Source organism: Arvicola amphibius, chromosome 3, assembly GCF_903992535.2.
Source record: "Arvicola amphibius chromosome 3, mArvAmp1.2, whole genome shotgun sequence".
Taxonomy (NCBI): Eukaryota; Metazoa; Chordata; class Mammalia; order Rodentia; family Cricetidae; genus Arvicola; species Arvicola amphibius.
The window spans coordinates 169,192,951-169,321,371 of NC_052049.1; the positions used below are offsets into that span (position 1 = coordinate 169,192,951).

Below are 128,421 nucleotides of genomic sequence, written 5' to 3' on the forward strand. Positions count from 1 at the left end.
GACGATACACATTAATGATGATGGGTTAAACTAATATGTAAGAGTTAGCCAATAAGAAGTTAGAGCTAATGATCCAGGCAGTGTTTAAATGAATACAGTTTCTATGTGATTATTGTGGGTGTAAGCTGGCGGGGCGGCTGGAACAAGGAGCCCCGTTCTTCAACAGTCCAGAGGTCCTGTGTGGACACAGGGGGTTGCTAGGGTTGGGACCTGTGTCTCCATGAAGTGCTGCATCCTGAGCCAAGGACTCCCATGTCAATCACAGGAGAGAGAGCAGGGCTTCGGTTGGCTGCCAGGTCTGTCCTGGCTTCTCTACTCAGTAGCCTTTGCCTGCTGGGGCGGCTCATCTGGATACCTTCTGTCCTGATCTAGATTTTGACTTAGTCGTGAAAGGTCACAGTGTCCTCTTACCAGGACTACCCTATCCCCCATTCTGGCCACGAGACCTCTTTCAATTGCTATAGTCAACAATACAGGCCAAAGGCCAAAGGAATGAGCTCAATATGTCGCTATTGTGAACATTAATGAAATCCTTTTGGAAGAATGTCCAAGTCAAAGGGTGGGGCAGAAACTGTGTGCGACCTGGTGGAAAGGATCTTACTTTCTCTTAGAGGCAAGGAGAAAACTAGAAAGTAAACAAGACCACCCACATATATTCTCCTCAAAAACCTAGGCCTGCCAGGAGCAGCTATGGGTTTGGGTCACTGTCATGCAACTGTCACTCTGCAGCCCATGGTCTGTGGCCATCTCCTTAGTTGACTCATTCTTGATTTAGGAAGAAGGAGCTGCCAGGACCCAGCCTGTCAGCTCCACAGTCTCCACCCTTCACCCCAGCTCTTCTGCTTTCTCTGTGTATCTGTGACCCACCAAAGAGTCTGTGGGAAGAGAGAATAAAATCTCAGCCCTACTGCCTAGCTGCCACATCTTTCCTGAGTCTAAGAACCCTCAGGTCAGATGAACTGGTTGGTGTCCAAATAGCTGCTGTCCTTGGGTAGTGTGCAGAGTCCCTGGGAGTTCTGGCCGTTGGAGGAACGGGGCTCGGTATTCCCACTTGGGCTCTGAGATGGACACCCAGTTCGCTCACTGGATACGTTTGTGATGTTTTTTCACTTTTTCCCATGTCAGGTCCCACCAGCTCTAAACGTGGATGCAGAAGGGGAACAATGCTCCGATGTCAAGGTCTGTGGAATCTAGTCTGTTTGTACAAAAGGTCAGACTGAAATGGGTCTTGCCTGGCAGTTCCGAGACTGGATTAGCAGCCTCTGTTTGCAGGTCTTATGCCTGGAGTGACCTGGGCAATCCTTCTTCCATCTTTCTGTCACTGTGGATTGATCCCAGGAAGGAGGGATGATGGAGGACTTGGGCTCAGTCTCCAAATGTCTGAGAACTCTCTCGAGGTCCTCCGTGAAGATGGCCATTTTAGCAGCCCGTGCTGAAAATGCCAAAGAGAAGCAGGCACATAATCTCTGGACCTGCCTGTATTTGCTGCGGGTGCCATGGCACCCAACTTCTCTAGAACCCATTGCCAGGGACTTTTTCTCCTCAAGTTGTCTCAATAGACAAGGGAGGAATGAACCAAGCAGGAATGCATGTGTCAAAGATGTTGAGGGAGTTTCCTGGCTGTCACTACACACTAACTCATTTCCTACTTTCACAGCGTGGTCTAGTTGGCATTCAGAATCCCATCCTGGGAATCCTAAACTTCTGACTAATTTTGTAAAGCGTTGAGTTATGCTGACTAGAGGAATCTTCCAGAGTCAGGAAGATGAGAAATGCGTTGAACAAAGAGTTCCTACGATGGTCCAGAGGCTTGGGTAACAGACCTGACCCCAGCTCAGGTCCCACTGGCTGGTGAGACCGAGGGTCTCAGTCTCCTAGGCTCCTCTGGGCAAGTGTTCTACTTTCTTTGCTTCTGAGTGGCTCCAAGTTGGCTGGAGTCTAACTGGTCCAAATGATCCTCCTTCTGGGAGTTTCCAGTCGGGGCTGTCTTAGTTACTTTTCTATCTCTGTGAAAAACACTGCAACCAGGGCAACTTATAGAAGAATGCATTTTGACTGGGCTTATGGTTTCAGAGGATTTATGATGGCAAAACAAGGGCAAGGTCCTAGGAACAGCTGTGAGCTCACATCTGGATCTGAAAGCAGGAGGCAGAGAGAACACACTGGGAAAAGCCTGCCTCCTTTCAAAAAGGCCATACCTCTTAATCCTTCCTAAATAGTTCTACCAGTTGGGGACCAAATGAGGCCAATCTCATTCAAAACACCACAGGAACATACAGAAGGGAAAGCAGAGGATATGGGGGATGTAGAGGGAGAGATGAAAGAGATGCAAAGGTCTAAGGAAGTTGTGTCCCGAGAGTGGCAGATCCATCAAAACTGAAGTCACAGATACTGGCTTCTGGGGAGCAATGAAATGAGGATTCATCTCCTGGTGATAGGTGAAGCTTGAACATACTCATTCCAGCCTTGAACATACTCATCCTGAGATTTGGGGGTAAGTCATAAAGCTCCCTAAGTCTCAACATGCTCCTAATAGGGGTGATGGGTGTGGTCTGTTTCTTCAGCTGTGAGAATGTGAAAGATGAATCTCACTGAGTCTCTGGTGCCCTGCCTGAAACCCAGGAAGAGGAAGTACTTGTCGAGCGAAAGCTATCATCATTACCAACCCGGCCCTAGGATCAACCTCCAAACCCAAGTCCCGGCTACTGGGCCCTGCTGATGTCCTGTTCATCTACCCATGTAAACATCCATCCATTCATCTATTTGTCCAGCCACCCGACTATCTATCCACCCTTCCTTCTTCTACAATAAAGAGCCTTCATGTCAAGTAACTGGCATGTTTGTGTTTCTTGCATCTGGACGAGCCTGTTCAGAATGGAAATAAGAAGAGCCTTCTGGGTGCGTTGAACCAGAGTTATCCTATCATTTCTCCCATATGACCCGTAAAGGACCTGGGCTTCAAAAGGTCTTCCGTCCAGTACAAACAGGATAGAACATGATTTTGGGAGCAATACTCTGGTGGCCAGAGTAGGGTACATTTCAAAATAAGCATCTAGGGTCTTGGTCTTTCTGGAGGACTTCCAGAAGCAGTGGACATGTGAGGAACTGGAACAGTAGATATGTAATGTGAATATCCTGTGTGTCCATGGATATCTGTTTGTGCCGGGATGAATGGGTATGTGGATGTCTTTTGGAGGCAAGGGGGGGTATGTAGTTTTATATCTGGGGAGGGGTGTGTGTGCAGTTACGGAGCTAAGGATGGGGGTTCTCCTTTGTGCATATACACCTGAGAATGAGCACAGGGACACTTGTGATCCTGACCACGGAGAGTGTGACCCTGACCATCCCATTGTGCGTGTGATTTCTGTGCATGGCTGGTGTGGGGAAAAGCTCTCTTTTGCCTTTAGGAGCTCATCCTGCCGCAGTGCAGGATGGGGTGGGCCAGGCTGCCTGGTCACAGTCTACAGGGCTATAATAGCAGACTTTACAGAGCCTATTGAACCCCAGGAACCACAACCATTCAGAAACCTGTGTCAAAGTCCGGAAAGGGGGGAAGTCCCAAGGATTCTTCTGGGTTTTTGTCTCAAGGGGCACAAAGTAACCTTTGCCTCTTCCACCTGGCCAAGTTCCTGGTCCCCCACCCACCATGAGGGCGGAGGGGCCAGGTTCCTGGTCCCTCCCCACAGCCAGGAAGGAGAGGAGGTTTCACTTTTCTTCTTGTGGTTTTCGCTTTCAGACTCCCTGGCTGAAGCTCTGAGAAAGGGAGACAGTAGGTAGCACCTTCGTGATGGCCCAGGGCCACGGTGATCAATGCTGGGTGGAGATGTCCTGGCCTCAGGACCTGGCCCTGTGATCAGCTTGATCCAGCTGCCCTGGTAAGACAGGTCGTCATGTCCTCACTAGCAGCTTCCAGGAAGAGGCTGTCTGTCTAGGGAAACACAGTGTGAGCATTATGGCCAAGGGCAGGGCAGCGGTCAGACCTAGCGGTGGGTAAAGGAAGCTTCTGGTGTCCAACCTCACACCTAAACATTAGTCTGTGTCAAGCATCGTGGCTCCCAGAAAACCTGGCTACCCAGAGATGGCCCCCTGGCCCTCAGTGGTCATGTCATAACCACCTTCACTGTGTTCTCAAGCCTGGCCAGGTGCTAGGCAGGTCCTGGATACTCTCTCAGAGCATCTTATCAGATGGTTCCCAACCATTCTCTGATAAATCCACCTTGTGGGATAGACTATGAGAAGCAGAGCCAGCCTTCCCAGCTGCCCACAACTAGTCTCACTGGAGTCTGTACACACACACACACACACACACACACACACACACAGAGGTACACTCACACAGGCACAGACAGACATACACACACACATAGGCACACACATACAGGCACAGACAGACACAGATACACACATACACAGGCACAGATACACACACACACTCGTAGGCACAGACACAGACAAGCACAGACACAGACATTCACACATGCACATAGGCACACATGCATAGGCACAGACAGACATACACACAGACACATGCACACACACACATACACACACAGGCACACATACACACAAACATCATAGGTATTTCATATCCTAAGACACCCCCACTCCCATGCAGCCACATAAACTGTTCCTCTCTATACCCTCTGCCTGAAGTTAGCTTGCCTATCTCCCACCCTCTGTTAAGAGCATCTTTGTTGCCTGTGCCAACAAAATGTGTCCTGGTAGACTCTTGCTATTCCTTCAGCACATCTCAGAGAAAATAAGAAGAGGTTTAGCTCAGGAGAAATTAAGTGCATTAGCAAGATCTGTGTTTCCTCCCATCAAGAACTTGACATTGACCTTAAAGGCAGAGATAATCACAAATTTTTTTTTGTATAGCATCTAGACACAGTTTATCAACTTCAGTCCCCACTCAATTCGCTGTTAACTTTCTTCCTACAGAAATGCTTCATGTGCCTGAGACAAAAATCCCAGAACCATGACATCTGACCCCTGGGATGAATTAAATAGACCAGTTCCCTTAGAGGCCACTTAAGAATAGCTTTACTTCCCCCTTACTATCCAAAGATTCTTAAGCAGAGTGGATGCTAGTCACTAGCATCTTGAGGAGGCTCAAAACAGCCTCTAACCACTGAGAGAAGGGTTGTCAGGTCTAGCATTTTGTTGTAAGGACATTTGAAATTTTAGATCAATGTGTGAGTTTTTAGTGAAAGCATGCCCCCAGTATGGAATAACTTTAATGGTCTGCTGTGCAGACCACAGAACATGTGGTTTATCTGGCATCCAGTGTCCCATCCACTGACCCTAAGCAGATGACTACACCCAATGTCTGTGCTGTCGGGCCTCAGAGGCGCAGCAAGGGAACCTGTTGCCATAGCAACCTCTAAGCTTGTCAGTGATTTTCACTGAGGACAGAGCCAGGCTCTTCCCAGCAGTCATATCCTCTTAAGCATTCTAGGAATTAGGCTCGGCCAATACCATGGTTGCCTGGTCCTGAGGTCACTTTGGTGTCTTATGTAGCAATTGCAAGCTGGGTAGTGCCTTAAGTTCATACTTCCATGGTTCTTCCTATTTTTCTTTCTCCCCATAAACATGTTTTCCAAGAGGAAGAAGGCAAGCTTCGTAAAGAGTGTGTCAACCACCTGGTGACCTTGCATCTGAGTAAGGATAACCCTTGTGAACATGTGGGACACAGCTCCCACATGAGGCCAGGGTTGGGTTTCGGGACAACACCATTCAGATTAATGCTTATCTGTGGGTTAAATTACAAAGTCTTATTTGGTCTTCATCTTCAGCAAGGCTTCTTAAGGCTATTGATGACATCAGTGAAGGTATGTAGCCAGATCGATACTCACTGATCAGTATTTGAGAGCTTGGGTTGATGCTGCTCATTTATCCTGTAAAACATGACATTTTAGGCTGGTTTGTTTACTCATATAATTGTGAAATGCTTTGGCGCATGCGTTGCTTCCAAATTCCACAGCTGTGGCAAACTCTGCTTTGCTTCCCTACATACACAGTGTCTTTGAGACACGCTGACAGCCGAGGCGGACCTGTGAGGGACTCAGGGACAGGTGCTGCTGAGATCTGTCCTTTGCACGGCTAGGAGAGCTTCAGCAGTCAGATTTCCTTCAGCAGCAGTCTTTGTTAACCCCACAGGCCGGCTGATGCAGAAACCTGCTACCTGGGAACTTTCTATTTCTTCTCGTAGTGGTTTTCCTTGAGCTAGGGCCACTGCTGGGAGATTTTGGGGGGAGGTGGAACAGTTTTCTTGTCATCTACTTGGGCTGACAAGAGGTCCAGGTAGAAAGGCAAAGGACAGACTCTGCCTCGGGGAGGGTTGGAGGGTATACCCCATGTTCACTGTCCTCCATGTTTCTGAGGCACTTGGGGATCTTATCACAGAGAGGCAACTTGGGCTGTCACTTTGGAGCAGACAGTCCAAATCTAACTCTTGTTCCTCCTAGGTGGACTTGAAGAACAACAGTCATTGGATACAGCTTTATAGGGGAAGTCTTCCCTGGCCAGAGCCTTGTGGTAATACCTCTCAAAGAAAGCCACTCACTCCACTGTATCATTAGATATTTAGGTCTACAGACTTTCGTGTTTCTGTAGAGGATGATGAGTTGAGGAAAACTGGAGAAGTGAGGGCTCCACTCCAGCACACTCATGTCCCACATCATGGCATGCTGCAGAGTGACCTGCAGACTGTACTGCTGCAGATGCAGACTGCACTGCTGCAGGCCACACCGCTGCAGACCACACCGCTCCCTAGCTGTTCTAAGGAAGATGGCTTCATCTCCCTGTCTATGGGCCGTGAGGACCATCTGGCTGCCATATCTGTCACTCCATTTGATTGACAGGGTGAATTTGACTGATCTGACTTGCTTAGGTGGGTGTTGCCTTCCTCCCTCGTTGCTCCATGTGTGTTCATCCTAAAGCTATGTGCTTGGTTGAAGAAGATGACCTTCTCTGAAGGGAGGAAGATTGGTCTCTGGTTAAGGGTATCCGAGTAGGAGCAATCCCCTGCTAGAACCCCAAACAAACTCTCAAGAAAGAACTCATGTCCGGCTTGGGTGGTACCCCTTGGGTCCAGCACAGAATGCCTAAAAACTAAGGGCAATCAAGAATGAAAAGAGATATCGCTCTGAGTGACTCTTCCCCACCTTGGTCTCTAGGCAAGGCAGCTTGAGTAGTACGTACTGATGATCAAATCAACCCTTTAAAAACATACGTGTCTCTTTCTATTGACTCCTTCAATCCCTCACATTTTGAAGCCAGGGGAAATAAGAGGCACTACTCTTGGACTGGAGAATTTACAAGAGGTGACTTTATTAGGTGACCTCTGACCTTCACAGTAGTTAGAGCACAGGCATTCCCTTGCAGACAGCTTCCTGAGCCTAAGTGTAAAGAGAAGGAGGAGGGGCCCTGGATGCTTGCATCTCACTGGGACCCATCAGAAGCACCAGTAGGAAAGATTGCTTCCATTCCAGATGCTCCCGAGGCCCAGAAGGGAGGAATTTTAATTTGTGTATTGCAGAGTGACACCCTCTACTGATTCCAAGTGACCCATCCTTTGTTCCCTGGCAGCCAGGTTGCAGGATAAAAGAGAATTTGTTTTATGTCCAGTGTGGTCCCATATGAAAGGGAAGGATGAAAAGAAGCAGAAAACCCCCCACTGAGATGAGAGCTGCCAGGATCCCTTGGATCTGCTGGGATGGACAGACGACCCTGGAATGAGACTGTGCGTTCATTTGCCCCACAAGTATTTATTGGGAACCTTCAGACAGTCAGGCGAGAGTGACCCAGGCCCTGGTGCTCAGGCATTAAAGTATGACTGTTTAGAATGATTAAACCAGAACTGGCTCTTTGGAAGGAAGCAAGGACCATTTTATTATAGTATTTACCAAAGAAAATATCAAATACTTTTAGGCTTCCTCCAGGGAAACCTGATTCCTGCCCCCGCACTTCACAAAATGTTAGTCCCCATGGCTTCCTCGGTCCTCTGGGACTCAGCCGCCTTCTGCCTGCGTAGATAGCATCAGCCTCCGGCTGTGGAAAACAGGGTAGACATTTGGCACAGCTCTCAGGGTAAAGCCGCATGTAGAGGAGGGCAAAGAGAAAGGAGCCTAGTGGCTCTGGGGTTGTGGCCCTGGGGAGCTCTGCTGACCTCAGCCTGAGACTGCCTGTGCACACGTGGGTGGCTACCTCAACAAATAAATGCCTTTACCCTTTTCCTCTCCAGGGCTGGCATTTTTCAGGGTGAGTGGTCTTTCTAGGCTTCAGCACAGAATCTGGGGGCTTGGCAGAGGGAACTCAGAGGTACTAAAGGAAAGTAAGAGCCTAAGCTGAGTGCAGTTTGTAACATTGAGGGCCTCAGTGGAAGTGTGGCTTTATGTCTTCTTAAAACACACGGGAACAGGCCTAGAAAAAATGAACATGAGAGGCCAGCAAGATGGCTCAGTGGGCAAGGGTATCTGCTGCCAAGTCTGGCAACTTGAGCTTGATCCCTGTGACCCACTTGGTAGAAGGGAGAACCAACAAGTTTTCCTCTGACCTATACATACACACATTCTCTCTCTCAGTCTCTCTCTCTCTCTCTCTCTCTCTCTCTCTCTCTCTCTCTCTCTCACACACACACACACACACACACACACACACACACACACACACACAGTTGCTTTTTGTTTGTTTGCTTGCTTGCTTTTGTTTTTGTTTGAGACATGATTTCTTTATGTAGCCCTGGCCATCCTGGAACTACCTCTGTAGACCAGAGCGGGCCTTGAACTCAGAGATCACCCTACCTCTGTTTCCTGAGACCTAGGATTAAAGGCATGCACCACCACCACCCAGATTTACACACTACGTTTTAAAAACGTAGTGTATAAGGACTGTAGCCCTGGGGCTGGGGACAGGCAGAGCGCCCTTCTGGTGGCTGTCATCACTACTCAGCATTGTCCCTCGCATGACTCATCCCGTTCTCTGCTCTCGAGTCACAGAAAGAGTGACCCTGGGTGAACTGGGAAATGAGGCCTGAGTGAGTCCCGCCAGTCACTGAAGCAAGTCGATGACGAGGGACTCACCTTTGTCAGTTAAGCTAACACAGAGGATGAACTGTCATTCTGTCCTGCACAGGAACCCACCGTACTCACGGACAATAGCCCAAATCATGTGCTTTGGTCTAAAATAAGGGTTCTGCAAGTGTGCTTTTTGGGTCTGAAGCAATCACAACAGCACCTGCTAACTTGTCAGAGATGCAGTTTTGACCTTCTGAGTCCGGGGCTCCAGGCAGGACCCAGAGACCTTGTTTGAATAATCTCTGGGAGCTTCCGGAGCACACTTAAACATGAAAGCCCCTGCTCTGTGCACACCACCTCCCTCCTTGGGTTCCACAGCCACCTGTGCCAGGCCACACAAACACTACTGCATAGGGAGAATTTAAGGGATGGTGCTCCTGGGAGTCCCTGCTGCTATGTCTAGACTTTCTTCTACCTTTCATTGCAGTGCCGTGGTGTGTGGAAGATGCACAGAGATGAGCAGAGCCTGGGTCTTTTAGAGACCTGAGGCATGGGCCATCTTCCCTAGGATCCATGACTCTTCCTCTCAGGAGCAGGGGAGAAGGAGAGCTCAGAAAGCTATACCAAGGTCAGAGAAGCGGAAGGTGGTGGATTTTCATCATAAGACCAAAGTTAGACCTGTTGAGGGGGACAGGCCTCATGTTATCAACAAGGGACTGCCTTTGGCACAGGCTGCATCTAATATATATCGGGTCGCCAGACACATAAAAAGAGAGAAGCAATTTGACTGGGGGTGGGGATTTGCACGACTGTCCACTCTCTTTCACTATTAGGAGTCTGACTCCCACACTATGCACAGTGGTGCACGCCTTTAACCCCAGCACTAGAGAGGCAGAGGCAGGTGGATCTCTGAGTTCGAGGCCAGTCTAGTCTACAGAACTAGTTCCAGGACAGCCAGGGCTACACAGAAAAACCCTGACTTGAAAAACAAAACAAACATCAAAAGAGTCTGACTCTCTGCCCTGTAGTGACACTTCTTATAAAGAAGGAAGTCCCAAGACTTGCGGAGAAGCCTGTGGATGCTCACGTGGAGCAGCTGAGCGTGGTCTTGCAGTTATCTTGGGCCGGGAGCTCCATGGACTGAGTTTGAAGAAGGCAGAAAAGGAATGCAATCAGAGGTAACATGGAGTCCAAAGGAGGGAGGAGGGAGGTCAGAGTGGGCCACCTCCTCTGAGTCCTGATGATCTTGAGGAATGTCTCTTGAGGAATGTCACAGTCTGTCAAGAGTCCCTTGTACTCCTGACGCCCAGTTAAGTTCCAGCTTTATCGCGGGTACATAAGCCTCCATATCTGCAGGGGTTACCTCTAAGATCCCTTATTGATCCCTGAGATGGCAGACAGTACCTAGCTCTATTGGTACACTAGACATAAACATGTATAGCCATGATAAACTTTGAGTACTATATTAGGTACAGGCAACTAACAACGATGACTATAAAATGGAGCAATTACAACAAATAGGTTGTAATAAATGTCACAAGAGCCAGGCCTGGTAACACACACCTTTAATCCCAGCACTCAGGAAGCAGAGGCAGGCAGATCTCTGTGAGCTTGAGGCCAGCCTAGCCTGGTCTACAAAGTGAGTTCCAGGACAGCCAGAATTGTCACAAAGAAACCCTGTCTCAAAAAAAAAAAAAGTCACCAGAGTATTCCCGGTCCAGAGATCCCTGGTCGATTAGTTACTGTTATTATTTCTATGATTAAATGTCTGACTAAAGCAACGTAACGTTACATGAATGTTCTCTATCTCCCCCTTCTTGTGAGGTTGTAGGATGTATCCATCTTCATGAAGAGATGGAATAAAGGGAGAGATAGAGGCACTGTACAAAGAGGAACCGTTAGGCCACGATAAGGCTGATCAAAAGCAACGTAAGGGAGAAAGGATTCTTGTTTTGTTTTGTATTTGCTCATATTTCAAGGTGATGGCGTATCCTGAGAGAGAGGTTCCAGCGTCAGGAACATACACAGCCAGGAAACAGAGAGCAGTGGATGCTGGTTGGTGCTAAGCTTTCTTTCTCTGGTAGGCAGTTCAGGACCCCAGCCTGGAGACTGGTGCCTTCCTGTGTGTGCTTCTTTTCATTTCAGTTACTCCAATCAGCATGATTCCTCACAGGCACACCCAGAGGCTGTGCCCTAAGCTTTACCTCCTAGGCCAATGTAGGTTCTGTTGAGTCAGCAAACAATATTAACCATCATAGGGAGTAAGGTTTGTCAGTAGTCTGAGAGTCACTTAGCAGCTGAGTTTGTAGGCTATGGGATGAGAAAGGATAATAAGATTGATCAGACATTTTTTAAATTATTTTATTTTATGCTCATTGGTGGTTTTTATCTGTGTGAGGTTACATCAGTGTGTGGATGTTGGATCCCCTGGAACTGGAGTTAGGGACAGTTGGGAGATGCCATGTGGGTGCTGGGAATCGAACCTGGGTCCTCTGGAAGAGCAGACAGGGCTCTCAAACACTGAGCCACCTCTCCAGCCCCTAGACGTGTTTTATGTAGAGTTAATATGATACTAAGTTGTATGCTGTAAAGTTTATGAGAAGTAGAAATGAACCATTATGGCACTGGCAGAGCTATAAAGAGAAAGTACGCTATATTCTGCATACCGCCTGTGTGATGGTCCCGTGTCCCCAGCAGGGGACATGCATTTCTCCTTGTCTGTTGAGAACTGACAGGGTAGTCTCAGAGTTCCTCCCCATCTCCTACGCAAACAAGAACCATGTTATGTGCATAGCTGGTGCTCAGCAAATATTTGTGAAAGGAACAAATAAACATGTCACCCAGGAATGTTCTAGAAGAGAGGCAATGTCACAGTGTGGCCAGTGGCCTGGACTTTGGAATAGGCCAGATTGCAGCTTGAGTTCCATGCCAGTCTCTTCCACCGGTCTAGTGAGGCAGGTCCCTTAATTAGCTTCTTCCCGCCTCAGTGTTAGCTTGGAGGTTACCCGTGTGACTTCCCATTGTGTACAGAAGTCACAGCGAGGAGCTGTGGCTCGTCCAAAACCACAAAGGGGAGATTAAGGCAGGACAGGACCCAAGGTTCGACCCCACTTGCATGTGGGATTCTTGGCGATGGATTTCCATTTCCAAACTGAGTGTACAGAAAACTGTTGCATGCTCAGGTGGTCCCCCCCTCTCCTCCCTCTTTGTAACTTCTCTCCCTGCTTCATTATAAAGCAATACTTCTAAAATTCAGGAGATATAGAAAAATGAAATGATACAACAGCACATGTCCACTAAGTATAATGATAATCTGCATTGATATTTCACTGCATGTTCTGGTCTTATAGTTTATGTAAATAGCATGCTGTGGTTTGAGTACATATGCGTTTGTGTGCACATGTGGAGGCCGGAGACCAACGTTGGGTGTCTCCTACAATCACTTTCTACCTTAGTTTTTGAGATAGATTCTCTTAATGAAACTGGGGCTCATGGATTCAGCGAGGCTGGCTGGCCAGTGTGCCCCAGGGCTCTGTTTGTTTCTTTCTACTGCTGAGCTCACAGACACACACTGCTGTATCCACCTCTGCCAGCATTTATTTATTTATTTATGTTTTTTTTTATTTATTTATTTATTTTGATTTTTCAAGACAGGGTTTCTCTGTGTAACAGCCCTATCTATCCTGGAACTAGCTCCGTAGATTAGGCTGGCCTTGAACTCACAGAGATTTGCCTGTCTCTGCTTCCTGAATGCTGGGATTAAAGGTGTGTGCCACCACCACCTGGTTCTACCTGTATTTTAAAACCATGATAGCATCTATTATATATGGAATATATAAATTAGTTTAAAATTTTAAATTGTGTTTATTTATTTATTTATTTAGTTAGTTAGTGTGTGTGTGTGTGTGTGTGTGTGTGTGTGTGTGTGTGTGTGTGTGTAGTTTGGAGGACAGTTTGGGGGAGTTGGCTCTCTCCTTCCACCATGTGTTTCCCAGGGATTGAACTCAGATCCTCAGGCTTGGTAGCAAACCTCTTTACACACTGAGCCATCTTGCCCACCCAAATTAGCTTAACTTTTTATTTGACATTATGATACAGATGTTTTCCTTATCCTTACAACTTAGATAGTCCATGGGAGCTATATCTGCACACTTTGGGATCCCTTTTCCCCAGGGACTGGGAAGTCTTGCCTCTGATGGGCTTGAGCCCAGCAGGGTCTAGTGGCTCTACCATGTATGAGATTAAGAGGGGACGATGTCTTCACTCAGAAGACCTGAGAGCCAGGTCACACCGACCTCCACACGGGACCAGCCAGCCATTGGACTTCAGCCTTCATTTCACGTCTTTGAAATGGGATTAACCACCTGCCTCCCAGGGTAGCTACCTGGCAAGTGAGCTGCCAGCTCAGTCCAGATCTTGCTTTACTGGATTCACCAGAACCTTTAGAAGCCAGCTACAGGAAATCCAGTCCAACAAACTTAAACCATAAAGAGAATATATTAGCTCACAGAATTGTCAAGTTCGGATCCTGTGACCCAAGAGGGGCACAGGACCTGAAGGATATGACCACCTGCCTACAGTTCTGATCACCCCTTCCCAGGGAACATTCTCTGCATTATTTTCCGGACCTTCACACTGAGGACAGTACTCCTACTGCTGGCAGCCCCAAGAGAAAAAACACTGGCCTGATTGCTCCAGTGGAGGCCCAAGTGGCTGGGCTAGGCCTGGCCCACACCCTCCTGCCTCAATGGGCATCTACCCACCTACACCTCCTATGCTGTGAGGGGTTGTCCCAAGAAGAGTCAGGGATGCTTTCATCAAGAGAGGCCAGCTTGGGGAGGGGGTGAATAGCAGTTATGTCCTTCATACAACACTGATCCCACTGTGGCTAGAGGAAGAAGTTCTCAGAGCAGGAAGCCCAGCGATCCCTGTGGCTTGATAGTCACAACCAATCACGATGAGGCCAGAATCTTCCCCATCACCCTCTTCTCCTGTTGGCCATGCACTAATGCGGTGGACATTTTCTTTCAAATCCACATGCAGTGAACCACACCCTCAGGCACTCAATCCTGGTGACCATGAACTGGGAGGAGGCTGGCCTTCAGTGACCTCATCAGGTGACTCATCTCGCCTTCAGAGATATGGTTCAAGGTGTATTACAGTCTCAGGCCCAATTGAAGGGTCTATAGTGGGTGGGAGACCCAGTGGCAGGGGAGGGAAGGATCTGGAACAGGGAGAGGCTGACTGTGACAGCTCTGGAGTGGGGCTGGAAACCCCTACCCCGTCTCAACACCCAGGGCCCTATCTGTGTTCAGCAGGGAACAAAGATGTGCAGTAAGTATGTCTCCCATCAGCCCTGGTACTAGAGCAGCCAAGAGGGGCAGGTGCCCATTGGAGCCACCCAGTTGTGTGTCCTACAGTGACATCCTGCTTTCTGCTCTTGTGTTTGCACTTGGTCGTTGTCCTGAAGGCTTACAGGCCTCCAGGCAGGAAATCAATGCAAGCAGGGCAGTGAAAGTGTATCAATGGCAAGGCAGGACTCTGATCCCCTTTAGAGGTGAGGAAATCGGGGCTCGGTGCTATGGAGACAGTGGTAAGGGTGCTGAAGTGGGGGGACAAGGAGCCTGAGGAATGGAGGTCACTACAGATCTAGACAAATAAAGGGAAGAGACTGGACACTAAGAGGAAAGACGCCTGAGGAGAGAGGGCCCCAGACCTAGATCTGGAGCCAGGGTACAGGACACCTGCTGCAGAGAGGTCAGAGGTTGATCTAAGTGTTTGCGGGAAATCCAGGAACTGGGCAGGCATCCTCAGGCCTGCTCGTGAGGTCTTCCAGGGGTTGTTATGGATAAAGTACAAAGACACAGGACAGGAGGGGAAGGCAGGGATACTGAGAGGGCTATGTGGAAGCCTGTTGTCATCCTCACCCTTGTATGCATCTGTCTGTCTGTCTGTCTGTGTATACACTGCAGGCAAGACAGGCTCCCTGCAAGAGAAATGGTATTTGAGGCTGGTGCAGAGCCCCCCCTCCCACCACCAGGCTCTCCACATGAACCTGGAGGGAGATTATGCTGGCTGTGGAGAGGACCTGGGCCCAGACAAGGCAGAACCTCAAAAAAAAAAAAAAAAAAAAAAACAAAAAAACAAAAAAACAAAAAAACAAAAAAAAAAAACAAGTTGGGTGCATCCAGGGAGGGACCAAGAAAAAGGAAGTCAGAAGCTGAACACACAAGAAAGCCACCTCTCTGGTGATGGTGACCTATAAATCCTGCCACATGAGGACACACAGGATAGAGGCAATAAGGTAACCCCACTTTGTATAGTGCAGGAGAGTAACCCAATCATGTACAGTCCTGGGGGCAGAGTTCTCCAGAGCTAGGTCAAGGCAGCCGTATCCATGGCAACCTTGGTCAGTTTCAAGATGGATCTGTGTGACCTTGTGAGGAGTTGCAGAGCTTTCTGTGTAATGCTGGGGACAAGGGAGACCAGAGGACTACCTGGGGGACCTTCCACAGAGGGTTTAGTCATTCACCATGCTGGACCAGAAAGGTGCACCAGGAAGAAGTGACCTACATCATAGAAATGGAGCAGGAAAGGAGATGTTAAATATTAGAGAAAAAGATCTCTAGGTGAGTTCCTAGCCAGTGAGCTTGGTCACTCACTGCCTGCCCTCAGTCCTAAGACAGGCTGTTAGAGGAAAAGAAATTACTATTTATCCAAGGAGCACATTAAAGACATTTGCATCGTTCAACCCCAGCAGATGGTCAAATAACTCCTGTTTGCCCCTCAGTCCTTTCTGAGATGGAGAAGAAAAGCCCCTTACACATGTACCAACTACCAGTTGCAAATAAGGCAGGCTTTATTATTAAAATACAATTGAAAAGCCACTACATTTCCCTCTTTTGTCTAAAATGGCAGTTGTCAACATGATACACCTCAAACTGTTGTTGGTGCTGCTTTTAGGTGACAATCATGCTTATTGGGAAAGAATTAGGGGAAGGAGAAAATTCCACAAAATTTAAATAGTGATATGGAATGATGGGAATTGAACAAAAATATAACTTTGCCAGTAGAGTTAAAACACAGTAAATCGTAGAAACAAGCACCATGTCAGAGAGCCCACCTATGGTTCTCAATCCACTCCACAACCTTGAGACAGCAAGACCCATGGGTCCCCAGGTCCCCCTGTGCAGGACTGAGAGCATTAGAAGCAGGCTGAATGTGTGCCTGCAGAGTTGACCCCTCTACTCTTAGGAGTGACAATGAGCCCCTCTCAGCATGGGTTGGGGCTATGACCTGAGTCTGAATAGGTAAGGTGCAGTCAAGGCAGGCTGGACCCATGTCCCCAAGGAAGAGGCTGCCGAGGGAGCGGACATGGGAGATGTGTGGGAGAGGCCTGTGGGAGTTTCTTCTTTGCTTGCCAGATGACCTGCACTGGGTAAGACCAGGAGCTAGCCCAGATGAGCCAGATCCTGAAGACGTCATCATGAAAGACAACTGAAACGATCATGGGTGTGGGCCAGGTCCTGGCACATCCCGGAGAAAATGGAGAGCAGCAGGAAGCATAGCACTCTGGTGCTGTAATACGGTCCAATTGTCACGTTGCATTTTCTTGGCTGGGGCAGGGTGGGGGCTGGGAGGTAGTGGTGGTAGTGGTTTGTGTCTGAGTATTGAGAGGGAGAGACTGGCTGAGAGAAACAATGGCATGAAGAAGGGCCGGAGAAAAACACATGCCGGAGGGCCGGAAGTGTGGAACAGTAAAGAGGAAAACAGTGTCCTTATAACTGGCCAGACAGAGCCCACCGGTGGTCACAGCTTGGCTTGGGTCTTTGCTTAGGAGGAACTCGCCAGGCTGGTTGTGGTGGCGGCAGGGGTTGCAGTTTTCAGAAGGGAAGGACAGAGATGGATGAGGCATCCCACCATGGGCTCTGGATGTGACTTGCCTGTAGCTGTGGCTTGCAGACTGCGTGCAAGAGCCCCCGGCTGCAGGTGCCTAGACTGTACCTGACTGCGGTTTCTATTCTGGCTCTGCTACTTACCAGCTCTGTGACTGACCAAGTTATTGTACCTCTCTATGCCTCAGGTTCTTTTCCTCTTCTTCTTCTTCTTCTTCTTCTTCTTCTTCTTCTTCTTCTTCTTCTTCTTCTTCTTCTTCTTCTTCTTCTTCTTCTTCTTCTTCTTCTTTTTCTTCTTTTTCTTCCTCTCCCTCTCTCTCTCTCTCTCTCTCTCTCTCTCTCTCTCTCTCTCTCTCTCTCTCTCTCTTGCTTTTTGTTTGTTTTTCGAGATAGGGTTTCTCTATGTAACAGCCCTAGCTGTCCTGGAACTCATTCCTGTAGATCAGTCTGGCCTTGAACTTGCAAAGATCCACCTGTCTCTGCCTCCCAAGTGCTGGGATTAAAGGTATGCTCCACCACCACTCGCCCCCCCCCCCCTTTTAAGAAAAATTTGTTGTTCATTATGTGTATGCATGTCTATGTCAGAGTATGTACCTGTGAGTGCAGTTGCCCATGGGGGCCAGAAAAGGGTGGCAGATTCCCTGGAGCTGTAGTTACAGGCAATTGTGGGCCATCCGACGTGGGTGCTGGGAACTGAACTACATACCTTTGCTGTAAAAGCTGTACTCACCCTTAAACACCTAACCATCTCTCTAGTCCTCTAGCCTCAGTTTCTTCCAATGTAAATCAGAACTAATAAAAAGCATCATCTTTTCTTGGGTTGTTTAGAGGATTGAATGAATTGCTGTTGTTTTAAGCACTGACTTCGAAACATGTTAAATAATAAAAATATATAGAAATATCTCCTCATAAGTTGTTGGTGAGGGAAGACCCAAGGGTCCCCCAAACCATACAGACTATTGCCATTGATCTCAATTGCCCACTAGAACTAGATGATAAGATCATATTGCAGAATATACCACCTGCTTTTGTTGTGGGGCATAGAGAAATCAAATCCAGTTACTCCTCATAGTGCTGTGCAAGCAGCTATGGGTGGAAAGACAATAGTCTCACCTAGCTGTGAACCCTGAGAGTTAAACCACCAACCAGTAGCCGCATGGTTATTGTGGGGGTAACTGGACTGTTGTGGAATATTAGTTAAAGATGAGTCACATTCTTTTATGCGGCGGAATATTTGTTTAATGATGCAAAGAAGTGTTGCATTCTTTTATGTTGTATTTGTTTAACTCTGCAAAGTTCGTTACTTTGCCCGCTGAAAACACCTGACTGACTAATAAAGAGCTGAACAGTCAATAGCTAGGTAGGAGAGAGGCATAGGCAGGGCTGCCAGGAAGAGAAAAAAATAGAAGGAAAGAATGAGAAGAGGAGGAGTGAAAGAGGGAAGAGAGGAGGATGCTAGCGGTCAGCCACCCAGCCAAACAGCCAGACATGAAATAGGAAGAAAAGAAAAGATATAACGAAATAGAAAAAATGTAAAAACCCAGAGGCAAAAGGAAGATAATTTAAGTTAAGAAAGGCTGGTTAGAAATAAGCCAAGCTAAGGCTGGGCATTCGTAAGAAAGAATAAATCTCCATGTGTTTATTTGGGAGCTGGGTGGTAGGCCCCTAAAAGAGCAAAGAATAAAAACAACCAACCACTTTCTTATTGGCTTTTAGTCCTGCTCCAGAAGAGGAATTCAAACCAGGTACTATAAACCTGGTCAAAAACCCATGGCTAGGGAGCCCATAGGCCCTAGAGAGGAACCGGCAACTCTTATTTTGCTAGATGGGCATAGTATCGAAGTGCTTTCTAAATATTTGCTTCTACCATAAATCAGTGCTATTCTCAGCCTTTGTCAGAGAAGCTTCTGTTTGCAGTGGGTGATGGGTAATATAGACACTCAAATGGTCAAAGCCCTGAGAATAGGTGACTCTTGAATGCTAAACAGGACATCTGTATCACCCTCTCCAAGGCTCTAAGGACATTACAGAAGAGGGGAGGGAAGGATAGGAGAGGCCAAGGGTGGGAAGGAGTACCATGAAATCATCCCATCATGGACAAGGGAGGGGCTCAGAAGGCCCCACCCCTCCCTGAGGAGCCGTAGGCAGTTAATGGTCGCTGGGGCAGAGAGTCATGTTCCTCAGTGGTCTAGCCACTGGTAAGTTGTTCTTGCTCAAGTAAATAATTCCCCACCCAGGCTCATGCAGGCAACCCTAATTAAATACAATGGGTCACCAAAAGCCAAAACTGAATGGCAATACCAGAAATAAAGGTTTAAAAGTAGGAGGGAACTTGCTGGGAACAAAAGGGGATTAGTGAGAGGGAGAAGGGAATGAGATGATAGAGGGAGAAGGGAATGAGAGATATGGCCAGAATGTGTGTGTGTGTATGTGTGTGTGTGTGTGTGTGTGTGTGTGTCCCTGTTCATGTGGTAGCCAGAGGTTGACTCCAAGTTTTTCCCTCAGTTGTACCCTACCTTCTGTTTTGAGACAGGCTCTTTCATGGAACCCAAAGCTTACCAATTTGACTAGACTGTCTGGCCAGCAAGCCCCAGGATTCTCTTGTCTTTGCCTTCCAATGTTGTGATTCCAGTTGTACACTGCCGTGAGAAGCCTTTTTAAACTATACTATTTTAATTGATTCTTTAAGGATTTCATAGATGCATACAGTATATGTGTCCAGCTTTCTTACCTTGTTCCTGGGGATTGAACAGATGTCCTCGTGCTTGCATGTGCGTCACCAACTGAGCCACCTTCCAGTCCCTCAGTAAACACTTTTCAAGTAATTAGGCATTCTGGCCAAGTGGGATGTACAAAGAGAATTGGCACAAACCTGTGCTCTCAAGGAGCCCGCAGCTGAGTTGGAGGAATAGATACTAACATCACCTGGAGAAAGAAAAAGAGACTTGCATCCATGTCACCAGGCTCCACAGCAATGTCCCAGTTGTCTGTCACCTTGTGCACACTTTACAACAGCCCCATGTGGATCGTAAGGGTTAAGAGAGCTATTGAAGTAACATGGCTGGTATGAAGTTCGAGAGTTTGACGGAAAGACTTGTGCCCTTAGTCATCACACATATTGTGCCAACTGTGACCTGTGATAAAAAAAAAAAAAAAGGTCAGGAACACTGTGTGTTTACACTCTCTCCTTCTGGGTCCTCCTGGACCCATAGAACTCGTACTTTGACCCATATTCCCCTCTGGAAACCCTCAGAGCAAGACCTGACTGGCTCATTACTATCCCCAGGTCACACCTTGTCCACAGCACGGGCAGGCTCCAGTCGTCCTCTTTGAAGATGAGCTCTGATCTCTCCACTCCACTCGCATCCCTCCTTCCCCTCTTTCCATCCCTTGTTTCTGCAGTCTTTTCTGGACACCCCCCTCCACACATGCTTAGCGGGAGACTTCATCCTTTCTGGAGGGCTAGCATTGCCTCCACACACCCATCTCTTGACTTCAGTGTCTATCCTGGACACTGAGTCTGTGTAGCCACCTCCCAGCTGCCCACCTTAAAAAAAGATTCTTTATTTTAATTTAAAAAAACTAAAATATAATTATATCATTTCTTCCTACCCTTTAAACTCCTCCCACATCATCCTCAGCTCCCTCTCAAATTCATGGCCTCTTTTTCTTTAATTGTTGCTATACACACACACACCTAAATCCAATCTGCTCAGTCTATTTGGTGGTACTTGAGTGTATATGATTTCAGGACTGGCCATTTCTCCCACTCTCCGCATTCCTTAGTTGTATATAGTTCTTTGTCTGTGGGTGGGGCCCTGTGAGATTTCCTCCATCTGTGTTAGCATGTCTCCTGGTGTCCTTGTTCAGGTCTTGTTTAGGCAGCCATATTGTCGGGTGTCAAGAGTGAAGCTTCCCTTTCATTTCTAGGAGACAGCTTCACAGTAGATTTCCTGGTCCTCCAACTCTTAGAATCAATCTCTCCATCTGGTCTTCTTGAATCTTCCCTGAGCCTTCAGGGCAAGAGTTGTGTTGCAGGTTTATCAAGCAGGACTGAACAAGGCATGATCATGCGTTCTCCGCATTTGGACCGGTTGCAGTTTGCCACAATGGTGTCGTCTGTTACAGAGATGAGTTTCTTTGATGAGACAAGAGAACTACAATTATCTGTGGGTAGAAGAATAAATTCTTAGAATTCAGCTGCCTATCTTTACTTGCATGTAGCTCAGACTGGGTAAACTCAACATGAATCCATGCTGACTTCCTCCCTAGCTGCTCGTCTTTCTGGGTCCCCTCTACCAGGGATGAGCATGGCAAATGCTGTGTGCACAAGTTGAATCCTAGGACTCACCACTGGTCTACCCACCACTGGCACACAAGTGCTGTCCCCTTGTAGTATTTCCTGAGTTTTTCTCCCCGCCCCTTTTGCAAGCTAAGCCTGCATCCCTGCTTCTGAAACCTTTTCCATACTTTGCCCCCTTTCCTCTCTCATCTGGCTGCCATAGAGGCCCAGAGGAAATGCAAATCAATTCAGAGCCCCTGCTACACAGAAGCCTTCAATAGTTATCCCTGGGTTCTGAGTTAAAGACCTCCATTCTTAGCACACAACTCGGTTTTCCAGCCTGGCTCTCTAGCCTCACCTATTCCTGCTGTTCCTTGCTTTGGACTCCAGCCAGAACGACACCAGGAAGCAGATGTAGCCTCTTTCCCTCTATCTGTTCCTCCTAATCCTCTTTATTCTTAGGGTTTTGCAGAGCAGAGATAGTCACCTCTTCAGACAGGCGCTCCTGCTGTCCCATGTGAACTGGGACCCCTCTCCTGCCCATTCACAGCCCCTAGGCACAGTCACTCAGTGACATGTTTCTCTCCACTGTCTCCACAGAGATGGAAAACACTTCCTGAAGTCAAGGGTTGGGGAGTCCAGCAGGCAAATCCTGGTGTTGCTGGTTTAAGGACATGGACGTGGAGACCCTGAATTGATGGGGGAGCTGACCAATCCCTTTGTCTGAGGGGCGTGACCCCTCCGGGGCCCCAGATACCCTTAAAAGATCCCTGTGCTTTTGTTTGCTCTCTTTGTTTTCCCCTGGGCTCCTCGCTGGAACCTTGGCTTTTGTAAGTTCCCTTTTCTTTCCTTTATTAAAGCTGAATATTATATATTAAAGCTAGTCTGGTTAATCATAATTGCCGATCGACCACGCCCCTTCACTGAATGTTGGTGATAGGACATCCTTTCTTTTCTTTTCCCCACCAGAAGCTCAATTTTACCTCAGGGACAACTTGTGTGTGAAGCTCATTTTTTTTTTGTGTGTGTGTGTGTGTTCCTTTGCAGGGGGTTACTTTGTGGTCCAGCCAACAATAAGATTTAAGGCAAAGTCTCTCTCTTTCTCTCCCTCTCCCTCCCTCTCTCTCTCTCTCTCTCTCTCTCTCTCTCTCTCTCTCTCTCTCTCTCTCTCTCTGTATGTGTGTGTGAAGTCTGCTTCTCTGCTGTGAGCCTGGCTCCTTCCTGTTTTCCATCTTCCACTTCTTTTCCGAAATAAAGAGAGAGAAAGCTGGAGGAGGAGCTAGAGGAGCTAGTGACCATGGGCTAGCCTTAGTCATGGAAGTCACATACTAAGGAACCCTGAGGGAGTCTAGTCATGACCCTCTGACTACCTATCAGCAAAACTCATGCAATAGGTCCAAAGGAAACTCCATTTCCCCAAATCCTGGCGGGTAAACAGAAGTCAGCTATTCATTTCCCTTATAACCCTGCTGCTTTGGCTATGCTCCCTCTTTTTTGCTCCTCTACCCCTTCTCATCCACCCCGCTCTGGACTCTTCCAGATGTCTCTGGCTGTTCTCTCTCTTCTCATATCTACAACAAAATCCTTCCCCCTAATCATACCATGGAGCAGCCACGTCATCAGCTCGCACACAGACAAGTCTCACTGAAGTCACTGTGGTTGGATCTCCAAGGCATTTAGTCAAACCCTACTGATAACATTTCTGAATATGCATTTCCTTTGGAGCTGACACACTGGCCCTGATACCAGGCCGAGGGCAAAGTTAAAGGAGCAGGACAACATAAACACAGGAGAGGTGGATTCTCCCTGAGTGTCTACCAGACCAGCGCGGGGAAGGCCAGGTGCTGAGGAAGACTTTCTAACCACTAAGAGGCCCCCCCATGAAGGGAGATTGCTGTACTAGAGAGATAACTTTATAAGTGTGTGGGTCTAGAGAGATAGCTATCAATAAAACGCATGCCTTGCAAGCAGGAGGACCGGAGTTCAATCCCAGGCAGTCAAAGAAAATTTATAATCTCAGGGCTGGGGAGACAGAGACAGGTGGACCCCTGGGGCTTTCTGCCAAGCCCCCTCCCACAACTCCAGGCCACTGAGTCCCCCTTTCAAAAACAAGATGGATGATACGTGAGGAACAACACCTGTGACTGTCCTTTGGCCTCTACACCCCCTCCACTCCCACACAAAAATGCTTCGTGGCTGGGCTTTGGCATCAGGCAAAGCTGAGTTCAGGTTCTATCATATCCTAGCTGTATGGCCTTTGGTCCCTTTCTATTTGATCCCACTAGCATCCTTGCCTGTAAAGTCCAGACAGTCGGAACACCTTTCACTTAGATTTAAGAATGGGAGTGGTCCATGAAATCTGCAGGGCACCAGACACAACCCACCATGGGTGTGGCCACCTGGGCTCAGTACACCACTGGGTGTCACCTCCGTCTCCCGGCAGCACCTCTCTCTGCGGGTGAACAAAACAACCAGAAGCTGTCCACTGTCCAACGGTCTCTGCGTATTGCTGTGTCCTTGACCTGTAGGTACATAGGGAGAAGTTCCCAGAGCGCCAGGCCAGACAGGAATTGGAAAGGCATGCGGCCTTGGGCAGAAACGAGACAGCGTGCACCCATCCTTCACCCAGCCTGTGTCCCTGGTATTGAGGGGCGTCTTTTCCTGGGCTGGGCTGCGCTGGAAGTGGTGGCTCTGCAGGGAACAATGGAATAGGGGGGCTGGAAAGATGCCTCCTCCTCCGAACTGCCTCAAGTGCTTTTGTTGGATCCTTTTTGGTTTTTCCCGGAAAAGGATCACCTTCTTTCTCTAAGATTCCAGTCCAGGAAGGGGAAAAACCTTGTTCACTCAGCCTACAGAGGAGGTCAGTGCGGGGGCAATTCCGTCAGACCAGCGCTTCCCTTTGTCCCAGCCCCCAGCACTTCAGGCCAGACCCGCTGACACTCGACAGCGCCTGCAGTTTACCTTGGCTCGGTTCCAGTGAGTTCGAGCCCAGCCCTGGGGCGGCCCCCACCTCTCCACCTTGTTACGCCTTCCCACCCTCCTCTGCAGCGCAAAGAGCAGTTTAAATATAAATCAGTCCTCAGCACAAACAGAGCTTGGGCGGCGAGTCTCAGAGCCATCACCGGAACCGAGGGCCCAGGTTTGCGGAGCGAGTGCAGACACGCAGAGCCCGGCTCTGGACAATCCCAAGAGCCGCGGAGACTCTTTGCTCCCTTCCTCCAAGTGGAGACCAGCGCCCCTCGGGTCCCTTTCAACTCTCCACCCCTTCCTTAGTTCCGTGCCCACCCTCTATCCCACCAAGTCCCCAGGTCTCTCCACTGGCCTGCAGCCTCCTGTCTCTTCCATCTGCGGTGACCCCTTCCTTGGGGGCCCGCCATCTCCCCGCGTGCCACCTCCCTGCCTGCGGGACCTCCTAGGCAGTTGGGGCTCACCAGGTCGAGTCCTAGAGACTCTGGGCTTCCGCAGCAGCGACGTCAGGGCCCAAGACACCTGCCCGGGGAAACGCAGCGGCTGGGCGGGGGCTTGCAGCACCTCTGACACCCGAGGAAGAGAGGGAGGAGAGAGAGAGAGTGCGTTTCATCATCGCCGCCACTTATAAAAACTTCTGAGAGTTCACTCTCTTGCTCAGTTGCCGCGTCGCGCTCCCCATTGCCTGGCTACCACCGCCGCAGCTCGAAGGTCCCAAGTCCCGCAGAACCTGTCCCCGGCCTGTCGCCACCGCCTGGGCCCGGCCAGGGGACTTTGCCTCCGTCACGATGGGGCTCCTGCCCAAACTCGGAGCACGCCAGGGCAGCGGCACCTCCTCTGTCCCAGCCAGACGCTGCTCCCGCTCGGTCTTCAGCAACATTAAGGTGAGTAGAGTTCGGGGGAGGGGAGGAAGAGAACCAACCTAGGGCATCGATGTGTCCAGTCCCTGAGCTCTGAGTGCACCGGCCCTCTTCTCTGTGCCCGGTGCCACATCCTTGGGGCATGCCAGGGAGTATGAAGGGGCGACTGCAGGGCGTTCGCTTGCTCTCTCTTTGTTTCCCCCCTCCCCCGCCCCGTGTGCGTGATGGGGTGTGTATCGCGCCTGTAAGCTCACAGGCTCTGCTGGGGATAATAACCAGAAGAATAGACGTGCCTTCACACAGAGGGAGCTGTACTGTTGTTCTTCCACGGAAAAAGAACACCTCCAGGGAAGTCTTTGGGGTCTCAGCTGTGGGCATGTTCTTCCTTAATGGGTGGATCCAGAGGACCCCTGTGGGCAACAACAGGCTGTAGGCACGCTGAGATGCCGCAAGTCAGAGCGCACTCACATTGTCCGGGTGGACGACAGAAGTCAGCATGCCTTGGCTGGGCTGCCATGCTTGCGGTTTTCGCGGACCAGCTTGCTACCTGGCTACAAAGCCTCCAGCAGTTTTGAGAAATCCCCAAACTCTTCTGGTTTGGAAATGGCCTCAAGCAAACAGCAGGCGCTCCAGGTTTATTAAGAAAGGTCACAGGAGGTGCCTGTGGCCTGAAAGTTATGGGAAATTAGGAAAGGAAAAAAAAAACGGGGTGTTGGAAACTGTTAGGATGAGAATGCCTTCTTTGATAAGGGTCAGAAGTGAGGTCCACTTTCTTACAGGTCTAGAAGGACCTAGAAAGGTTGAATCCTCACTCATAGTATTTAGGGGAGAGGTTCCTGAAAAGGCACCTCCTGGGAGCGCTAACCACCGGTGGAAAGAAGCCACAGAACCTACATCTCGGTACTTTGGGATCAGGCAAGAGTATGGTGCTGAGAGATTATTTCCCACAATCCTACTTTAGATGCAAGGAACACTCCAAGTATGGGATGCCCAGACCTCACATGGAAGGATTGGGGCACTGTGTGCAGTCTATGTGTGTCTAAGAGAGGGAGACTGGGAGTTCAGAGTGGATGCCACCTGCAGGCTTCAGCGCAGGCTGTTACTGGTAGAACAGGGCTTCGTTGTGGCGAGTCCTGCCTTGATTCTTTTCTCCACCACAGTTTTAAAAAGTTGCATAGATTTCCCCCCTTGGAATATTAATAACATGGAAAGTGGGAGATAACTGTAAACAATCCTCAGATCTCCTCCCCTTGAGCCAGACCTGGATGGGAACAACATGTATTATTTTGGTTTTGCCAGTTTGGAGGGACTTGGGGAATTGTGGAGATTTTTTTCATATTTTTAACTGAGGAATTAACAGGAAAAGGCATGCGCCAGGGTTGGGTGGTCTCTAAGGAATGAGACTGTGGCAGGTCGGGGAGGGAGGACTCTGAGTTTCCCCGAGAAGGGTAGGAGAGGTGGCTGTGCCAGGCTTCCTGACAGTGATGGTGACAAGGATGAGTGGTAGAGTTTGAGAATAACTCTGCAGTTACCCCTAATTCCTAAAATAGTTGGCTGGCAGCTTTTTCTTTGAAAAAAATATATAAAAAGAAGATTAAAAAAACACCAAAACATGTTCACACGCCCGAGATTCATGTCAGGGACCTGGACCCAGGCCAGTTGGCCTCCCAAGGGAGTTAAGTGTTCTTATCTATCAGTTGAGAGTTTTTCTTGATTCTGTTAAAACATCTCCTTCCTTGATGGATAATGAGCAATGGATGGCAGGCAGGTGGGAGAGAGCCCACCTTGGCGTCCCCAAACTGAAGCCCCGTTACTCCAGGAGACACCAGGCACACCTGGAATGGAGAATGCCACCAGCTGAGCTTTTCCTTCTTGAGGAAGCTATGCCTGGGGCTTCGCTATTTGAAGGGAGATTTCTTCCTCTTAATGACAGGTTGGATGACTGCCCTGTACCTTCCCAGTAGGGAAAAGGTGACACAATGACATGAGGGACCGTGACAAGGGACATCCAGCTCACACGCTGGTTTTGCTAGAATCGTTGTCACTGGGATGGATGATCAAGAGTCATGTTGTTGTAAACCCCACGTTCCACATGGTTCAGAAGTCGGGGTGAAGTCTGAGGACAAGATCTATGGCCCATCCCAGCCACTCACATGCAGGAAACATGGTTCACCTTTCTTGGGCCTCTGCAGCCCCCTCTGGAAAATATGGGTGCCATGAACAGTTCCCACCCTCGCAACTCAGTAAGAATTACGTGGGGTAAGAGGAGAAAGGCTCTCCCCAGGGTGAGCGCCAAGTGAGATAAGTTTATAGACAAAGTCCATGAACAAGACTGTGCATTCCAGTGTTATCTAGGAGTTCTTGTCTCAATGCTAGCCCAGCATACACGAAGCCTTGGGTTCCAGCCTCAGCACCACACTGTGAACCTGTGCAGGTTCAAGCCAGATGGGGGTCCCAGCGCTGAGAATGGAGAGTGGGCCCCACCTCTAGCCAAGATGCTATTTACAATTGATACATGCCAGCAAAGGGAGAACCAGTGTTCTTCAGTGGAACATCACTGGGAACACCAGCCACACTTCTGGGCAGACCCGTGTCCAGGAGTAGCTGGCCAAGACAAAGTGGACTCCATGATTTTTTTGTTTGTTTATTTTTGTGGGTTTTTTGTTTAGTTTGGGCATTTGTTTTGGTTTATTGGTTTTTGTTTGTTTTGATTTTTGTTTTTGAGTGTGTGTGTGCGTGTGTGTGTTTAAAGATAGAGAGGCAGAAAGAATATAAAGTTGGATGGGTAGGAAGGTGGGGAGGAACTGAGAGGGGTGGAGAGGAAACATGATCAAAAGATACTGTACAAAAATATAACATAAAATAAATCTTTAATACTGTTTAAAAGTTAAATAAAAACAAAACACGTAGTAAAAGTAAGAAAACACTGGGCACAGTGGTCCTGAAATCCCAGCATTCCGGAGATAAAAGCAGGGGGATTAGAAACTCAAGGTCTTCATTGACTACATAATGAGTCATGTAGCCTGGGCTACATGAGACCTGTGTCCAAAGAAGGAAACCATTATCCCACTTATTTCATGATGCACAGTTATTAGTTAACAACTGCAGTTAATATTAATCATAGTACCCATAATAATATCAACTATTAATAGTTAACAGTAATTGAGTTCTATAAATGGACAGACTTTGAGAATTGTGTGCTCACATTCCATCTGTTTACAATTCTATCAGGTGGATAGTATTATCAATCTCATTGATGAGGAAATCAGGGCTTCACAGAACCAGGAAGGGTGGCAGGGAGAGAAACGATGCAGGAGAAGCTGTAGAGCAGAAAATTGTTCTATCAAGCCCCTCATCAGCATCACCCCTTCCACTCCAGATCTGAAAGTGCCAACAGCACAGCCATCAGCTAACGGTACTTTCTCCAGGTCTGGGAGATCCAGGAGGAGGTACAGTGGCTACTCAGACAGACACCCTCAATACCGATCAGCTCCTACCTCTTCACCCTTGATAATGCTCAGTGAAAGAGACTTGCAGCTCTTAGGGGAATGTTTGTATTGTGTGTGTGTGTGTGTGTGTGTGTACGCATGCTCATGCACACGTGGGGGGATGTGTGTGCGCGTGCATGTATACAAAAGTGAACACATGTGCACAGATATATAGAGGTCAGAGAACAAACTACAGTATCATCCTCAGGACCATCTATCTCCTTTGAGAAAGGGTCTTAACTATCCTGAAGCTCACTGCTTAGGTTTGGTTGGCTGGATCCCCAAAGCACCTCTGGTCTCTACCTAGTATTAGGATCAAAGGCACCCTGACCTTGGGCAATGACATTTATACCTAGGTGCTAAGTATGGAACTGGGTTCCTTCCTCTCACAAGGCAAGAGGCTTATAGGTTGGGCTGTGGTCTTATCCCTTGGGAAGTGTTCTGTTTCTGTTTGTTTGTTTGTTTTGTGGTGCTGTGGGTTAAATCCAGAGCCAAGTACAAAAAAGCATTCTCCCACTGAGCTACCTTCCAAACCCTTCCTGGTGAATTTTCACAGCTCCTCCTACAGGAGGCATCTCCTGAGATCTTGTTTGCAAGATTCTTAGGAAGCTGGGAGCCACTCAAACAAGGCTGTCAACTGCCTTAGTACAACCCTAGGACTCGAAATTAAAAGCAGGCTCCCTCAGAGATCTTGGGGTAGGAGAACTCCGTGCAGACAGAACTCTCTAAAGTGAAACACCCTTTTGGAGCTAAGTCAAGGTTATCTTATAGGGGAAGCGGTCTGCTGGTGATGGCTGCCAATCTTGAGGAAAAGCAACACCTATTAGGGGATGGAGGGGCACCCAGTGGAAGAACAGTTGGAAGAGAGGATAAAAGGGCCAACCTTATGGCTTGCTTTGAGTGGACTGGGAGACTTGTCTGGGGAAACTATCTTGTTCTTGTCTGAGTCTGTAACTTCTGAGGCCTTGGACCCCCAGATGGTGGGGAGGCATCTTGAACATCGCTTCCTGGTTTTCAGAATCTAGGACAGCATGCCAGTAATCTAGTCCATCCCCAGGAAAACACTCCCAAAGGACTCCCTGCACCAAAGAACAGAAAAAGACAGGAAGATGCACCCACTTCCCTCCAGGGGGCGCATTTCTCTAGCATTCAAAGAAATGTTCCATCTTGGCACGTTTAGAAGGCAAGGGTAGGGAGAAGGAAGGATGGGGATTGGTGGCTTCCTGAGTAATAGGACACTGGGATCCTCTCTGGGACGATACTCAAAGCCCTCCATAGCTTTTCTCTTCTCAACACAGAACAAATTAGAACAAGTTATATTTCTGCAGGTAGAGAACCTCTTTAATCTTTCCTGACTTTGTGACATGGCTATCCTTTTCCCATGCTAGGAGACCCAGCCTGGGCTGTTGGGATGAGAGGCAGGCTTCTCCTCACCTTCTCTTGTCTCACGGTGTAATCAGTTACGGTGTTTATAGGGGACGGTCAGAGGCCTCTGACCTCCATATCCCATTACCCCTCTTCCTTCCCTTGCTTGCTTTATTTCACACCATGGTTTTAATCGCATCCAGACAGCCTCTCTATCTGTAGAGGCACTGGCTGTACATGTCTGTTATGTGCCCAGTCCCCAGGGCAGGGATGGAGAGGAACACGGAAGACTCAGGCTAGGAAAATTCCTGGGCCCTCAGTGAGACCCTAGGAGGTTGTTCTCCGCTATTCTTAGTCTATCCGGAGATTCTACCCTTGTTTTCTCAAGAAATGCTGCAAAGAAACAGTGTTGTGAATTTGCCTTTGTTCGTGTCCACAGGACCTACGCAGGGAGCTGTCACTAGGGGACCAGGGCTCTCTCACAGTGGCTCCGTGAGAAATTCACCTGTGTTGCTAGTACCAGACACGACCTGATTTGTTTTAGAGTCTTTTAGAAAATTGTATTCGGTTTAAAACGATGAAGGATTCCTAGCAAAGCTAATCTTAGAGGTCCCGTGTCTCCTTCACCCACTTCCTCTCAGGGTTCCATGCAGCATAACAATGGTAATTCCAAAGGCTATCAAAAGCAGAAAATTGACATTGCTATCTCATGCACGTACAGCACAGTCCTGTACTGTTATCATGTGCAGGTTCGTGCAGACGCCGCCCACTCGAGGATACAGGAGTGTTTCACCACCCACCACACACACCTCGCCGTGCCAGCTTGTTGGCCGTCTCATCCTCTCACCGCTTGCCCCTAACCCCTAGCATCGACCCAGTCTCCATCTCTAGGAATGCGTTATTTCAAGGATCTTACATGAATGGGATCGTGTAACAACAGGTGACCTTTGGAAACCCAACTGTTTGAGTTCAGGATAATGTACTTGAGTTCCATTCCATCCACAGAGCTGCATGTCTCAAGAGTTGGTTCTTTTCTACTGCCGGAGTATGCCAGGTGTGGATGTACTATACAACGCTGGCACACTGTTCACTTACCGACGGGCTTCCGGCTTGTTTCCCATTTGGGACTAGTTCAGATAAATCTGCGAGAGTGATTGGGCACAGGCTTTTGTGTGGACATAGCTCATAATTTCTCTAGGGCGAATGCCACGGCGTGTTGCTGGGTGGTGTGGGTGTTGTGCAGGGATACTTTTTAAAAAAGGAACTTCCCGGCCATTTCCTGGAATGGACATCTCACTTTACACTTGTTTTGGCTGCCTGACCGCGTTTGAGATTGTCACTCGCTTTTGTAAAAATTCTAATAGATGTGCAGGGGCATCTCACTGTGTCCTAATTTGTGTTTTCCTCATCGCTGGCGGGATCGAGACTAAACTGCTCTTCTTGTGTTTGTTGCCCATACATGTTATTGTTTTCCTTTACTGTTATGTAGTTTTAAGAGTTCTTCATGTACGCCAGCTACAAACTGTTTGTTGGGTATTTGGTTTGCAAATTTTGTCTTTGAATCTGTAGGTTTGCTTTTTAAAAAATCATTTGGAATTATCTTATTGAGAAAATCTTTAATTGTGATGAATTCCAGTTATCCATCTCTCTGTATGTTTATGTGTATACGCCTGCTCAACTGTGGGCATTGGCCCTCATCTTCCACAGTATTTGAGACAGGATTTCTTGCTCACTGCTGTAGACAATCCCAGCCTTTGTTTGCTTCTGTTAGTCTTATGTAGACCAGGTGCCCTCAACTCACTGTGTAGCCAAGGCTGGCCTGGAACTCCCCATCGTCTTGATTCCATCTCCAAGTTGCTTAGGTAACAAGTGTGTGTTGCCATGTCTGGCTTACAGTGTTCTGGATGCTTCTTTGTGTGCTATATACAAGAACCCTTCATCGAATTATCATTTCTGGGCGTTTTTCTCCCCTATATCTTCTTGTAAAAGTCTTTAAAAAGCTTTTTTTTGTTTTGTTTTGTTTCTTACTTTTAAATTTTTGCATTTAAATATAATCCATTTTGAGTTAAGCTCTCTGTAGATCCGAGGATTGAGTCTAGGTCTTGTTTTCCTTACCTCTCTCTCGCTGTCCTTGTACCATGTCTCTCCTCTCCTAAACGGTCTCTGTCCGAAGCCAGTTGTCTGTTGTCCTCATGTGGGCCCTACTGGCTCTTCATCCAGTGTCACTGTGCTGTATGTCTCTGCCGCTCTCTCACCGTGCCAGCCACTGCCTGGTCGTGGTGGCTGTAGAGTGAGGTTTGAGGTGGGAAGGGCTTGCTGTCATCCTGTGATGGTGTAGTTATCAAACTTGATGACTTTTGGAGTCTCCCTTGCCCTTTGTCTTTTAGGATGATTTCAGGGCAGGTGTCAAGCTCGCTGTTGGTAATGGGGATGAGATCTTGTACACTTCTGCCTCCATTTTGCCTTCTGACTTCAGCTGATTGATGTCTTGGACTTTAAGATCTGTGCTTCTAAATTCTTTTCTGTGGGAGCGGGAGATGGCTCAGTCTGCCATGCAAGCATATCCCCAAAACCCGTGTAAAAATCTTGGAGCAGTGGCACAGACTTGTAATTTCACTGCGGAGAGAGCAGAGACAGAAGGATTTCTGAGGCTCACTGGCCAGCCAACCCAGCTGAATCCCTAAGTTCCAGGTTCGGTGAGAGTCCCTGTCTAAAATCTAAGGCGGAGAGAGACTGAAGAGACACAACCTCTGGCCTCCACATCTACATGTATGTGCGCTTGCACACGTGTACACAGACACGTACCCACACAATAAATAAAAATTCCTTTAGAATCCTAATGATATCCCTGAAGAGAGGTGTCAACACCTCCTTCTCACAGCCGAGGAAAAGGAGAACCATGCAGGGCTGTATGCCAAATAACTGGCAAAACAGAAATTCCCACCAGCATCTCCCTCCCAGCCCACTTCTTCCTGTGGCCATGGAAGGATTCTGACTTCTAGATTCTTTTATCTGGGACCATGAGGCTGGGGCTCAGTGGTCTTAGGGTTTCTTCCCCAGTCACAGATTCTCATCCCATGCTGGCAGTTGCTGATTGAGATGAGACTGGAAGTGGGACCGGTTAGATCTGCGCTGTGCTTGGAGACCTGCTAGGAAACCTGTGGAAACAACCGGATTCTTCCATCCTTCCCTGCTCACTTGGCTCTGAGGACCTTGGGTCTGCCTTACTATTGGAAGTTGATTAGATCTATTTAGGAATGGAGAGTGAAACCTAGGCAGAACTGTGGGGGTGAGGGATGGGCTGATACTGTGGGGGTGTGGGAAGTCCCCTTCCTGAGCTAGCCTTCCCAGACTCTTTGTATTCTGGGTAGTGAAGCTCAGCAGAATTTCCAAGAGGCTCAGCCACACCCAAGGGTGAAATGAAGAGAGGGAGCCGGAGGGCTTGTGAGGAGTCCATGGGACACTCAATATGATCAGTATTGGGTGCCCACTGCCTTCTACTATGAGGGATGTGGCAGACTCTTCCGTCCTTAGAAGCTTAATGAGTGTTGGGGTCCTAGAGGAGCCTGGAAAGTTGCTTATATCCAGAGGACCATTGCACCTGATTTCTCGGGGATATGGCCTAGCCTAGAGCACCAAGAGTCTTGGTTAGGACAAAGAGGTCCTCAGAAGGGACCAACACAGAGCTCCTGTTAGTCAGATGCCCCATCTCAAGGTTCTACACAGAGTAAATGGGTTTCCACATCTGGGAAGGACAAGAGGACAATGTAGCTGAGGATATGGCTAGCCCAGAGAGTTACATTTCTTTGATACATATCATTTTCCCCTTAAAATCAAGCAAATTTTATATTTTGTTTCCCAATCATCTATTTCTGCAAGTTTGTTCTCGTTCTCCAAATCTTGCAGTAACATCAACAGCTCAGGGAGTTGCTTTGTGTCGCAAATGCAGGAAACAAGACAAAGCCCACCACATTTGAGAAACACGACCCAGATAGACCTCAGGTGAGAGCTACTTTGTCCGGTTAGCTCACCCCGTCAGCTTCTTGGGTGCTGAGATAAGGATTCTAGACCATTTAAAGGGAATAGGGATGTGGGATGTGGGTCAGAAAACTCTTAAACTGAGCCCTGTGGGACACTCCAAAAGAGGAGTCAGTTACAGAATCTGTTAGAACCCTGGGTTTGGGGATAGGGACATATTGGTAGGCTGCTACCAATATCTATCAGCAGGGATAGCAGGTTTTCCTGGGGTCTTTGGTTGCCAAACAGATCCCTAGACAAATTTTAACCAACCACCTTCTCACTCAGCTTTGTAAGTCATTCTTCCCTTGGGCCTTGGGACCTCCTCTTTTTCTTAAATTTCCTGTTTTTCTTTGGTTCACAGTGTAGGTTGAGGTAACAGTTAGGAGGTGAGCGAGGAGTCTGTAGTTGATTGATTGTGGGTGAGACCCTTTCTAGCTAGGTATTGCTATTCTGTCTGCCTCTCCAAGAGGCTCCCAAGTTTCTGAGACGAATGCCCTGGTTCCCAGGCTGAACCACTGCTTCCGTTTGCCCTAGGACACAGGATTTTCAGTTTTAAACCTGGAAATGTTATAGGGAAGTTGAAATGAGTAAGTTGACTCACTGGCTCCCATGCTAGGATAGTTTACAAAATCAAGTTTCTACCCTCTGTCTTTGGGGTACTATATGTAGTGAAGAGGGCACAGATTATGTTCCTGGATAGAAATGAACTTTGGGTGTTCATGGAAGCTTCCAGAGAGCAGCTTACTGATGGACCAGCTTGCACAGTGGCAAGGCTCATTTATAGGTGAAAGCCCTTCTCCCCACCTCCCACATCCACTGTGGATCATGGCTGGTTCATTGTATAGAATCTGTACAAATTAGATGGGATGAGCTAAGGAAAGACGAGGTTCCTGGTCTGGGGGTTATAGAATTTTAGAATTGACTGTGCAAAGATGAAGAAATCCACTGATGTCATTGTCCATGTAGTTTCAAAAATGAGGACCTCACTGTATCACCAGGCGAGCCCTGCGGATGTTAGCACCCCAGCCTTATTTGGTCCATGCTGAGCTAAACTCGACCCCTGCTCTTCTGTGTCTCTGCTCTACAGAAGCCCCTCCACCCCTGTTCATTCACCTCGTAGGAAATCAGGACCTCATTTAGCCTGTTCTAGCTTGCTTTCCTGATAAAGCACTTTGACCAAAAGCAACTTAGGGAGGAAATGGTTTATGTCATCTTATACTTTCAGGTCCCAATCCTTCTCTAAGGGAAGTCGAGCAGCAACTACAGGCAGGAATCATAGAGGAACATTGCTTGTTAGTTTGCTTCCTGGCTCACGCACAGGCTAGCTTTCTTCTACAATCCAGGCCTACCTGCCTTGGGATGGCACCACTCACAGTAGGTGAGGCCTTTCCATGTCAATCATCAGTTAAGACAATCCCTCTCAGACGTGCCCACAGGCCAATCTGATTTGGGTAATCCCTCAATGAAGACTGCTTCAGATGACTCTAGGCTCTTAAGTTGATAGCTGAAGCTAACAAGGACATAATACACACACACACACACACACACACACACACACACACATATATTTAATGCATAAGTATGTAAAATTTATAGGGAGTGGGGTGGAATTATTCATACCTGTTTGGCTGTCTTATTTGTATTATAGTTCAGTTTAATTTATTTTCACTTTTGCTTTTTTGGGGGGGTGGGGGACAAAATCTTGCCCTGTGGCCCAGAGTTGAATAATAAAGCTCGCCTGTGAGCAAGGCAGAGAACAAACAAGCAAGATTTGATTCCTGTCTTTAGTTCCTGCCCTGACTTCCCTTAATGTTAGCTTATGACCTGAAGATATAAGATGAAACAAAACCAGAGAAAGATTCACTCATTAAATCAGGTGTACCTTGAGCTTGCAATAATGCTCCTGCCTCTGCCCCCTAAGTGTGGTTATTACATACATGAGTCACTCTGCCTGGCATTGATTATCTTTAAATCAGTTGCCTTTAATTCCAACACATTCTTAGTAGCAATAACAAAATTCCTTCACACAATCACACACGAAAGCATATTCATGTTATTAGGACCATGTGTATGGCGAGCCATCTCATATAAAAATGGACAGCTGTGATGATAATTATTAATATACTTGAGGCTTCCTGTATGGGAACACACCCACTGTGTACAAGTTTAGTGAGAGTATGTGGACGAGACTAGGTCCTTCCAGAACTTTGCTGTGAAGTGCAAACCAGGACTTCACATTTAACCATGGAGGAAATTGGGAGGTGGCCTGTAGGGACTGTCACTTACACAGGTTTGGAGCTGGAACTAGGGCTCTCTGGGGGACGCTGTCTGGAGATTTTTCTTCCCCTCCACAGCTGCTCTGTACTTCATGTATCTCCCGTAGTTTACCCCAGAGCTGTGCTACATCATGGCTTCCTACCAGAGGTGCAGAGATGTTGCTGTTTTCTAAGCTGGGTTTGCCAAATGTCCTGGAACTCTTAACTTCTGCATGTTCTTCTTTGGATGTATGTTTCTTCTTCTTTCATCATGAACGGAGACCCACACTCCAGGGGTACAGTACCGTTAGATCTGGTGTGGACAAAGGGTTATATCATGGCTTTAAAGAAAAACAAAACTCACTTGATTTCTAAATGAAAGAATTAATGGAAACCTAGTCCATCCCACAGTGTCTTAGCATACAGCTCATCCACTTAGAAACTCCAACTGAGGGAAGGGCCAATCAAGTCCCTGGAGCGTCCACAACTAAACCACAAGATGTCTGTGGAATCTTTGCAAATCTTTTGTGTATGTGTGATGTTGGGAATTGAACTACAAATCAATTTTAAAGTTTTAAAAATAAATTAACCATCGCGAGGAGCTTGTTCTCCGATGTTAAGTAAAACGAGGTAGGATGGACAACTGTATTAGAAGGGATGGATGTTTCTGAGAGAAAACAGAGCAAGGCAGCTCTGAGAAAGGCACACTTTAGGCACCAATGGTTCTTGGGGAGGGCGGCTATCAACAGTTTCACTTTGTTCTTTGTGGCTTTCTGTGTTCTCGATTGTTCTATGACAAACATGTCCTATGTTTATGCTTAGATGAAACTACCGACTCCGAACCCTAAAGAGTGTAGTGGCGTCCCACCGTCCCTTGCCAGGTGCACCAAGACATTGCACCAGTGGTATGTGGGGGAAAAAGCAATGGAGGACAGAGTGTTGCTTTTCCAGGGCTCTGAGAATGGACCAAGGATGCAGCAGGGCTGCAGTGAGAGGGATGGGGAGGTCCTGTAGGGTGGCTGTAACTCCCATTGCATCTTTACGCCTAGGACTGCATTCCAGTCTCGCTGTTTTCCCAGAGACAAAGTCAGATGGATAACAATACTTGAAACCTTAAAGAGTGGCAAGAATGTGGAACATTCTCCTTTCTGGGAAGACGGGAGGCAGGTCTATCCAGGAAGCCCTCCCTGCTCTTCTGGTGCCCCCCACCCCCACCAGGGGCTGGCTCAGAGTTTAGGAATCTGGCCCCAAGGGTTGACGGAACTTCCTACAGACATGAGTGTGTGTGATCAGCAGCTGCCCTGTAGGAGGAGCAGTCCAAGGGTGAGACAGCTAGAACAGAAGCCGCCCTGGATCTGATGAATACTAATTGGAGGAATGATCCTGCTTCTGGGGTTTGATATCTGGGAAGATGTGGAAATCATCTCTGAGCGGACTTGCCCAGAGTCACTTTGGTGAGCCTGGATTGCTGCCCTGCCCCACATTGTCTGCAGGGCTGGACCCTGTTCAAGCAGCAGTGACCTCTGACCCTCTGAGGCCAAAAGTGGCGAGGTTCATTTATTCATTCATATTTAGGTGTGTGTGTGTGTGTGTGTGTGTGTGTGTGTGTGGTGTGGTGTGTGTGTGTGTGTGTGTGTATGTGTGTGTGTGAGAGAGAGAGAGAGAGAGAGAGAGAGAGAGAGAGAGAGAGAGAGAGAGAGGAGAGAGAAGACAATGGTTTGGTTGGGTTTTTTGTTTGGTTTTTAGACAGGGTCTCTCACCTTGAACTCATTAAGCAGGCTACCTTGGATAGGATACTTTGGGTCAGATAGCCCCAAAGGTCTGCTTCCTCGGTGACAGGATTGCAAGGGCACAACAACCTGCCCAGCTTCTTTTTACATGGGTTTTGGGGGTCAAACCAAGGTCCTCACACTCGCAAGGCAAGCAGTTTGCTGAGTCATCCCCCCATCTTCATCATCTTCATCACTTACCATCAACCATGAGTGATCCAGTGAAGGACAAAAGCAGAAGGGAGCGCCTGTCCTCCAGGCAGACAGACAGACAGACAGACAGACAGACAGACAGACTGTGCACAGTTATGCGAAGAATTGCAAAGTCTCACTGTCACGCGCCATATAAGTGGGGGAGAAAGCTGACTGTTACCAAGGAGAATAAGGTGATAAATGAGGTGGAGCCTGCTCTACATACCTGGGTCACAGACCATGAACTTTAATGTCATCCTCACCGCCCTTCCATGGAATGACTGAATGTCAAACACTGCTAGGAATGAGACAAACAAGGTCTCTGCCTCCCAAAGGGTGGATAGAAGGCATAAGATGGACCATAATGAGCTCTGGTGAAAAGTGGCTTCTGTCGACAATGCAGGTCCATGGAGCACGGAATCCCTCTTACTGCAAGTACGTAGAGGTGCTTTGTAAAAGATGCAGAAGAACCAGAACTCTTAGGCTGTTGATGGGACTGTGAGCTGGTCCAGCCATCATAGAACACAGTGGGATGATCCCTCAAAGAGTTAAAAATAGAATCACCACATGATTTAGTGATTCTGTCTCTGGGTAGATATGATGGTTTGTTTTAAATGTCAGCTTGCCACAAGCTAGAATGACCGGAGGAAGGTTTCAGCTGGGGAATTATCTAGATCAGGCTTGTCTGTGGGGGATTGTCTTAATGGATAATTAATATGGAAGGGCCTAGCCTCCTTTGAGTAGCACCAGGTAGTCCTAGGTAGCACGTGGCAGCTAGTCCTAAACTGTCTAAGAAAGCTAGCTGAGCACCAAGCCTACCTGTGAGCCATCAAGCAGCATCCCCCATTGTCCTTCCATGTTTCTGTGACTGTCAAGTGGGATCCTCAGTCAGAAGCAATGTTGTATAGAATAGCAACCAGGTCTGCCTCGACTTACCTTGATGCTGGGCTGCGGCCTGGAACTGTAAGCTGAATAAACCCTTTGCTCTCTTTGCTTTAGGTCCAGGTATTTTATCCTAGCAACAAAAATGAAGCTAGGACAGTACACAGGCAAAAGAACAGAAAGTAGAGTCTCAACATGATATTTAAGCATCCATGATCAGAGCAGCGTTAGGTAGAAGCAGCCCAGGTCTTGACCAATGAATAAGTGAAGAAGCAAAACAAGGCATAGCCACAGGCTGGAGCCCTTGGCCTTCCAAAAGGAGGTCATTCTCCCGCATACTACAAAACAGATGGGCCTGGAGGGCATTCTGCTCAGTGAAATATGCCAGTCGCAAAGTGACAAAGATACAATTTCGTTTAAATGAGGTCTCTACCATGGTTGAAGTCATAAATACAGACTGTAGAATGGCAGCTTCCTGGGGCTGGAGTGGTGGAGGGGAGTGGGGAGCTACTATACAATGGGTATTCACTTCAGCATTGCGGGATGAAGTGTCTTGTTGGGTTTCTTGTGCTATGTTCTGTGTATATTCTAGACGTGAGTCCCAGTCACCTCTAGATATTGCAAACACATTGCAGCCTGACGTGCTTTTTGCTTTAGGCATGTTTATTCATTACTAACACGGATAACTCTTCTTTATGTCTCAGTCTCCTGGTAACCTCCTGTCCCTTGACTGTCAACCTTTCTGGATCCTGTTGTTTCCATCCTTAAGTGTCTTGGTTTTGTTGTTACTTAGTTGGTTCATTGGTTGGTTTTTGAGTCAGGGTCTGATGTAGCCTAGGCTAACCTCCAACTATCTCTGTAGCTAAGACTGATCTTGAACTCCTGGTCCTCCTGTCACCACCTCCCAAGTGCTGGAGTTACAGGTGTAACCTTTGAATATATTAGCTTACACAGTAAGAAGGAAATCTGAAGGTGTGATTAGGATGTTAAATTGGGAGCTTATCCAAGATCTCTGTGTGTAATCACAAGAGTCTTTATGAGAGAGTGGGAGGGGGCAGAGCTGCGGACTTCAAGATGCTAAACCACCATCTTTAAGGATGGAGGAAGGGACAGGACAGGAAGGGACATGGTTGACCCTCACATCCAATTGTTGTAGATGTCTCTTTTCAAAAACACTTTGACTGTATATTTTAATCCAACCTGAGACTCTCTGGCATGGAAATGGTGAGGGTAGGTCATTCGCAAGGGTTGTGATTTTCTTCTATCTGGTTGGCACATCATTCTCCACTTTCTAATGAGAGAGGTTTGTTTTCGTTTTTTTTTTTGTTTGTTTGTTTTTTTTTTTTGCTCCCCTCCTACATTTCCATCCTTCCATCCTTTGATTACATTTTGTTTTGTTACCATTTTTCTTTATTCTCTTCTCCTTTGGGAGACATGTGTCCAGCGCCTTTTCACCAACTACCCACAGACTTGAGCATCTCTTTGAATGCCACTGTTATTCTGTCCAATCACAAACAGGCACCTAGGAATTACTGGCTTGGACCAAAGCTTCTGTCTATAGCGTGTGTGTACACGCATGTGTGTGTGTGTGTGTGTGTGTGTGTTTCCACACGCACACTTGTCAATTCTCTTAAAATTTTGCAATTGATTGCATTGGGCCCACTCAGATTATAGAAGATTATCATCCTTGCTTAAAGCCGGGTGATTCTGCATTTTAATTACATCTGCAGGAGGCTTCTATAGCAACACCTGGATTGTGTTTGATTGAATGGGTGGAGGCAAGCCTAGCCATGCTGATGCGTTCAACTCACTGTTATAGGACCTGTGCAGGCTGGACTGTGACCGCTCCAGGAGTTGGGGGTACCATGGGACCATGGGGTATCCGTGAAATGTGGGCCCTCTTGAAACTGTTACTGGGAGGCATGAGTGCTTGGGTGAGCGCCTGTAAGAAGCCTAGGAAGGGGTGTGGTCTGCCCCTTTCCTGTTCGGGAAAAGCTATGATGGGAGTCTGCTTCCTTCTACAACAACTTTGCCAGGCCACAGGATGAGTGGCTCACCAGCGTCTAGATGCCCCTTCCGTACGGTGCTTTCCTGCTGCTAGGTCACAGGCCCCTGGGGTGCAGACGTGAATGGGCGGGTGGTGGAAGGTAGGTGAGCTCATGTCTGCTGCTCCTGGAACGGCAGCTGTAGGCGTCGCGTGTTTGCTTGACTTATCTTTCCCATCTGAGGATGCTCACTGATGACGGCATTCAGGAATCTTGAGGTCTGCAGGGAGAAAGCCCAGCCCAAAGTGGCCAGGTGCAAATAAGGAGCTGACATTCCCCTCTTTTCCTGTACTTGCCTTCAGTATTCTAAGTGAAGAAGGAAAGGAATCAGGATGGGGGGCTCCCCCATGCACACTGTGCAGCCAGACCCCCACACCTGGCCATGGGGGGTGGGGAGGAGTCTCATAGATTCTCACTCCACAGAAAGTTTGCTTTTCAGCGTCCCTGTTTTTTACAGGATGTGTATGACCAGAGGTTGAGCTTCCTCACTGGACAGAAAAATGTTAGGAAGGGAGGACTTAGGCTCAGGGGACTTCCTTTGACTCTACAGCAGTGACTGACAAAGTGGAACATTTCCTTGTGCCCCACCCCAGACTACTGAATAACAAACTGGAGACACTGGATCCACTGTGTTTTGGTAAACCTCTTGATAGTTCTGATGTGCCCCAAAGTTCCTGGACCTCTCCTCTGAGCCAAGCACATCTCGAGGCCCTGACAAGTAGTGCAAGTAGAGTGTTCATCCTGTGGTTGCTGTTATGTGTGTGGCCAAGGCTGTTATGAGTATGCAAGTGATTGGCAGGAATTAATTCATATTCGGCTCCCCTGGTTGCCAGGCAACTTGATCTTCTGATGTAAGCTTTTGTAATGGATGGAGGAAATTTGCCTGGCCTCATAGACTAACCAGTGAAAGCCTCCCAGAATTTTCTGGTGTGGCTCAGGTAAAAGTCAAGGACTGAACTGCCGACCTTGAGACCTCTCTGAGCCAGGAGACGAGAGTAGCCTTCTTAGCCAGGAGGAGCAGCCATGGTGGAATCCACAGGCTCTCTAGAGACACTCAACACACACAGGCTGGGTTCCGTAGCAATGACCACAGACCACCACGAGGACAGCTTGGCTCTCTGCCCTCCTGGGACAGCCATCAGGAAAAAGCTACAACTTCCAGATAGGACCACATGTGTGGACTTCCATCTATCCAAGGCTAGACCAGAGACTCAGCTTCAACCAGATCGTAAATACTGTTAGAGTTTAGAGTTCAAGTGGCCCTTGTCTTGCTGCAGATCCGTGACCTCAGAAAATCAGAGTTTAGTTGTGTTAGGGTGTCTGTCAAGGGCCTGGGGCTTTGTCCTGGTCTGGTGTCAGTTTAGTATCTCAGCTGTCAGGAGGTGTCCATGGGGCTGTATGTCAAGGAAGCCTTCCACCTCATTAGTGGGGACAATGTGGAGTCTGGCAAGGAGGCCCTTGCTGGTGACAAAGGCAGAAAAAGGCCGTAAAGATGATGGGATCAGTCTTGAGTGGGGAGATAGCTTAACCTAGCCTTCATAGGCCCCAGAGTCTTACTCCCAGAACTACCAGGAAAAAAAAAGCCAATGGAAAGGAGGGAGTGAAATAAAGAAAGGAAAAAGAAACTGGTACTGGTGTTTGTGTTCCATACGCTCTCCTCCAGAACGTGAAGTTGAATAATGGGCAGAAAAGAGGCCACTCCTAATGCCACTACCAGTCAGCCTCTGAACTGCCTTCTCTGGGTATGTGACTAAATTGTCACCAACCGTTTATATGACCAGAGAGAACTGGTCTTGTCCTTAGTAGGCAGACAAGAGGTGCCCTGCCTGCTTTCCCCCATAGTAGGCCTGTAACTGATCTTTTTGTTTGTTTATTTTTGTTTTTGCTTTTCCAAGACAGAGTTTCTCTGTGTTGCTTTGGAGCCGGTCTTGGAACTAGCTCTTGTAGACCAGGCTGGCCTCAAACTCACTGAGCTCCACCTGCCTCTGCCTCCCGAGTGCTGGGATTAAAGGTGTGCGCCACCACGTCCGGCTAACTGATCCTTTTTTCCTTGTTGTCACTGTCCCCTGTCTGTCCTTCCGGGACCTCTTCTGATGGACGACATGGTCAGACTTGCCTTCCCCAGCTTCTCCACTTGCTCCCGCACGCTCTCCTCCAGCCCTGTGGCCTGTGCCTCTCAGCACCTGCTCTGTCTGCCTCACCATCTGAGCCCCTTGTTTCCCTCACACCACTCTGTCCTCTCTTGGCTCTCAGATGTCCCTTGCCACCTTAGATGTCCCTGGGCTACCTTAGTTCTCAGCCCTTTCCTTGCCAGAAATCCTCTCCCTTGGCTGCTGCCCAGCCAAGGCCACTGTCCAACCAGAGACTTCCTGCCTTGTCTAGCAGCCTGCCCTCTCCTAGTCTGTCGGCTTTCTTTCCTGTTGCAGGTCAACCCATGTGAAAGGTCCAGCAGGTGCCATCCCTGCTTAGCAGTCTCCAGTGATGGCCAGAAGGAGATGAACTCCTATGGCCCCTCTACGGAGCCAATTCTCCTTTAGGATTTAATTTCTTCCCGACAGTGCCCGAAGCTTTCCCTAGCCAAGCAGACCTTCCTCTGGAAGAACACACCATTTTCCTGGAGATGGCCCTGCTTTTCTCTCCACTACCTAAAATCTACTTATCCTCAAAAACCTATTTCTGGCTCACTTCTCCAGGGACCTGGGCTTCACCCGTCCACAGTCCTTGTCATGGTAGGGCACCTGGGCCACTTCTCTATTGTCTGATCAATTCTCCTCAAGAGATTTTGCTGCAATTATACTCAGGGATCTTATCAATAAGCTATTCCCAAAGGGAATCCAGCCCTGTTTGCTTCTTAATCTCTCATGGAATGTACCTGACCTAGGGAGCTAGTCAATAACTATCTTCTTATGGTCTCGAATGTTCTTTTCCAGGAAGAATCAGCAATCATACACTGTCCCTCTCCCCATAGCCATGATTAAGAAAAACCAAGCCTTTCAGAACCGATAGACCAAGGCAATTACAAAGTGTTCACTGTTGCCACCATCTTGGCTCTCAAAGAGTGAATGTTGACCCAACAGGATCAAAGCTTCATGCTAAGCACCCTGCAAATGTGCGCTGTTAGTCTCCGAGCAATCTCACAGGGCTGTTCATAAATACTGCCATTGCCACAGCTTTACCCACACAGAAATGGCACTGGGACTGGCTTGTCATCTTCTAGTTCATAGCACTTGGACAAGGTTAGAGTCAAATTCAAGTTCCATGCAACACTCAGGCTTCAGCCTTGCCTTTGAAAAAACCCTGGCCCCCATTGTATTATAACAGCTTCTGTTGACTAAACAAAACACCACAAGCTGGGGTGCTTAAAACAACAGGGATTTATCTTCTTTCATGTTTGAAGGCCAGAGATTAAAAAAAAAAAAAATCAAGTGTGAATCAAGTTGGTTCCCTTGAAGGCTGAAGGCAAGCATTCCAATCTCCTTCCTTCTAGAGACAGTCAGAGGTCCTGGGTATTCCCTGACTTGTAGACACACTGTTTCAATTTCTGTCTTCACTGTCACATGTGTCCCTGCCTGTGTGTCCTTCTATCCAAACATCCTCTTATGGGCAAAAGCCAGTGGGTTTGAGCCTCCTCTATTTCAATAACCCACCATCTTGATTATAGTTCCAAAGCCCCTGTTTCCAAATAATGCCAGATACCAGGAGTGAGGATGCTTACGTAGCTTTCTGGAAAACACGATTTAACCTCTAATACCCGGCAAGGAGGCTGGGGACAGAGAATGTCCTAAATGTTTTACACGAGTCCTAAAAGGACTGGAGAAAGACCGTAGCAAAGTGTACTAGGGAGCGCTTGTAAGGCTCGGGGGGTGGGTACGAAAAAGGTGTGGAGACTTGTGAGTGTTCACAGCCTGCCTTCCCTGCCACAGTCACCCACACGTGGACCTTTGGGTTCATGCCTTTGGTACTTGGTTGGTAAAATCTGAGCAGTGGTGGCAGGACCCTCTCATGATCTCCTGGAGGTCACCTAGTGGAACTGTGTCCACAGTTTAAGGCAGAGAGGCATTTCTTTCCCCTGAGGTGTCTGATGAGGTGCAAAGATCTGAACATTGGGTAAGTGCTTTTTTCTGCTTCCTACCGCCCTCCTCCTTGCCCAGGAGAAGAAAGCAAACTGCTTTTCCTGCAGGGAGGGTGGGGCAATCGGCTCTGCTGTGTGTTATATCTTTCTGTTGTGGTTTATTTTGCCTGAATATCTTTTTGTTTATTTGTTTGTTTGGTTGGGTTTTTTTGGGAGGGGGTTGTTGTTGCTGTTTGTTTTGTTTTTGTTTTTTGAGACAGGGTTTCTCTGTTAGCCTTGGCTCTCCTGGTACTCACTCTGTAAGCCTGGCTAGCCTCGAAATCAGAGATCTGCTTGCCTCTGCTTCTCAAGTGCTGGGATTAAAGGTGTGCACCATCACTACCCAGCTTTGCCTGAATATCTTATCCTGGCTCAGATAAACCTGCTCTGCACAGGGCCAAACTTGCAGAGGACTGACATCATGTTTGGAGTGGTGGGATTTTGGCAGGGGCATGCCTGTAAAGACAGCCTGTAGTTCTGTGAGTCCCCTGGCAGGCTGGAGAGGGGAACAGGAGGGGACTGTGGTGGAGTGTGTGAGTGTTCCTGTGTAAGAACAAGTGTGTCTTACAGGAACTGCTGGTTACAGACAAGGTGGTCTCTGAGCAGTGGGTGGGGGCAGCACTCACCCGCGGTGTGCATGTGTTGGCTCTAGAATGCTGTAACCTGGAGAAGGACTTTTACTTGGGAGCAATCAGAGGAGACAGTGTTGACAATGAGTGGGGCCAGGGACCCACTCGGGAAGGATGGACACCCCACACGCATGCTCCTCAAGAACTCTCCTCATGTCTCTTATACATCTGCTCAGAGACCCACTACTGAGCGCTGGAGCTCCACTGTGGCTCTGTGGCTTCCAGCAAGTGCATTAAGGTTTCCCCCAAGGTCTCCTGGGAGCTGCTGTTGCTGTGGAGATGAACGGGTGGTGGGTGGACACACAGGCTGCCCTGAACAAGGCTTTCCCTGAATGAAGGTTCTTTCCCATCCTGCCCGGACACTGACTAATTTCTGATGGAACTTTCTTGGCTCTCCACTGGGTGCCCCAGGGGCACATCTTAATACCCTCTGCTTCTCCTGCCCAGAAGAAACTCGACAGCCCATTGTCTGCCAAAACAAACCTGTGGGAGTGGGAAGGACCAAAAGTCAAAACTGAGTCTGAGGCTTCTCTTCTCCACATAGAGATGGATCTGTTGGGAGCTCTGGGTTAGAAATAGCCTCTGGGATTCTGAAGAGAGTAAAAGAATCAATCCACAAGGATTTGCTAAGTAATGTTATTGTCTCCAAAATTTTTAGGGGGAGGTGAATGAGTATAGTGGAAGAAAAGCACCTGCTTCTACAATGAATTTCTAACCCAATTTGACAATTTTTGTGTGCACTTAATACTAGCTTAGGAGTGGCTGGGCAACTAGTGTGTCATTCGCTTGGCATTTATCCCTGCCTTCGTCCTGTTGTCAGTATTTATGGGGAGGATTGCTTCTTCCTCATGCTCACCCTGTGTCTGTGGTCATTTCCGTCCCATCCTGCTGGCGACAGATGTGTCCTGGGTGCCAGGAGTGCTGTAGGGTCCGGAACACTCAGGGTGGCTGTAATTGCAGTCTGGGCTCAGCTCCCTGAAGGAACCATGAAGAACTACAGTTCAAGGGACATCTTTTGACCCTAGACTGGTGAGTAGAAGTTCCTGGAAAGAGGGGCTAAGAAGGTGGATCTGTTGGTGAAGCGCTTGTCATGTAGCATGAGGAGCTGAGTTTGAGCCTAAGAATCCACATTTAAAAAATAGGACAGAACCAAGTGTGGTAGTGTGGGGGCTTGTAACCCCAGTGCTGAGTGAGAAAGAGTGCAGAGACAGGGAGATCCCAGGAGCTTGCTGACCAATCAGCCTATCCTACTTCTCAAACTCTTCGTCAGTAGGAGACCCTATCTCAGAAAAACAACTGAGGTTGTTCTCCGGCCTCATACACACATACGCAGATGCACACACGCACGTATGTGCTCTCACACGCATGCGCACGCACACACACACACACACACACAGGAGGGTAAAGAACCCTCAAAGGAGAGCATTTCTCATCATCGTGTGTTGCCCAGCAAGACATCACCTGGTGTGGGAGGGAGTAGCACCCTTCCCATTTCACTACACATCTCAGCACTTAGCACCAAACACTGAATGTAAGTGGGCTGGGGCCTGAGAGGCCAGCTGTGGCCCCTGTGCTGGGAGCTTAGGGAGAGGGGAAGGTGGACGAGAGTTAGGGAACTGAGGGCACTGTAGGCTGGACACTGGGCTGTCATTTTATCCAGGGTGGTGGGAACCCCACAGGCTTGTCACTGTCGCGGCAAGCTCTGGTCTCCATTCTCAGAGCATGCTGCCACCCAGAAGTCCTTTCCTACAGAGGCCAAAGGCAAACTGACAGGGGCTCGTGGAAGTCGGGAGAGTGGCTGCCTTGGAGCTGAGGCAGGTGGCAAATGGGGAAACCCCAGGGAGCTTTGGGGATGCTGGGAAGGATCTAGTTTTTATGGTTTTTGTTTTTTTTTTTTGTTTTGTTTTTGGTTTTTCGAGACAGGGTTTCTCTGTGGCTTTGGAGCCTGTCCTGGAACTAGCTCTTTTAGACCAGGCTGGCCTCGAACTCACAGAGATCCGTCTGCCTCTGCCTCCCGAGTGCTGGGATTAAAGGCGTGCGCCACCACCGCCTGGCTCTAGTTTTAATTATGGGTCCCTTAAGTGCAGCCAGGATGGGAATCTTTTCCAAGCTGTATTTTTACAACATATGTGCTTTCTGGGTGAGTGTCATACTTCAATAAGAGGGTTCTCAAAAGACTTCCCTGACTGGTGTTTGAAGAGTAGATAGGAGCCAGGTATGGTGGCACACACCTTTAATCCCAGCACTTGGTAGACAGAGTCAGGTGGATCTCTGAGTTTGAGGCCAGCCTGGTCTATGGAGTGGGTTTCAGGACAGCCAGGGCTACACAGAGAAACCCTGTCTTAAAAAAAAGAAGGAGGAGGAGGAGGAAGAGGAGAAGGAGGAGGAAGAGGAGGAGGAGAAAAAAGAGGAAGAAAGGAAAAAGAGAAAGAAAGGAAGAAAGAGAAAGGAAGGAAGGAAGGAAGAAAGAAAGAAAGGAAGGAAGGAAGGAAGGAAGGAAGGAAGAAAAGAGTAGATAAGGAGAGAATGGGGTGCGAAGGAAGTGTGACAGTGGGTGGCCCTGTGAGAGCTGCTGTGGCAGGGACTGGAGAGGACCGAAATAGATGAGTATGACAAATTTGAGATTTGGCTAGGATGCACCAGGGGCAAAAGCTAGAATCCAGAAGAGACTGTAGGAAGGCATGAATGGTATGGGGCACGGACTTGATGGGAAGTCAGTGGGAATAGGAGGGACACAGTTGATTTGAGGAGGGAGGACTTCAGGAAGCAGCCAAGCTCCCACAGGTGGGTGAATGAGACCCCAAAGGAAAGTATGCACGGTGGCACAGACATCCTGGGTACCATTACATCCAGGGGAGAGTGAAGAAATCTCTTACCAAGGGTTTTACAGTGGAAATAGACAGCTAGAGAAAGCGGCATCACATAGTCCACTGTTGGTCCTTGTTGAATTAGCTGGGAGTATGTTGGCAGGGAATGCTCATTCATTTCCCAGCCACCCAGACCTGAATAATCACACAGAAACTATATTATTACAACACTGCTTGACCTATTAGCTCATGATTCGTATTGGCTAGCTCTTATATCTTAAATTAACTTATTTCTATTAATCTGTGTATCGAAACCTGATTGTAGCCTATCGGTAAGGTTCCAGCATCTGGCCTCTTTCTCCTGCGGTGGCTACATGGCTTCTCTTCAATTCTGCCTACTCTTCTCCTCCTCTCTCTGCTTGGAATTCCAGCCTTATTTTATCCTGCCCTGCTGGTAGGCCAAAGAAGCTTCTTTATTAACCAATGGTTTACGGCATACAGAGGGGAATCCCACATCAGGTGTAGTTGTGCACTCTTGTGATCCTGACACTTAGGAGGCAGAAGTTTGAGGCCAGCCTGGGTTATACAGCTAGTTCCTACATTCCTATATAGCCCAGGGTTTGGGGGGGGATGGAGAGGAAAACAGAGGCGGGGGGGGGGGGAGTCCTATAGAACTTAGGTAATTTTTGGAGGATCCATTGGTCAGGAGCTGTCAACCTCAACAAACACAGTTTCTGCAGCAGCTCCTTCTTCTGAATGCTCCTAAGAGCAGACATTGTGGTGGAATGGAAGGGTGGTAAGGCTTGGTGTCTGGTCTTCTATCATTCGCCAACGGCAAAATGAGATGCTTTTGCAAGTTCCCCTGGGCCTTAGTCACCTTCTCCACAGGCACAAGGAATCATTCCTTCCCCAGAGGCATGTGAGATTAACTAGGTTTGTAAGCATGCACCGAGTCTGTGCTATGTGTTGGTCTGTAGGTGTAACAGGGAGAACATTCCAAGTAAAAAACAGAGAAAGGAAAACAAGTAATAGAGACAAGATGGTGTGAGAGCTGTAAGTGCCACCCCTCAGAGCTTCCTGGTGACCATGTCCCAGTTATGAGGCCACAGCACCCCTCCTTGAGGTCAGCTCCAAAGGTCTTAGACTCGTGTGAGTCTGCGTTTGGATTACCGTTTGCAATTTCTCTGTCTGAAAAACTGGCTGCCCTTTGGCTTAAAGGCAGGAAGGGATGGGCTTTATCTTCAAACCCTTCCAGGATGTGAGAAAAAATATTGACATCCCATCTTGTTACCAGAACAAAGATGAGGAAGGATATAAAATAGCAAGAGTTTCCATATTCACAGGGTCTGAATGTCCTCTCCTTGCCATAAATGCATTCAAAGCACGTTGCCCAAGTGTGGCTTCATTTCAACCTAACAAGTGACTCCAAGCCAACTTCCCCAAAACACAAGATGGTACTTGTTCTCCATTAAGGAGTGTTTTACTGTCTTAAAAATAAAATAAAATAAACCCCTCAGAATCTCCGGAAAAGAATGAAATCGAGCATATATTGACATGAACGCCAGTGGTAATTTTGTTTCCAAGTGTTTATTTGCCAGGAAACCAAGCTTCCAGTTAATATGATAAATCCATACGGCCTCACACACTCACATTTTAATCCCTCTTAGAACTTTTTTCTCTTCCCAAACCTGTGACTTTGAAAGCACAGAACCCAGATGCCACCTTCAGGCAATCTCGCACAGTTGGCTCTTCCCTGTCACCCTTCCACTACCTCCTTGCAGTCTGCCTCACCCCTTCCTGGTGCTGAGCATTAGACAGGCAGCATCCCCCAAGGGGGGGGGGGGCAGACCAGAGCAGCAAAGGACAGCCAGCACAGCAAGCCTTTCAGGGTACCTGGTGTGGCTGGGAGCTCAGAAGCACCTCTGCTTCTCTCCTTTATGCCCTGGTTTTAAAATGAGGACTCATTGTGGAAAGCCACAGGCTTCATTTCCACAGCAAGCAGATGGATCCTTTGACTTCAAAGGACACCCCATGACTCCATTTTATCAAAGACCCTTTCTAGTGATGATACAATCCCAGGCTCAGCTCCCCAAGTTGCCTGCTTCCCTATGAAGGAACAAGGAAGTGTCTTGCAGTCTTCTGTGGTTTTTGTTTGTTCGTTTTAACTTCCAAGAGCCAAGAGGATACTGTCTTATCAAAGGCCTTCTCTAGTGCATAACAATAGCAATAATCGTGACCATACTCTGACTTACTTTTCCTCCAAAGGACACCAGCTTGGAGCCTGGGCTGGCTATTTTGAATCTCTCTGAGTGTTATCTTGTGCAGACATTTCATCCTGTATGGAAATATACTTGATTTCCTGAATCACTTTGTAAGAGAAGCTTCCCCAGTGGGGCACTGGGCTTTGCCCTGCAGAGGGTACAGGAGGCTTAAGCGGGCTCAATGACTGTCTAGATACTTCTGATTCTTTGATTTACTTCCTTCACCCTTTGGAAAAAGTAAGAGGGATTCCCCATCCCTCTTCCAACAGTGAGGACCTCTCAGACAGGTTCCAGAGGCTCCAACTCAACCCCTCTCCTTTTTCAGCTTTTTGAAATGTCTAATGACATTGAAAAGCATCTTCATCTCTGTTGCAATCGGGTGCCTTGAACCTGGGACCTCCCCATTCAGCTCTTAGCCACTGGTGAACTGCCAGGCAGCAGGAGGATGAGCTGGGAACAGGGGAGTGTAAGGGGGGGGGTGAGCACACATCCAGAGTCAGTACCACTGCCAGGCCAAGTGTCTGCCGTCAGAGGCACACCTCACTCTCTAGAAGATTCTGCCAACTGGATAACACTGTCATGACCCGAGTGTGTGGGGGAGAAAGAGGATCTGTTTATACCTTGGAGGTTGACAGTTTAGTCCACTGCCCCGGATGTAATAGATGGTCCCTTAATGATGTGTTTGACGCCACTGTGACATGAAAGTACGCCCACACCACCACCCCGTCTTCCAATTTCAGTAGTGTTCAATAAACTTTATGAGTAGCTAATACCTTGTTATGAAATAGTCTTTCTCTTAGATGATTCTGCCCCATGATTTGCAACTCAAGATGGCAGACTGAGCATATGTTCATCTCTCTTCAGCTCCAGCCTCCCCATTGTGATGAAAATAATGATTAAGCATGATAAAAAAGATATCAGAAACAATTAAAAAGGAGGAGACACTATGAATGGATGAAAGAACTCAGTACTTTCTGTGGAATGGACAACGGCTGGAAAGTTTTGATGGGTGGGGTAGAGTGAGAGGGGCGGGCTCTCTGGTGCCTTCAAGGGGATTTCAGTGGTGGGAATATGAGGCCTGTCACAGCCCAGAGGCAGCAGGAATAGAATCTGCAGGTGTGTCATGAGGCAGAAAACTCAATTCTGGGGGTGAGGGTCAGCAGAGAACAGCCCTTTACCCAGGAAAAACCCAGCTACCCTTTGCTCATGGATCAAGGGCACTATCAGTTGGTGTGTATGTGTGTGGGCGGGGGTGTTTCCAGGAGGCAAGCCCTGTTCCAATGGCTTCCGCTTTGCTTGCCACAAAGTGGAATGGTCTAACAATAATAAAGGTACGGAAAGAACTATGAAAAGTTAGGAGGGACAGGGAGAAGGGCATGTCTAAGTGAGCAGAGTCCCCGTCCATGAAGGTGCATAGTCTACAATGACAGAACAAGAGGTTCTATACTAAACATAGAGGGCTGAGATGGTGACCAGGAGAAACAGAAAACCTGAGCCATGGAGCTGCGGGACCCGGTTGCATCCGAGTGCCCACTGGCTTTGTTACTCTGAGCCCTTCTGAATTGTTTGAGTTTTTTTAAGCATATGAACGTTATTATATTGATTCTAAGATGAAGGGGGAAATAAAATGTGTAGAGAAATATGAACAGATTTTAATGTTCCGTGTGGGATTTGGTTGGTGGTGGCCAGGAGTCCCTGCAGGCTGGAGCCGCTCAGGCCCAGATGGGGGTTCAGTATGGTTTGAAATCTCCTTGCCAAGAAGTCTATTTCTCTGAGCTCTATTTCTCTGAGCAGTAGTAATTCCTGATGGCCTGGCTTGTAGCCAGCTCCAGCTTAGAGAGAAAAGAGGAAGAGAGTAGTCTCTGAGGCCAGATGTGTGTGTGTGTGTGTGTGTGTGTGTGTGTGTGTGTGTGTGTGTATACATGCATGTATACATGAGTATATGTGCACCTGTATGTATATATGGTGTGTATGTACGCGTATGTGTAGAACACATGTATACAGGTATATGGAGGCCACAGGTCAAGTGGTCATCTTCAAGGGTTGTTCCTCAGGAGAGCCATTCATTTTGTTGCTGTTGAGGCAGCATCTTTGTCTAGGACCTGGGTCTCCTCCATTAGGGTAGGTTAGTTGGCCAGCAAACTCCAGGGACCCTGCTGTCTCTGCTGTCACTGTGCTGGGCTTACAAGTGCACACCACTACAACCCAGCTATTTGGGGTTTTACGTGGGTTCCGGGAGTTGGTTAACTGCTGATGCAAACACTTTATAGGCTGAGCTATCTTCCAGGCCCTCTCTGAAGTCAAAGAAGCTAAAGCGGGAAGCAGAGGACTCAGAGCAGCTTGGGCACACCCCGGAACCACCCAACGCTCTTGTGGAGTGAGGGGAATGTTTCTCTATGTCTGCTTTTCCTTCCTTCCTTCTTTCCTTCCTCCCTCCCTCCCTCCCTTCCTCCCTCCCTCGCTTCCTCCTTTAGGAAGGACTGCTTCTTCTAATCCACCCTGACAGTTTCTTTTAGAAGCAGACAGCTACCATCTAGGGATGGAAGGGCTGGGAGATCACCACCTGATGCTCAATCAGGTTACCCTCAGGCTGCTTAAGGCATTTAATTCTGCTATCCAGCTCCCATCATTGTCCTGAATCACCTCAGTGAAGTCACATCCTAGTGACTCCCAAGAGCAGAGTTCTACTTCCCTGAGATCAATGTGTATGAAATCAGAGCTGGGTGGCAGCAGGGGTAGCCATTGTCTGGGCTGTAACCCTCTGGGTTCATGTCAGACTGCCTGGTAACATCATAGCCTGCCAGAGTTTCTATGCTCTGATGCCAGGACCTCATAGCTCCAATGTCTAGTACAGGAAAAAACATGGGTCATGAAAATGATAATGAAGACAAAACAAAGCTTGTCTAGGGTGTCCTTTGACCCTTCCCCTCTTATCCTGAGTTCTCAGGGTTCCCTACTCTCCCCGAGTGCTTGCTGCTATCATTGTCCTCTGTGCATCACTGAAACTTGCCTTGGGCCTGGGATACTTCACTCTACCATCATGGGATTCCGCTCAGCCTTTCTTAGGTCACCGGTCTTAATGGCCAATCCAATTTCTCTGCCTCTCTCTTCTTCACCCTCCCCACCGCAGCCTCCATAACTGTTAGGACTGAGGAACAGGGCTGGAGGAGTGGGGCTGTGAGCGTGGCTTTCATATTTGGATATCCGAGAGCCTCCCTCACCTGCAGCCCTGCAAGAAAGTTCCCCAGCAAGGACGTGTTTGCTGACTTTCTCTGCAAGATGTACCTACAAGAGTACTGTGTCAAGGATACATACACCACACACACACACACACACACACACACACACACACACACACCCTGTAAACCTATGTGTTTGCATTAGTATAGACACACAAATCTAAATATTTGCCTGAGTTTTGAACCATTCAGCATAGGCCCCTTGAATAAACAAACATTCCCCCAACATTGCCAATGCTCATACTTTAAAACAAAAACAAAACCAGAAAGCTGTTTGTAGAATGTCCTTCAAAGCGTCAGAATATTATTTGGAAACGCTTCACGCTTGTGACTTTGTCTTCAAAGGAATTTTCCTTTAGTTAACTTTATTGAGGCCTAGTTTGCCTACAATAAAATGTGCAGACCTTAAATATAAACTCTACCTGTATAAATATCACCACCATAAAAATGTAGACAATTTCAGCCACATCAGAAAGCCCCTGTATACACAGTTGCAAATCTTTAACTTTTGTAGTGTGGGCTTGGAATACTCAAGGGCCATTCTGAGCAAGCCAGGTAAGCCAGGGTACAGCAGGCCCGTGCTTACCAATTATAGCCACATCAAAGGGGAATTTTATAAATGATCAAGACCGGTGGTTTCAATGAATGTGCAATGCCCTGAATGTTACACACCCCTGATGGGGTTTCCCTGTGAAGCCCTGACTGTCCTGGAACTCGCTCTGTAGACCAGGCTGGCCTCGACCTCACTGAGATCCACCTGCCTCTGCCTCCTGAGTGCTGGGATTAAAGGTGGATGCCACCACTGGGCTCCTGAGTAGCTCTCTGCTGGCTAAATAGTCCAGACTATAGGTTATTGCAATGTTTTGAAGACGTGATGTTCACTTGACAGTTCTGAACCAGACATTGCTTCAAGCACTGGGGATTATTTATTCTGAAAAATCTCCTGTCATCTCTTCTCCTGCAAGTCTATAGCCTGTTGGGGAAATATCAACAAACAAGAAATCATATGTGCTGTATAATTTGTGGAATCAAGAAATGCCTAGAGAAGGAAGGAAGGTGGAACACGAATCTAGAAAGCGGTTGGAATATGGTCTTTGTTTACTTTTCTTTATCTCTCTGCAAGGTGTTCTGGAGAGGTCTATTGTCTGTTAAATGGGATGCAGTGGAGCACCTAGCTGTTTATAGGTAAAGAAGGGTGGGTCGGGGTTCTGGGAAGTTCAGTGGGGTAAAGAACTTACCTCGAAAGCAGAAGGGCCAGAGTTCAGTCTCCAACACCCAAGTGAAAAGCCACATGTGGTGGTAGGGATGTGTATGTAAGCCCAGTGCCAGGGAGGCAGACTAGGAGCTCCCTGGCCCTTCGTCACCACGCTCTGGAAGATGCAGAATTCCAGTACTTACTGGAAACAGCAAAGGCGTCTTTCAGGAAGGGCTTGGAGGCAGCTCCTCTCCCACCATCCCCATCTTCCTCTCAGGAGACGGCAGAGGAAGTTGGTAATGGATTACCTGCTCCTGCTAATTCATGACTAGTAGAAATGAAGGGAGATGGGTCTTCTCTGAACGCCATGCTCGGAATCTAAAGGATACCAGCTCTGAACCTGCTGCCCTTCCTTCCCATACCACGCTTCTCGTGGGCCACTTTTCGTCTATGGCCTTTTCTCCTTCTCAGCTTCTGGCATTTCTGCCGTTTAAAGTCAGTGACAGTCCAGCTTCAGTGGGAGTCCCTGACCTGGTCCCTCCTCACATGTCCACCTCCCTGACCTGACCTTTAGAGAGGAGACAGTCCCAACTGCCCCCAGAGGCCCCGGATGGAAGGCTGGGCAGGCACCCAGGCCACAGTGCAGACCTCACAGGGCTGTCGTCTGTTCCCCAGGTGTTCGTGCTGTGCCATGGCCTCCTCCAGCTCTGTCAGCTGCTCTACAGCGCCTACTTCAAGAGCAGCCTCACCACCATTGAGAAGCGCTTTGGGCTCTCCAGTTCTTCCTCGGGTCTCATTTCCAGCTTGAACGAGGTGAGTGAGAAGCTTTCTATTTAAAAAAATTAATTCAATTTACTTATTTTTGTGTGAATATTTTTGTCTGCATGTCTGTAAGTGTACCACATGAATGTTTGGTACCCAGGGAGGTCAGGAGAAGGCATTGGACCCCCTGGAGTTGGAGTTATGGATGCTTGTGAGCCACTATGTAGATGCTGGGAATCAGACGTAGATCTACTGCAGGAGCAGCAAGTGCTCTTAAGTGCCAAGCCGTCTGTCTCCTCAGCCCTGAGTGGGAGGCTCTTGAGCACCCTTCATTGTGTATACTGTCCTAACCACAGGATCTGAGAGGAACGTCACAGGGGACTGGTTTACTGCCCAGTGCAGAATACAACCCTTCAATTTGGCCTTTGACTTGATATTGTCCACACACACACACCAGACAGCAAGGGAACAAACCTCTGACATTTATGTCACTATAGCCTGGCCCTGAACCTTGTAAGTAATCACAAGTTACCCACAGTTCTTGGTGAGTCCAGAGACAGCCTCTGTATCCTTCTCACACCTTGTTCTAGGCTCCTCTACTAAACAAATGAGATCTGACATATATGGTAGACCCTCTCCCATGGCAGTCAAGAGAATCCAAAACTATGAGCTCCTACCCTTAAACTCTATCTGCATCACTGAATGCTTGAAATACAATGTGGTCCAGGAACAACTGGAATTTGTGTGCTGTTGGAGGTGTGTGTGTGTGTGTGTGTGTGTGTGTGTCCAGAGATGTGTGAAGAAGGTCCAGCCTGGTGCAAGGGTGGGTGGGGCCATCTGAGTGTGTAGTGAGAGTACAAACCTTCAGACTGAAGCTCCAATTCCAAAGCCTTCCAGGGCCCAGGTGAGATGAAAGGACACAGACTGGCTATGGTGGTTCAAGGGCAGGTGGAGGGGCTTGAACAGAGAAGCCATGACTGCCTTAGCCTTGGGAAGCAACTGTTCCTATCATCTACTGTGACGTGACACGAGGGGGGGACAAGACAAGGCGGGTTGGATCCCTAAGGCCCCACTCTGGATGTCCATCTCCATTCCCTAACCCTTTGGTTTTGAGACACGGAAGGACAGTATGTTATTAATGGGCGTTATGTCAGATTTCAAATGATCAACGCCACCAAGTAGATGGAGCTGTTCTAGGGGCGCTGTGAGGGTGATGGGTGAGGCCTGAATCCTCTCCTCCTTGGCTAAAACAATGGCAGTTTTGAGGTGTGCTTTCAATGGGAAAGGAATGAAGAAATTTTTTCAAAGGCTTCCTCTGCTGAGGAAAAGCTTGGGAGCAATACCCAGTACCCGAGCAGGCCCAGGGACCCACAGAGAAACCAACCCTGGCTTCTGCAGATGAGTGGGGGCCCAGGTACCCAAACATTCCTCCCTGGGTTTGTTCTGGAGCCCACCTCTCACGCATGCCCTTTGAGTCAGCTAGGAGAGCTGAAATGGCCTGACATTCAGTTCGTTTACAAAAAAGCAAGAGAGAAGTAAAAAGGGGGAAAAACGAAACCCAAGAAGCGCAAGAATAAGCTTTCCCATTACAGAATGTTCTAGAAACTTCAGGCTGAAGGGCTTCCTGCTGAAGCCAGGCTGCCTCCTCATTCACCTCACAGAGCTTCACACCCTCTTCTATGTGCCACAGCCCTGTCTGTTGGTCATGCTCCTTGACGCATGTTACTGGGGATCAGCTGTGTGCCGCCACTGCCCTAGATGCTGGAGGCAGGAAGGAACAGATGGACGTAAAGCTAAGACAAAGGTTTAGGAAGAAAGTTCTGGTAGATGGGTTCCATGAGAAGGTGGTCATGGGAGAGGAAATGCATTCAGGGTCACAGTGGTGGACACAGGACACACCTTCTAAGGACCATCAGGAGCATACTAGACAGGACTTGGAAGTGTACGTATGGTCCTTGTCTTTCATTTTGAAGAATTTAGGATGGGGGTGCTGGTGGATTAGACCCAGAGTTGTTGAGGTAGAAGCCAACTTCTCCAGAAGATTGCTCTAGTACGGTGTAGACCCCCTAAAGTCAGGCTCCCCCTGCCCAGTTCAGTCTGTCTCCTGACTTCACGGATGCAGACATGACAGCTTTTCTGTCAAGTTCTAGCTTGCTTTCTGTTGCTATCATGAAAACCATGACCAGAGGAACTTGGGGACGAAAGAGTTTATCGCCCCCCTTTAGCTTTCTCAGCAGGCTTTGTTAGTGCAACCCAGGACCACCTGCCAGGGATGGCATTACCTGCAGTGGGCAAGGCCTTCCACACTAATCATTAATCAAGAAAATGCTCCCACAGACCTGCCTACAGGCCAGCCGATGGATTTTGAGGTTTCCTCTTCCCAGATGACTCTAGTTTGTGTTAAGTTGATGAAAATTAACCAATGCGGAGTATAAAATGAGAGCAGTTGCAGGGGACATGGAGTCATGAATGTGGCTTGTTTGTTATTCTGACTTTCAGGCCAGAGTCCCTGAGGATGTTAGCCTGGACTTCGCTAAGGTTAGGAGTTTAATTAAGAAACATATGCTACTCCTGGAACCTTCCAGGATTAGAGGCTTCCTTGGATTTTGCCCCCAAAGATTTTTCTAGAAGGGTTAGGGAGAGAGCTTGGTTGGTAAAGTACTTTTTGTGCAAGCATAAAGACCCGAGTTCCATCCCCAGAATCTACATTTAAAAATCCAGGTGTAGTAGTAGCAAGTGCCTATAATCCTAGCGTTAGGGAGGTAGCGACAGGAGGATCCCTGGAGTCAGCCAGCCTAGATATTTGGTGAGCTTCAGGTCAGTAAGAAACTGAATCAAAAGGGAAAAAAAAGAGGTTACTAGTATACACATTTGCACAGTGAGCACACCCTCTTGCAGACACATACACACATTTAGAATTTGTGTATAAAATGACCATATTTGCATTAGTCCGTCATGTTTTCAGATAATTCCACTGGGTTGGTCCCAAAAGCAGAGGCTGGAGGAAAACCAGTGCTGTGAGAACACAGCCTAAACAAGGATATCTGGGCAAGGCTGGCGCGGCTTTGCCAGGGACCCCACTAGTGCTGGGCAGCCCCTTCCCTGTCTGTTCTCCCTAGATAAAGTATGGTTGGTCTCTTCTGGGCAGGGGAGGGCAGGACCAACCTGGCTCTCACTTGATCCCCTGTCCCCTCTGCAGATCAGCAATGGCTCTCACTTGATCCCTTGTCCCCCTCTGCAGATCAGCAATGGCTCTCACTTGATCCCTTGTTCCCCTCTGCAGATCAGCAATGGCTCTCACTTGATCCCTTGTTCCCCTCTGCAGATCAGCAATGGCTCTCACTTGATCCCCTGTCCCCTCTGCAGATCAGCAATGCCGTCCTCATCATCTTTGTCAGCTACTTTGGCAGCCGGGTGAACCGCCCACGGATGATCGGCATAGGGGGTCTCCTCCTGGCAGCAGGTGCCTTTGTCCTCACCCTCCCACACTTCCTGTCGGAGCCCTATCAGTACACCTCCATCACCACAGGTGAGTGGTCCCAACTCCTGCCTTGAGGAGATGTGGCAGGATGAGCGTGGTACAGAGTTGATGGGGGTGCCCCTGCGGTTGGGGTTTCCACCCTGGGTTATGCGTCTTTCCTTGCCCACTAGAGACTGCCCTCAGCTTTAGTAGTTCAGTTTCTCTCCAGACCACATCTGAAATGCGGGACCTATTGAAGTACACAGAAGTATGAAGTACCTGGTTTCTGGCTTGTTGAGGATGAAGAGGCCCTGTGGTTGCTGGTCTTTCCCCATGACTCCTTGTGCTTCAGGTTAGGGTCGATCCAAACACCACCTGCCTGGGACCAAAGCCCCCAAAGGCCTGGAGGAAAGAGGACCAAAGTGTGGGACACTGGGGGGGGGGGGTTTCTGGATACTTGGTGACGGTTACACTCATCGATTTTACTTGAAGTTACATAGCATTTGTATGGTACGCTCACTGCTGTCAGGACACCAGTGAAGCGTAGAGAAAAGTCATAGGATGAGGACTTATGTAACTTTTCCAGGGGAAATGTGAACAAATGTCTGTTCACGCCCCACGACAATCCAAAGAGAGGATCCTACTCAACTCTAGCTTGGTGAACCAACAAATTTATTCGGGTTGCTTACAGGAGCATGGGCAAGGGATTACAGGATCATGGTTAAGAGATTACAGGAGCATGGGTAAGGAATTGCAGGAGTGTGGGGAAGGGATTGCAGGAACATGGCTATCAAAGGCAGCCACATCACCAAAAGGTACCCTCCATCATATGTGAAGACTCACAAAAGCTGTATCCTTAGAGCGTCCTGCCCTTAGAGCCTCCTGGACAATTTGTAGCCAACTCTGCCAGAGTCTCCTCTTCCCCAGCAATTGATTCCTGCTTTGCATGACCTTGGGGAAAGCTTTGTAAATCTTGTAACTTTAGGGGCTTCTGAGTGTTACAAGTTTCTATAGCTTCTTTAGTTTTAAGAGCTCCCCTCTTCCTCAACCTTCCTAATGCTGCTGCCCCTTAATACAGTTCTTCATGTTGTGGTGACCCCCAACCATATGATTATTTTTGTTGCTGCTGCTTCAGAACTGCATTTTTGCTACTGTTATTAATCATAATGTAAACACCTGATATGCGGATGGCTTTTGGCGACCCCTATGAAAGGGTAACGACCCCTATAAAAGGGTCATTCTACTCTTAAAGGGGTTGACACCCACAGGTTGAGAACCACCATTCTAACCTGAAGGGAATGTTTTTCAGTTGGGAGGAAATAGCTACATAGTAGGTCTTGATGCTTGGAGGTATTCAGATATTTTTCTCATGGTCCAAGTAGCTATGGAGAGAGAGAGGAAGAAGGAAGCCTGTCTCCTGACCCTAATCAGGTAAGGGCTCTTTCTGTGATCCAAACTTCTGCTTTTTACTGGGATGCCTTGTGACAGGATGAAATAGACAAAGAATTTATGTGGTTAAACATGGTATTAACTAGTACTGACGGATCTAGGGAAAGGAAACCTTTCCCTACATTTTATTTTTAGAATTATTTTAATTAGCATATATTAATTATACTTGATAATAGGTTTCACTGTGACATTTCCATACATGTACATGATGTATTTTGATCGTATTCACTCTTGTTCTCCCACGCCTGCTAATCCTTTTTCTTTTCTCAACTAGCCCCCACTCCTGTTTTTGTGTGTGTGCGTGCATGCGTGTGTGTGTGTGTGTGTGTGTGTGTGTGTGTGTGTGTGGTGTGCCAGTGAGTTCATCAGGGTTCCTTATAGGAGCGCAAATGAGGGCTTATTTATAAGAGCACGGGCGCCTTACCACTGGCTTTGCCACTGAAAGAAATGTTCCTCTCTTCCATCAACCCATTAGCTAATTATAAATTGTTGTTGTTGTAAATTGCTGAGTTTGCGATTTTATACAAATTCTAGATAGCTCTTTGTTGGATGTGAGCTTTCCAAACATTTCCTCCCAGTCTCTAGCTCATCATGTGTATTCTTTTAACAGAATATATGTCACTTCCTGAACAAAAAGAGGTTTTAATTTTGATTAAATCCAATTTTTTTCCTTATTTTTTCCCTCCTACAACTCATTTTTCTGGTCCTATACTCAAGACCTCTCCCCAACCCCAGGAGAGGGGCATTTTCTATGCTCTTTCTCAGGGTGTTTCCATTTTTTGCATTTACATGTAGATTTATGAACTGTTTGAATTAACTCTTTATCAGCACTCAATTTTTTTGTGTGTGTGTATGAATGTGATTTTTCCCCAGCACAATTTGTTACAAAAACTGTCGTTTCACCACACCACAATTTGTACCATTATAACAGATAAATTGTCTTGGGCTATGGCTGAAGCTCACTGGTAGAGAGTTTGCCCAAAACCCCGAGTTCTATCATCCACACTGAGAAGAAAGTTGGGCACATCTGTCGGTCCATCTCTGGACTTCCTGTGCCACCTTTGCCTGCACTGCTTGCCCTCCCTTACCAGTGTTTTATTTCGTTTTGTTCTTTTTTCTATATAAACTTTGAGATCTAATTGTTTATATTCAAAAGAAAAATATCCTTTTGGAATTTTGATTGGGTTTGCATTAAATTCAAAGATCAATTGGCATGCCTGTTAAGTGTAATTCTCTAACTCTTTTTGTTTTTTGTAACAGAGGTTCTCTGGTAATCCTGGCTGTCCTAGAACTCACTCTGTAGAGCAGGTTCTGGCCTTGAAATCACAGCGATCCACCTGCCTGTAGCGCGATTTCTAATTGGTCTTAATGATAAAAACCTGGAGTCAGATACTGGGGTTGAAAGCTGAAAGATCAGAGAAGCAAAGCAGCCAGCCACTTGTTCTAACCTCTACGAGATCCTCAAACAGAATGGGGTACCCTATTTCCACAAGTCCTCAGACTAAATGCTGACTCTACAAAACCTCAGACTGAATTCTGAGCTCCTGTCTCCCTTATATTCCTCTCTCTACTCAACCTTATCACTTCCCATCTCCACCTCCCTAGTGCTAGGATTAAAGGTGTGAGCTTTGGCTCTGTTTCTCTTTTAGATGGATTCAATCTCATGTAGTTCTTGGTGGCCTTGAACTCACAGAGATCTGCCTCTGCCTCCCAAGTGCTGGGATTAAAGGTGTGTGCCACCTCTACCGGGCCTCTATGGCTAACTAGTGGCTTAGCTCTGCACTCTGATCTTCAGGCAAGCTTTATCTGTCAAAGCACAAAAAAATATCACCGCACCTGCCTCTGTCTCCCAAGTGCTGGGATTAAAGGTGTGCACCACCACCACTCAGCTAATTCTCTAACTCTTAAACAGTGTGGCTCACACTGTAGATGCCTGTAGATGGTCACCCAGACCTGAAATAATCACACAGAAACTATATTAATTAAAGCATTGCTTGACCTATTAGCTTAGTCTTTATTACCTAACTCTTACATCTTAAACCATTTTTATTATTTTATATTTTATCATGAGGTTCATGGTTTACCGGCAAGGTTCTGGCATGTCTGTCTCCTTCGGCAGCTACATGGCATCTTCCTGACTCTGCCTTCTTTCCTCCTCTATCTCTGCTTGGAATTCTCGCCTTGCTCTATTCTGCCTTGTTGTAGGCCAAAGCAGCTTTATTCAGTAACCAATGGTAACAAAACACATTCACAGCGTATAGAGGGGAATCCCACATCAATTGCCCCTGTGTTTAACATTGATTATGAATGAACAAGCTCTAAGCTAATGGCTGTCATTATTCTTCAGGAGAACCTGGTCCCTGGATGCCTTAATGCCCACTGTCCGTCATTGCTGCCCAGGGCTGTGGATGCACCTGCCTTACCCTACCTACAGTGCCCAGTGCCTATTAATACCTGCCTGCAGGGTTATGGGTTTCTGTGTTCACTGTTACTTGGGGGCATTTCACCTATTTTGTTGCTTCAATTTCCCCCTTTTCCTGAGATATATCCTTTGTTATTACTTTGATGAGCCCTTGGGTGATAAATTCTCTGTCAGAAAAGATTTTAATTTTACCCTTGCTCTTGAAAGAGTTTAACTACAAACTATTTTTAAATTAATAGTTTTTCCTGCTCAGAACTTTGAAGATAGCACACCTTTGTCTTTTGGGATTTTCTGTGGACGTTCTTCATGTGTCTAATTATCAATCCTTATACTTGGCACCCTGGTTTTATTCTCTGTAGTTACAGTTAAAACTCCTCTTTTCTTTGTTGTTTTGCTACCATAGTATATTTAAATATGGGTTAATCTGCTCCTGTTTGGGAGTGCAGTTTTTGTTTTGATAAGACTAAAATTTTTATTTAATTCTAAAAACTTGTCAGCCAAAAATGCTCCTGATTTTCTTCTTCTTCCCCCTGGAACTTTTATATAAATATACATGTCAGTTCCTTTCATTCTGAACCCCTCATTTCTTCACTATAGTTTCTAGTGCATTGTTTCTCTGTACCGTATCCTTAATGGTTTCCTTGAAGGACGCCTTCCCATTCTATGAATCTCTCTCTAGCCTTTTTTTTTTAAAGATTTATTTATTTATTGTGTATACAACATTCTACTTCCAGGTATACCCATACACCAGAAGAGGGCACCAGATCTCATTACAGATGGTTGTAAGCCATCATGTGGTTGCTGGGAATTGAACTCATGACCTCTGGAAGAGCAGTCAGTGCTCTTAACCACTGAGCCATCTCTCCAGCCCCCTCTCTAGCCTTTTAAATTGGACTCAAACCCTTCCATTATGTAAAATTTAAGAGTTCTCTCTATTTTTAATTTCTAAGAGTTATAATTTGTTTTCAAATTTCTCAGCCCCTAATTTTATGATTTCTTAATGCTTTAAACTGAAATATGTGTGTGTATATATAAGAAATATATAATATTTCTTTGGTGTCTTCAAGTATTTTAAGTACATTTTTATGTAGTCTTTTTAATATTGTTCCACTTGCTCAAGCTTTAGGAATGTGACTCCTTCCCCTTTGTTGTGCCTGCTTGTTCATGCTCATTACGAATCCTCCTCTTGTGGATTGAATTGAATTCTCTGTGGAGTGAATTGTAGTGGGATTTTTTTTCTCCTGTGTGTGAGTTGTCTGTGGGCAGATTAGGAGTGGACCAGCAGTAGTATAGTGTTTTACACCCCCATGTGGACTCAGCACCCCAGCACCAGCACTGCTCTGCAGGTAACTTTTGTCAACTAGCTAGCTCTGGATCAGTTTGTCCTTGTCTCAGGAGAAGTAGGATTTAGTGGTGACTTCATAATGAGCTACATCAAGGGGCCCAGTGTGCAAATGCTCATCCTTAATTCCCTGCATATGTCTGTCATAGTGGAGGATGAATGAGCCACCCAGGAACACGCTAAGGAGGGAATCGATTTTTGTTTACTTCAATCAGGTTCTTTTTAAAATTGTTTGTATTGAGCTATACATTTTTCTTTCTTCTCCTTCCTTCCTCCCCTCTCCCCTTCCACTCTCTCCCATGACCACCCCCCCTCCTCGTTTCCAATTTACTCAGGAGATCTTGGGGTTTTTTTTCCACCTTCCTATGTAGATCCATGTATGTCTCTCTTAGGGTCCTCTTTGTTGTCTAGTTTTTCTAGGGTTGTGGCCTGTAGGCTGGTTTTTCTTTTTTTAATTGTTTTTTGTTGAGCTACATATTTTTCTTCACTCCCCTCCCTTTCTCTCCCGTCCCTTTCAACCCTCTCCCATGGTCCCTAATGCTCCCAATTTACTCAGATCTTGTCTTTTTCTACTTCCCATATAGATTAGATCCATGTAAGTCTCTCTTAAGGTCCTCTTTGTTGTCTAGGTTTTCTGGGATAGTAATTTGTAGGCTGTTTTTCTTTGCTTTATGTTAAAAAGCCACTTATGGGTAAACACATATAATATTTGTCTTTCTGGTACTGAGTTACCTCACTCAGTATGATATTTTCTAGATCCATCCATTTGCCCACAAATTTCAAGATTTCTTTGTTTCTTTCTGCTGTGTAGTATTCCATTGTGTAAATGTACCACATTTTCCTTATCCATTCTTCAGTCGAGGGGCATTTAGATTGTTTCCAGGTTTTGGCTGACAAACAATACTGCTATGAACGCACGTCCTCTTGGTACATCCTTTAGGTATATACCCAAAAGTGGTATTGCTTGGTCTTGAGGTAGGTTGTTTCCTAATTTTCTGAGAAATCACCATACTGATATCCAAAGGGCCTGTACCAGTTTGCACTCCCACCAGCAGTGGAGGAGTGTTCCCTTTACCCTACATCCTTTCCAGGCTGGTTTTCCTTTGCTTTATGTCAAAAAGCCACTTAGGAGTGAATACATATTATATTTGTCTTTCTGGGTCTGGGTTACCTCACTCCATATGAAATTTTTTTAGATCCATCCATTTGGAATCCGGCTCTTCAAAAAGTAGACTAAGTCCCAGAGGAGAATCACTTAGAATGACAGAGGTAATTCCTCTGCGGGTTGTGAAGCCTGCGCAGGGGGCAGGTAGTTGGTTTGAATGGTAGTGGTGACTGGGGAGGATTAGGAACAGGGAAGTCTACTGTGAGGTGTCTGGTACTGTCACTCTGTCCTTCAGAAGGTCTAGCCATTTTTGTAGGCAAGTCGTCATCCTGGACTGTTTAAAGGCTGAGCCTTGCTTCAAGTGAGACAAGGATGTCAAACCCAAGCCCATGGGCTCTGCCCTGTCCTTTCTCCCTTCTATCTAGACAAGGCATCAGAGACCAGCTCTGATGGAGAGTTGGGACTTGACCTTTCTGATGCATGAAGACAAGGCTAATGAGATCAGCAAGGGAGCCTGAAGCACTGTGGCCAGGCTGAGGGGAGGGCACTTTGCCAGACACCACACGCCATGGCCTACTCAGTCAGGCTAGTCGGCTCCCCGCGGCCTGGGCCCATGGCCCGTGGCATTTGCTTTGCACAATGCAGCCATGGGAGGGAGGTTAGGGATGGCCTCACTTCTCTCCTTATTAGGGATGGCTGTTTAGATGGAGCTGGGCTCTACCACAAAGCCCCCAGATCACGGGAAGTCACTTCCAGCCCATTAGTAACCCCACTGCTCCTGGCCCAAATCACCACGGCTTGCCTGACGGAGCCACAGTGTGCACAGGCTGAGAGAACGGACTGTCTCGTTATTGTTGTTGTAGCTCATCCTGTTTGGGAGAATTCTGATCACAACAAGCGAGTGGCACTTGCTCTGACTGGAATTCAGGCCACAGCTGGAAGTGTTCAGGGACGGACTCCCTTCGGGGCATCTCCCTGGTCCAGACAATGAGATGAGGAAGACCTTGGTCCAGGAGTCACATCTGTGGCCTTTAGTGGGGCTGTGTACTAGGGGCCTATGCAGTGTGTACGTGCGCCATGTTAATACGTTCAGATAAATATTCATCAAGTCCCATTTCATTGGAAAAAGCTGATTGGGACTCTACTTCAAATGTATTCCTATGGGAACTTCAGCTTTGAACTAGGCGAGGTCACGGGGGAATACATATTTCATTAGATGTGACATCCAAATGGTGTGTCTGAACTGCCTTCTGGAGCCAGGCAGTCCTGGGGCTGAGACCGGGCTTGTAGACTCTGATGGCATGGTCTTGGGCCATTTCCTCCTCTTGAGTCTCAGTACCTCAGGAGGGTCTAAAAGAGAAACCCCTCTCCTATGAAGCTATGATGGCTGCAGAAGCACATGTCCTTGCAGTTGGCCCAGTGACTGGAATAGGCAGAGATGGGGAAGTGGTGGCTCTTGCTCATATGGTAGTGGGGAAAGGGCTATAGGACAGGGAGTGAACTGGGAGCCCCTAAGAATCCCCAGGGGGCTGGCGTCCTATGACAAGTTCTCTGATGTGGGCTGGATAGCTTGGAAGAGCCTGCAGGTGAGCACTAGTCCTCGCCCTAGGTCTTCCTTCGCACCCTCATGGGCACAGGGTCCCTCTGGGTGCGAGTATGGACTGCTGATCTGTCTAGCTGCCAGAACCTCCGAGAGCCTCACATTGGTAGATGGAGCACGGACTTTGACACTCAGATGGGGCCTCAGCCGCTCACTTGCCAGCTCTCCTAGGGGTGGGGTATGCTTCCATCCTAAACTTCAGGATCCTTACCTATAAAGTGGGAACAACAAAACTTTCTCATTCAGTGTGTTCTCAGAAATAAATTAAAAGTGGAATAATATAAATATATAACATATATATTATATAAATATAAAGAATGTGGTGCCTGGTGGCTTTGGGGAAATTTCTATTTGCTTGCCTTGCTGTCGGACTTGGGATCTGCTTATGATCAGAATCAGCCCCATCCTCCTCTTCATGAGTGCTGATTTCTTCCCCCTTGGAACACAGCTGCTCCAGGAACGATCATGGGAAATGCAGAAGAACACTATGATTTTCAGGGGGAAGAAAGTTGAAGCAGGGCTGAACATTGTGGGAAGTCACGAAGACCTTTAACAACTAATTGCCTATTTTAAAAAGCCCATCCAGACATTTATGGATGTTTAGATTTTCTAAATGTCAGTGGGGTCCGGAAATGTGCCTTGGCGCCTTTGGAGACTAGCTACCCAGCCAAAGCCTCCCTCCAAGCCCACGTCTAGAAGGTGCAGAGCAGTTTTTGCAGATGGGACACCGGCCAGCGTGAGACCAGTTCTCCCAGGAGAGAAGAGAAGGGGCTTTGGAAACCAATGTTTTGAGGGAACTGGAAAACCTGTGAAAGATTCAGGCTAGTCCATGCGGAAGTCAGCCTGGCAGACAACGGTTGCCTGGGCAGGAAGCTTCCCAGAAGATATGCAGGAAAGGAGGAGGGGAAGTTGTATTTTTGGAGCAATTAAGAAAAGAAGGGGGAGAAGGGAAGAAGCCCTTTCTAGCCCTTTATGTCTGAAGCTGCAGGTCCCTATCCTGTGCTCTCAATGGTGTCCCTAGGAGGGGCGGGGGTAACAGGAAAGCATGGGGAATGGAGCCTTGGGATTCAGTGTAACTTCACTTCAACACTAGGCTGCTCCCAATTGCCAGAGCCAAATCCATTCCCTAAACCTGTAAGCCACTCAGGGCCAGGTCACAGAGCAAATCTCTCTGGAACATGAGCTCAGTGGCTATATGGTAAACACCCAGCTATGGTGTGAAACGGAGATGCCAGAAGCCTTGGGGAAAATGAGGGGCACACGGTTTGCAGGTAGCCTGAGTGTGCCTGTGGCATTAGTTGGAATGGTTTGACCTTTTTAATCTGAGAAAGAAAAAAAAAGCAAACAAACACAAGTGGGGGAAATATCACAAAACATGGGTGCTATGAACTCAGCTAGAAGAACGGCAGTCCTGAAAAGACGAGCGGACCAAAACCGAATGAGGTCGGATGCGGATCCTTTTAAGGTCATGGTGTAGGAAGGATAAACATGGAGAACTGACAGCTTGCCACTGGCTGCCATGCTGTCAGGAAAGGTCAGCAAAGAACAAGACCTCAGAGCTCGTCTCCACTGCAGAGCTTTGATAGACTGCCCCTCTCGAGGCACCAGCCGCTGACCTAGTCGGTCCGCTCTCTGTTTGGTTCTTTGAGCATCTGTTTTGCGGGCAAAGTCAGGTGAATTGAAAACATGACTCATCCTCGTAGGTCCCCTGCGGGAGGCTGAGTGTGGCTCCTCTTTACCTTCTGGCCCTTGGGGCCCGTGCGGTCATTTTTCTTGTTCAGCAGTGAGGCCATGTGGCAGGCCTGCTGCGGGTGTCTTGGAGACAAGCTCCTTCCTGCTGTCATCAGGTCCCTCTTCCTGGATGGTTGCTAGATTCCGTCTCAGTCCTACCTAGGGTAGGGGCAAAGTCCCTGGCACGTAGAAAAGGCTTCTTACTCTGCTAGTGGTTTTGAGCCTCTTAGGAAACGGTCCCTGTCCCACTGCGGAATATGTGGTCTGAAGAAGCCATTAGCCGTCACTGTAGAAGGTAGCAGGCTCCTAAAGGACCTAAGGAGGCAAGGGTGGGGCACTTTCTACTCCTCTTGTTGCACTTGGTGAGCTGGGGCTGCTGACTGTGCCCAAATACCTCCTGAGGCCCAAAGGCTTGACATGGACGCCCCAGGCAGCGTGTCCCTGGGAGTGGGAGGCCAATGGGGCATCTTCTTTCTCCCACCACCAGGCGACTCTTAAGAGCTCCAAGCTTGCAATGTCTATAATCAGAGAAGATGGGAGTTTGGGCATTGATGGGGGAAGATAGCACTACAGACAACCAACCCATACACCAAAGCCTAGCAGTCAGCTAAGACTTCTGGATATTCTGGAATGTTCTAGATATCACCTTCCTGTCTTCTTCTTAGCCTGGGGTAGGATTGAGGAGAAGGATGAGTAGGGGATCCCTTTTGTGTCTCCAGAAGCTTTGATTGCAGAAAGCTTTAGTGGCTGAGTGTTTGAAAACCATGTTAAGTCATGGGCAGACATCTTTGTTCAAGAACCAGGGAGCAAATATTTCAGGCCTGCCAATCCTTGAGCCTCTGTGAATCTCTGTGCAGCAATGTTACTGGGGCACACAAGTTTCGATGGGCAGTAGAGACAAACGTGCCTAGGTGTTTTCTTTAATATTCATTGCCACAAACAGGGTGGGGATCAAATCTTACCCTGGTTAGCAGTTCCCAAGCCCGACATTAGATGGTTCTCTTGGCTAGGCCTAACTTGCTCTTGGAGCTGAACTCCCAGGGTATGAATTCCCCAAGCTGTCTGAAGTGGTCAGCCAAGGACATGAGGACAGACTTGTCCTTAGATCTCCCAGTACTACCTTCCAAAGATTCTAGTCTGCCTCCGAAAATCATCCAGACCAAGTCTGTTCGTCCCCAGCTGCAGGAAAGCCACCCCACAGGTGGACCAAGTCTCTGTCTCTTCAGCTCCAGGATCTTCCTTTAACCTCAGAAATTAAGACTGTAGGTCTCCAGGGTCTCCATGGGAAAAAAAAATGGAAGTCTCCACCCTGTGGGTCCTAAGACAGGCTTAGGTTGGGAGCGTCTGATCAAAATAGCCAGGAACTCAACCTTGCAGACCATTTTCTCCTGCCAGGCCTCACCTCCCTATTTGCTGTGCCTGAAGCCAAGCCCTGTGTTCTTTCTCCATGAGATTCACTCTCCTTGGTTGGAGCCCTTCTTTTTATCCTTGCATCTGATTTTTACATTTCCAGCCTTCAGGATATCTTCTCAGCCATTCTCCTGGCTCTGTAGCATTCCTGTCATCCTGAGACTTGCCAGCTGTGTCCCTGAGGATAGATCACAGCGTGATAGGCACAGAGTCCTCCTACCACAGGTATGCAGTGAGTTGGTTCCCCGGAGGATGCTCCAGATTTAGTTCCCATCTTGCCTAGCAGATATAATGACAGACTTTTTCAACAGGCTGCCTCCAGTCAAGCCATGCCATGCCATGGCTTCTGCTGGCTTAGGAGCCTCACTAGCAAAGAAAATGTGTGTCGGGGAGGAGGTGTGAATGACTTTTGTTGGCTCTGCTTACCGCTCTGAGTTTTCTTCAAAGAGCTCCCTGGCAGCCTAAATAAAACTGTGAGCAATAAATTTTACTTCATAACCAATAAAAGGTACTAGTAAGGTGCTCGGCTCCTTAAATACTAAATCCAGTGCTATAAGCTGTCATTTTTTTCTCCCCTAGCCACTACAGAAACCAGCCTGATGCTTACAGCGTAGGTTCTTGTGGCCTGGTAAAGGGCAATGAGCAAGTAGGAGAGGGGAGACCTAGGCCAGCAGTGAGGATCCTGATTTTGCTAAGTTCTGTGCACAGCAAGCCCCATGCCCAGTACAAGTAACATTTCCCAGGCCCCTTCTAGAACAAGGGAGGCAGTGTGGGGAGAGAGTTCCAGTCTCATCAAACACCCACAACACATACACTCACACATATGCACACACACAAGTACGCATGCATGCCCCAGCTCCAGCACACTCTTTCCAAGCACACACATTTGCCCTGTGACTTCTTTGCTGTAATCTACTGTTGCCAGAAACCATCATTGGTCTTGTCTCTTGTTACTGGATCCTGTCCCTGAGTTTTAAAAAGCCTGAGTAACATTGCTTATCGGTGTTTCCCTTATCCATTTGAGTTTCTCAAAGTGACTCATCAGTTTGAATGAAAAGTAGTATTATTGGAGGACCTTTATGTCCCAGATTATGATGTATGAATTATTTTTATAGAATAATATTTTATAAAATAAAGTTTCATGAATAAAGAGAACACAAAGTTGTGAAGGAGTGGGAAGGCAGGAGTGGAACTGGGAAAAGTTGGGGGATAAAATGAGGATGAATATGATAAAAATACACTGTATGAAGTTTTCAAGAAAATCAATGAAATAGTATATTAAAATATGTTTTATTTGTAATGACACAATAATTACATATGCTTACATAGTGTGTGACATTTCAGCATACATATGCATGTGTACTGCTCAGATCAGAATGACTGACATATCTCTATCCTCTCAGCCACTTCTTATTACTTTATGTTGGGAACATGGATCCCTGTTCAATCCCTACTCCACCCCTGTTCCACCCCTGCTCTATCCCTGCTCCACCCCTGCTTCACCCCTGCTCCATCCCTGCTCCATTCCTGCTCTATCCCTTTCTGGGTCCATGGGTCACATCCTAGGAAAGTTGACTTCCTGACACAAAATCTCCTATATTGCAAAACTGCCGAGGAATCCAGAAATCAGAACTGGAATTTTGCAGATAAAAGTTCAAGATGAATCAGAATGTTGACTCACGTGCTATGCTGCCAGGGTGGAGCCCGGGTGACGTCAGGGGTGAGGCCAGCCTGTTTCTAGTTAGCACTGCACGGTCCTGTGAAGATTGATGGGAGAAGGTCTCTGGTGTCCTGCCGGGGTTAAAGAAGATGCTCTGATGAACTTGTGCTTCCCTGGGGTTTACTTTGGGGAAGTCAGGACAGAGGCCAACATCCTCACACACACACACACACACACACACACACACACACACACACAGGACCCCTGCAGTATGGAGGCAGACAGCCTTAGGTAGACAGATGGATTCCAGAAATGTTCTGTAGTGGCTGCAAAGGGGTGCCATTTCCCTGGCCTTATCATGGAACTTTTTGAAATTTTGTGAGGGAGCAGATATACTGACACACTCATTAAATCCCTGCACTGGGGAGGCAGAGGTGGGAAGATCTCTGTGAGTCTGTGGCCAGCCTGGTTTGCATAGTGAGTTCCAGGACAGCCAGAGATACATTGTGAGATCCCAATGTGGGACTGAAGAGATAGCTCAGTGATTAATGGGACTTGTTCCTACAGAGGATCCAGGTTTAGTTCGCAGCACCCACAATGTGACTTGTAACAATTCATAACTCTAGTTTCAATGCCTTCTTCTGTAATAAGAAGGGTCACTTGTTGGTTCCCGGCTGCCCGGCTAGCTTAGAACCAAAATAATCACACAGAAACTGTATTAATTAAATCACCGTTTGGCCCATTAGCTCTTATTGGCTAACTCTTATGTATTAATTTAACCCATTTCTATTAATCTGTATATCACCACGAGGTTGTGGTCTACCAGCAAAGTTTCAGCATCTATCTCTGGCAGCTCCATGGCTTCTCTCCGACTCCGCCTTCTTCCTCCCAGCATTCAGTTCTGTCTTCCCCACCTACCTAAGTTCTGCCCTATCAACAGGCCGAGGCAGTTTCTTTATTCATTAACCAATAAAAGCAACACATAGACAGAAGAACCTCCCACATCATTCTTCTGATCCCCAGGGGTACCAGGCACACAAATGGTAAATATTCATACACATACATGCAGGCAGAATACTCATACACATAAAATAAATCTATACAATTTTTAAAAAATTGTGTGTGGTATACGTGTATGGGTGTATTGTATGTGTGTTCATGTGTGAACATACATGCATTTGTATGGAGGCCACAGGTCAATGTTGTGTGACTTCTCCATCACTCTCAACTGTATTCCTTTTGACACACATCTTTCAATAAACTTGAAGCTCAGCTATTGGTCTAGGCTGTTGGCCAGTGAGTTCCAGGGATCTTCCTCTCTTTATCCTCAGTGCTGGGACTACAGGTGCCTGCTGCCACACCTAAGTTTTTTGTGTGTGCTAAAAATCTGAACTCAGGTCCTCATGCTTGCATGGCCATCCCTTTACTGACTGAGCCATCTCCTAAGTCACAGTGAACAGCTGGGGCAAACTCTGAACGTCCCCAGGTATAAGACTTGAGAAATGACAAGTGCTTGTTGATCCCTAATAGGGGTTCAAGCCCCTGGAAAAGGCTAACAACTCTGTCGCCACGGGGAGGAAGTGGGAGACTGCAGCCCAGAAAGCCAACCCGTGACACACTTACTCTCTCTGTTGAGACCCTTCCCAAGGTCCCCTCCAAGACCTGTTCTTCCCTTCTCCCTGCCTCTGCAGTCACCTTCCATGATGCCCTCCCCCCACTCCATGCTGGTTAGTTTTGAAGGGAAGAGTTTAATGGTCAAAAATTCTAAGAAGACCCTATTCTCATGCAGGGCGTGATAGCCAGGGCCACCCACTACAAGGGGATTTCTGGTTTATTCCTAATATTCCATATAAGGATCCCACCTGAGACATATTCTCTCACTGGGACCTGGGCTTGCCAATCAGACTAGGCATGGCGGCCAACAATCTCCACCTCTCCAACACGGGCATTACAGGCATGTGCTACCATGCTGAGCTTTTCATATGGATTCTGGGGATCAAATTCAGGCTGTAATGCTTATGAAGCCAAAACTTTATGAAGAGAGCCCTCTCCTCAGCTCTAAACACTGTCTCTTTCCACTGGTGTCAGAGCTGGCTCTGAAATAGACTTGGGTCCCATTTAGAACTGGCATCAGGAAAAAGCATGTTCTCTACAGACCTCTTATATCAATGTGGGAAACAGAATAAAGCCACGGAGAATTTGGAGACTTGGATGGATTTGGGGCCAACTGATTAGTTTTTTTTTTTCATACATGCTTTGAATAAGAGGCATTTCTGACCCGCACACTGACATTTTTTTAACTTAGTAATAGTGAAGCAATCCCTAGAGACTTTGGCTGCGGCCACTTAATTATATGAAACTTCATGGGGATTTTTGTGGCTTTGGCATACCACACAATATGCCACATGAAAACTTAATAAGACAGTCAACGTTTTTAAAATCTTTGATGACCATTAAATGTCTCACACAAAAAAATGCTTTTGCCAGCCAAGGCACAACAATGTTCTCATAAATGTGAGTCTAGTCAAATAATGAGGATGGACAAAATCAGGATGTAATACTTAGAGCAAACTGTTTTTTTCTGGCCCTCTGTTTCCCCTGGGAGTTCCTCGAGTCGCCCCCTACCCCTGCTCCAACATCCCCACCAGTAGTCCAACCTTGTACAAGATTTCACTCCTACAGCCATGGAGCCCTACAAGCCCGACCCTCGTTTCACACATCAGCAGCCTCCACTGTTTGAACCCTTGGCAGTTCTGACTGAGGGACTCCCTACCCTCCCAGAAGAGCTTGTGGAACTTTATTGCATTGCTCTGTCAAGGTCTTTACCTGTCTGGAGGTTTGCTCCTGATGCAATCCAGGCCCTTTCCCAAGGCCTGCTAGCCCGCCTGCAGTAGCTGCATTGCATACTAACCTCGCCAAACCTCTTGTGTGTCCTGTGTCACCCACTTCTGAGTGCTGAGCTGAATCCTGGCTTCCCACTGTTCAGAAGGCTCTTTTTCTGGGGACCTTTTCCAGCCCCGCCCCCACCACCAAACTATTTCCTGTTTTCCCCACTTACCCATTTGCCCTCTTTCCTGGTGCATGCCTGGCAGTATTTTTTTTTCATTTGTGCCAAAATATGCAACGTGACGCTTGCCATTCCAGCACTGTAAGAAGACGCTGAAGGTGCCAAGTGTGGCCCTCACAGCCATCCCTCTTCAGAGCATTCTTATCTGAACTTCCTGTGCAGCCTCCACTCCCTTGTCCCCCGCCCCTGGGCAACCCTCCCTCGCCCCTGGGCAACCTCCCCTGCCCCTGGGCGACCTCGATCCACTCTCTGGTTTTATGAATTTGACCGCTCTGGAAGCCTCCTATCAATGGAGTCAGACAGGACTTGCTTCTTCATGTCTGCCTTCTCTCCTTAGCACACAGTGTCCCCCAGGCTCACCACTATGAGCATACATCAGAATTTGCTTCCTTTTCAGACTGAATAACATTCGGTACCATGGACTATATATATTTGACTTATTTGCTGAATTGTTTCTACTTCTTGGCTTTCACCAACCAAGGTGCCATAAATATGGGAGCATAAAGATCACTTCCAGCACCTGCTTCTACTTCTTTTGAGTATTATGGAATTGCTGGATTATTTGGTAATTCTACACCTGAACCTGTTTGGCAGAGGGCTGCAACATTTCACACATTCCAACAGCAGTGTGCAAGGGTCTCACTGGCCTTGCATTATCACCAGCCCCTGTTGTTTTCTGGCTTTTTGATGCCAGTCATCCTGTGGGGTGTTAAGAGATATTCTGATTCTGATTTGGTGAGGCAATACTGTGGTTGACTTTTTAGCAACCTGGGGCCAGTAGTGAGTTGAAGAATATGTAAGGGCTGCAGCCCACAACACCTCTCTGCACTCTATGTGCTACCATACAGTTTCTGAGCTTTGGGCAAGGGGCTAGAGATTGAAACACACAAAGACACACAGACAGACAGAAAGACAGAGATATGGACTTCTTCACTGGTAAGAAGCCCTTTATTCAATAGCACCATGGAGGCTTATATACCCAACACAGTCAGGTTGAAACCTGAAGCCAACAGGTGAAAACCTTATTCTCTGATCCTCAAGGCCAAGGCAACACGTGCTCGTGAAGCAGAGCTGGTAAACAACTTTGACACAGCTTTCAGTAGCTCAAATCAAAAGGAAAGTAAAGATCTCTAGCAGGGAAGAGCAGCTGGAGGCCAGGACTTCAAATGGTCCTAACATCAGCCATGCCTGTGTCAGCTGTCACTAGCCAGATGATGTTGAAGGAAGGCTGCTTGTTGGTTCCCAGCTGCTCAGCCGAGAAATAATCACACAGAAACTATATTATTTAAATCACTGCTTGGCCTGTTAGCTCTAGCTTCTTATTGGCTAACTCTTTCATCTTAATTTAACCCATTTCTAGTAATCTATATATCATAGAGAGGCTGTGGCTTACTAGATAAAGTTCCAGCATCCATCTCTAGAGGGGCTATATGGTTTTTTCTCTCTCTAAGCCTTCCTTCCCCCAGCATTCAGTTTAGTTTTCCCCACCTACCTAAGTTTTGTCCTATCAACAGGCTGAGGCAGTTTCTTTATTCACCAATGGTATTCACAGCATACAGAAGGGAATCTCACATCACCTCCCCTTTTCTGTTTAAATAAAAAAGGAAGGTTTTAACTTTAACATAGTAAAATTACATATAACAAAACAGGTACCAAGCAAGAATTACAGTTACAATATTTATATTTACTTTATCTTTTATCATAACTAAGGAAAGCTATATTATCACTATCTATTCTTCAACTCCATCAAAGACTCCAGAAGGATATAATATTACCTTAGTAAACAGGAAGTGCATTGGAAGCAACTTCCAAAACTCTAGAATTGACAGAGACATCTTGCTACCTGGACAGTCTCCCAAAGTTCTTCTATACCATTGGGGCATCCATCTTTAGCCTACAGGCCCATAATATCCAACAGACTTTTCCATGAAGCAGAAAATTTCAAAGACAGTTCTACCTATATTTGCAGTTTGTCAGTAACTTTCTTCTATGTCCTGCAGAATGTCTAGCAGATTATTTTATGAAGCAGGAACCTTGAAGGACAGTCTCACCTTTAGGCAAGTTCAGCAGTCATTTATCTGTGGGCCCTGCATGTCCAGTTCACTCAACATACCATCAAGCAGTCCAGGCAAGAGCAGTTTCTTGTCCAAATGGCTAACCAACTTCGTAAAGAGCCTCTTTGATGCCCATCTTCCTCTTGAAGTAGCATGGTGCTGCCAGGAGCAGATGTGTCTCACTGTCATGAAAATTCCTAAGTTTTTAAACATTTTAAATGCCATATTCTGTAGTCTATGAGAAGTTTAAAGAATGCCTACCCATCTGAAATACATCTCTGTACATTTAGAATATGCCTACAAGTTTGACTATTATAGATGATTAGCTATTAACCTATATTTCTTAATTATACATTACATTTTTAAATGCACAAACACAATACCTTAATCAAGAGCAGAAATATACATATAACAAAATTGACCTTAAATTTGTATCAATAAACCAAGATTGATACCAATGTAAATCTCTATAGCATTTCCCCCTTTAAATGTAAAGAAACATTTATAAACAATATTTGGGAATATTGACGTAGTTTTCTTCAAACTTCTTCCTGATTTTTATTGGGTGAAGTATTTTGGGAGGTATTTACAGTGACCTTTCAAGGTGTTTTGGTCCATCAAACCTTATTAGTCTGGAAGGATTCCACAGGCTCTAATTTTTTTAGAAACAAAAGAAGAACCTCTTTTCCAAAGCAACATATACTTAGACCCAAATTTTGAATTCAAGATACCTTTAAAATATATATTTTGGTTTAGCTTAGCAGTCCCCAGAATCAAATGTCTCTCTGCAGTCAAAAAAATTCAAAGAAAACACAATAGTATACATAATCCAGACTCTTTGTGTATATTCCATCTTTACGTGGCTTATTCTTTATTTACTCCTTTTAATCTATGACTGTCTGTACTCTGTTTCTTTAATGACTTTACCTTTTTTAAAACCATTTACTTCTTTTTTTTTTTTTTTTGGTTTTTCGAGACAGGGTTTCTCTGTAGCTTTGGAGCCTGTCCTGGAACTAGCTCTTGTAGACCAGGCTGGTCTCGAACTCACAGAGATCTGCCTGCCTCTGCCTCCCGAGTGCTGGGATTAAAGGCGTGCGCCACCACCGCCCGGCCATTTACTTCTTTTTATAACTGTCTATATTCTTTTTCTTCTCTCTCCCAAGCCTACATACATTTATCTAACATTGTGACCCATTTAGAGGTCTTTTATGTCTGAATGTGTCCTATTGTGTATCTGTAATTCTTTACTATTCAGGAGCACTTCTTAAACTGTGAGGCACTTTTTAAAAACTTAAGATGTGGCACTGCTAGGGTATATATGGTACTGACTGCTTGCCCCACCCAGTCCAGCATGGCAGAGCTGTTCACTGCCTCTGAGCCCCACACCACCCCAGTTGCAAGAATGCAGCAGGTCTATGTCAAGCCAGTAAGCAGTTTGTAACAATTTGTTTACAAACCCTATTTAAATGATCAGCCTCCTGAACGAGCCAGAGTTCTTACTGGCAGCACAGCCCGGAAAGCCAGCATTTCAAAACAGCTCAGCTTTTTTTTCTGCTACCACTGAATCAGGAAAACCTCTCTTAAAGGAGCCATGCCTTTGCTTGCTACTAGCAAACAGAGCCCACCCAAGAAAATGCCACTACCAAACCATGTTTAACTCTGTTCTTTTCTGTCTAGGATTCCTTTTTAAGCTTTTTCAGGTTTTTATGTAGATGTAGTTACCCATGTTGGCATGCCAATTTGTTGAAGGAAGGCCACTTGTTGGCTCCCGGCTGCTCAGCCCAGAAATAATTACATAGAAACTATATTATTTAAATCACTGCTTGGCCCATTAGCTCTAGCTTCTTATTGGCTAACTCTTACATCTTAATTTAACCCATTTCTAGTAATCTGTGTACCACCATAAGGCTGTGGTTTACCGGATAAAGTTCCGGTGTCTGTCTCTAGCAGGGCTACATGGCTTCTCTCTCTCCACCTTCTTTCTCCCAGCATTCAGTTTAGTTTCCCCCGCCTACCTAAGTTCTGCCCTATCAACAGGCCAAGGCAGTTTCTTAATTCACCAGTGGTATTTACAGCATACAGAGGGGAATCCCACATCAAGATGACTGAGAGATTAAAGCAGTGAATCTTGGTGCAGGTGTTTTTCAGTAGGCAGGCATCACCCACACTGCCATTCAGAGGATGGCTTCTCAGATCTAGGCATGGGTCTCCAGTGGCTGAGCTGGGCAAAGGGGACAAGTCTTTATACCTCTTTCCTGGGATTGTCATTTGCTTTCAGATAACGTTTAAACTATTTCTTGAACAGATAATAGTCACAGATAATGGGCCCCTTATCTGGGTCTGGGTCAAAGTCATCAACATGCTGCACAACCCATGAGCATTAATTAGTAGTTATAGTAATATTTTGGTTTGTTGAGAGGGTCACAGGCTATGAAGACCAGGCTGTCCTCTAACTGGTAATCCTTCTGCCTCAGCCCCTTGAATTCTGAGATTACAGATGAGCACTGTCATAAACAGCTTCACATAATGCTTGACCTTGGTCCCCTCTGTTTTTTCTAAGTCAGACCTCAGTGACCAATGAGCAATGAGTCCCCTTTACTGGAAGTTTGTAAATGGGTCTTGTCTAGACCCTAACGCTGAGAACAGGCAGTGATGGTGTTAGGCCAGACAAGGCCTGGGTGGGAGGGGAAAAAGGGCAACAAAGAAGGCAGAGCTCTTGTCCCAGCCCTATCATCTAGTCCACGACCCTCACTTTTCCTCTTCAGGAGACTCTGGGGCCCCCTGCCTCAGGGCCGTGCCTCTGGAAACATCATAAATAGGAATTAAACTGATTCCATTAGAGTGAGTGAAAACCACACAGAGCGAGAATGGTGACATCAGTGATTTCCATTGGCCAGAACAAGGAAGAAATAAAAGGAATCTGGAAAAGATCCCTCAAGCCCCTCAAGGCCTTGGAAAGCTGACAATGCTGACTGTTTAGTGTGGACCAAATTGAAAGCAGAGGCATGGAAGCAGCCGCCAAGCCTGGCAAGGTCCAAGCCACAGGATCCGTGGCATCCAAAGTCCATGCTGCGATGACTGGAGCCCTTCAAGGAGGGCTTCCAGGTGCAGCCTAGCTCCCCGATCTGTAACATACAAGGGCCTCCAAATCCCCTTGTTTTCCGAGTCTGTGATTCTTCACCTGATCCTAGCCAAAAGGCCAAAAGCATTAAGAATCTCCGATTCTGGGGAGCTGCCCAGGTGTGGTCAGGTCACTGAATATCTTTGGCAGCAAGTCCTTCAATGTGCTGGGGTGCTGGGATCATTCAGAAGTGAAGGATTAGGGGGTCATGGCCCAGGGAAGACCAGAGCCAAGGTTGGCAGTGGCAAGAACTCTGGGTTTTGACTGTGGATTCCTTCTTCCAGCTGGGCAGTGCTGTGCTCCAAGGCTGCAGTACTGATCCGCATGCTCCGCCCTCTACCAATAGCAGTAGAGGAGGAAGAAGGACTGCTCCTGCCCCATCTTGGGCAGAGCTGCTCCTGATGCAGGGGCCACAGTCCCCCTTACTCCCACCTCAGTTCCTGTAGTTCCTTCTGCCAGTCAAGCAGAAGAATATTCCTCAAGCACCTTGTCCGGTTTTCCTATTCCCTGACCCTCCTTCCCTCCCACTGGGATATGGAGAAAGGACAAGACGAGGGCAAGATTGGAGGACAGATGGCAGAAGCAAGAAGCCAGGGTGGTGGTGACCTGTGGGCATGCTCATTGCAGGAAACAGCAGCCGCCTTCAGGCCGACCTTTGTCAGAAGCATTTGCCGGACCTGCCCCCCAGCAAGTGCCATAACACCGTGCCAGACACGCAAAAGGAGACCAGCAGCATGTGGAGCCTGATGGTTATTGCTCAGCTGTTGGCCGGCATTGGGACAGTGCCCATTCAGCCGTTTGGGATCTCCTATGTGGATGACTTTGCAGAGCCTACCAACTCACCTCTGTATATCTGTGAGTCTTGAGCTTTAAGAGGGCTGTGAGGTAGGGGGGATTGGGGCCTGATATGACACCTGCAGAAGCTCTTGGGGTTGAAATGATCTTCTTGGCCCACAATACGGTAGGTGAGAAAGAGCTCTTAAAAATACCAGTTCTGTTTCCTTCTACTTGTATGGGTCTCAAGTGGCTAGCCCAGGTCTCCAGGCTCTCACCTGGAAGACAGAGCCAAGATTCTTTGTGTGTGCCATGTGCTTTGGGATTATGGGAGCCGATATGATCACCATTTAGCACTGTTTTGAGTCTTTGACATCACAACATGACATTGTGTTCTACCAAGTTCACACTAGAGAATCATGCAATTGAGTTCTTTAAATGCAACAACAAGACACATAATGTTTTAAGTAAGCTTAAAATTTGTATTGGGCCACATTTGTAACTATTCAGGAGACCATGTGGCCTCTGGGCCATGGGTTTAGCCACTCTGTTGATCCTCCACAAGTCACTCAGTTCTCCAGGCTCATGCTGGGTGATACACTACTTCTCTGAGCTGTGAACAGGTTGTCATGTGTGAAGCGGGTAGCAGATGGCCAACTGGTGCCTGATTTCTTTCCTCAGAAAAAGCCACACTGAGCTTTCTCAGGGCCCCGGGTCAGAAACTGCATCTCCAACTCTACCTTCGCTCGCCAGAGCCACAGCACTGTACACAGAAAGCTTCACCCACTAACACGCCCTGGACTGGTATTTTTAAAGATATGGTGGAGGCAGGTTCATTTCAGGCCGGGAGATCTCTCTGGCAGGTGCTGGAGGAGCAGCAGGCTTGGTGCTGCCAGCCTTGGCATCTAGCCCTTATCTGCAGGAGATGTGATAGGCGTGGGCTGCAGAAAGTGACCTAGGCATGATGGGCTCCTTATTCCCAGGGGACAGTGGGTGATACCTCAGGAATCTCCCCCAGTTTGGGAAACTAGGCTTGCTGAACATTCTCAATGTCCCCTCAACCCCTTCTCCCTCGCTTCAATTTCCAGCCATCTTATTTGCTATTGCTGTGTTTGGACCAGCTTTTGGGTACCTGCTGGGCTCAGTCATGCTCAGGATCTTCGTGGACTACGGCAGGGTGGACACTGGTAGGTATGCAGAAGGCACACATTCTTGTCACCCTTTTTCTGGGGCTTCTGATTTAGCCCCTCCTCTAGAGACGAGCAATGGAGCTCCGGGACCATGTAGGACAATGCCTGTCGCAGAGTGACTGGAGATCATTCTGCCACTTTGTTCCAGAAAAAAAATACTGTCTCCATGTTTGATATCAAGGAACACAATGGAGGCTTCTAGATGGAGTGTGGAGCATATTTTCAGGAGAAAATTTCTCTTTTGGAGGACAGGCAACCCACCGGCTGATGGCTATATACTTGGGCAACTAAGAATTATAGGTCCGCCTTTCTTAGGGTTCCTCAAAAGTAGGGTGTAAAATGGAGCTCAGAGCTCAGTGGTTAAGAGTACCAGGAAGACCGGTCTGAAATTGACTAATGGGCCAGAGATTTGGTTTCCTGGTTCATTAGAGGAAGTCAGATGTACGTAACAGTTCCCCCACCGACATGCTAAGGAGACCGTAGGATGATGGAGATGAAGTGTGTAGTACATGAACCACGCCAGCCCTCTGGAGACTAGGTCATTGCACCATTATTCCCGCCAACAGCTAGGGAAGGAGCACAGTGTGAACAGGGGTGGGGGCTGGGCATTCTCTAGTGTCTGACTTTCTGTGCAATGGTTTGGGTGGTCTGGGAAGACCAGAAAGGCCTGGCGAGGGAGTGTCGTGACCACGGTCCTACACCATGGTGTGTCCTGTCACCATTATGGGAAGAAAGTCAGGGAGACCCCTTGAACTGAATGCCCCTTTCTAGTATGGAGAGAATGCACGCATTCCACAACAGACACGTTCATCCTTTGATTTCTTTCTAGCTGCTGTGAACTTGAGCCCAGGTGACCCCCGATGGATCGGAGCCTGGTGGCTGGGCCTGCTCCTTTCTTCAGGCTTCTTAGTTGTTACTTCTTTGCCCTTTTTCTTCTTCCCTCGAGCAATGCCCAGAGGAGCAGAGGTAAGTTTCCCAGAGCCCATGACTTAAGCACAGTACGCGGGGTGGGAAAACAAAAAGCTGGGAAGCTGCAGCTGCTTCAGTGCACTGGGTGAGAAGGTGACAAGTCTGGGGACACAGGGCTCGTCAGAGACTGAGAGGAGGTGCCCCTAGTAGTCTCTTACCATGATGTCATTTCAAAGACCAGAGAGTTCTAGGGAGCATAGTTTGGGAACCCCCGAGTTCACCTAAGCTGAGCTAAAGTGAAAGGAAATAGTAACAATGAACGGTGGGATGGGGGGGATAGGGAGCTATCTCAGTCCGCAAAGGGCTCGCGTGCAAACATGAGGACCTGAGCTTGATCCTCACAGTATCACTTTCTAAAACGTCAAACATGGTGCTGTGTAACTGCGATCCCAGGCTGAGGAAGCAGAGAAATGGGAGGATTCCTTGGGGTTTCCCAGCCGGCCAGGCTACATGGGGAGCTCCAGGCCACTTAAAGATCTTCTCTTGAGAAAACAAAATCAAGATGGTTGGTGCCTGGAGGATGACACCCAAGGTTGTTCTCTGTCCTCCACATGGATGGACACACACAGAGTCTCACACACACTGAGCAGGTGGCGAGGCACAGTTGACTTCTATGTTTGATAGATCTTACTCCAAGGTTTGAGCCTGAAAGCCTGGGTGAGAAGGGGAGTCTGGGGCGTGAGGTGCAAGGATGCGCCGAGGGCGGCATGTTTTGAACAGGGTTGTATCTGCCGCAAAAAGGAACTAGGAAGTTGAGAATGGAGACTGAGTGGGGCCTTTATGTGAGGCTGAAATGCTTGCTGTTTTCTCCTGTGAGTTCCAGGCAGTAGGGTGACTGGGCACTGTGGTGACTCCCCGGCCACCTATGGCAGTTGGCTGAGGTTGGGGTTCATGAAGGAATAGAAGTTGGAGATCTGAGAGGCTCAAGAAAAGATGGAAAATATGGCTAAGGGCCAGGGCAATGACCACCAGAGATATGAGGCCAAGGGCAGGCTGGTTGTTCCTGAGGGGGTGATGCAAAGACTTGGCTGTGGATTGAGTTGGAGCTCATGTGTCCAGGATTTGAGACAGAAATGGGCCCCACTGTGGGAAAGGGGTCATGGGTAGAGGAAGCATTTACAAGGTTATGGCATATTTTGATAGGCTAGGTTAGACAGATCTAAGCTTGAAGACTTCCACTCATAAACTAGTTGAATGATCTTAGCTAAGTTGCTTTGTTTCTAAGCTTCCTCTCCTGTAACATTCTTGGGGGTAATTAGAGAACCTGTCTGGGAGGAAGCTGTGAGGAAGGAGGCAATGCAGGGGGAATGATGGGCATGTTGCCCAGAGCGGAGCAGGTGCTCAGTTAATGGGAGCACCAAAGAATGCTAACAGCAGAGCCCAGGCCTACGTCTATGCAGTGGCTCAAAGAGAGTCACGGCCTCTGTCTTGAGCTGCTGGCTTCAGACACTAGCAAGGGCACTTGAGGTAATGTGCCCAGAAGGCATAGGTGATGGTTAGGACAGAGCCTGGACTCACCTTTGGACTGGGGAGAAAGCAGAGACCCTATAGAGGACACAGAAGGAGAGAGCTAAAAAGAGTAGACATTGGAGACCCCTGTTGTCCTAGAAGCCAGCCATCCCTGGAGTCTGCATATGGGACACTGTGTAGTCATGACATATAGACAAGGGGTAAGATCCAGGGTGATGCTTTTGGCCTCAGTCATGGGAAAGTCAGATGAAATAACATGCCCTTAGGTTCTGTGGGAGGTGTTGGCATGGATTAACTCTGGTCTCCAGCCAAGGCACCGGGCTCATTAAAGCGCAAGTGGTGTTTGCTTCAAGAGTGCATCCTCAGGATGCCCTCCCATGCATCCACGTGGTCCTTGAGCCACCGAGTCCAGAGAGTCAAGGGCACAGGGATGGGCCATTAACATCACCATGTTTGCTGCTTTCAGAGGTCTGCTATCGCAGATGAAACTATGAAGATGGAGGAGGACCAGTCAAGAGGCTCCCTGATGGATTTCATTAAACGTAACTGACTGCCCCAGCAGCCTTGGGTGGGCTGGTTCTGGGTGGCAGGAGGCCAGGTTCAGGGTACAGGGCGACAAGAAACAAGATCTGGGACCGCCTCACCTCCTAGGTGCCCCCTCAGTTTAGAGGGCTTCGGTCAATGATCCTGGTGGCTGGTTCTTGCTAATCCAGGCAGAGCCAATCACCACCCCAAGCCTCCACTTCCATTCTCTCCTTTTCGCTTCCTGTAGAGGTGGCAGTTGTGGGAGGAGACCTTTCCCAATGTGAGCTCAGTTTCTATTCACCTACCGCCAGCATCATCTTAGTCAGACCACAAATGTGCTGAGCGGGAGTCCGAGGACTGTATGCTCCTAGGATGACAACTGTGAGCCTGAGGTTCTCTAATTGTGACCCTCGGAAGAGAGGAAGCTTGCCTAGGGGGACGAGTCGGGGTGCTGGCAAGGCTCTGGGAAGCCTATGATGCTCTTACCAAGGCCTGTCCCCTGACAGCTATCTACCTGCAGGGTTCCCCCGCATCTTCCTGAGGCTGCTGATGAACCCCCTCTTCATTCTGGTGGTCCTGGCTCAGTGTACCTTCTCCTCTGTCATCGCTGGCCTCTCTACGTTCCTCAACAAGTTCCTGGAGAAGCAGTATGGGGCCTCAGCCGCCTATGCCAACTTCCTCATCGGTGTGTCAGAGGGCGCTGCTGCAGGACCTGAGGGGTGCCCCCTGGGGAGGAACTGGGTACCGTGCAGTCCATCCAAGGATAACCCAGGGCCAGACCGGATACAGACCGGAGACAGGAGGACTTGCCCAAGAGAAAGAATTTTAAGGATATTTTTCCTGGTTGGCAACCTAGAATGTTTTTGGCAGATTTCTAAGACTCCTATTCTTCTATTCAGGAGTGGGTGGAGACTGGGGGCTGCCTTCCTTCCCATCAAGAGGGTGGGAATCTGATAGTCTCCCAACTGACCTTATCAGGGGCAACAGAGGAGAGAGAGAACATGGAGCTTGAGACACACAAAACACCTCTTAAGGGGTTTCCTCCTCCAGGAGCTTGAGTCTCAATGTCATGACACATTAGGCTCCTTCACACAATGGCAATGCAAATGCTCAGAGCTGCCCGGATAAATGAACCCAGAATCCATGGAGGGGGTGTCCGTACTTCTTGCAGTAGATGCTAAGAACCACCGATGGGGGGGGGTCCATCAAGTGCCTGGGTGATACCTGGAACCAATTCATAGATGAGCTTGACCACATATATAGATTTGACAAGATAAGATATGAGGATGGCTCCCTGGACTCATTGAGCTCCAGTGTAGGCTTTAGATAGGACATTATTATCTCCCCTTCAATCTCAGACTTAGTTACCACCCAAAAATGATCTACTTCCTTATCCTTGTTGCTGTCATCTTGTTTCCAATTTTGTTTCTTTGAGACAAGGCCTAGAGCAGCTCAGGCAAATAATGAACATGCTAGGTAGGGGACGGTGACCTTGGATTCTTGATCCTCCTGATTCTGCTTCCCAAGCGCTGGGATTATATGTGTCAAAGGTTGACTGCTTCTTTTTTCTTTGATCAGGCAGGCCAACCCTCTAGTGAAGCAACTTCTCAGGATGTACCCAGTCAACACTCAATAGTTAATAATTCTTGGTAGTCATCCACTACTATCGTAATCAAGTATACCCAGTGTTCTTTCATGAAGCAGCGCTCCTCACTGGTGGCGCAGCTTAAGGCTCCCGGGCTGTGCATCCAGCTCCTCTCCTTCTCCCCCAGGTGCTGTGAACCTTCCTGCTGCGGCCTTGGGGATGCTGTTTGGAGGTATCCTCATGAAACGCTTCGTTTTCTCCCTGCAAACCATTCCCCGAGTGGCTGCTGCTATCATGACCATCTCAATGATCCTCTGTGCCCCTCTCTTCTTCATGGGATGTTCCACACCAGCTGTGGCTGAGGTCTACCCCCTCAGGTAATGAACTAAGGGATGCAGAGATGCCCTTTGTAACCGCAGCCAGAATCCAGTCACTGTGTGTCTTTCTGCTCTGCCTCTTTTTACCTCCTCTGTCCTGTCTACTTGGATCTGATCTCTGACATGGAAACACAGAAAACCAGGTCTCAAATAGTGTGTTCCATTATGAGATGAGACCAGCCAGTGGTCGGGGCGAAGGTTCTGATTTGTAAGAAGCACCAGAAACTAATCAGTTTAGTTTCTGAATGAGCCTGAGCCCTAGGAACTAGGAAATAATCTATGATTAGGGCCAGCCCTGGGCAAGCAAGAGTTAGGTAGAACTTTGTTTAGCTGTCAAAGAAAGATGAGAAGACGTAAAAAGATTTCGAGACGAGCAATGAAAGTAGGCAGAAGAAGCAAAGGGCAGGTCCAAGTGCCAGCCTATTTGTAAAAAGCAGCAGGAAACATGCATTTAAACTCAAGCTTCACTTTCAGTAAGGGTGTTTCAACCCTGTGAGCAAGGGACATGCACAATCCCCTACCCCTCACCCCCTCGCTCCAATAACTGCCTTGCAACCTTTTCTTTAGAATGTAGCCTAAGGAGTTTGCAAAATTTGGAGACTCTTTTAACCCCTATGCGTTCTTTTTCTCATAGAGAGCTACATCTCCAAATATAGCAACAGCATCAGGCAAAGAGCAAAAGAATAAATACTTTGAGATGACCTCTGTATTTGAAGGGTGAGGGAGGGGATGGGAAACAAAGGAAGCGAATGTTGCTTAGCATGGGGAACTCCCTGCTGTTCTGCAGGCTGGCTCTGCAACCAGAGAAGCCTGAAAGCTTTGGGGCCTTTAGGAGGTTTTCACTGGGAGTTTGGTCCCAGCTCTGTCATCTGTTTTGCCCGAGTTCTAGGTATGATGTTCTTCATTGCTATGGGAACTCCTAAGCTATAGTTTTCTCATCTGCATAAGAAGCATGATTTGTTCTAGGCTTACTGAGGTGACTATACCTGAAGATCCCCTTCCACTGTGACATCCTATAAATGCTAACAGTCACTAGCATTGCTACACCAATGCACTATTCAGCTGTGATCTGTTAGTCCCTGCCACAAGTTCCCCAAAGAAGATCAATAAGATCAGTCATTGAAATCCACTTTGGTGAAGTTCTGACTAGGCTGAGAAAGGGAATATGGAGACCCAGATCAGCAAGTCCATATTGAATCAGGAGATGAGCAAGCAATGAGAACCTCAGGTGCCTCCAAAGGTCCCAGCCACTGCCTTTAACCAAAACTTAGCTGGAAGATGAGAGAAGGCAAGTATTACCAATGACATTACTGTGGCATCCACCATTTCTTTAAACGGAGTCTTAATCACTTGGTCACTTTGACTCTGACAGTTTTTGGGTTTTGCTGCCTAGACCCTTCCAACTGAGTAATTGGTACATTTGGGCTCCAACGTTAGCATAAATAGTGAGAGCCATGGTTTCCAAACAGTGGCAGATTCACAGCTGGCCCCCACGGGCTCAGTTCAGATCCTTGGGTGGCACTGGCCCAAGACAAACAGAGACATGCAGGCACATCCACCAGGCCAGGAACTCATGCCGGGCTGGAGTGTAGCGCCGTTTCTCGGTCTCGCTTTGTTTGATTCCTCGCTTCCTGTCTCGCTGGCAGCACATCAAGTTCTATACATCCGCAGCCTCCTGCCTGCCGCAGGGATTGCTCGTGCCCAGATTCCATCTTCCACCCAGTCTGTGGAGACAATGGAGTAGAGTACCTCTCCCCTTGCCACGCTGGCTGCAGCAGCCTCAACGTGACATCAGCAGCTTCCAAGCAACCGGTAAGGATGCAGGGGTCACGGGGGCAGACAGAGCCTCATGGAGCTTGGGGGCTCAGTGTGTAACCTCCAAAACTGTTCCTTGGCTCTGGTACTCAATATCAGCATCTTAGCCTCCTCCACCCCGTCTCCACCTTCACTGCCCCAGGGTCATGACCAGATGCCTGCAGCCCAGAGTCAATTAAAGATTGGCCCGTGACCAACAAGTCCATTCTTGGGGACTTGGTGAAACAATGGAAACACGTTGAAGTATTCGCCCTCAGTGGAGACTTGTGACTGATACTGATGACTCCCTGGGGGCACGTCTGCGTTCTGGGTTCAGGCCATGGTGCAGGGTCACATGGACTGGGAGCACAAGGACCCTGGGACGTGGACCCGGAAGGTCAGTCCTGGGAGCAGCAGTCGAGGGCCTTTGCTTCAACCCCTTAGCTCCCTTGGGTGCCATGGATCTGGTCTGAAGCCAGGAAACTATTTAAGAGCATATCTGGGATTGGAAGCAAAAGCCCTGCCTCACCTGGAGTTCAAGACCATAGGGTCTCCTTCTTGGGCAACCTAGAGGGGCTCCATCCATCAATCTGTGAGGACAGTGGCCCTGGGCCTTCTGGACTCAGCCAACAGCAAATGACTCCTCCGGTTATTAGTTAGTCAGCAAACAGAACACACTGAGTGCAGCCACTATGCTGAGGAAGAGCCGAGGAGCTTATGGCAAAGCCCTGTTCTCACAGTTTACATTCAGTCCAAAAAAGGCACAAGCTAAAGGCTGAGGTGAGAGGGAAAGACACTTGACAGCACAGAGAGTATGGGGGGGGGGTCCCTAAGATGACTGACACCTGAGCAACCAGCAGAGGAATCCTGTTGAAACCCAAAGCCCATGGCAGGTACGGGAAGAGCAGGGACAGAGCCCCCCATGAATGCACCGCAGGAACAGAGAGAAGGCCGGGTGGGTGTTAAGTGAGGAGTGTCACAGCTAGCAGGGCCAGGGCCAGGCAGGTTCAGCGCTGGGCAGGGCTGGGCAAGCCGGGCTCGGGGGTTAGATGATCTTCCCCCAGAGAGAGCAATGGGAAGTCTACACCATTGCCTTTGGATGTCCCAACAGCAAGGATGCATTTGTGTGGTGGCCATGGGCCAGAGTAGCTTCCACTTACCACCTCTTCCTAGGAGACAGGACAAGGCCGTTTCCCCAGCCGCCTCTATGGGCAAAGGAACATGCCAAGATGGTCCCTTAATTTACCTTCTGACTGGAAGAGTAGCGGCTTCTGTGGTCTTCTTATCTTTATTTGCTTACGTCTGACTCATCTACTTCCAGAAATAATCTTGACAAGCTTCCAATAACAGCACAAGTACATCAAGATAAAATCCATTACCATGATATCAAGGAAAAAATAATAAATTGTAAGGGGAAAAAGCCTTGCTAGTTTAAAATCCAGACCAAGGGAGGTAACAGCAGTATTGTGTACTATAAACTTCTGAACTTGAGAGCCAAGGTGGGGTGGGAGCATGGGCCCCACCGTCGGACAGAGGGAAGCTTCCCAGCCCATTAGTTCACATAGCTCCGGGACAGCTACTGCTCTCACCACATCCTAGGCTTGGCCATCAGGCACCGTGAGGGTGAAGGTAAAGATGACCAGATGAACAGTGACCACCAAATGAGTTGTACAATGGTATTGAGCCATATAGAATTATGACAAGGCAGGGCCTCCTCTGGGGTCCCCTCTCAGGCCAAAGGATGCCTCCTCGGTGGGAAGTGATACGTTGGGTTCAGAGGACTCCATTGTTGTTTCCTGGGCTCCCCGAGTATATCTTCGCACAACCACTACAGCTAGCTGGACCCAGAGGAGAGCCCTCCCAGGCTCTAGGCTCCTCGCTGTGGGTATTTTGCCTGGTGGTGAGATCTTAGGCATCTAGATGATGATTAAGATAAGAGACTGCAGTTTAGCCCATGCTGGACTCTTGGTGAAGATTGTTTCTAATGCCCTAACGGTAAGAGAGGTGGCACCCCACGGGGTACTCTAGAAGCCTTGTCTGGCCTCTCAGTCTTTGAATCCAGGCTCCCCTTTCTTCCCTGGGGACTGGAGGGCAAAGGGGTTTGCACCAGTGGGAGTCTGCAGCAAGAGCCTGTGTGGAGGTGTGGACATGTGGAGGTGGAATCCTGACGTACCCCCCTCCTGTTCTTCGTCAAGAGCTATTTGAACTGCAGCTGTGTGACTGGAGGGTCTGCGTCAGCAAAGACAGGATCCTGCCCCGTGTCCTGTGCACACTTCCTGCTCCCGTCCATCTTCCTCATCTCCTTTGTGGCGCTCATCGCCTGCGTTTCCCACAACCCGCTCTACATGATGGTTCTTCGGTGAGTGGCGTCTCTGTGCTTCCCCGCCCTCCCTTTGATGTCCCATCCTGTCTCTGCTTGGAGTCTCTCCTCCAAACCCTCGAGTGTCCAGTGGTGACAAGGCGACAGAGTACACTCACAGCAGGTGTTCCTGGTCCCAGGAGGAGCTCCTTGTAAGACGGCCTCACTCAGGCCCCCAGCACCTGGGAGACACAGGCTCCGCAGGCACCTGTGTTCTATTCATGGGATGGCAGAGCTGTCCAAAGGCCGAGGCCCATGTTAAAGACAGGCTGTGCATACAGACTCACTTCTTTTCCAGTCTTAAAAGAACTGAGGAGAAAGAGGAGGAAATCAGCTGGATGTACAAACAGCAAGTTGGGAACTAAAGAAAGTTCCAGAAGCTGTGGGAAAGGGTAAAAATGAGAAAACCACAGGAGGCTAGAGACTTAGAGCTCAGGTTGGACAGGGCACGCTGCCCAGGGTAGGGACAAGGGAGGTCTCATTGCAGCTGACCCTTGAGTGCCTCTAAGGTTTTATAGAGAGTGCTCCTCCTTGACCACCTCCTGCCTGCTTCCGTCTATGTCCTCCCGCCCTTCCCATCTGCTTACTTAGAAAGCAGAGAAGGAAAAACACAGAGACTGGAAACTCCCTGTCAGATTCAAAGTTTCTGCATCATATTTCCCGAGTGTCCTTGGGTGTTGCCTGACCTCACGAGCCTCAGTTTCCTTGATAGTGTCAGCTTTACAGGGTCAATTGCTTTGTACACAGAAGGTGCCATGCTGGGTGTGGTGGTGGTGCCTATAAATTCAGTACTCGAGAGAGACGGAAGCAGGAGGATCAGGAGTTCAAGGTCATCTTTGCCTACGTAGTAAATTAGAGGCCAACCCAAGCAATGTGAAACCCTACCCCAGTGTTTCTCAATCTGTGACGCCTTTGGGAGTTGAACAACCCTTTCACAGGGGTCACCTGAGACCATAGGAAAACACAGATATTTATATTACAATTCATAACAGTAGCAAAATAATAAAGTCACAGTGAAAATACTCTTATGGTTGGGGTCACCACAACATGAAGAACTGTATTAAAGGGTTGCAGCATTAGGAAGGTTGAGAGCCCCCATCCTACCTCAAAGAGGAGGTGGGAGGTGGTGTTCTCCATATTGGTTAAGACCTATTTTCTCCAGAAGGTTAAGAGATGAAGGAGGACCAGATGTTATGCCAAGAATGTCTTTTAGTGACAGAACACTTGTCTAGCATGTGCGAAGCCCTGGGTTTGAGCTCCAGCCCTGAGGGAGCATAAAGCAGCTGCTAGTATTTTACTCTACCCAAGTCAGTTCTCTGTCCAGTTAGCCCACAGGCTGCCAAGCTCCTGTCACTCTTGCTCTTTCAGTGACATTGACAGAAGATTAGAAATTCTTGTGTTGAAAACAAAAGATATCGTTACAGCAGACAGCAGCACATCCCTGAAGGTGTATCCATTATCCTTGTCCTCCGGATCCTTCAGAACTGACACACAGATCCAAATGCGGGCTTTATGTGCAACAGGCTTCCACTCCAACATGGGAACGCTGAGTTTGAGGGAGCCGCTGCTCATACTGTGAGCCGTGAGCCAACTCCAGCTCCTGCCTCAAGGCTGCTACCTGCAGCCACAGTCCAGGGAAATGGCCCAAAGGCAGCAGTCAGGACTATAAGATCTCAGTAAGAATAGGCATGAATGCTACTGCTTCCCGCGCTGTGCACCCCTTCTCACGCAGTGACTGACTCTGTCACGCAAGGTGCTTTAGTGGAGTTCTCTTCTTCCCTGCTGGGTTAGATAGTCCTGGCCTACCTTCTGACCCTGACATAAACCTGCATGAGGCCCTGAAGAGGAGAGAGGGTAAGGGATTTAGATAGGGCATTCAATCCCTATCAAGCACCTTCCTGTGTGGAGACCAGCATCAGTTCAACCCTCCCAAGACTGGCCAGTCTAGAGTAGAATCAGAGAGGAGTCTCCAGGATCCCAAGGTGGTTTAAAGATACATCCCTCTGGGAGAAAAGATGGCACCTAAGAGTCTTCAGTGGGATTCCCTTCTTGCATGAGTGCTAGCTTTTGCTGACCTGAGGCAACTTGACAAACGCCCCAAATGTTAGTTATTAGTCCTAGTTTAAACCAGACCTGAGACCACAGTCTAGGAGCAGAGGCCAGCCGACAATGTAGAAAAGAGTTCAGAAACCCAGGATTAACTCGGGGATAGACGGGGAGCACTTAGAAGGGGCCTAGGAGCTCGGTCAGTGGCCAAACTGGGGTGTCCAAATCTTACTAAGTTAAAACATGGTGATGAGACTGCCTAGGCCAAGGACAAAGACAAGGGGCAATGTGGTCATTATTTTTCCTGTTTCTGGGACAAAATGCCTGATAAAAGCAACTTACAGAAGAAAGGTCTTACTTTGGCGCACAGTCCGAGGATATAGTCCTTCATGGCAGGGGAAGCATGCTGTCAAGGGCAGCCCTAGCTGTGGGGCAGGAGCAGGAGACCACTGTTGGCACTGTAGCCATAGTCAGAAGTAGGAAGACGAAGACCAATGTGAAGTTTACCTCCTCTCCATTCAGCGCAGGACCCCAGACTCTTCAACGGTACCATGAACATCCAGGGGATGTCTTCCCAGCTTAGTCAAACCTCTCGGGGTGCAACCTCAGGGATAGATACACCAAAGGGCTTGTGTCCAGCTGACTTCAGCCCCGTAACTCGGCAATGAAGATCAGGCATCCACTACGGATTGGGCCCTTGAAGGGAAGCTGTAGGTACTGAGGAAAAGAACATTTATTCTATCAGGATTCCAGGCACTGTCTCCTAGGAGATCCCAGATGGTGCCTCTTTCCTCCACTTGTACCCCAAAGAGCATTCCTTCAGGGGGTCATCCCTCTGGGGATGTCTCTCAGTTGCTAGCCAATGCTGGCAGCAGTTGTAAAACAATGTGCAATGGTCTGGAGGCTACTGTGGAGTCCTCGTCCTCATTGTCCCCTCAGCTCTGAGTTCTCTTCCAAATGACAATCCCCTACCCAGGAGTATGTGTGCTGAAAGCCTGGACAAGTCCGAGTCTAGTCACACGGCAGGCACTTCTGCCTCTGCTCTGGGCTCCCACTCTGCATGTGAGGTGCCCCCCCCCAGCTCAGTCCCCTACTTCCATTCTCCAGCTGAGTGGGGAGAGCTCTCTAGGGAGAACTGAACCTCTTGACCTGGCCTTGCCTTCTCCTCTTGAAGGAGAAAGAAAGGACCATGCATCAAATCCACAGAATCTGGTGCAAATGAAAATGTAAAGCCTTTGGCATGTGAATCATTAAGAATTTCAAGTCATACATGAACCAAACTGGGTCTTTCTGAGGGCGGCATCCAATGCAGCTGCTCAAGTCACACCTCACAAAGCTGGCCCAGGGCAAGGAATTTTTTTCATACCTGCACAGAAGCTGAGAGCCCAGGGCCCTCCTTTCCTGGTACAAGACACTCCATGGGTGCTGTTCAGACCTGCTGTCTTAGCATCTGGCCAGAAACTCCCTTCTACTCTGTCTGTCTTGCCTGCTTTTTCTCCAAGTAGTCTCTGGACAGCCCTGAAAATAATACAGAAGTAGGTTCTCGAATCCAAGTTTGCATCCAACTCTCCTGGAATACTGTGTATCTTGAATAAATGTCAGACTGAGAATCTGTATTCTGATGAAGCTGATGCAGCAACTGAGAACCATGGGCGTCATAGGAGTCTTTAGCCAGGAAAATCTCACTGTCCATGTGCCGGATCAGACTAGGGGAGGACTGGTTCCAACCTGCTCTAACCTGCTCTGAGTCTGTCTATTCCCCCCACCCCATGCCCCACTCCCTCTAGGTGATGCTGCAGCCCAGAGTCTTCACAGAGCCTTTCCTATGCTGATTTCCTGTTTTCCTTTTCAGCGTGGTAAACCAGGATGAAAAGTCATTTGCCATTGGGGTCCAGTTCTTGTTGATGCGGTTGCTGGGTAGGTATCTAAGCTTTCGTTCTGGGGTGGAGGCCCTGGATCATGAATGTCGAAAGGCTATGGGGCGGGGCAGGATTGGGAGAAGCCCCGCCTCCTGTCTGCTGTGTAGGGAGCTGTGGATAACCAGCAGCAGGTACCAAACTCCAACAGGAACAGTTTGCCTAACTGCTTGAGATTGGGAAAGATTTTGTCTACGGCATTCAAGGCAAACTAAATTATGTAAGCAGAGGAAAAGAAAAGGGCATCACTGAGAATACTGCACACAGAGTTAAAAGCAGGTATCTGTAAACTTTCTCCAAGAATCGTCCTAGGAAACAACACTGCACATTCCTGCCCCAGACAGAGCAGCTTCTGGGCTGTTCCTGGCTTTCTTCCCCTTTTCCAGACTTCAGTCCTCTGCCCTGGTTCAGCAAATGTCTCTTCTGTCAGGGGGCCCTCTGCCTGTAAACCCTGTTTATCTTCAAGTAACCTGGAGCTTCCCATCTCCACCCTCAAGCTGTGTGTACACATGGTCAGCAGAGACCCACAGGGAGGGAGGGAGCACTCCATGGGGGCAGGAGGCATCTGGCTTTTTCCAAGTGCTAGAGGGGTGGACAGAAGTAAAGAGATTAAGTTCAACAAAGGATCTTTGCACTAAGAATTGCAGGAGTTGGATTTGGAGAGTCCAACCAGAAGGATTTCAGTTAGTATTAATGTAAACCTTCCTGCCTTAACACCAAAACCTATATGAAGCTTGTTCTGCACTATTATTAATTATTATTATTATTACTATTATTATTATTATTATTATTATTATTATTATTATTATTATTATTATTTTATTGGTTTTTCGAGACAGGGTTTCTCTCTGTTGCTTTGGAGCCTGTCCTGGAACTAGCTCTTGTAGACCAGGCTGGCCTCGAACTCACAGAGATCCGCCTACCTCTGCCTCCCGAGTGCTGGGATTAAACACATGTGCCCTACCACCTCCCGACTCTATTCTGCATTATTAAGCAGGAGTGCAGGTCACAACCATTATCCTTCTAGCATGTGCCATCATCCCTTCTAAGGTCAACTGCAGGAGCCTATGCAGGGGCGGAGCCAGTGTTTCAATGGAGTTTCTTCGCCTCAAGCCACTTGTCCTGTGATGAAGTCCCTTTAAGTTCCAAAGGACCTTTATCAACACTCTAAATGATGCCTGTCACCTTTCTGGGCCACACAGGGGACACACACAGCTCCTTGTATTCACTTCTGATTTGCCATCTCTAGCTCATTTGTGACTTATTCTAATGCCCTAGCTAGGAAAGAGACCTGGCATTCCTCCCAAATGACTTCCTGCCCTGCTTCTATTTGTGACTTAGAGAATGGCCTCTCTGTCCCACTGCTCCAAGCACTCGCTGCTTTTGCTTTTCCACCTGAGCTCAGATAACTCAGCATGGGACAACAGCTAGAAAACGCAGGCCTGGAGGAATTCCACTCATTGCTCCAGAACACAGCCCCACTCTGGGGTAGGTGAAAAGATTGCCTATTTATAAACTCCAGCAGGTGTGCGGTTACCCACTGAGATATGGTTGAAAACTCTCCTTGGCTTCTATTTAGGATGTGTCGCCAGAGTCTGTTTCCAGTCACTATTCACCTGGAAACTGGAAAGTGACCAGGGACTGAGAGGCTGCTTCTGGAAGTTTCTCACTTATGGGCTAGGGCCAAGGGCTGGATCACCTCTTTCTTCCAGAAACAGCAACTCACAGGGTGTTGGTAGTCAGATGCTTTTGGCACTATGTTTCTAAGTATGGCATGGCCCATCCCCAGTGTCAAGTCCACTCTGACCCACTGGCTGCCCAGAATTTAGCTAACGGCACAGAGCATGGTGGGGTTGAGGAGTGGGCATCTAAAATATCCAGCACCCAGAAAAGTGCCATGCCTACTGGACTATGTAAACATTACCACCCAGGTGCTGGGACGTTTGGCAACCTAGGTTCTGAGCAGTTTGGATATTAAGGGTTTTCAAAGGGTGTTGTCTAGTCCAGAAGAGCAGTTTAGAGGGAAGAACATAGGATTTAAAGTGGAGTTCAGTGCATCCTTGTAGTCAAAGGCTGTTCATTCTTTTTCCAGCCACCCAGGCATGAAATAACCACTCTGAAACTATGTTAATTGCAATACTATTTGACCAGTAGCTTAAGCATATTGCTAGGTAGCTTTTATATCCTAAACTAACCCATCTCCATTAATCTGTGCATCACCACTAGGTCGTGGCCTACTGGCGAAGTTCCTAGCTGGTGCCCATGTCTTTCTCCTCTGGCAGCTATGTGGTGTCTCACTGACTCCGCCTACTCTCTCCTCCTCTATCTGCTTGGAACTCCCGCCTTGCCCTATTCTGCTAAGCCCACTGACCGAAACACATTTATTCATTAATCAATAAAAGCAACACATAGACAGAAGGACGTCCCACACTGCAATCCTTGTGCCCTCTTGCTCACTTGCTCTTCATTGTAATGAAGCCACCTGGAGACCACGTGAGAGCCTGGGGACATTGGTGCTCTCCAGGCAGAATCTCTACTTGGGGCCAGCCTTGAGCATGAGAACTGAAGGATGCAGTGTGGGGGAGCTGACATCAGACTGACCCTGGGATTCACTCTGCCCTGAAAGGATCTCCCTTTATCTCCTAAGCCTTCCTGTGAGAAGAAGATTTAAGCTTAACCGATAGTTTTCCACTCTCTCAAGTCACTGTGATTCTGAGAGGGAGTTAGAGCCGGCCTCAGACTGTGACCGTGCCATTGGTATGGGGGACCCGGGCATCTCTGCAGCTCCACATGACCCAGACACTCTGAATTATCTTTCCCATCGTCGCCAGCCTGGCTGCCATCTCCGGCCCTGTATGGTCTCATCATCGACTCCTCCTGTATCCGGTGGAACTACTTGTGCTCAGGGAGACGAGGAGCCTGCTCATATTATGACAACGATGCTCTCCGAAACAGGTGAGGGCTCCTACCCACAGGGGTGTCAAAGAGATCTGGCCTGTGGTCCCAGCAGACCAAAACAAACTAAAACAAACAAACAGGCATTTGTCTTGTGGCTGTGGTAGGGGCTGTCAGGCTTCTAAGGGACAAAATAGGAGGGATGTCTCTGCAAACTCTGTCATGGACAGAGAGCAGGGGCCACTGTAGTATGCATCTGGAGGCCTGTAAGAAGCCATTTAGGTAAAGAGACAGAGGGCCTGTCTCCTTTGAGATGTCTCCTGAGGTTCTGTCCCTCATGAGCCCATGGCAGCAGAAAAAGTTTACCAAAGGTAAAGGGGTGCTGGAGGTTGAGAGAGACTATGAAGGTGAGAAGATACCACACAGCCTCCACTGCTCAGAGAGACAGGGTCTGTAGCTCAGCACCCAGCAGAGGTCCCAGGAAGGGGTCCAACCGATGCCAGTAAGCCAAGCCCAGCCATCTCTCTCTTGTTGCCATTCCTTCATCTAGAAATGGTGGAGAAGGTGGCCTTGAAGGGGCTGTACAAGGGCTAGAGGGCTGACAGAGAAGACCAGCAGAGGGGCAACAGGAAGATGCAAGCCCTCTGTGCACAGCTGGGGCAGTGGTGTCACTTCTGGCCCTCAGTGGTACCACTGGGGAGCAGAGGATCACTGGTGTTGTTTGTATGCCCAAATCGGCCTCCACCTGGGAGATGGCAGCTTGTTAGCTGAGTGATGGCCTTCACAGCTCCCAGGCCACTGTGAAAACAATGTCCATCTTCTTGCTGTCCCTGGCCCAGGGACATAGATTGAGGAGCTCTCCTCCTTCACCTCTCCTGTCTCTTTTTGTCTCACAGGTACCTGGGCCTGCAGGTGGCCTACAAGGCCCTGGGCACACTGCTACTCTTCTTCATCAGCTGGAGGGTGAAGAAGAACAGGGAATACAGCCTGCAAGAGAACGCCTCGGGCCTCATCTGACCCTCAGTCATGGATACCCCCATTTCAGAGACTGGGTCCTACCCCTCCACACTTGCCTGTATTAACTGATGTTAACATGCCTTTTCCTTTTCTTTCTTCCTTCCTCCCTTTCTTCCTCCTTACCTCCTCTCTCCCTCCTTTTCTTCCTCCCTTTATTATTAAGACAGTCCCATTCCTCCTTTGTCTCAGCTGCCTCACCTTCCTAAAGTCTACTCCATGGTTCTTGAGGCCTTGTGTACTGAACTGAATGAGCACTGAGCTGGAGGGTCCAGTTTCCCAGACTCCTTGGAAGGGGTCCCCACATCGGCAGGCTCTCCTCAGCGCCGGGTCCTCCCACAAGGCGCCCATGAGGCAGCCCCTGCTCTCACCAGCCTCTCAGGAATACTTAAGAAGAGTGAGAATAGGGGTCTGTGTCTTCCGGGCCAGGCCAGCCATCTCTCCTCTGACTCCACCCTGCCTGGAGCCCGAGGGAAAGGAAGAGGAGGAGGAGGTTGATTTCTTAACAAGGAACTGGTTGCAGTCAGTCCCTTTCCACCTGGATTCAGTCTAGGGTGAAACCCACCAGGGGCTGACTCCCTTAATTTCCTCACTTTCTGCCCTTGAGGCTGATTTGAAAGCCACCATTTTAGGAAGTGCAGACCTCTCTCTGCAACCTACACCCTGGTATCAGAGCAGGAACTAAGAAACCAGAGGCCAGGTCATTCAAACACTGTTCGTAGGAACCTGAGGCCTCTCTACTCTCTGCCTTTCTGGGGTTCCATTTCAAACTGAGAAAGCCACAAGAAGACAACCTAGGGAGGGCCCAGTGTCCCACCCTCACAGTGGAGACCAGACCCTTCACATTCAGAGACACGAGAGGCCCTCCCCATCCTTCCCTGGAATCAGAAGAGTAGCCTTACATGGAATCCACTGCCTGGACTTCAGCCCGTGTGCAGAGGAGTAAAGGGAGGCCATCTGAGATGCAGCCAGAGCAAGCAATGGAGCAGAGTGGATGTCACCTGTCACGGTGCTTGATGGCAAGCTGCAGCCCACAAAGAGAGCAGCCAGGTTGGCTTGCTTGCAAACACGTCGTGTTCATTGACATTTTCTCCACTTCTTCTCACTACCTCTGGGTGGAGGTGGTCACCTTCTGTGGGCCTGGGCTGGAGGCCACTACTGCTATGCAACAGAGGGGCAAAGGCAGAAGCCGAGGAAGGAAGGGTTTTACCAACGACTCTGTATATTGGCTGAGACCGTGCTTGGCAGTGATACTACAGAGAGCGCCCCTGTCAATCTTACCGCCATTCATACTAGAAAGCGGTAGGTGAGCATCAGGGGCACACTCTCATGCTTGCCAAACATATCGCGTGCCCACAGATTGGCAAAGAAGATCCTGACATGGCCATTCATGCCAATGAGAGCTCACAGACTGACTGTGCACCTGACCCTGAGTGAGAACGGAGAGCTGCCTCACCATGTCCCTGAAGCAGCTAGGCAATTGTCACTGCCCTGTGTGACATGTAAGTGCCTTCCAGAAATGCCTTATATGGAGAGAAGTCAAAAGGTTTATGTCGGTGCGGCCCAGCTGCTATGACACTGAAGTCTTTGTGGAAGCCATCATTACTGACAGTGTGCTTTCTGAAGCCACCAGGATTATTTCCACACATCTTGCTTAGGAGGAGGCTGCACACGACCTCACGGGCCAGTTTCAGCATGTGCAAAGGTTCTGCTTGGAACCTGATCCTCTGCAACTAACCCTGGGCTTGCTCACTGCAGTTTAACCGGATTCTGAAGGCATAGCCTCCAGTCAACTTCATGAACGATGAATGCCAATCTTTAAGCTTCTGGAAGATTGGTTGTCTCTACAAGCCTTTATTCTATTGTATTGCTATTAATATATTATAATTTGTCATAGGTGTAAGTTGGTCGTGAATTTGCGCTGTCGTGCGTCTATCAGAGAACAGACACGTGTCTACCTTCTGGACAGCCTCCCACCTTCAGAGGCTTGTAGCCAAGCGCACTAGAGGCCTTGTCATTCTCAAGCCATCTGCCTGGTGCTGAGTAGGGACCAGCTATTGCTTGTTGTTGTTTGGACCCCAGGCTTGCTTTCCACGCAGGCCAATGTCAAAGACCCATGAGAATGGGCTCTTGGGTGGCCCCATCACTGTCCCTGAGTTCGTATCCAGAAGTGGGTTTGGTCACAAACAGCTGTATCCATGAATACCATAGTCATAGTTGATCATTTACTATTATCTAGCAAATCTTGCCTCTCAAATGCCAGAGGGGCTCTAAGGATCTTACTTTCCCCTCAATTAGAGAACAAAGTGTCAGACGCGTTGATTGTATCATGTTCAAGATTGCTGTTACAATTCAAGAACACCCTACACAAAGCCTGAGTCCGCGTATGGGACTGTACAAGGGGTCCAGAAAGTCCACTTTCCAGGCAGGTGGAGGTAGCCCTTGAACCCTGTGTGGTGGGTCACCCATGCATTAGAGCCAAATCTGGTCAAAGTGACCATGAGCATTAACCACCAAAGATACCTTGACATTTAAGAAGGTTATAGTAGACCTTTGATCCTTCTCCTTGTTTCGCCATGGAGTCCGAATCAGGGCCAGGGTCCCCTTTCTGGATGCAGCCACAGCCACAGCTATATCTTTCACTGATACCTCCCTCCCTCGAACCATCCAGCCTCACATGGGAGGACCCAAAGAATCAGGAAATGAAGGGTCTGCAGCAATTCCCTGCCCTCCATCTTTTGACTCTTAGAAGAGAAGGGTATCTCTATCAAGTATTCTTCAGTCCAAAGTCTTCTGGCAGGATCCTCACCACAGTTCATGATGAAGGCCACACTAGTCTCAGGGTTCTACTTGAAAATGAAGAATCTTAGCTGGACAAGGTGGAACATATCTTTAATCCCAGGACTTGGGAAGCAAGTGGATTTCTGTGAGTTTAAGGCCAGCCTGCTCTGTAGAGTGTATAGTGTAGAGTGTATAGTGAGTTCCAGGACAGCCAGGTTCACATAGTCAGACCCTGTCTTGATACATACATATATTTGTGTATATACACACATATATATATATATATATATATGTGTGTGTGTATATACACACACACATATAACGGGAGGTGTGTGTGTGTGTGTGTGTGTGTGTGTGAGAGAGAGAGAGAGAGAGAGAGAGAGAGAGAGAGAGAGAGAGACACGGAGGGAGGGAGGGAGAAAGAGCGGTGGGGGTGAGGAATCTTTGTAAATTCAGGAGAAAAATCTCATCTTTTCAGCCATAGAACTAAACATTGAAGAAAAAAATGTCCATCCTCTGCCCAGAGGGCCAAATTCGTTAACCTTTCATCAGTGATTAAATATGTAAACAGTTTCCAGGCAAGCCCTTGGCAAATCATTAATGAGAGAAAGCCTTTCTCTCGTGACATGCCCTGCCCATTTATCAGTCTCCACACCCATTCCCAGCCCTGTACTGTGGCCACAGAACACAGGGCTCTCTACCTAGCTAAAGTCCCTGATCCCCAGGCACCTGCTACACTTTGATAACAATAATAAAATGTGCATAGATCATTACAGTTTGCCAAGCCATGAATTCATTTAACGAACTCCTCAGTTCCCTCAGAATAGACTTGGCTAGGCTTCAACGAGTCTCACTAGTCTCAGTCACATGACACAACACACATTTATCTCTTGTTTGCACAAAGCCCATGGCTTGTCTGGGTGACTCTCCTAGGGCAGTGGCTTCCAAAGGTGGCTCAGTATGCCAACTATTTGGACTTGAATTACCTCTGTTTCATCATCCACAATTAATGAGGCAGGGAAGAAAGCTAAGAAGGTCTCACGTTGGTAAGCGAGTGTTTTGGTCAAAAGGCATACAGAGTCTTTCTGTTCCCAGGCTCTTGGCCAGAGCTAGTCTCGTGGCATTGTCTAACTGCTGTATAGGTGGGGAAATATAATCCTCCCTGCTCAGAGAGGAGAGGGAACAGATTTGGACAAGTGCTAGAATCTTCCACCATGGGGAGTGATTCTACATGAGCCAAGATGCTCCCTGAGACCCTTCAACTGGCCTTACCAGGCTGTTGGAAGAAGAACAAGCACAACCAGGAAAAGTTTCCCAGGAGAGGAAGCATCCCCAGTGGGCCGCCAGAGATGAGAAGATGACATATTGTCAAAGCCAAGGCTGACTTAGGGAGGAAAGTGGGGAAGAAGGCAGGCTCAGAAGAGGCAGAGATCAAAGGCTCAGAGAGATGGAGGGCCAGAAAGGGGATCTTTAGAGAGATCTAGACAAAGGATGAGAAGGCTGAGGAACTAGAGGGAGGACAGCTGATTGAGCATGCCCCAGCGGGGAGGAGCTTATCTCCAGGGGAGGAGTCTCACCCAGAGCATCTCCCTGAAAGGTGAGGCCAGCGTGACAGTCACATCCCACAGATAGCTAACCGAGGCTCCTTCCAGCTGTCAATCATGCTTTATTTGTTTAGCAGCTGGTGTATGAAAGGACATAACGTGACACATTTCTTGACTAAGCTGGGAGCAAAGACCCAAGTGCTCTGAATTCAGTTGAGAAATCAGAGAAGGTGGCAGGGCTGATTCCAAGGGTCAAAGGTGTAGGCAGCGGGGACAACAAAGTTCTGAACAAAGGTAGGAAGGCCAACAAACTTGGGCACATTCCGAGAACTCACTGGTCAGGGGCACCTGAGAAACAGTAGTAAGGCCAGGAGAGAGGTCGGATCTAGGCTTAGCAGCTCCGTAGAGACCCTTCAGGGCTGGCTTAGACCAAGTTGTAAAAACTGGAGCCAGCCCCATTCTCTGCCCACTCAAAGCCTGAGGAATGACCTTAGAGGCCAGTTAACCAGCACCAGGAGAGCATTCCTAGCTCAGAATGGTGCCTAGCTCAAAATACAGCCCCCAGGACCTGGGAGGAGACTGCTATACTCCAGAGAGCATAAAAGTCACCATCTTTAGCAGTCCCAGGTTACTCCCAGGGGAGCCTACATCATTTGCTGTAGCCAGAGCTGACTTCCCCCAGCCCCGCCCGCCTCCCCTGCTCCCGTCTCTCTCCACCCCCTTCTCCACGCCTTTCCTCCTATCTTCTCGCTCTCCAGGTGGGAGCTGCAGCCCGAGTGGTGTAATTAGAAGCCAGAGAGACAGACGCAGTGTACAGTGGGGCAGCTAATTTTAACAGGTCCTCTGCTCAGAATCCTTATGTACCCCTAAACCCCTTCTCTTTGTGCTACGGGTCTCTCAGTGCATCACCTAAAATGTCCACAGGCCCCAAACCTCCGAGTGACCTCAGAGGTCTCAGGTAGGAACAAGCATTAGACTGAGTGTTCTTCCCCCTCACAAATACCGGGTTACAGGGAACCGGCTCTCGAAATGACAAGAGCGCTCTCCCCTGAACTTGTCCTGGAAAAAGGCAATTGGAATTCCAGAAAGGCTCCAGAAGTCGGGAGTGGGTTAAAAGATCAGAGACCGCCAGGCGCTCCGTGCGTTCTGCGCGAATCGTGAAACGCAATTACCACACTGTTAAATGATGCAAGCAGGTCTGGCTTCAGGGCAGAGGGCAGCGTCTCCACCTTGTTCTTGCAAGTGAGCAGCGCTCCCGGTACCTGCAATCTCAGTAAGCCACCAGGGGGCACCGCTCAACTGGACCGTGATGAGGTAGCGCCACCCTGGGGTCACCGCAGCTAGCCTGCAGAGAAGGCGTTCCTGCGCTAGGGAGCTCGCTGCAAAGGGCACCCCTCAAACTCGCAGCCACTCTGACACCCCAGACTCCCCACCCAAGCACCCGAGGCCCTGTGAGCGAGTATGACTTCCCCAGGCCCTACGACAATATGGGCTGAGTGGTCTCTAGGCTGCATCATGGGACCCCTCTCCCCCAGGTGCTATCAGTCGTCCCAGGATTTCATAGGCTACAGTATTCAGAGACTGCAGGACGCTCAGTGGACTTCCACCTCTACCTTCTAGGTTTTCAGTATTTAGCACCTCTTGGGCCTCAGGAACCGACCTCTGAAAGAAAGCTGACCTAATTAAAGGCACTGCCCACCTCCAGAATACGTCCCTGTGCCCCCTGTCACCTTCTAGGGCATTCTGGAAAGAACTGAGCTCCCGGGGCCAGGGTCAGGGTGAACAAAACTAATGACGCCCCCTTGCTCCTTGGAAGCAAAAGCAGACATAGCCAGGAAAGCACACCCACTGGGCCTCTGCGATTGGCTGATCAATTTCAGGTGCTGCGGTGCTTGAAGGAGACCAGACAGACACCTGAATCCTGATGCAAGGAAAACTGGATTCCCCACCTTTGGCCTCACATCTGCCGTCCTTGACTTCTGCATCTCAACTAATGACATTCCAATCTTAAGGAATTAGGCCAAAACTTACAAACAACGTGAAGACATATTTTAAGTGCCTTTCCTGGAAATCACAATTAAAATCATTTCAAGTTCGCTAATTGTTCTGTGCATTTTTATAAATGTATATGAGAACACGTATATGTAAAACAAACAGTGTGATTCTTAGAAACCATGCTAATATTCCTTTGTGTACAGTCTACGCCCACTTTCCCACCCTGTCTCCCCTCATTAAAGAACTTTCTCTCACTATGAGTTAACCTAACTTATCCCAAAACGTCATATAAATGGTTTTATGCAATCCATTCTAAAGCTTTTGAGATTTATTGCTTGCAGTTGTGGTTATTCATTCTTTTTTATTGTTATGTGGCACTCTGTTGGTTGAATATGCCATGATTTCTGTTTCTATTCATCGGGCTGTTTAGATGCCTTGCCATCTTTTATTATCACAAATAAAATTACTATGAAGATCTGTGTGTGAGGTTTTTGTGGACCTATGTTTTCATTTCTGTTGGGGAAATATCCAGAAGTAAAAACTGATAGGTCATAGGCTAAGTGTCTTTTTAGCGTTATAAGAAATTAACTCTTTCCAAAGTTGAATAATTTCACACTTCACTAGCAACGTAGATGTCTTGAAAAACTTTGAAAAAAACCTGAAAAAAAAAAAAACAGCTTTATTGAGGTGTAGTTGGCATGCAGTCCACACATCCTCAGTGTTCCTTCAATTTGTTAGGATAAATGTATGTATTCGTATGACCACTGTGGTGTCCCACGTGGGCTCATGTATTGAACACTTGCTCTCAGTTTGTAGCACTGTTTGGGAGGTTGTGGAGAGATGCAGCTTGCTGGAAGAAGGTCCGGGGCCAACTTTGAGAGTCTGCAGCCTCGCCTCATTTCCACCCGCTTTCTTTCCACTTCTGGCTGTCATTAAAGAGTGATCTCTAAGTGTCCTGCTCCAGCTTCCATGACTCTCCCACCAGAATGGACTCTTCCTGGGCAGAGTGAATTTCACTTGGTGTTCACTGCGCTATTATATCCTAGAAAATTTCTTTTTTGTAATTAATTGTCTTAGACTCTTCCAGAACTCAACCGTCATGGATGATCTGAGACATTCCACAGATCCCTTGTTGGTTCGTTTTCCTTCACCTTTTTTCCTTGCTGATCCTCAGATTACATTTTTATTGAGCTGTCTTCAAGTTTATTGAGGTTTCTTCTGCATCCTATAAATACCTGCTTGTAACCACCCAGATATATTTTAATTTAGTTTTATGTTTTTCAGTTCTAAAAATACAGTTTCTTTTTCCTTTTTAATCATTTCCAGAATATCTCTGCTAAATGTCCTTATTTACCAATTACGATTGCATCTTCCTTTAGCTATAAGGTCTTTGAACTATTATAATAGCTACTTTAAACCGTCCGTCTGCTAAGTCAGACATCTGGGTCATCTCACACCTTGGCTGCTTCCATTTCTGGACTTTGGCCACCTTCCCTTTTTATTGCTAGTCTAGTGTACACGGGACGTTATGAGTGAGGTTTTATAGAGACTCCAGATTCCACTGTTGTCTTTCCTGCCTGGTGCTGGGATGTGGAGGGAAAGCTCTGGTGTCCATTCTAACATCTTGAGACTTTGAGGTTGTATGAGACAAGGGACTGGGCAAATAGGTGGTGTTGGAGTCACCTTCTACCTATGGAAGGGAGCTTTCATGGGTCTCTTACCCATCTTGTCTTTCTCAGGAGTATCCTAGGGACCCCCATGAAGAGTATTGCAGGATGGCATGCATGATCCACCAGTGTCTGCCGTCCCTTAGGGTCTGTGGCATCCAATTCTCCTATACAGATATGCAGATATGCTAGCCCAAATTCGCCTTTTAGGGGCTTAGTCAAATATAAGCTGATCATTTTCCTTTGTTTGTGTTGTTCTGTTTGCCCAGCTAGATGTGGAGTCACACAGACAGTCTCCCATTTTCTCAACACTTTTGTAATCAGTGTCTGAAGGACACACAGTGTTGTGTCTTGACCGCTTGTCTGGGTTTGCTGTGTCTTAAGAATGGGAAGAATAGGGGGCTGGAGAGCTGGCTCAGTGGTTAAGAGCATTGCCTGCTTTTCCAAAGGTCCTGAGTTCAATTCCCAGCAACCACATGGTGGCTCACAACCATCTGTAATGAGGTCTGGTGCCCTCTTCTGGCCTGCAGGCATACACACAGATAGAATACTGTATACATAATAGATAGATAGATAGATAGATAGATAGATAGATAGATAGATAGATAGATAATAAATTTTAAAAAAGAATGTGAAGAATATTCTCTTACAGCTTTTTGTTATTGATTTTTATTCAGCTCTACATTTTTCTCTGCTCCCCTCCCTGCCTCTCCCTTCCCCTTCAACCCTCTCCCAAGGTCCCCATGCTCCCAATTTACTCAGGAGATCTTGTCTTTTTCTACTTCCCATGTAGATTATATCTATGTATGTCTCTCTTAGGGTCCTCATTGTTGTCTAGGTTCTCTGGGATTGTGATTTGTGGGCTGGTTTTCTTTGCTTTAAGTTTAAAAACTACTTATGAGTGAGTACATGTGATAATTGTCTTTCTGGGTCTGGACTACCTCACTCAATACAATGTTTTCTAACTCCATCCATTTGTCTGCAAAATTTTATCTGTTGGGTAGAAATCAAAGACCTCAGATATAGTCTCCTACACAGAGTAAAATAACAGTAACCATAAAATGATCGATCAGTTGAAACATATTGTCTTAGAGTTTCCATTGCTGTGGAAAAAAACACGGGAACCAAAAGTAACTTGATAAGGAAAGGGTTTATATTCATCTTAAAATTCCTATCACAGTCCATCGCTGAAGGAAGTCAAGGCAGGAACCCAGAGGTGAGAGCTGACGCAGAGGCCACAGAGGGGTGCTATTACTGGCTTGCTCCCCATGGCTTGCTCAGCCTGCTTTCTTATAGCACCCAGGACCAGCTCAGGGCATGCAGGCACCCACAATGGGCTGGGCCATCCTAATTACACTATTTATAATACTACCAGTACATCACAGATAAACCTTTGCAAACATTTTGTTGAGTAAAAACTAAAACACAGAACACAAACCCAATGATTCCAAAACCAGACAAACAGTTAAAAATAAAATAAAAGAGGTTGAATTTGGAGGAAGCAATGTCAGTGGCTGGGAGGAGGAGGGAGGGGTTTGAGTGTTAGCAATGTCCCACTTCTTGACCTCATGGTGGGCATACTGTGCTGTCAGAATTCATTCATTATGAATTATGTGCACTGTGCATGCTTACTTCTTGTACTTCTGGGCACAGGATTTTCCAGTATAAAATATGACGATCCAAGGCACACGCCTCAGTTGGACACTGTAATAATTAAACAAAGAATCATCTTCGGAGTCAAATTCATACCTAATATTTTCTACAGGTTTATTTAATTAGAGGTTTTGAGGGATTTCGGAATACAGTCAGCACTCGTGGTTCTATTATATTAATAGCATGCTACAGACTGGAAAGAGAGGCCTTCATGTTAAAATGTCCTGACCAGAAAGCATTCTCCACTGTAGAATTTGTACAAATTTGTCTCTCCGCGTATTAAGTTGGTTGAATGAGGGCTGATATGACGGCTCTCCAAGGAACCTGCCTACTCTGAGATTCATTTTCCCCAGACATGGCCTCAAGCCAAAAGCCTGACTTTTTTCCTTAGTGAAATCTAAGAGAAAGGTGACATGCTTCCTTGCTTTCTCAGTCCGAAGTCACAGAGAACAAACAAATTATGTGGGAAGAAATGGGACCATTTGTTGTAACACCAGGCATAATTTATAATAGCAGACTAGCCTGTGTTGCTTGAAACTAATTTGGGAGTGAAAATATTGCAATTAGTAGGTTTTTAGCCCCCAAACATCTTCATCTATTTGTTACTCCTCAACAGAATGCAGTATTTATTAGATGAAAGCTTAATTATTGCTAGATGGCTGAATTTTATACTTGCAAAGTACTTATTCCAAAAACGTTTTTGTTGTTTTTTAAATAAAGTCGAGTCCTCTACCCATGAATTTGAAAGAATAAAGTCGAGTCCTCTACCCATGAATTTGAAAGGAAGGAAGGAAGGAAGGAAGGAAGGAAGGAAGGAAGGAAGGAAGGAAGCAAGGAAGGAAAAAGAAATTCATTTAATATGCTCACCTACCTCTCAGAGTTTAAAACTCGCAGATTCTCTCAGTGTTGCCAAGATGTTTGCTGTACCTGCGCATCCCTGGCTGTAGAGACACTAGGAAGACAGAGAAAGAAACACGCCCATCAGCCGCTGCTGTGAGGACGGTGAGTCGGGAAGCTACAAACCACTTTGGTGTTTATCTGAATCCAGGAACATTACCACATCTCTGTATTGGTAACCTGCTGGTTAGGGAATCAGGTGTGGGATGCCCAGCGGAAGGGAGATGTGATGGTTGGTGTCTTCAGCTCGACAGGATCTGGGCTTACCTGAGAGGCAAGTCTCTGAGCACAACTGTGAGGGATCTTAACCCTTGTGCCACTAAAGGATTGTTGGTTAGATTAACTGGTGTGGGAAATTTCCACAAAGTGGGCAGCATCGTTCCCTGGGGTTGGGTCCTGGCATTGTAAGAGAAACCCAGCTGAGCGCAGCCTGCCCACCTCCTCCAGCTGGATCTACCACAGTTCCTTAACTGTCTTAAAATAAAATGCCATGTTTTATTTTTAAATGAATCTGCTATAAATTCTTACCAAAAAAAAAGCCCTCTTAAAGAACAAAGTTTACCATTACTTTGTTTTTCACTGTTGGGGTTAAACTCAGGACCTCGTGTCTCTGCCACTGAGCTACACACATCCCTTCCACACACATGCACTTCCACACACATGCACTTCCACACACATGCACTTCCACACACATTCCCCTCCGCACACATGCCCTCCCGCACACACACCCTCTCACACACTCTTACATGTTTATTCACCAAAGACTCTCTGACCAATCACAAGACGAGAGGAAATGTAGCCAGGGATTCCTTGTCAGTGATTAGAGAACAAATTCCAATCCTTAGCACAAAAATAGTTTGCAATTACAGGTGAACAGCCACAGTTTTATAAAATGTGCGTGAGCAACCACAGTTTTATAAAATGTGCCCTAGTAAGCACTCCTTTCCATAGTAAATATACAAAATAAAGCTAGCACTATAAGTGTATTTTTCCACAGCTCCAAGATGTGTGTGTGTGTGTGTGTGTGTGTGTGTGTGTGTGTGTGTGTGTGTGTGTGTGTGTGTGGTGATGGTGGTGGTGGTGGCAGGGGCAGCAATGGTGGTGTTAAAATGCTTGAAATTGAACGCAGGTTCACATGCGTGGTAGACAAGTACTATAGCTGAGCTGGATCCTAAACCCAGCCCCACAAAGCCTCATATTAAGGACTAAAGTCCTTCCAGAATTAACCACGAAGCCTAGAATTCAACTACAGAAGGTTAGGGCACTTGGGAAAGTAGATGGATTCCAGGCTCTGACATGATAAAAATAAGCAAATAATTAATATTCTCCCATTTTCTCTTTTATATAAAGAAAACTCAGTTTGGGTTTGAAAAAAAAAAAGAAAAGGCATGATTAGTATAAATTATTCACACACCACAAAGAGGTTAAAACCATTCAAAGCCACCACAATCAGCATCAGCATCACCCAGGCAGTATTTTGTGTTCTAGAAAGGCTAGACAAACGTAGTAAAACGTTTGTATGAATATGAGGTTTCTTTCTATGCACTATTTGTAATAAGTTATTACATCTAACTGCCTTTCTATTTTCAAATTTAAAAAGAAGTCAAAAGGAAAATGAAAGAATTATGAAATTTCAATTAGGTATTATTTGCTTCAAGACAATTTTGAAAAAGAAAACCCTTCACATCACACTAAGGACGCTCTGGAGGGGGAGGCAGAGCTGAAAGGAGACGAACATGTTCTGTTCCTGGCTAGAGCTGGGTCCTGGAATGCACTCCCAGTGGGCTATGAATTGATCCCTGGGATTGGAGGTAGAAAACCACAGAGAGGTGCAGCTTCCTGCGAAGCTCTTGGGTCACTAGGAGAGCACTCACGGAGAAGACAAGTGCTCTCTCTTTCCCTGGCTTGTAATGTCAGCTGTTTCACTTCTCCACATGCTTCTGTCATGCTGTGCTGTCTCAAAAACGGGTCTGAATACTAAAAACATGAGGCAGAATAAATCTTTTTTCGAGCATTTGTCTCAGGCATTTTGTTATAGTAACAGAAAGCTGAACTAATACACATTCCAAACTTCTTTCCTCTTTTTTGGTTTTTCGAGACAGGGTTTCTCTGTGTAACAGCCCTTGCTCTGTAGACCAGTTTGGCCTTGAACTCACAGAGGTCAGCCTGCCTCTGCCTCCCAAGTGCTGGGATTAAAGACATGAACCACCACCGCCCGACTTTCACATTTCAATAGAGTTACTATTATTTGATCCTGCTATGGGTGATGAAGACAGTAGATCTAAAATGTTTCTTCCTTATCTCCCCCCTTTCTGTTAACAGTCCAAAGTAAGTACTATTTACATTTTACTTTGTAACTATTATTTTCAAAATATTTTATATTAATATTATTTGATAGTTAGATGTTTTCTAGAATTACCACTAGACTTTCACCACAGTTCTCCATTCCTGAAGTTTTCATTTTGATTTACAGAAATTTAATTTCAAATAAGACTTACAACTCACAGTTAATGACACCCATTTTTGGATGTTTTAGTTCTCAAAAATATTTATTTTCTCCAACATAATCCTTTAAAAGCTTTCATCATAAATTGTGATCTTTTGGGATATTTATATTTTTTACAAGCCTCAGAGAAATTACAAGTTTTTGTTCAGTGTTACACAGAATTGCACAGCTAATCTGAAAAGCCAGGATATAAGCATGGTCTAATTCCAGTACCTTCTCTCTTAGTATCTACCCATTACCCAGGCTGCCATTCACTTACACACTTGTTAATTATCTGTTCTTCCTACCAATCTACTTCTGCATCCATCCATCTGCTAGGTGGACCATCCACCATCTCTCTTATTCTCCTTTTCTTTCTCTTTAATTTTTAAGTTAATTAACTTTTGTTTTGTTTTGTTTTGTTTTGTTGAGAGAGAATCTCACTCTGTAGCCCAGGCTGGTGTGGAATTTGTAGTGATCTCTCCTGCCTCAGCTTCATGTACTGGGATTATTGGTGAAAGTTACCATGCCTACTACTTCTTTCTTCTCCATTCATGTATATATGTATACACAATATATATATATATATATATATATATATATACAGTATACAAATAGTCTATCTGTCCCATCTGACAAACCACCCACCATATTACTGTTCTGCCCTCTGCCCAATATCTATATTCATTTACTCTAGCGTCTACCCAGTTAAATATGTGTACTAGACACACCTACTCATCCATTTACCTATCCAACATTATAGCCACCTATCAATCTTTTCAATCACAAATCACATCATCCCATCCCCTATCTATCATTCATTTTTTTCTATTAGTTCATTTATCCATCCAAGTGGTTCATCAATTTATGTGAAAATCTGGAGACCCATGTCATTTCCCAGGTGGGAAGCAGTTTCTTTCTCTGACTCTTTATTTTCAGCTATCATTCTGAGAATACCACACATTCCATGGGCTTAATAAAAAGGTCTGTACATTTAATGAAATGCTCAACATCCATAGCCATTAGAGAAATGAAAATCAAAACAACTATGAGATTCCATCTTACACCTGTAAGAATGGCCAAGATCAAAAACACTGATGACAACTTACGCTGGAGAGGATGTGGGGTAAATGTAACACTTCTGTATTGCTGGTGGGAGTGCAAACTGTTACAGCCGCTTTGGATATCAGTATGGCGATTTTTCAGAAAATTAGGAAACAACCTTCCTCAAGACCCAGCAATACCACTTTTGGGCATATACCCAAAGGATGCTCAATCGTGCCACAAGGACATGTGCTCAACTATCTATGTTCATAGCAGCTTTGTTTGTCATAGCCAGAACATGGAAACAACCTAAATGCCCCTTGATCGAAGAATGGATAAGGAAAATGTGGTACATTTACACAATGGAGTAGTACACAGCAGAAAAAAATAACGACATCTTGAAATTTGCAGGCAAATGGATGGAGCTAGAAAACATATTGAGTGAGATAACCCAGACCCAAAAGACAAATATCACATGTACTCACTCATAAGTGGCTTTTAGACATAAAGCAAAGAAAACCAGCCCACAAATCACAATCCCAGAGAACCTAGACAACAAAGAGGACCCTAAGAGAGACATACATAGATCTAATCTACATGGGAAGTAGAAAAAGACAAGATCTGAGTAAATTGGGAGCATGAGGACCATGGGTGAGGGTTGAAAGGGAGGGGAGGAGAAAGGAGGGGAGCAGAGAAAAACGTATAGTTCAATAAAATCAATAAAAAGGAAGTCTGTCAACCTAATTTTTGGTCACCCAAATAAACATTATTGCAACAAACAACTGTATCTTATAGTATCGTCTCAAACACTGGGTCTATTGTTATCAATCTCCTAATAGTTGTATATTCCAATTTTACCTAACATCTACTATAAAAGTTATACAACAAACTAAACATACACACCCCAGTGTAAGAGCATCTGTAAATTATTGTGCCCAAATCTGTGGGGTCCCCACAAAAGCTAACAAAGGAGACTGAGTCCCATATGTAAAAGCAAAAAAAAAAAAAAAAAAAAAAAAAAAAAAAAAAAAAAAAAAAAGAAAGATAACAAGATAGTAAAGCAATAGAGTTTAGAAAAGGATTTATTTAACTTTCAATTCCAAGTTAGAATCCAACATTACAGACAAACAGGGTAGGAACTGAAACAGTCACTTTATGCCCACAGACACGAGCAAAGAGCGAATAACTGTACACATACTTGCTTTGTTTGCCTGCTCTCTGCAAGCTTCCTCCTTTCTCATAAGAGAGATTTGAAGAGGAAGCCCAGCCAATCACCTTGTTTGTAAGGCGTGTCCCCCTTAGGCTAATATTTACTTATAAAATCTTGCGGGTGTGTGGCCTGCCTTCTCTTTGTTTTTCTGCGCTCCTTGCTGGAACCTTGGCTTTTGTAAGTTCCCTTTTCTTTCCTTTATTAAAGCTGAATATTATATATTAAAGCTAGTCTGGTTAATCATAACTGCCGATCAACCATGCCCCTTCAGAGATTCCAAGAGCCTAGGATGCTGGGCATGAACCTGCTGGATTTTGTGTTTGTCCTGCTAGGTTTTGCTTTTGTTTTAGCCAGGGCTTTCCTGATGTGGTCCCATTCTTCCCTTTGGAATAAGAATGCCTAGGGAATGTTGCTACCCATAATGATCTGGATCTTCTTATATCAATTAACAATCAAGGCAGTCTCCTGCAGACCAAACTGTTCTAGACAGCCTTTCATTGAGATTCTCTTCCCAGACAATTATAGGTTGTGTCAGTTGACAATAAAACTAACCAGCACATATGGATTGTAGATTGTGAAGATATTGAATACGCACACTAAAATAATGCTTATGAACTCAAAGGTGATTTTAAATGGTAAGTTTGAAATATTGGGAGAAAAGGGAAAACTATGAAAGGATTTTTTTTATATATAGTAGATTTAAAAAAAGAAGAGCATGGACATTCTAGACTTTGACTGCAATGGCAAAAATTAAGAAATCTTTAGATGAGGTTTTAAAATGCAAAACAGAGCCAAAGAGAAAGTTAATAAGCTGGACAGTTGATCAAAAGAAAATAATCACAAAGCAGCATGAAATGACAAAAAGAACAGACTATGTAAGATATTTGAAGTACAAAGAAGGCATGGTTATTAATCTTGATTGTTAGCTTGACATGATTTAGAATCCCATGGGAAACAAATATCTGGTCTGTCTATAAGATCATTTCTGGGGAGGTTTAACTAAGTGGAAAGACCTACCCAGGCAGCACCCTTCCATGGACCAAAAAAAGAAAAGGATAAAGGGGGCAGAGTGCCAGCACTGGTTTCTCTTTGCTTCTTGTCTTTGAACACAATATGACAAGCTGCCTCAGACTCCTGGCACTATGCCTTCTCCTTCATAATCAATTATACTCTCAAACCATGAACCTAAATCAACCCTTCCTTCCTTCAGTTCCTTTCGGAAGATAAGAAGAAATGTAAGGAAAGGAGAAGGTCTAGCTATAAGTACAATCCTGGAAAGAGAGAGAGGAGAGAGTGATACGGAAAAAAAATACCTTTTAACGGGTAAGAATTTTCCTAAACCAATGATATTCAAGATATTCAATGTGGTGAGGAAGGGAATGTTAAGGTTATGGACACAGTGGCCAGAAGTGGCTGTAGTTCTTAAGAATATTTGTTCTAAGGCTGGAGAGATGGCTCAGCAATTAAGAGCACTGGCTGCTCTTCCAGAGGTACTGAGTCAAATTCCCAGCAACCACAAGGTGACTCACAAACATTTGTAATGAGACCTTGTGCCCTCTTCTGCCATGCAGGTATATATAAAAAAATAAATAAATATTAAATAAAAAGAATATTTGTTCCGTTAAGAAGCATCTAATGCCCTGGGGCAATAGGAAGTATGCCTTATGGGTAAGACCCCACATAGGATACAACAATGTAAAATCATTTGAAAAGAGTGTTCCTGAAAAAGAATTTGCCTTCTAGGTGCCCTGCTGGAGAACAGAAGACTTGGGAAGTGTTTTCTCAGGTTCAGTCTACAGAGACTACTATAGCTGTGGTCCCAGGGGGCCAGGCTACACCTCAGGCTAACAGCAGAATTTGACATCATTCTCATAACTGCTTATTTTACAGGCATGCAAGATTCAAGGTAGGAGTGTCATGGAGGCTTGTACTCAGGGCCCAGTCAGTTGCTGAGGCCCAGCTTTCTATAGCAAGATCGGATTTCTCACATGGAACTCTTGAGTAGGCTATGTTCAAAACTGGGAAGGTGAGGTTGAGGTTGCAGTGGAGGACCCAGGAGACTGGAGATGCCAGAGCCGTGGGATATTCACTGAAAAAAAAAATGGCTGGCACTGATTGAGGCCAGTCCATGAGAGATGACACACAGACAAACAACCGCACTGGAAAATCAGGGATTCCCAAGTCCATGAGAGCCCAGATGATGCCTCCAAGAGCCCCAGATGCTGCACATGAAGCTACTGGGTGTGGAGTTTGTCCTGTTGGATTTTGTTTTTGTTTTAGCCAGAGCTTTCCTGATATGGCCCCATTCTTCCCCTTTGAAATAAGAATGGTTACGATGTGGTATATTTGAAGAATGTGACTTTCTTCTATTGGCTACACAAGGGGCTCACAGGTAAGTGATTTCCTTGAATTTTACAAGAGACTTTGGGCTTTTGGACAGCATGGGGATTATTGAGATTTGGGGAGTTCTTAGGAATAAACCAAATACATTTTGTTCTATGAGATGGATAAGAAATCAGAAGTGGAATGTTATGGTCTAAAGTGAAGGTTTTGAGTATCAAGTTGCTAAAGAGTGTACTTGTGATGGTTAATTTAGACTGTTACCTTGATTAGATTAACAGACACCTGAGGTTGTGAGACACACTTTGGGTTGTGTCTGTGAGAATTCTTCTAGAGAGGATTAAGGAGGGATGGCCAAATCCGAATGTGGGCAGCCCATGATCCAGGGTCCTAGACTGACTAAAAAGAAAAGAGGAGGAGGAGGAGGAAGAGGAGGAGGAGAGGAAGGAGGAGGAGGAAGACGAAGAGGAGGAGGAGGAGGAGAGGAGAATGAAGAAGAGGCAGAGAGAAGAAGAAGATGATGTCAATTGAGCGATGACATTTTTCCTTCTCTCTTCTGTTCCACTGAGAAGCTTAGAAGGAAAAAAAGGTCAAAGGTGAGAGTTCTACTTTTCCTGTCATGATGAACTGAAACCTTAAACCATAAGCTAAAATAAACAAATTTTCCTCTAAGCTGTTTCTTGTTGGGTATTTGCTCCTAGCAGCAAGAAAAGTAACTAAAACACTAGTTTCAAAATCATGTTGCTCTAAGAATTCAGAGCTCAGAACCTGTGTCAACTTAGCATCAATATCCCATCAAGGGGTAATATATTATTATTTTTTTTTTTTTTTTTTTTTTTTTTTTTTCGAGACAGGGTTTCTCTGTGGCTTTGGAGCCTGTCCTGGAACTAGCTCTTGTAGACCAGGCTGGTCTCGAACTCACAGAGATCCACCTGCCTCTGCCTCCCGAGTGCTGGGATTAAAGGCGTGCACCACCACCGCCCGGCTATATTATTTAAAATAACTCTAAATTTATCAACATAAGATGTTCTTCACAGATGTTTATACTTTTGCAGCCATTGTATATAATAGCAATGGTTATAATTAAAATATGCATATTGATTCATTTTCAAAACTGTTTCAAGTCATTATTTTTGGTTTGTATTATAAAAAGCTGCAAAATAAATGTTTGTCCCTATTTTGCCAGATCATAAATAATCTCTCCTCTTTCTTTGCCATTTCAAAATTAGATACTTCACATGAGAGTGTAATACCAGGAAGGAAACAAATCCCACTGACATTTTTATCTTTGTTTATTGCATATCTGGCCAACATTTGTTTAGAACTTCTCATAAGTCTGGGTTATTTACTTAAAATTGCTGAAACACTTTCAGGCATGCTTGAGCCTACTTTTATTTATATCTAGCTGGGATTATTTTTGACATATATAAAATATTCAAAATATTCTTATTTCAGTTCAGTTCAGACTTTTAGGCCATAAATGGACAATATTTTGTAAACTAATTTGGACATCCTAGAAGATATCATATCAAAATACCATAGAAAAGTATCTCTTATGCCACATGGGCTTCTTAAACTTTCAAAAGTACCTGTAATTTTTCTAACATTGGATCAATTATCTTTTGTATTATGAAGAAGGGATCACAGTCTACAGGAAATCCATTATCAAGTTTATCTTAACTGAAGACCAATTTTGTAAAGTATCTTTTTTCTTCATATTTTAAATATAATTTCCACAACTGATATAGGGATTTATTTTTGTAATTTCTCCATTTAAAGTGTTGCTGTTATTTGGATACAAGAACGCCAGTTATCTTATCTTGTCAAAATTTTAACTTAGATCTCAAGAAATGTATTATCATTTAAATTCCAGTTTCAAAATAATAATTCCATTACTTCTTGCTGACTTGTAATGAGATTCTTAGCCAATTCATTATGAGTTGAAAATACCTATGACTCTTGTCTCATTTTTCACAAAGAAATTTACTTTTTGTTGTTGTGTGCTGAACAGGCTTTAGTTACTATCATTATGACATTTGTACATAACTTCCTTCAGTTTCTTTTCTTTTTCATGTAAATGTGTGTGTGCGCACGCATGTGTGCTGTGAGCATGTGTGTGTGCGTGCATGTGAGACTGTGTGCATGTGTGTGTGCATGTGAGCATGAGTGTGTGTGTGCACACGTGTGCATGTGAGCATAGTGTGTGTGAATGTGCATGTGAGTGTGTTCATGTGTGTGCACATGAGTGTGTGTGAATATGTGCATGTGAGTTTGTGTGCATGTGTGCGCACACGTGTGTGCGTGTGAGCATGAGTGTGTATGCGTGACTGTGAGAGTGTGTGTGTGTATCTCAGAGGTCAACATTGCATGTTTTCCTTGATTGACTTCCATTTTATTTTTTGAAATGGGGCTCTCACTAACCCTGAAGCTCACCGATTTGACCAAACTGATTGGCCAGCAAACACCAGGGCTCTACCTATCTCCTCCTCCTTGGCTCTGGATTTACAGTCCCGCATAGCACCATGCCCAACCTTCCGGGGGTGGTAGGAGCAAACTCAGAACCTCATGCTGGTGCAGCAGGCAGTTTACTGACTGGGCCCTCTTCACAGCCCCTGGTTTCTGGCTTTTGTTCTGCTCACAGTAGTGTTGCCTCCGTCCACTAGGGTTTACGCTTACTCTTTCCGTTTAAATGTGAAGTTTTGTACATTCATTTTCTCTTTAATTAATTAGTGTGTTATATGCACATATGTGTAGCTGCGTGTGCCTGTGCGTGTACACAGAAGGAGAGAAGGATGTCAGGTGTCCTGCTTTATCATTCTCCATATTATTCCCTTGAGACGGGGTCTCTCACTAAACCTGGGGCTAGGCTGGCAGAATCCAATGAACCTCCGGTCTCCTTATCCACACAGTGAAGGGATTTCTCGCTTCATATGAACACACCTGGTTCTTTATGTGGTTTCGAGGCATTTGAACTCAGGTTCTCATGTTTGTCCATATAGCAAGATTTATTTATTTAATTTATCCATTAAATCATTTTCCCAGCCCCTGCACAGTTACTTTCTAGACTAGGAAAATAATTCCATTAGTATTTACAACTTATATAGGTCCCACTGTATCTATATTATCTGAATATAACTCTATCCTATTATATTGGCATACAAATATATAAATAAATTCATGCTGAGTCAATCCATTAGCACTGACTAGAAACAGGGAGTGCTTATGCATAATTATAGAAACCCTGTGACACAATGATACAATAAGTTATGTAATGTAACAGTTAGAGCAAACTATAGTCCATAAAAATTATAAAACTGTGTTTAAAAAGAAAATATTTTACATGGTTTCGGTGTTTAAGTTGTGATAGTGGTATTAGCCACGTTTGTGTGGAAAACACACTGTTAGGAGAACAGCTCAGAAACCTCTTCAAAGTTAGAGAAATCCATATGACAGAGAAATCTAACTCCTGGGTGCCGTACTAGTGGTCTGAAGATACATGTTAACACCAAGGTCTGGATGTGAATGCTGATGGCAGTTTTAGTTATAATTCCCCCAAATTGAAACAATAAAACTGTATTGTAAGTGACAAACAGATTTAAAAAAAAAAACAATAACATATCTAAATGCTGGAATGCTACCAATAACAAAAAGAAACGAACAATTTAGCAATTCCACAAAATGGATGAAGCTTAAGCAATTTTTCTAAGTGAGATAAAATAGATCCCAAAGGCTATGTATTGAATAATCCCATTTGTGTGACATTCTGGGAAGGACAAAGCCATAGGACTAGGAAGCAGGTCAGGAGCTTCCCGAGACTGGTGAGAAGGGATATATTCATTGTCGTGAGTGAGAGAAAGAACTCAGAAGACTGTTCTGTGTGATGCTGTAACAGTGAATATATAATTCTAAATCTGTAGGAATTAGCACAATAAATACGTTAACTTATGAAAATGTCACATGCAAACTAGGCTACCAAGAGAACCAAAGTGGAATACAGGCTAATAGGTGAATCAAGCTCTATTGTAAATTAATGGCATAAGCATGTCTTAGTTTTTTTCCCTGTCACCGTGATAAGACACTCTAATAAAACCAACTTCAGTGGGAAAGAGCTTGTACTGGCTCATTTTTTTGCCACCTTGAGCCAAAATGAGTCATCTGGGAAGAGGAGACCCTGGCAGAGAGAACACCTCCATTGTATTGGCCCATAGGCAAGTCTTTGGGTCACTTTCTTGATTGACTGATGTGGGAAGACCCAGCCCACTGTGGGCAGTACCACTCTTGGCAGGTGGTCCTGGATTCTATAGAAAAGCAGGCTGAGCAAGGCATGAGGAGCAAGCCAGTAAGCAATATTCCTCCATGACCTCTGCTTCAGCTGCGACCTCCAGGTTCCTGGCCTGAGTTCCCTCAATGACAGATTGTAATATGCGAGGTGAAAGCTTTTGGTGGTGGTGCTTATCACAGCCATAGAAACGTAACTGGAACGGGGTTTATTTTAGCTCACAGTTCCAAGAAAAGTGTCCCGAAGGCAAAAAAAAAAAAAAAAAAAAAAAAAAAAAAAAAAAAAAAAAAAAAAAAAAAAAAAAAAACCCTAAAAACCTAACACATAAGGGGCTCCATCTTTTGAAGATGCAAATTCACTTAAAGGAAGAAAGCCCAACTTTGGAGTCTGCTCCTTGAAAGCAACTGCCTAAGAAAGTGCTTCTCCAAGACTGGCACTCAGAAACTGATGTGACTGGTTCAAGGGTACCAGGCTCCATGCCAAGCTAGCAGCAGACTCAGACAGATGGAGGATAGGACCTTTAGAGACCCTTGATGAACAGCTGAGGCCTGGCAGTGTGTGGCAGGGGTGGAGTCCTGAACAGAGATAGTAAGAGGCCATTGTGTGAAGCTCTGGAAGTGAGACCTCAGTTGTAACGGAGACCCCAGGACATCAGAGATGTCAGGATTGTGCAACATCCATCAAGGATTGCTGCAGGCATGCGGTCGGTGGCTAGGAGAGAATCTGTGCATGCTGCAGATGATGGAGCCGGAGGAGTGAAGCTATCCAAGCCTTTTAAAGCCCAGTTGATTATATTGTGAGCTCCAGATGCTGGACAGGAAGCTGCAGGATTTGCTATTTGCCCTGTTATTTTTGGTTTTACTTTGGTGTGATTATTCCCTGCTATGCCCTGGTTCTTTTGTTTTTAAATATATTTCCTCTGTGGCTTTATATGTTGGAAGTGTGTAACTTGTTTTTTTTTGTTTGTTTGTTTGTTTTTTTGTTTTCTCAGAGCTGACAGTTAAGAGATTTGGGGCTTTTAAAATATTGAAATTATTAAAGACTATGGGGACTTTTAATGTTGGAATAAATACATATATATAGTCATGAGCCTATGTGGGGGGAAAATGAAGGGCGTATTAATTACTTTTCTGTTGCTGTGGTAAAATACCATGACTAGATATGACTTACAGAAAAAAAAAGCTTATTTTGGTTTACAGTTCCAGTGGGAGAGTCCATAATAATATAGGAAGAGTGGCAGCTGGTGGCCCCACTAGGGAATAGGGGTCTTCAACCCTAGCAGAGAGAATAAGCTGGAAATGGGGGAAAGGCTAAAACCTCTGAAAGCCTGACCCAGGTGACATACTTCTTCCAACAAGGCTCCACGGCTCCACCTTCCAAAGATTCTATAACCTCCCAAAGAGCACCACCAACCAGGGACCGAGAGCTCAAATCTATGAGCCTATGGGAGCCATTCCCACTCAAACCACTACAAAGGTTATGGCTTCAAAGTGAAGCGCTTGACACCCTTCTCCCAAAGCTCAGGGAACATCATGGAAGAGGAGGGAGAAAGACTGTAAGACCCAGAGGCCAAAAGCAGCATCTTCTGCATATGGCTGGCCGACTGCCCTCATGAGCTCACAGCTGCTAGGCTTGCCCACATGAGGCTCACACAAGCTAAAACAACAAATAATATCAATAAATCAAAAGTGCATTAAAGTAATCAATAAATCTCTAGACAGAATGTTGGGGAGCAGGGAAGAAGGAATATATAAACTGTCAATATCCGAAATAGGAGACGTATCACTAGAGAGTTTACAGAATTAAAAGATTAATAAGGCAACATTACAAATAACTCACGTAAATGAATTGTATGGCTTAAGTGGACAAATTCCTTGAAAGACACTGTTGGTGCTCCTTCAAGTAGACAAACAGATACCCTGAAGAGCTAAAGACATTGAGTTGGTATTGTTACGCCCAAAGTCCAGATCCCCAAATAACCACCAGGAGACTAATTCCAATGCAAAAGCAGAGTCTTCGTTGCGAGTTAATTTGGGTCCCTCTGCCAATCAGGAGCAGTGATGGCAGCAACAGGAGCAGATCAGGAGAGACCCTAGCAGTGTGGGAAGGGGATTTTTATAGAGGGGAAGGCTTGGGGAATTCCAAGCCTACAGGCTTGTGATTGGCTGCCCCCTCTGGGTTAAGGACTGGAAAAGGTCATAGTACATCTCTAGGCTAGAGATTACTACTTCCCTAGGCTGAAGTTGAGAAAAGGTCATACCTCTAGATTAGGGGTTACTGCTTTCCTACTCGTGGATGGATTGGTTGGTTTTTCCTGCTCAGGGATTGGTTGGTTTTGTGTCAGGGGCAGAGATGACTCTGATTTCAGGGCCAAACTGTGTTTCTTTCTCTGGTCCATTTTAGATTTTAGGCTCCAATTTTAGGGCCAGGATGAATTTCTTATCAGGTTCTGATTCTGGGGCAAAGTGTGTTCTTTTGGCTCTGATTACGGAGTCAGGGTGCTTTTCTCTGGCTCTGGGTGCAGGGACGAAGTGTTTCTTTTGCTGGCTCACAGATCTGCTGGGGCCTGGATCTCTTAGTTTTTTTTTTTTTTAAAAAAAAAAAAAACTTTCCATAAAGAAAACCAGAAATGAATGGCTTCATTACCTAATTCCGTGTCACCTAAATAATTTTTCATTTAAAAAAATCTTAGCTGGGTACTGGTGGCTAACACCTTTTATTTTTTTTATTTTTTTTGTTTTTGTTTTTGTTTTTGTTTTTTGAGACAGGGTTTCCCTGTAGTTTCTAGAGCCTGTCCTGGAACTAGCTCTTGTAGACCAGGCTGGCCTCGAACTCAGAGATCCACATGTCTCTGCCTCCCAAGTGCTGGGATTAAAGGCGTGCGCCACCACCGCCCGGCCCGGCTAACACCTTTTAATCTCAGCACTCAGGAAGCAAAGGCAGATCTCTGAGTTTTAGGTCAGCCTGGCCTACAGAGGACAGCCAGGGCTACACAGAGAAACTCTGTCTCAAAAAACAAAAAAGAGGGCTGGAGAGATGGCTCAGAGGTTAAGAGCACTGACTGTTCTTCCAGAGGTCCTGAGTTCAATTCCCAGCAACCACATGGTGGCTCACAACCATCTGTAATGAGATCTGGTGCCCTCTTCTGTGTGCGGTCATACATGGAAGCAGAATGTTGTATACATAATAAATAAATAAATAAATGAATCTTTTAAAAAAAAAAAAGAAAAAAAAAAAGAAAATCTTTATACGTGTCTGTGTGAGTGTATGCCACATGTATGTGAGTCCCTGTGGAGGATAGAAGAGGGGCTCAGAGCCCTCTGAAGCTGGTCGTGAGCTGCCTGATGCGAGTACAAGGAACAGAAATCTGGTCCTCTGGAAGCCCAGGTGATGCCCTTAACCACTGAGTCATCCCTCCAGTCCTTCCATCCAAGTTCTAAAGAAGTAATACCAATTTTACACAAACTCTTGCCAGAAATCGATGACGCCCTTGTACTTCTCAGTTCATTTCTGTGAGGTCAGCATGATTCTGATACCCAAACCAAATGGTGGCATTATTAGAGAAGAAAACTGCAGGCCAACATCACTCACAAACATAGGCAAAAAAAAAAAGTCCCAAAATTTTAGTAGGTCAATTTTAACTGTATGTAAAAGAATAATTTATTATAACCGAGTAAGGCTTATCCAAAGAATGTCAGCATCCTTTGTGGGTGAGGGAATAAAAGACTACCATCATCTACACCATGGCTTATCTCTCAGTAAATTGAGGGAACTATTTGTATATAGGAACTCAAGAATCTCCATGGAATTATCATGAGTAGAAGAGAAAACCTAGTGCCCCAAAGTTTCATACTATGTAATTTCACTTCAATTCTTGACATGAGGCATTTAAGGAGAAGAAATGGCCCAATGACTGACAGTGAGGAAAGCAAGAACAGGAGGGTCCTCATGTTGATAGGAATGCCTTTTCCTTGGCTGCCTGTATACAGGCCATGACAATGAGCTGGTGAGATGCAACCATGGGGAAGTGGGAGGAGGATAAAGGACCCACAGGGTCTGTCTTTCTTGCAACTGCTTGGGAACCTGTAATGACTTCTGTTGTTTTATCTTTGACACAGCACAGCTGTGCCTTAACCTACTGCTATTTCAGCCAGGAATTGAGACACCACAGTGACTAACTAGCCTGTTTCTCAGGCAATGGCTCGCTGCTTAGTTTGCAGCCTGGCAGGAAGTTTGTTCCCATAGGCACCAGCTCTAATGCTGCTGCTAAAGGTAGGTTTCACGAAATCTCTATCATTCTGTTTTATAAATAGAACTCAAGATTCAAAGGCTGGGGTGAAAACCTGCTAGCTCAGAGAGGTCGAGTAGCAACTAGCTAACCTCTCCTTGCTGGCATTTCCCCAAATGTCCATTCTTCTGCTCTGCCAAAGCAAAAAAAAAAAAAAAAAAAAAAAAAAAAAAAAAAAAAAAAAAAAGCTATGCCACTCAAAATCCCTCCCTACTACTTCCTGTGTCTCTTTATGTCTACTCCATGACCTCTGATGCTCTATGATTACTTTCTGTCAACTAGTTGCTAACGCAGCCTCCTGACCCAAGATTAGTTTTACTTAATCAATGCAAATGCAAACTTGGGGTTCACAGTGTGATCAAATATCCCCCAACATTTCCCCCCTTTTGGCTAAATAAAAAAGAAAGGTTTTAAACTCAACACAGTAAAACTACATAAATAAGAACAATCATCAAGTAAGGATTACATTCACAATGTCCAGTCTATTTGGCAAATTCAGAGAAACTACCCTATCTTGGTTAGTCCAAATTTTGATACCTAATTCACTTTCTATCCTAACTTGTATTACCAACCCAAAACTATCTTTTTAGACCTCCAAAACATTTTCTTAGGTAAACAATTTAAGCTTTTATGTCTCTCCACCTTGTACACATTATACCTCTTTTGTGAGTTTCTTTTCTGAATTTGGTAACAAAGAAAACTGTAACTATAACTATCTCAACTTCAACTCCACCAGATACCTGAGAAGGATATAATATTACCTAAATAAACAGGAAGTACAGAGAAAACCTCTTTTTAAACTATAGAAATGACAGAAGCAGCTGACTACAACATTGTGGCATCTATCTTTAGCCTAGAGGTCTGAATATCTGATAGACTTTTCTGTGAAGCAGGAATTTTGAAGGACTTGTCCTACCCTGTCTTGGTAAAGCTCAGCAGTCACTTTATTTTGTGTCCTGCACATCTAATTTGGACAGAAAACTGTCAGTAGTGAAGGCAAGGGTAGTTTCTTGCATAGTGGCTAACTTTGACACAACAAAAGCAAACTCCATACAGAAGTTCTTTGATGCCCATCATCCTTTTTTTTAAAGTAAATTAGTACTGCTAAGAGCAGACATGTCTTACTCTCATGAAAAACCTTAGGTTATTAAAACATCTTAAATGCCATATCTGTAAGTCTCAGAAGTGTTTGAAGACCATTTGCTGTCTAAAATATATCCCTGTTTAACCTTGAAAATATAATTAATATGACTACAAGTTTGATTATTATAGATGACTAACTATTAACCTGTATTTTTAAATTATACATTACATTTTTAATGAGCTTCATAAGTACAATACCTTAAACAAGAGTAGAAACATATATACAGTATAGCAAATATAACCTTAAATTTGTATCACTACACAAAAATCCATACCAATGTAAAATATTTGAGATTAATAGTTGCCTTTTAAACAATAATCGCCCCTTTAGCCTATCCTTTCCAGACTTCCAAATAAAGAGCAATCTGTAGTTTGCTTTTACATAAATAGCCAAGGACAAATAGCCAAGACCTTCTTGAAGAACATGAAGAAACATGGGTAGCAAGGTAGCTATAGGTCCTGACAACGGTCTTTGTGTAAAGACAGCATTCATTAGGGTCTACCGTGCAATGTATCTCCTCTCTGCAGAGCTCCGAAATCTTTTCATAGGTGCATCAGGAGACAGGTAGAGAGCAATCCTATCTGTACCATTTGCAAAGCAGAAAGAAGATTGGGTGCATTTTCCAAGGTTAATTTCCTGGCCCTGCTAAGGTACTGTGGTTATGTAAGATGTTATTGTGGGGCTGTTGGATGAAGAGACACAGAAACTTCCTGTACTATTTTCTGAAACCTCTATGTTAGTCTAAAATTATTTCAAGCTTTAAAAACTGGACACATTTTGCTGAAAAATGGTCTGAAAATTGGGGCAGACAGTGGAAGACGAAGCAGCCGTGGGAACGCAAGACTCTGTTCTATGCATTGACAGGAACCCTGGGAGCGTAACGAGGAGGAAAGTGCAAGTCACGGCACAGAGTTTGAAATGTGCACTCGAAAGACTCACAGGAATTGGAAGTGCCGAGATGTACGCCTAAACAGACTACAGCTGAAAGAAAAGCCATAGTTGGGGGTTTGGAGGTTAAGGAAGGAAGAAAGGGAGGGAAACCCCCAGGGCATTGGGAATATTAGGAGACAGGTGTGTTCCTAGTGGTGACAGATTTTCTGTGTTCCTCATCCCTCAACAAATGGCCCAGAAAGCACCTTGCAGAAGAAACTCTCCTAGTGGGGCTGCTATGTCAAGGCATACTGTGGCTAGTTTTTCTATCACATGGGAAATGCCTGATATCCCAGGACAGAATACCCCTAAGAGACAAAGGGATGAAAACGTGGGAGACTTGGACTAGATCAGACTCTTCGTGTCTGAGGCTAAGATTCCCACAGCATGAAGACCACACTGCACGAACCACCTCCTGCCCAGACTACAGGAGCCAACCCAGCTTTTGTCATCTGACCTAGAGGGATCATCATCGGAAGAATGATGCAATGCATTCTGGTCCATGGTTACCCCAGTTGTACTTGGAGCTAAGCCTCATGAGCTATCTCAGAGGCTTAGAGGTGCCCAGAGGTCTTCTGCCCCGTTCCTCCTTCCCAAATGCCCTCCACACCCTACCTGTGTGTGAAGGATCAGACATTCAGAGACAGTACAGGACCAAGTGATCAGAGACAGGTGGTCAGGGCTGAGCTAACCTTGCCCAGACGACCATGCTTTCTCGGTCACACTTTAACTTGCTGTCTTTTGCCTCAATGATGTCTTCAGGCCAGCATGAGAGGGTGTGAGGAGAT

General features: G+C 46.6%; 1 protein-coding gene across 2 annotated transcripts; it reads left to right on the top strand.

Moving 5' to 3' along the window:
- Window positions 1–23,773: 23,773 nt before the first annotated feature.
- Window positions 23,774–101,279, top strand: Slco2a1 (solute carrier organic anion transporter family member 2A1). Of its 2 annotated transcripts, XM_038323409.1 has the most exons (15): window positions 23,775–25,045; window positions 46,676–46,806; window positions 55,955–56,092; window positions 59,408–59,570; window positions 81,090–81,317; window positions 82,325–82,423; window positions 83,256–83,392; window positions 85,332–85,407; window positions 85,911–86,075; window positions 87,163–87,352; window positions 88,999–89,164; window positions 91,342–91,505; window positions 95,404–95,468; window positions 98,299–98,422; window positions 99,259–101,279. In XM_038323409.1, exons 4-15 carry the CDS (start codon window positions 59,471–59,473, stop codon window positions 99,377–99,379), a joined length of 1,635 nt encoding a protein of 544 aa, XP_038179337.1. In that variant the 5' UTR covers window positions 23,775–25,045; window positions 46,676–46,806; window positions 55,955–56,092; window positions 59,408–59,470; the 3' UTR covers window positions 99,380–101,279. The 2 variants fall into 2 exon arrangements, with proteins under 2 accessions (XP_038179336.1, XP_038179337.1); XM_038323408.1 differs by lacking the exon at window positions 46,676–46,806 and having other exon boundaries at window positions 23,774–25,045.
- The last annotated feature ends 27,142 nt before the right edge of the window (window positions 101,280–128,421 follow it).

Bases quoted from the DNA above. Each gene is read 5' to 3' on its own strand.
- Slco2a1 (XM_038323408.1), top strand. From the start codon at position 24,950: ATGGGGCTCCTGCCCAAACTCGGAGCACGCCAGGGCAGCGGCACCTCC. The intron at 89,165-91,341 runs GTAAGGATGCAG...TTCTTCGTCAAG, and splicing joins CAGCAGCTTCCAAGCAACCG to AGCTATTTGAACTGCAGCTG. The intron at 98,423-99,258 runs GTGAGGGCTCCT...TTTGTCTCACAG, and splicing joins AACGATGCTCTCCGAAACAG to GTACCTGGGCCTGCAGGTGG.